This window comes from Cupressus sempervirens, chromosome 11 (genome assembly GCF_028749045.1).
Source record: "Cupressus sempervirens isolate cs-2001-9-10 chromosome 11, ASM2874904v1, whole genome shotgun sequence".
Lineage (NCBI taxonomy): Eukaryota > Viridiplantae > Streptophyta > Pinopsida > Cupressales > Cupressaceae > Cupressus > Cupressus sempervirens.
The window spans coordinates 847,873,297-848,017,475 of NC_143128.1; the positions used below are offsets into that span (position 1 = coordinate 847,873,297).

Genomic DNA, 144,179 nt, shown 5'->3' on the forward strand with positions numbered 1-144,179 from the left:
AAAAAGTTGCTTTTCAATACTACAAATTGATGTAGAGGATCTTACTTTAGGAGCTATCTAAAGTAACCAAAGAGTTGAAACTTCAAAGTCAGTCACACGTAAGGTGACTGAGGGAGAAACTGGAGAAATTGAAGAACCTCATGTCTGCATATTAAGATGATCAATCTTTGGCATTGTTATCAAAGAGGGAGATAATTGATGATCAAGCCATTATGGAGATAATCGAGCCAATATAATTACTAAGGGAGACAGTTGTTAATATTGTTGATCAAGGATAATACAAGCAAGATGAGGGAGATAGTAAAATGTAAGAAAAAGTGAGATAGTTATAGATTAGAAGAACAAAGAAAGATAAATTCTAACATCTACCCAGTTAGAAAGAGATATAAGAAGAAACTTAGAGGGAGTTATAAGAAACAGTTTTGTAACCTATTCAGAAGATGAAAGTTTCTGATAGAGGGAGAGATTTCAATATAAGGAATTATTTTTTTTTTGGTATTGTCTTGCTACTTGAACCTAGTCAATTTGGTTGAACAAGGTATTTGTCATTTGGTTGATCAGTTTGGTTTGCCATTAATGCAAAAGAATGAGATTGTTGAAAATAGATTGAAGAAGACTACCAAAGAGGGAGATTGTTGAAAACAGATTGATATAAGTATGATCAATATGTTTTAATCATTGTTTTGTCACTAATGTCAAACCTGATGTTTGCTAGTAAGACAACTGCTTATATGATTCAAGTACTATCACTTATTTGATTGATGAAGAGGATTTGATCAAAAGATGTAACAATAGCACCTAGAGGAAAGGTTGAGTTATGCTTATGTAAAGAAGTACAAGAATCAGCTAAGATAGTGGTAACATGATGTATTCATAATCTAGTTAAAGTTACAAAGGTTGGTTACACTAAAAAAGTTTAGAAGAACAAGTTACACAAAGTTTGTCTTCCAAGCTTGACCGCATGGATAGCAGGTGTTGGAATATTCAAATATGGAAAGAGTACTTATGAGAGGGGGGGGTGAATCATAAGTATCAAACTTTAGCCAATAAAATTTTAACTGAAAGTAGATTGCATGCATATCAAATAAACATGTAACAAAACACATGCATCAATGATGCAGGAGCATCCAGAGGTATAAGGGCAATCCTGTGTCACTCAAAAAAATGTACTTAGACTTAGTTTCTGTTTCATGTCTTTACATTTTTGGATACCCATTTGGCTCAAATAAAGGTTCCAACTCTCATAGTTCAACTATCAGTGCATTTGAAAATCTCAAAAAAATAGGAGCATGTATTTGGGCCATCATTTCACTAAACTAGAAGGTTTGAATTGGCCAGATGAATGTAATCATGACTTAGAGCATTCCAGAAAAAGAATCAGGTCAATAGGCCCCACAGTTTGAAAGTGATTGTAGTTTTTCGGGTTTTGGAGACCTCCTAAGAATGCTTCAAAGTCAGGTTTGGAGCATTAAATGACCCCAAAAAGGGTCAAAAAATGGGGGACAAGCTAGGCTTGTCCATAAAGCTATAGAGCGCTTCAAGAGCTTTCTAAAAATGTAAACGGTTCGTCAATCGGAGCTACGGTTCAAAAGTTATGCCTCCCGAAAGTTCGGTTACCATTTCTAGATTTGCACCGACTTCTAACACAGCTTTCGGAACCTTCTATTTCATTGGTGGATGCCTACTAGCACTTTCTAGAATGTACTCCTAGTCCTTAACCCTTCGGGGTCTATTTAAGGAGATTTCTGGCATTGTAAAAGGCAGTTCGGAGTGGAGTTTGAGAAGAGGTCCTAAAAGGAGAAATTATCTCCAGATTTATGCTATTGCAAGCCCTTAGGGCATGTTTTGAAGTTTATTTTCCTGTACTAGTTGTACTAGCTTATTTTCTTAGTTAATATAATTTCCCTTTTCTGTTGTTTCCATTCTATTCTTGGGTTGTGTCCCCATCAAGTGGTATCAGAGCGAGTTTTCCTAAGTGTGTAGACAGAGCGCCGACTGTGAGGCAGTTTGCACCAGGACTGTGTGGTTGTGGGTTCGAGTTAGAAGATGCCTCCACGAAAAGAGCGTGGCGGAAGGGCCAGAGCTATTGATCCTAAGGAGGTTAGAGCCCTCCAGAGGCAAGTACAAGCATTGCAAGAGGAGCTTCGTAGAGGAGCAAATGTTGCCGCAGGTGACAATAGTGAGAATGACAATGAAGAGGAAGTAATGGGACCAGAAGAGGAAGTTGACGGGGAAGTTTTGAATCCTATAGAGGAAAGGATTTTTAGGGCCATTACTAAGTTTGGGAAAAGACCTACAATTGAAGTGGGTATATTTTTTGGAAATCTGAAACCAGATGAGTTGATCGATTGGATCAATGAACTGGAAGAATACTTTGAGTATGAGGATATAAGGGACCCAGATAGGGTTAAGTTTGGAAAGGCCAAATTGAAAGGCCATGCCAAAATCTGGTGGCAAGAGGTTCAACTAGAAAGACTTAGAAGAGGAAAGGAGAAGATCACAAGATGGGATCGTATGGTGGACAAATTGAAGAAGCAGTTCATTCCTGTAGACTACGAGCTTGATCTGTTTAAGAAGATGCATGGGTTAAAGCAAGCAGGAAGATCAGTCCAAGAATATACAGAGGAGTTTTACCGACTCTTGATTAGAGCGGGGCATGCAGAAGCAAATAAGGAGAAGGTTGCTCATTATATCAGTGGGTTGCGACCTAGCATCCAGGAGGAATTAAGTCTGGTAAGAATGACCAGCGTTGAAGAGGCATACCAGTTTGCCCTACGAGTTGAAGAGAAGCTGAATAAAAGGTTTGAAGGAATAGAAAGAGGGTGCGGTCAAGGAGGAAGGGGAAGTGGTAGATCATCTGGAGGCTGCAATGAAACCCAAAAGAAAAATGAAGATGTGGGTACTAGTAGAAACCAGAGGAATGAGGGTTTCAACCGCTCCCATGATCAAGACTTTGGAAATCAAAGAGGAAGAGGTAGAGGACATGGACAAGGAAGAGGAGGCTTCCGTGGTACCTGTTTCCATTGCAATGAAGAAGGTCATTGTTCCTTTGAATGCCCTCAACGACAAGGAAGGACAGATAGGAGAGCTGAGGACCAAGCTAGGGTTGCTCATGTGGATGAGGATGCACAATCATCACATTCAGAGGATGCAGAAAGAGGAGAGACCTTGGTAAATGAAAGAGTCCTACCAAGTGGTGAAAATGAACCAGGACAATGAAGGAGTTCATTTCGTACCAGATGCAAGTGTGAGGATAAATGTTGTGACGTGATCATTGATGGTGGTAGCACTGATAACCTGGTATCAGAAGAGATGGTCTCTAAGCTAAAGCTCAAGAGGGAGAAACATCCCCAACCCTATCAGATTTCTTGGGTAAAAGATGATCATAAGGTCCTGGTAAGTGAACAATGTTTAGTAAAATTCAAAATTGGGAGTTACCATAATGAAGTTCTCTGTTATGTTATTTCGATGGATGTTTGCCATCTATTGTTGGGTAGACCATGGCAGTTTGATAGACATGCAATACATGATGGACATGCAAACACATACTCTCTGACAAAGGATGGAGTTCGCCACAAATTGAAGCCCATGAAAAAGGAAGGTGAAAAGGTATGTAGCAGTGCTAGGATTTGTCTTGTTGATGGAAGGAAGTTTTTAGATGGCATGAAACATCAGCATATGTGCTATGCTTTGATTCCTAGGAAAGATAAAGAAGGTAGTAGTGAAATACCATTTGAAGTTTCAGATTTACTAGGGGAATTTGGAGATATTATCTCTGATAATGTTCCAGATGGATTGCCACCAGTAAGGCAAATCAGTCATCAGATAGATCTAATTCCAGGAGCTAGTTTGCCTAACAAGGCTGCTCACAGGATGACTCCTACTGAAACAGAGGAGCTAAATAGACAGGTTTAGGAGTTGTTGAGGAAGGGCTTGATTTGAGAGAGCCTGAGTCCATGTGCAGTACCTGCAGTACTTGCACCAAAGAAGGATGGAGAGTGGATGATGTGTACAGATTCTTGAGCTATAAATAGGATAACCATCAAGTACCGATTTCCTTTACCAAGGATGGATGATCTTATGGACTGCTTGAGTGGAGCTCAGTACTTCACAAAGATAGATCTGAAGAGTGGCTATCATCAAATATGGATTCGAGAAGGAGATGAGTGGAAAATAGCCTTCAAGACCAAGGAGGGTCTTTATGAGTGGTTAGTCATGCCCTTTGGATTGACGAATGCCCCAAGCACCTTCATGCGGCTCATGAATGAGGTACTTAAGAAGTTCTTAGGAAAATTTGTTATTGTTTATTTGGATGATATTTTAATTTTCAGCAAGACTTTGGAAGAACATTTACTACATATTCATACTGCCCTTGAAAGGCTAAGGGAAGAGAAACTGTTAATTAATCTAAAGAAGTGTGTCTTTGCAAAAAGGGAGTTAGTCTATTTGGGATTTTTTATATCACCTGAAGGTCTCAAAATGGATCCAAAGAAGGTAAAAGCCATCTTGGAATGGCCTACTCCAAGGTTTGCTACTGAGGTAAGATTATTTCATGGTCTGGTTAGTTTTACAGGAAGTTTATTAAGAATTTTAGTGGCATATGTGCACCCCTAACTGATACAATAAGAGAGGATAGAAAAGAGTTCAAATGGACTGCAGCAGCTACAAGAAGTTTTGAATTGCTAAAGAAGAAGGTGACAGAACAGCCTCTGTTGGCACTTCCAGATTTTAGAAAAGTGTTCTAGGTGGATTGTGATGCTAGTGGTAGTACTATTGGGGCTATATTAAGCCAAGAAGGTAAGCCTATTGCATATTTTAGTAAAAAATTGAATGATGCAAAGAAGAAGTATTATGTTTATGATCAAGAGTTCTATGCAATAGTTCAGGCCTTAAAGAAATGGAGGCATTATTTATTGCCAAAGGAATTTGTTTTGTATACTGATCATTAGGCATTACAGTACCTAAATAGCCAAGGTAAATTGAATCAGAGGCATATGAAGTGGGTAGAATTCTTGCAGAGTTATACATTTGTGTTGAAGCATAGAAGTGGAAAATCTAACAGGGTTGCAGATGCACTAAGTAGGAGACAGTTGTTGCTTACAACAATGCAGGTTGAAGTAGTTGGGTTTGATGAACTCAAGAATTTGTACCCTGAGGATCCTGATTTTGTTGAAGCATGGAAAGTTTGTAAAGAACCTGTTGTTGTAGATAGAACCAAGTGGTTGGACTATCTGATTCAGGATGGCATGTTGTTCAAAGGTAGTCAATTGTGCATTCCAAGGAGTTCCATGAGGGAAAATCTGATTAAGGAGAAACACAGTGGAGGGATGGCAGGACATTTTGGTCGGGATAAGACCATTGCCATTCTTAGATAACATTATTTTTGGCCTCAAATTACACAGGATGTGAAGAAGTTTGTACAGAGTTGCCAGGTTTGTCAAGTTGCCAAGGGGTTTAGTCAAAATACTGGCCTATATCAGCCATTGCCTGTTCCATCAAGGCCATGGGAGGACATAAGTATGGATTTTGTTCTTGGATTGCCAAGGACACAAAGGGGTAATGACTCAGTATTCGTGGTGGTTGATAGGTTCTCCAAAATGGCACATTTCATTCCATGCCACAAAACTCATGATGTTGTCCATATTGCAGACTTGTTTTTCAAAGAGGTGGTAAGACTACATGGTCTTCGAAGGAGTACAGTTTCTGACAGAGATACTAAATTTGTGGGTTATTTCTGGAGGACATTGTGGAAGAAGTTGAGAATAGACTTGAAATTCAGTTCCACGCATCACCCACAGACTAATGGCCAAACAGAAGTGGTAAATAGAAGTTTGGGCAATTTGCTGAGATGTTTAGTTGGAGATAAGCCCAAGGGATGGGATTTGATTCTACCACAAGCAGAGTTTGCTTATAATAACTCTGTAAATAGGAGTACTGAAAAATCACCATTTCAAATTGTATATGGGAATAGCCCAAGGACTGCACTAGAATTGAGGAAGATAGAACAAGGGGAGAAGACAAGTGCTGAAGCTGAGGAATTTGTTGAACACATCAAGCATCTACATGAGGAGGTTCAAGCACACATTATCAAGATGAATCAAGAGTATAAAGCTAGGGCTGATCAAAGGAGAAGACATAAGGAATTCCAAGTAGGGGATCTAGTCATGGTGCACTTACGAAAAGAAAGATTTCCAGTTGGTACTTACAACAAGCTGAAAATGAAGAAATTTGGCCCCTGCAAAGTTTTGAAGAAACATAACTCAAGAAATGCATATGAGGTGGAGCTGCCAGATGGTATTCACATTTCTCCCATTTTCAACGTTGCAGATTTAACAGAGTATCATGATGATGGTGCAGATGAGGATCTGGTTTTAGAGCCATGTCCAATTCCTACTTCTAAGAAGGAGGAGATAGAAGACATTCTAGATCATCGTGTGGGTAGGAGTACCAGAAACAGGCAGTATGAAGAGTATTTGGTCAAATGGAAAGGACGGCCGATCAAGGACTCAACTTGGATTTCAGCAGCTGAGGTTTTCCATTTGGGATTTCCTCTACCATCCATAAAGTGACAGGGTCACTTTTCAATCTACCCTAGGTGTCTGATGCAGGAGCATCCAGAGGTATAAGGGCAATCCTGTGTCACCCAAAAAAATGTACTTAGACTTAGTTTCTATTTCATGTCTTTACATTTTTGGATACCCATTTGGCTCAAATAAAGGTTCCAACTCTCATAGTTCAACTATCAGTGTGTTTGAAAATCCCGAAAAAATAGGAGCATGTATTTGGGCCATCATTTCGGTAAACTAGAAGGTGTGAATTGGCCAGATGAATGTAATCATGATTTAGAGCATTCCAGAAAAAGAATCAGGTCAATAGGCCCCACGATTTGAAAGTTATTGCAATTTTTTGGGTTTTGGAGACCTCCTAAGAATGCTTCAAAGTCAGGTTTGGAGCATTAAATGACCTCGAAAAGGGTCAAAAAATGGGGGATGAGAAAAGCTGGTCCATAGGGCTATAGAGCACTTTGAGAGCTTTTCAAAAATGTAAACGGTTCGTCAATCGAAGCTACGGTTCAAAAGTTATGCCTCCCGAAAGTTCGGTTACCGTTTCTGGATTCTTCTAGATTTGCACCGACTTCTAACGCAGCTTTCGGAACCTTCTATTTTGTCGGTGGATACCTACTAGCACTTTCTAGAATGTACTCCTAGTCCTTAACCCTCTGGGGTCTATTTAAGGAGATTTCTGGCATTGTAAAAGGTAGTTTGGAGTGGAGTTTGAGAAGAGGTCCTAAAAGGAGAAATTATCTCCAAATTTATGCTATTGTAAGCCCTTAGGGCATGTTTTGAAGTTTATTTTCCTATACTTGTTGTACTAGCTTATTTTCTCAGTTAATATAATTTCCCTTTTCTGTTGTTTTCATTCTGTTCTTGGGTTGTGTCCCCATCAATCAATAACTCACAACACAGGAATTTTGGTAACCCAGAAACCTTCTAGGAATAAGAAGGTAAAACTAGGGTGGGAATGATACCCACAAAAATTACTGCAGCAATATTGTTCAACCACTTCTGATGGTTTTCCCTGTTAAAGGCTTTACACTGTGTTAATAGTGACCTGGTTAGAGGATTTGCAAACACTTAACATGAAGTGTCACCTAGTTAAAGGATTTTAATCACCTAATCAAAAGGTTCTTACAAAATAGCTATAAAGCTAACCTATTACCATAGGATTTTTATTCTAATACAATTGCTAGAGAGTATTAGATGCAATAAACCTAATAGATTACAATCCTTGATTGCTGAATGCAAGCTCCTTTTCTGCCTTCTCCTGATCTTGATCCTTTGTGATCTGATAACTCTTGCTTCTGAAAATAGATTTGTGCCCTTGTATGTCCTTCAATATGTCTCATCTCTCACTATTACTGTGAAATTTTGTCTTCCTTATAAAGACTCCAAAGACTTAGGGTTTGTTTTGGATCTACGATTCATATTGAATCTCAATTTCTCACTCAATACTTATCTTTTACTGATTGGTTGCATGCCTTTTGCATTTTTCTTATTGGCCGCATGCAAATTGCATAGAAAAATTAAAAGATTCGATCTTATCATTCAATCCTTCGAGATTTACCTTCTGTCGGATGCAAAAACCGTTTGTATCATAATTTGTGCAATTGCAAACTTTTATGCTATTCTACTGAGTTACTCGGCTCCTGAAGTATTTTTGACACTCGGCACATACTGTTTTCTGGATAGCTTGACACTTGAACAAAAATTGTATCACTCGGCACATGTTGCGCTCGGCACTTATTATCACTCGGCACCTATTGTCACTCGGCACTTTTTATATCACTCGGCACATGTTGCGCTCGGCACTTATTATCACTCGACACCTGTTGTCACTCGGCACTTGTTCTTGATCTTGGTTAAGTGTATTGACACTTAGTTGTCAAATTTATTCTTTAAGCTAACAGAAGGTGCCAAAAAAATTCAATGCAAGCTAAGAAAAAAATTAGTTGTAGCCAAGTAAAAGTTTATTCTAGTGTATGCCGAGAAAAACAGTGGATGTCGAGTAAAGTTTAGTTGATGTCAAGCACCAGTAAAATTTAGTTCATGCTGAATAATTTTATAGAGGATGAAATGTCCCTTTTTTCTAATTTTATATGATATTTCAAGCCTCTAATAATATTTTCAAAATGAAACAACCAATATTACAAAATCCACCAATTTCTCAATAAACCCCAAATCGGGTATGTCTGAAATAGTGCCAAAAACTTCACAACTTCACAAATTATTAATAAATTTGAAAATGGATATTTTTATAGAAATTTCAGCAGCATAACAGCCTAAAAAATGACATTTCCATATCTGTATAGCATTTACACAACAGCTCACAAACGTAGGACAAAAACTATGCTCATCGAGCTCTCGAAATTAACACAAAAATGCTCGAAAACACCACAAAAATACTAATAATCTATCTCAGAAGTTTAACCACATCCAAATACATATATTCAACTCTATTTTAACATCTTAAAGTCTAAAATACAGCAGCAACCCAAACTGATATGAAATACTCAACCGAAAACACCAAACTCTTACAAAAAACACACCCGAAAACTCACAAATTTGCACTGTTCAGCACATGGGAAAACTCTGCATGAGCTTGTACATGGAATGGCTTCAAAATCCTGTCCTTAGCCTTCCTAAAAACCTACAAAATCTCATCCTTGGGTCTCCTTCTCCACAAGTTTGGCAGCCTCTGAAGTACAACAAAGCAATAAGCAAAAATCAAGTTCTGGCCTGAGCCCAAAATGCCTCCAAATCCCTTAAAAGAGGGCATAACCCTAACTCACATCCAAGAGGGGTTAATAAAACATATTTTAGTAATAATTTGTATTTATTAGTCCATTGGTTTCCAAAGATTAGCCCCTTTTGCCGAAACTTCACCTTTTTTGGGCCTACCTGTGTTAGCAAAGATTATTATTTTTAAATATTTGAAAAGGGGACATATGACAAGTCCTCCCCTCCCAAATATTTCTTGTCCTCAAGCAATGAAGATTGGAATGTTCAAGAATATGTGCTCCTTCCCAAGTTGCATCCTCCAGTGGTAATCCTTTCCATTTGACCAAATGCTCTATGATGCTCCTGTTTTTCAATCTTTTCTCTCTTGTATCCAAAATCTCTTCTGATATCAAAACTAATTTCCCTCCATCATCAAGAGGTTGTAATTTTGTAGATACTATGGTCTGCTAGCCTAGAACCTTCTTCAGGCAAGATACATGGAAAATATTATGTATTTTGTTGTTTGGTGGGAGCTCCAATTCATAAGCTACCTCTCCTACCTTCTTGGTGATCTTATAAGGCCCATATAACCTTGGCTTGAGTTTCTCTACCCCACTCCTCTTCAAGGTGATTTTCTTATATGGCTGCAACCTGACAAATACCAAATCCCCCACCTCAAAAGATCTTTCAGTCCTTTTCCTATCAGCATACAACTTTTGTTGGTTCTGTGCATGTTGTAGATTATCCTTGAGGGACCTTATTATGTCTTGGCTTTGCTTGATGAAATCACTTGTTGCAGGTACTATGCTATCTGAAAGTACTAAATCAACAAAGGAAATGGCATCATAACCATAAAGAGCACAAAAAGGAGGCATACCAATAGACATGTGATGAGATGTATTGTAACAATACTCCCCTATGTGCAACCATTTCACCCAAGCATGTTGTTGATTTGAAACATAGTTCCTGAAATATCCCTCTATCCATTTATTAACTATCTCTATTTGTCCATCTGTTTGAGGGTGATAGCTAGTGCTGGGAGTGAGTTCAGTTCCTACCAAATGAAAGAGCTCCTTCAAAAAGAGCTAAGGAATCTACTATCCCGGTCACTGACAATGTTTCTAGGCAAGCCATGTAATCTAAAAATCTCCTTGAAGAACAATTTGGCCACTTGCGATGCCTTGAAATCAAATGTGATAGGAAAGAAATGTGCATACTTAGTTAGTCTATCTACCACCACATATATGCAATCCTTACCTTGAACCTTGGGCAACCTGGTGATGAAGTCCATAGAAATACTTTCCCATTTTTGTTCAGAAATAGGAAGTGGCTGCAACAACCCTGTAGAAAAATTTTGCTCACTCTTGCTTTGTTGGCATACCATACATTCCTTAATGTGTTTAAGGACATCCTCCTTCATACCCTTCCATGAAAATCACTCTCGAATTTTCCTATATGTCTTGAAGTATCCCTGGTGACTAGCCAAAGGTGTGTCATGAAAGGCCCTCAATATCCTCTCCTTAGTTTTTGATCCTGGCACTAAGAAGATCCTGTTCTTCTAATAAATCAATTCATCAAGAACCTTGTACCTGTTATCATCCACTAACTTATCCAAAATCTTAGTGGCAAAGGAATCTTTAGCATACTCTAAAATTATGGAGACTTTCCAATCAGCAGAGATAGATGTTAAGGAACACAGAGTGGGCTTTCTTGAGAGAGCATCAGCAACTACATTATTCTTTCCTTTCATGTATTCAATATCAAAATCATATGCTTGCAATTTTCTCACCCATTTTTGTTGATGATTATTCAAATCCCTTTGGTTCAAGAAGAACCTGAGGCTATTATGGTTTGTCTTTACAATGAATATCCCACATACCAAATATTGTCTAAACTTATGAAGTGCATGCATGATTGCCAACATTTCCTTATCATAGATGGAGTAACCTTTCTCTGATTGATTTAGTTTTCTACTCTCAAATGCTATTGGATGTCCCCTTTGAGTTAGGACAGCCCCTATACCTTCTTCAGAAGCATCACATTCAATAACAAAAGGTAAAGAGAAATCTGGAATTGCAAGCACAGGGCATGAACTCATTAGCTTCTTAAGCTTATCAAATATTTTTTGTGCCTCTTATGTCCAAACAAAAGCTCCTTTCTTTGTCAAATCAGTCAAGGGGGCAGCAAGTTGAGAAAATCCCTTGGTGAATCTCCTATAGTAGCTACACAACCCAAAGAAACCTCTCAAGTGTGTAAGATTAGTGGGTGGAGGCCAATCCAAAATTGCCTGAATTTTTTGTTGATCAACCTGTACTCCTTTAGAACTTATAATATGTCCCAAATATAGGATCTCTGTCAAACCAAACTCACATTTAGATAGCTTAGCATAGAAAGATTTCTGCTCCAAGATTCCCAAAACAGTGTCTATGTGCTTCAGATGCTCTTCCCATGTTTTATTGTAAATCAAGATATCATCAAAAAAATACCAAAACAAATTTTTGAAGATGTTGGCTGAATACCTTATTCATACAAGATTGGAATGTTACAGGTGCATTAGTGAGGCCAAATGGCATAACATGAAATTCAAAGTGCCCATAATGACATCTGAACGCAGTCTTTTCCACATCTTCACCCCTCATTCAGATTTGATGGTACCCTAATCTTAAGTCAATTTTTGAGAAGTATACAACACCATGTAACTCATCAATGAGTTCATCTATGCGTGGTATGGGATACCTATTTTTTATGGTCTTCTTGTTTAGAGCCCTGTAGTCTATACACATTCTCAGTGTACCATCTTTTTTCTTGACAAGTACCATAGATGATGCAAATGGACTAGAGCTAGGCCTTATGAATCCCATGTCTAGGAGTTCCTTAATAGTTTTTTCAATTTCTTCCTTATAACCTCTTGGATGGCGGTATGGGGTTGTTATAACTGGTTTGGCACCCTGTTCTAACTCTATAACATGTTCAAAACCTCTATCTGGTGGTAATCTTGGAGGCAAGTCATTGAAAACTATACTATGCTTATCAGGAATATTTTGAATTTCAAAATGGAAATTACCTTGATTCTTTGGAGAGCTTGTTGGATGGATTATGACTCTTGTTGCCCATGCTACTTGTCCTCTTCGAAAAGTCCTCTCCATCCTCTTTGCAAAGACCGCCTTAGGTGCTCCATTTGATAAGCCTCTCAATAAGACTTCTTTCCAATTGGAATGAAATTTAAACTCCATAGTTTGATGGTTCGTGTAATAGCCTCCAATAGAGTGCAACCATTGAACACCCAATACAAAATCAGTCTCCCCAATGCCAACAACATAGAAATCATCACATAACTCATAATCTCCTAAGGTCATCTTGAGTTGTTCCACCACCCGTGTGCAAGGCATAGTGAATCCATCAGCTACAGTAACATTGAATCCTTCAAAATCTTCTGCTTTAAGCCCTCTTTTCATGACAAATCCCTCATCAATAAAATTGTGAGTTGCCCCACTATCAAGAAGAATTGTCAACCTTTGCCCTGCTAGTACCCCTTGAGTTCGAAAGGGATGGTATCTTGGGACTCCTAATAATGCTGCTAAAGTGCCATCCTTGCTGATTTCTTTTTCTTTCTCTTCTTCTACCTCCTCCTCAATGTCATGAAATTCCTCATGCTCATCTGAATCAGATTCTGAAGCAACTTCAATATAGTGCACTTGACCTTTCCCCAAACATCTGTGTCCTAGAACCCATGGTTCTCTACAAGTAAAACAAAGCTTTTTCTTTTGTAATTCACTCCTAGTCTCTTCATCTACCTTCTTTTTTGCCACATTTATCACATCTTTTGGTGGTAGTGTTGGGAAAGTCTTTTTCTGAAAATTTTCCTTATGTTGCCAAAGATTTGGGAGTTTTTGATTAGTGACTGGTTTCATAGGCACGCAAGTTTCAAGTTGCAAGCTTCTTTTGATAGCTTCTTGTAAGGTTGAGGGTGAGAAAGCCTTAACCAAACCCTTAACAAAATCTTCTAAACCATCAAGAAAAAGATAAACAATCCTCTTTTCACTCATATCAGGTACCATAATAGCCACTTTTTGAAACTCTTCTATATACTCATTAACTGATTTGGTTTGCTTCAACTTTGACAATTCTTTAAAGTACTCTTCATCATCCTTGAGGTCAAATCTATCTATCACTCTTTGACTGAAATCATCAAATGTAGTTACCTAATCATGACCTTGAGTAGTCATTCCATGATACCACCAATCATAGGCTGCATCTTCCAAGTGTAGACTTGCAAATTGAACAGCATCACTCTCCTTCATGGGGTTAAGTGTGAAGAAAGTCTGTAATTTTTGTAGCCATGCTTTAGCTAAAATTTTATTTGTTCCATCAAAAGTAGGTGCTATAAACTTGCTTATTTTATTTTTGAGCTCTCTTCCACTTATGTCATGCTCCCTCCTGTTCTCTTTCTTGGGCATCAAAGTGTTCATCATATCCACATATTCTCTAAAAGGAACCGAACTGCGAAAGTCATCATCTAAGCCATTGTTAGTAGCTCTTAATGCAATCAAGTTACTTGTAACCTCTTCCACAGGATTAAGGGCTAGATTTGGTACTGGTGGCTCATCTACAGGCAGGAAAATAGTTTTTGTTGATTTAGAGGGTGTGGGTTTCAGATTTCTTGGCTCCTCTGAAGTGCTTCCTTTCTCATTAATAGATGCAACTCCTTGCAATTTTTCTATCAATATCCGCAAAGCCTCACTAGTTTTTGCCAAACTATCCACTGTTTGCTTCTAAGTATTTTGGATGTCTTGAAAAAATTTCTTTGCCATCTCATCTTGATCAGCCATTTTTTTTCCTTCCTTGGATTTTGTACTTTTACTTTTAACTGGAGGTTTGATCAAAAAAAAATTATTCTTTTCTCGCTGCAAATATCTCTTTTCTCTTTCACTTGGTTGCATGCAAACTTCTACAAACCCTCAGGCTGGCAAGATCATAGCTCTAATACCACTGAAATGTCCCTTTTTCTGATTTTATATGATATTTCAAGCCTCTAATCAAATTTTCAAAATCAAACAACCAATATTACAAAGATCCACCAATTTCTCAATAAACCCCAAATCGGGTATGTCCGAAAGAGTGCCAAAAACTTCACAACTTCACAAATTATTAATAAATCTAAAAATGGACATTTTTACAAAAATTTCAGTAGCATAACAGCCTACAAAATGAAATTTCTATATCTGTATAGCATTTACACAACATCTCACAAATGTAGGACAAAAACTATGCTCATCGAGCTCTCGAAATTAACACAAAAATGCTTAGAAACACCACAAAAACACTAATAATCTATCTCAGAAGTTTAACCATGTCCCAATATATATATTCAGCTCTATTTTAGCATCTTTAAGTTTGAAATACAGCACCAACCCAAACTGATATGAAATACTCAACCGAAAACACCAAACTCTTAAAAAAAACACACCCGAAAACTCACAAATTTGTACTGTTCAGCACAAGGGAAAACTCTGCATGAGCTTGCACATGGAATGGCTTCAAACTCCCATCCTTAGCCTTCCTGAAAACCTACAAACTCCTGTCCTTGGGTCTCCTTCTCCACAGGTTTGGCAGCCTCTAAAGAACAACAAAGCAATAAGCGAAAATCAAGTTCTGGCCTGAGCCCAAAATGCCTCCAAATCCCTTAAAAGAGGGCATAACCCTAACTCACGTCCAAGAGGGGTTAATAAAACATATTTTAATAATAATTTTTATTTATTAGTCCATTGGTTTCCAAAGATTAGCCCCTTTTGCCGAAACTTCACCTTTTTTGGGCCTGCCTGCGTTAGCAAAGATTATTATTTTTAAATATTTGAAAAGGGGACATGACAGAGGATGTTGAGCAATGCAGTATGTGTTGAGCATCAAAAGCCAGATAATGTTGAGTGGTTGCATTGTTCAAAAGATCATGAATTCGATGAATCTGAGCCAACACGTTTGTTTTCTTGGAATATGTGAACCAAATGGAAGATAAGGTTGATGAGCTAGTGGCACAAAATTCAAGGTAAATTATTTTTAGGTGAATTCAAGGAGGAGTCTCTAGAAGATATATGGAATGTGGGATAGATTTATTGTATCCTATCTAATTCATCCTAACCCTAAATTGGACGATGGAAAATGAGTGGGAAAAGATCTTAATTTTCTATTTATAGGAATGACTGGTCAGAAGTAAAGTGAGTCATGTGTGAGAACCTAAATAAGATAGGGAGTCAAGGGTTTTGCTTCATCAAGTGACCTAAGAGAAGAGACTGCATCGGTAAGTTAAGCAAGAAGGCTTAAGGACATGAATGCTTGAAGAGCAAACAAGATATCAGAGCTGAAAAGTATGAAGGCCAAGAAGAATGGAGGACTGAAACAATGATCTGTAATATGCAAATGAAGTTGTAAATTCTTATCAGATCAAAGCCTTATTGTTACTCTCTAACAATTTTATCAGTCTAGAGTAAATCCTTTGGATTAAGGTTGACCTAACAGTCAACTGTAAATCCTTTAACCAGGTGACATTCCAAGTCAATGGCCTAAAGCCCTCTAACAAGGCTCACTCCTAATAGGGTGATTGAAATGCTTTAATAGGGTCACATTTAACAATGTGTATTGTAACCTTTAACAGGTTTGGCCTCTCACACGGCATCACTTCAGAAGAGTGAAAAAGAGTAGCATGTTACTGGTGGCTTTTACCAAATTGGGTTTCCACATAAATCATTGTGTCAAGTGTGTTGATGAATCTGTTATGTTTCACGTTTACATTTCTACAAGTTGATTTGACAGTAACCTACAAATTTTAGTGATTGCATAATCTTATGGATGCATGCATGAAGAATGTTTTATGGGTTCACTAAGCTGTGAAAAAAATTATTTATACATCTGGACTTTGAATAACTGATTTGATGGTATTTTCCAAAAGGAGGAAACATCATCTGAGAGATCTCGAGGCAGTGTTAGGTCGATGCAAACAACATAGCATGTCTCTCAATCCTAAAAAGTTTGTATTCTTTGTGGAAGAAGGTAAATTGCTCGAACATATTATTTTGAAAAGAGGTATAAGAATTGACCCCAGACAGGATGAAGGTGATACAATAGCTATCTTCACCCACCAATAGAAGTGATTTAAAGTCCTTCTTTGATCAGATAAACTTCTTAAGAATTTTTGTTCTTGAGTTTTTTGAAAAAGTAAGACATGTTGAACATGATGAGTGAGAAACATCATTTTAGATGGCAAGAAGATGGTAAAAAGGCTTTTGAAAATATTAAAATAGCCATTTCAAATGCTCCCATGTTGGTAAGCACAAATTTCAAAAAAGACTTTATCATTTACTGCTATGCTTCGAAACACGTTCTATCCAGTATCTTAACCCAAAAGGATGATCAGGATAATGAGGCACCAATTTCTTTTATGAGTGTCCCTCTAAAGAAATATGAATTAAACTATACTGAAATGGAGAAGCATGCATTTGCAGTAGTGACGGCAGTGAAACAATTTAGGTACTATATCTTGCGCTCCCATTCTATTGTCTATGTACCTAAAACGATGGTAAAGAGCATACTAACTCAGCAAAAGATCAGGATAAACAAGAGAGTGGTGTGGGTAGCCAAGATTCAATAATACGACCTAACTACTAAACTTACTACTTTGGTAAAGGGTCGGGATTTGTGTAAGTTGATAACTGAAAATAAATGATCATCATCAAAAAACACTAAAGTTACACCGTCTGTTTTGTTGGTAAGTTCAACTGATCCCTAGTTTTCTCATGTTGTATATTTCTTGACATATGGTGAATGTTCTGCAAACTTGAGTTATAGGGAAAAACGTAACCTCAGGTTGAAAGTGGCAAAATATGTAATCTCTCAAGGCGTGTTGTATAAAAGAGGTATAGATGGCACCTTTTTGAGATGTGTAGATAGTGAACAGCAAAAAAAATTGTTGAAGTTGTATCATTCAGATGTTTGTGGTGGACACTTTTCCTCTACAATGACTACTTTGAGAATCCTCAGAAATTGCTTCTACTAGTCTAGTATGTTTAAAGATGCTTATGCTTTTGTAAAAGATTGTGAGAAATGCAAACTTTTCACGAGTCATCCTCAACTAGTAGCTTTGCCCCTAAGACCTGTAGTAATAGAAGAACCTTTCCATCAGTGGGGTTTGGATTTCATAGGTCCTTAGAATCCTTCATCCAGTGCTAGCCATATGTATATATTGACAAACACATATTACTTCACTAAGTGGGCGGAAGCCACACCGACTAAGAAAGCTAATTCACAAGTGGTATGTGAGTTCCTGATGGAATACATATTTGTCAATTTTAGGGTTCCTCAAAAGATAGTGGCTAATAATGCAACCTAATTTTCATATGAAAAAATTTCTATGTTTTGTTATGATCATGGCATATCCTTAGCTCATTCCTCAGATTATTTCCCACAGGGAAATGGGCAGGCAAAATCTAGTAACAAAAATTTCGTTGCCATAATGAAAAAGTTGGTTAATGATAATGCCTGGAATCAGTATAAAAAATTGTATGAAGCATTATGAGCTTCCGAATTACTCCTAAAAGAGCTATTGGCATGGGCCCCTTTGAATTGGTGTATGGAGTAGATGCCCAAGTACCCCTGTCTCTGAAATTATCCATCGCAAAGTTACAATCTGTAATTGAAGATTCTTTCTTTCGAGACTCTTTAGAGAAAAGAGTGATGTATTTGAATAAACTGGAAGAAGAAAGAGACAAACTTGTGGACCACATTATCGAGCATCAAATGAGGGTTAAGCCAATTTTTGATATGAGGGCCAGGCCTCTCAACTTTTTGAAATGAGATGAAGTTCTCTTATGGGATTAAAGGAGAGAGCCCAAAAGAATGCACGGCAAGTTCGATTCTCTATGGAAGGGATCATTCATTATCACAAAATTTGTTGGTCTGAATGATTTATGCCTGGGTTATCTAGATGACACTAGTCTCCCTTCACTTACAACAGGCAAGACCTGAAATTATTAAGAATGTAACACCTCAAAGAGATCCTAATCATGTGTATACCCCCTTCTTGTCTTTCTGTTTGTTTTTGTTTGTCTTTTCGTTGTTTCCTATTTTTGGTGTCCTTAGTTCTATTCTAGCATTCTAAGTTCTTTGTATACTTCACATACATAGTCCCTAGTCAAAGCCCCTGTAGCCTTAATTTGAGTCACTATATTTTAAACTTTCTTCAGTTTCTTTGAAGCCCAAAGTCATACATTGAACAAACCATTCTCAATCTCATATCTTACGAATATCATTGCTCCTTGCATATGGAGATTGATCCTGTGATGTCCATTGCAATTTTCATGTCTTGAACCTCTTTGAACTTCGGTTTGAAGTAGTTCAACCAAAGGTTTTGATATTAACTATTTTTTGCAAGTGGGACTCACTAAGCATAATGAAGATGTTTGTTTGAACCCCTTTGAACCTCTTTGAACCTAGGTTCGGAGCACTTCAAAGTAGTTCAATTGCTAAAGATTTTTTGAGCAAGCGTTAATGATTCTCCAAGGACAATCGGTTCCAAAGAAACTAATTGAGATGTCAGGAGTAATGATTGGGGATTGTGTTAGATTTAATTTTTGTTTGAGACATGAGATCAGTTGTCATCATGATTCAAAAAGGCATATCTTTCGTCTGAGGGTTGGATTTTTTGTCAAGAACTTGTAATTATTGCAAGGACGCCCGCAAAGGATGATCATTTAATGAAGGTGTCTTATCACACTTACGAGCATGCAAATCAAACCGCAACAAAATTGCCATGAATGCCTCATAATGGGGGTAGTACTTTTTCTAGTATGTCTCCTTTCCTTTTAAAGTATGAATTTCTCGTTTCATTGCTTTATCATGCAAAAGCGTGAATTGGAGTAGCCATAAGCGAAGGAAAAAGGTTTGATTTTCTCTCAACAAATCACAAGTGAGAACACAAGAAACCCCTTGTTCTTTCCTTTGTGTGGGTGTGTTTCGAAGAACAAGGCAATGTTGGGTTTTTTATTTCCTTTGCTTAAAATGAAGTTTGTTCTACATTTCTTCGAGAACATTTCCAGTTTGGAGTGTAGGAGACCTGTCATTTCTGATACTAATTTGGAGGGTGTCAAGATTGAGAAATTGCAAGGAAATTTTCTTGAACAAGGCGACGAAGTTAATGATTGTCTAGAGATTTTAAGAAGTGGTTTGATTGAGGCTACGGCCTTTCCCCCTACCCTTTTGAGTCCTGTGTTACTCCAGTTATGTATTGACCACTATGATGTGAGGACTAGGAGCATTTTGAACAAAGATGGAAAACCAGTGTTATCCATCTCTAGGGAGACTATTTCATCAGTCTTGCGTTTGTCTGAGTGTACTTTTGTTGCTTTTAGCCCTACCCAGTCTTGAGTTGAGTATCAGGAAAGCCCAGACAAATACCATAACATGTTGGCTAGGAAGTGGATAGAAACAAATTATAAAGGCAGTTCAAGACTCCCCAAAATAATCACCAAAGATCATATGAAACCTCATATTCACAACCTCATGTTCTTATTGCACCGGGTTTCTTCAGATGTTTTTCTCTTTGAAGAGTGGATGTACCATTATGTAGAAATCATTCTAAAGGGAGAACAGTTGTTGGATTGGGCAAAATTGATAGCCAACTCAATGAGAAATCAGCTAAAACATGCTAAGGTGTCTAGAGAAGATTTCTACATGCCTTCCTATCTGACCTATTGCATTGCTTATGTCAGCAATATTACTTCCCTCCCTTATGAAACTTGGAGGGAAGACGTAACTGTCTACAGTATTATCCTTTGATCCAAAGGGATAGTGTTGGAGGATTTTAGGAAAACACAGGATGTGTTGATAGAAAGTGTGCACTTGAACCTCAAAAAAGCACCCATGCCCAAATTATCCCTAGAGGCCCAAAAGCTAGTTCAAATTTATGGGAGTTATTTTATCCAATTTCCTAAATTCACATACTTAAGAATAGGAGGATTTGAAGAACCAATAAAATTGCCTCATTATGCTCTAAATTGTTTCGTCATAGCTGAAATTTGTAGACAGATACTTCTTGTAATAAAAGATAATTTACCTCAGGAAAACTGGGAGTTTGTTTTCCCTGTTACGCTTGGTCACTTAACTTGCAGCAACATAATTAATGCCTCAATCATTGGAAGCAACTTGCTCAGTTTTAATCTTGGATCTTACCTAGGAAGGAAAAATTTCGATAGCAAAGGTTTCACGACTAAAGTACTTGGTCTGAAAGGTCAATCACCCATGGTTCCGTATTTAGAAGATTTATGGCAAGATTGTAATGATGAAGAAGTGATAAAGAAAGACCATTCAAGACTAACACTCCCTCAAATAAATTCTCTCAAATTGAAGTTTCAGATGGAAGGAGTAGTTGAGGATAGTTTGGATATTGTTGAACCGGGATGGGAAGAAGCAAGCGAGCTAAAACAATTGGAGGTAGACTGGAACCAAGGGGAAGAAGATGATATAAATTTGAGAACCAGATCTATCCTCACTCACACAGATAATTGGTTGAGAAGGAGAAACATGAAGGCTGTGAATGAAAAACAAACTAGAAAATGCCCAAAGAAAGTTTATTTATCAAAAACATTGACCTTTGACATATCAATTTTGTCTCATATTACAGGTAGTACTTTGGCTCCCACTAAGCAGAAAAGAACATCATCCCCTAAACAAAGCACGACCCCTAGAACCAAATCAAAGGCCAAGTCTGAGACACTCATGCAACAAGAGATTCAAAAAGAGAAAATGATGTCTCAAGGACGAGGCCTAAGAGAAGAACTCAACTTCTCAATTACCCAGGATGGTGATGTGCAGTTACTAGAAGCTCTGAGGTTGGATCAGCCTAAGTTCATGACTCCTTCCAGGGGAAGTCAGGGGATGATCGCCACTCCTACTATTCCATCATGGCTATCTAATTTTGTCAGCAAGAAGCGAACCCTGCAGCTCGTGTCTACACCTGTTAAAGACATTGTCACCAAGTATGCAGCTCATGGTTCTAAGAGTAAAAAGATGATGAGTGACGCACAGCTGATCAAAGATCCAGTGATTGGAAGGGTAACAGTAGAAGTGGCCACATACAAATAGAAAGAAGAATCCGAAGAAATTGATGGAGAAGGCTTTAAGGTCACCACTGTAGAATTGGGGGCTATTACCAAAGACATTGGTAATCATTTCTTCAAAGTCTCTGCAGACCATATGCTAACTCAATCAGAAAGGGACAACAAGGAGAAGAAAGAGTTAAAGGCATTAGTAATCACCATGGTGGCTCATATAGATTTGCTGATGAATTTAGGCACCCTTCCATTGGTCTAGACCCCATAGTTTTTTTATCCTAATTCCTCAAACAACCAACAGCTGGTTAAACAGATGTAAAGGGGTAAACTGCTCTCAGACGCAATACATGAATGGGTGGTATCCATTGTAAAGGAAAGCAATAAATTCATTTTAAATTTTACCACCACATCGCTAAAGGAATGTTGTTGGGCAAAAATCAAACCCTTGTGCCAGTATGGGAAGCCAACCTAAATTGTTGGCAAGCCATTGTGTTCCGAGTTCATGAAGTTGAGAAGTACGAGGTATTGGAGTTCCTAAATGAAAATCCCATGAAAACTGTGGATTCATCCATGCTTTTCATTCTTAAGAGCAATATGGGATGGAAGGAGTCAATTTACAAGGGATCCATTGAAGAAATGCAATCAGTGGAAGCTAAAATCGCGGGAATGCACAAAGAACTCCTAAAGGACATGCAGATTGTCAATACCCTACAATTCGAAGATGGTAACATGGACTTCGAGGTCTTGATCAAAAACTTCAATGATGTTGTGACAGAAACCAAAGAAAACGACATGCCTACCCCAGAGACTTCACTACCCTGGCAAACATCAAATCAATATTATATCTAAACAAGAATCTCATGTCGAGGCAAAGCCGAAGAATTAAAGCGCTAAAATGGCAAAAGGATGCTTGTAGATCATAGTTACTTAGTCTGAAGAATCCTCACTCCCATGCAATGCAAGGGTTCACAAACGCCTTCAAGAGTTAGAAACTTGTAAAGCAGACTATGGCAGATGGAGGGAATATTGGCGATGGTGTTTAGTTAGGAGCAATTATTTTTTGTTTTATTTTCCAAGCTATTTTCAAAACTGTTTCTTGTTCTCACAACTATTTCTAACCGAAAGGTTGGGTTTTAATCAAGGCCTTTTCAAGTTTGTAATGAACTATAAATGCCAAAATATTTAGCTAGTTAGGGGTTAGATTTTTTGCAATCAAAATATACTCTGATAAAGCTAGTACTATTTTGAGTTAATTATCTAAAGTAGCAATAGATAGTCATATTTTTAAAAATGCTTTCTTAAATGACTTGGTGCTGAAAAAAGTTTTTTTGAATATATATCTATCACATTTTGTCGTGCTATAAAACTTGGCGTTTAAAGCAATTCAATCATGGTTACTTTATGAGCTATGATGATTAGTTTTGTGTCACATCTACTGCTATTTCTTTGTTGTTCATTTTCATTTATCTTTTTCCAAAATTAGTCTGAATTATTGTAAAGTTCAATTCCTTAGTTAAATCTTGCTTATTTGTGGAAAGACCATGAACTTTCTATTCATTGAATCTTTGAATATGTAAATTCTTACCTCAATATCTCAGAGTACATGAGCGTTCCTCATGCACTTTCTGGCACAAGTGTGCATTTAGTTAATTTTGATCTTTAGAGTTTATTGATAAATCTTTTGTAAAAGGGAGCTGTACCTGTAAAATTCAGAGAGGAAACGAATAACACAATGTTTACCCAACTGTTATGAACCTCATTGGATTTTCCGAGCCTTGGGCATAGATTGAATTGTTGTTTTAGTAGGAAAAGACAATCTATTCACTAACACATGTTTCAAATCATATTCCATGATCCATTGTCGGGATGAGAGAGCTCTCATGTTCTATACATTTTTCCAACTCCCTCTTATGAATTGGTATAAATTAAAGATAGCGGGTTTTCACAATCAATCATAGAATATATCTGAAGCATTAATGTTGAAAAAAATGATATACAATAAACCCACAGGCTTGCTTACTTGCACAACTTCACATTGTGTTATGGTGGTTGTACAAGATCATTATGCATATCTGAAACATTTGTCATCAAGCAAGTCATCTAGACCAATAATAAATAAATTAGCGTTTTCTAAACCAGTTATAATTGAAATATTGATACAGTGATTTGATTAAAACTGATTAATAACAATTATTAATCACTGACAGCAACGATTCTCAGGTTACATATGCGTCGATGACTAACTCGATAGAAAAGCTCGAGTCCGAGTTACTTAAAATAAAATAATAATGCCATTTCCAAAATACAACTTTACCTCATTGCCAATAACAGACGTTAATTTTTTTAAGCGGAGCTTATTAATTTAGAAAACCTCCTCAGCAAGCCACTGAAAAAATACATGAATTTAACTAGTCAAAAACTACCGTTCTGAATATTTGCATGTACTCACAGCATCTCAATCATAAATACCATCTATTCATTCAGTTTCTCTATGTGAAACCCCATGTAGTCAAGAAGATAAACATAGCCAATTAAATGCATTAGACTTTCTGCAAAATGGCGTCAATTTCATTGGGCTGAAAAGGTGGGATTATTTATACAAAGCCATTTTTGACATAGAAATTGGTTTCTAGCCCAACTGTATACCTGGCAAAAGAGAATCGCAGCTTTTATATAACAAATAAAGTCCAGGGAAAAAATGATTAAAATACAATTTGTAGATCGATTACATAGGCTTTTACAGTAGATTTTAACAGGGAAAAATACCGACAATCGAACTCCTGTTGCTCACATGTGTAACAATAAATCGTACTCTTAAGGCAATCCAAAAAGAGCTATTTCTGAAAGAAAAACCATATATCTTGACTGCACGCTGCCATTGTACAGAAACTATCCCTTCATATTGGCTCTCAAATACAAGCATCACAAAAGAAGTCAGAATCACAATACAATGATGACAAAATGTCCAACTCAAAAAACCAATGCCCTCTTACTTAATCCAGTCACAGCCAAAAAAGCATCATATGCGTACAGGCCGACCAATAAGCTTGCACTGGTCAGGAAGCAAAGAAGTCAAAATAGGCCCATTCAGCGGACGAAGCTCACCATCTATTCCACACCCCTGATGGACATTCTTACCTGGTCTAAGCTTCACAGACTTCACCTGCAGAAAAAAAGACTGGACATCAGAAAAATCTGTGTATGCAACTCTTGCTATATTTTTTTACAAACTGCACTCAAGACATTAACTCTTACATAAACACAGTCCAGGAAGTGGAACACTAATCACAAGACAGTTCAGAACATGATAGCATAAGTTAGAAGAAATGGTTAGATTATTTACTTACAAAACCCTACAAGATCCACAAACTCACATACAGGAGACTGATCAGTGATACATAGGTTCCAAAATTTATGGAAGCTAACTGTGAAAAAGTAGCTATTACCTGCTTCTACTATAAACTGTAATTTGTGTCCATAACAGCAGTGATTGCACAAACAGATACTCATCCTAACATTATCACAACAAGGACCAAGTGTTGCATGCTTTAAGAGGCTGATACATGGAATTCGAATGTTATGTCAGCTGGTTACACAGCGCCTGCACCAAACACTATTAGTCTATTACCCTTTTCTACCATCATTTGTATTCATAACAGCTGTGATTTGCACAAACAGATGCTGGTTCTTAGCAAAAGAACGATTAAGCAAGTTGTGAATTATAAGAAGTTGGAACCACCACTTCTGATTCATCTCAAAAAGAATAATCCTTGCATATATAACTGTCATGCTTCCAAATTTAGTTGTCAACCAACATAACCTGAAACAGCTAAACTAGCCTCAAATGACAATACATTTGACATGAATGACATGGAGAGCCTCCAACTTACAAGCAATCCAGGTCCTAAAACCCAACTCGCCTCTCTGAATAGATCATAGTATTTATAAACATAATGTATAGTGAAAAAGGATAGTAAGAAATGAAGATTTGATAGGACATCTGATGCAGGAGCATCCGGGAAAACTAGCTAAGTCATCAACCAAAAATATTCCCAGTTTTGTTTTCAGGGTCGTGTTTGGGTCCTCTCAACAGCAGAACGTTAATTTGATCAATATATGCAATTTTCAAGTTTTTGCCGTATTGCAATTTCCAAGAAAAGTCGTAAGGACTGAGTAAAATCTTTCTACAGGAGAATTCTTTAGGGTATTGAGTTGAATGTGCAAATGGAATTGGGGTCATGACTCATAACTTATCCTGTTTAAGAGATTTTAATGCCCAAAGTTTTGCTGTCTAGTGTGGAGCCTGACCAATCCCCAAGTGGGAGATTATTAGTTTGTGGTGACTGATCAGGGAAGCACTGTACACTCTCCATAAAAAAAATTGGATCTATTTAATAGGCTATTTTCCGCAGGCCGACATGTAATTATTCTAACCCTAATTATGTAAGCGGCAAAAGCCTTGTATAAATCGGCTTAGGGTTAGAAATTTCATAATGTGTGATGAGATATTAGCTTCTTGCGGCAGTATTGCGCTGTCAAGGATTACAGATTGTAATCAGGTTGTAATCACTGGATAATAAAATATTGGACTCGCTGTTTGGTGGACATAGCCCAGGGATTGGGTGAACCACGTTAAATCTTATGTCTTGTGTTCTCTGCTGTGTGCATTATTATTTTCTGATATTGGATATATTTGCATGTAATTGTTCTTTCTATCTCATTAATCCTAACAGGTTTGTGTTGACAGTTTTATGGATAATATTACTTTAGAAGATTTATAAAAGATGATTTGAAATGGTGGTCATTTTATGCATCTTGACCAATTTTCGAGTGATTTTGACCTTCCAGTAAAAAGAAATACATAAATCCATTAATTCTAAACTATCAGCATAATTCAAAGCTCTTCAAATAGCAATTTTCTTTTCACAAAAAGAAGACTACAAAAAATAAATCATAGAGTTGCTATTTCAAGGTAATTAAATACATTATCAATTGAAGCAAAATAATTATAAAGATATTGGCAGTTTAAAAATATGTTGACATTCAAGTTTCCTCTTTTTAGTGGATACATTCATTCATCGTGGCAAGTCCAAGAAAATTTAAATATTGACTTTAATGACAATAAAAGATAGTGCAAAATCATTATATTTGTGCAGTATAAAAGAGAAGTGGGCAGGACATTTTGAAAGGGTAAACTCTGCCAGTAGGCTATTTTGGAAAATAAATATTTTGCAAAAAATTGAAAACGAGGCATTAAATTGAAGAAGAATGGGCAAAACAAAGGTCAGGAAGGGGAAGAATAGACAGTCAATTCTTGGGGCTGTTTTAATACTGCAATAAGAGAGCTATTCAAGGCATAGCAAAAAGATTGAAAAAAAAAAATGAATAAAAATAAAATGGAGATAGAAGAGGACAGTGCAGCGAATTACTATTTGGAAGAGAGAACAGAGTGCCAAGAAGGTGAAAGAACACCAGCAATGAGACCAAGTTGCAGATTTTGTTTGTTGACAGTTTCTGATTCTATTTGTGAATATATCAAATAGATATATAGATTATAATTGTGATTTATGCAAGTGGATTTGAATTAACAAAGAGATAATTCTATTTGCATCAACATCATACGGAAGCTTAATAGGGGAGCCAGGAGAGGACCCATTGGCTGAGCACCCTCGGTGTGCTTCTCAAAATCTTATGTGGAATTTTCAAACACTCCCATTTTTTACAACTACTTACTTGGAAAGTCCCCTACTCGTAACTAAGGTTTTAGAGTCATATCATCAAATATGATGCAACATCAGCATGTTTTTTACCAAGGTATCCAAAACGGCCCCAAAAAAGTGAGACCAGTCGTCATGCAAAAGGCAGCTCCATATGTGGCATCTCATGATAGGTTGCTTTTTAGAACTAAGAGATACATTTTGTTCAATTATGGATAGTAACCATCTGCAATAACAACTTTGAAGTCACAACTACTGGTACAATGTTGTTAAGAATATTGGACATTATATCAGCTAAGGTGGGTATCAAATCAATAGCTATTATCACAGCCATTGGAACACACTTAGGTATTGGGTCCTTTCCCCTAAGACATCTAAAAATTTCATGGATTTTATCCAAATAATGGCAACTGCAGGCAAATCATTTATATTGATATTTTAAAAGCGAATTGTAGTAGACATGATGATAAACCTGAAAAAAAAAATGGAAACATTTCCCAACCTGTGTTAGTTACAACTTACAGAAGACTGTTTGAAGGGAAAAGCCAGAAAATAAATGACAGCATTGCATATGACCCAATGAACATAAAAAAATGATTGATTTGTTTCTCAAGCAACTCTTGTCATTATAGTAAGAACAAAGATGTCACAAGATAAGCAGCACTTAGCTCTTAATCATAAATTACTTCAATTCTACCCAAGATATCATAGTTAGGCCAGACATTTACCTTGGCATACTCAACATATGGAAGCGAGAGATGACGTCCAAACTGCATTAGTATAAAAAATCGTAGAAGTTTCAATCTACCCACACCACGAACCAACAATAAATCTAAAGTATTATCATCATGTTCTGCCCTAGGTGCAAGCACCTGTGATCTCAAGTTTTGCACTGTCTTGCACTGATGGTTACATATCAAGACACCAAGAAAAGGACCTTGTCTAACAACCCACTTCTCTTCCTCTATCTTTGGCACCTCATGATTTGACCCTGTCAGCATCTCATCTATAGACCCTTTCACATCAAAATTATTCTCAATGTCCCATTTTGGCTCTGCATCCCACTTCGGACCTGTATCCCATCGAGCTTCCGCATCCCATATTGGTCCAGGGTCAGACATTGTAGAAGAGATGTCTTCCCGATCAAGAGTTACTGGATTTCCCCATGAACATCTCGAAGAATCATTTGTTGTGCTTAGTCCTGTCCATCCTTTGTCTGTTCGGGACTTCAGTCTTCGGGGTCTAGTAGGAGTTGCAGATCCTTGCACTGAAGGGTGAACTACTTCTTCAGGCTCAGGTGGCAAGTAATTCCTACCAGAGGATAAGCGCTTTGTTTTTGCATCTAAAGCCCTAACATATTCAGATGGTTCACTACTTGCATAGGTACTACCTGTTATTACATCAAGATCTGCTGACATTTGGCTTGGTGTCATCAGAATTGAATCTATACTTGATAAACTTGAGGCTCTTGGCAATCCTTCAATATTTGATTTTCTTCCAAACATATCAGATTGATTCTCTGATGCATCAATTGCAAACCCATGATTTCCACCAGTAGTACCATTGCTTGTCGTTGGTTCTGGTACAGGGAGATATTCAACTTCATAGTTGTACTTTGGCAAGCAAAAGAATTTAAGAGCACCAGCCACAAAGTACCGAAATGGACCAAAACGCTTTTGGTACTTTTCTGAAAGCTCTAGAACTGCATAAACATATATCATATCACAACATATACCAAATATAATGCTATAATCAACAAGGTAATACAAAAATTGAAAGAAATGCTAAGATTGTTCGACAATATTCACTGCATATTGCAAATATATTTATTGGAATGTTAAAAAAATGATAACTGGAAAACTAGTTCTAGTGCAATATTCATGAAGACTAAAGTTAATATGGTTTTAATTTATAGAAGTATGTCAATATTTACTCACTTTAAAAGGAATATCTAGTATTTCAATCAGGTCTGTACAAGATATAATCAACATTAATCTTGGATCTACATCCAACAAATAAAAACTTCAAAACTAGTTCTAGTGCAATATTCATGAAGACTAAAGTTATAATAATAGTTTTAATTTATAGGAGTGTGTCAATATTTACTTTCACTTTAATAAGAATATCTAAGTATTTCAATCAGCTCTGTACAAGATATAATCAGTATTAATCTTGGATCTGCATCCAACAAATAAGAAATACAATAGCACATCATATTATCACTTATCACCCTTATTGATATTCCATAGTCTTAAAAGATATCATGGTTTTTTAAAAAGAGTTTTAATGCAATCCCACTATCATTTCCAATCCCGTCATAATTCATGAGAATCCCTAACAAATATACTGGCACAATTCAAAACAACAATATCACTGAAGAATCACCAAGCCATCAAACATCGATTTCTAGAGATAACTGAATTCTTTCATTAAATTAATAAATAGTAGTTCTCCCTACCTATATTGCATATGCTTTTGACATAACAACATTAAGTTTTATATCATCTTTATCATCTTGAAAGGAAGCACTGTTTTTTATTAAGAATCTCCAGCGTGATCTAATTCTCATCTCCAATCTCATCATGTTTCTTCATTCTTGTGAATTCCCATAAAAAAATATGAGACATTTTGAATGACAACATTGCTAATGAATTACCAATTCCTCACCTTCACCAATTTCTAGTGATAACTGAATTGCAGTTTCTTATTTATTTCTTGAAGTTTGTTTTCCATTATGGGATTCAGAGATATTCACTTGCTAGTTTCTGTCAACAAGCAAACAAAAGTCTAATAGGAAACAATGCCAAACATAATATGCGTAGACTACTCTTCAGTACATAACAAAATCGGCTTTGGAATGTCAACCAAATATTGAAGACAAAACAAGAGTCTGTAGGCAATGCCAAATATAGAACGCATAAAATAGTTTTCAATACACAATAAAATCAACTTTAAAATGTCAAGAATTACCATAAGTCTGGCAATAACATCACTTAGAATCAAAAAAACAGAAATAAAATTAAGAGAGAATAAGTTGAGAACCATCCAAAAGGAGCAAAATGCATCTAGAGAATTATGAAGTTATTTACTTTTAGTGCATTGATTTTAACAAATAAATATTAAAGATATATTTGATGACTTTTTTGTTGGGCCTATTTATGTTATCTCAATAAACAAATAAATAAATCTCAAACATTAAGTGTAGCTCAGAAAGCCAATATTTCTTGATGTTTCTCTTTTTACAGGAGAGAGCATGCATTTGAAATCTCCCAATACTTGAGGAGCAGTGTCTACAAATTATTGGTGCCACCATAGGCATTCCACAAACAACTAAGCTATTTAAACTATATGCCATATAAACTTTGACACAATCAGTTTGGATAATTTTTTTTGCATAGCCTCTAACTCAAACACCTGAATTTTACCACAATTAGTTTTTGAAGAAATGATGGTTGCCCCCATTTCTCTCATGAAATCAAACACACATTATTCAAGCCACCGTAGGCATTCCACAAACAAATAAGATATTTATAATTTTATACTATATGTATTTAAACTTTGACAAACTCTGTTCCACAAACAACTAAGCTATTTATAATTTTATACTATATGTATTTAAACTTTGACAAACAACAGAGTAAATCTTTTTGGATAACCTCTAACTAAACACCTGCACTTTAGCACAATTAGGTTTTGAAGAAATGATGGTTGCCATATGACACCACCCATTCCAAAGAAGTGTTTCCAAACTAACCAGATTTGTGCAAACCTCATCTAGTTGGACCCCTTTCTGACACCATTAAGCTCAAATCATTTTATTTATACATTGAAGCAGAAAGTGAACTTCAAAATACTTCTTTAAATGTAAACCTTGTTTAAGCTAAAAACTTACAAGTTACAACCATCTTGGCAGATATTTCAGCAAGAAAAAGAACAGAAACAGAAAATCTGTCAGAAAAAACTATTAGCCAGGTAGTGCAACAATACAAGAAGGGAGAAGCAAAATCAATGCCCTGATGATGGTGAGTCCCTTGAAACAGAACAAATCTATGATCAAATTAATTAAAGAGATAAATCCCAACCCTCAAGTTGCATTAACTAATATTGAGCTAGTCATGTAGATTTCAATAGAATAATATCTAGAAAGAGTAATTCAAGATTATGAAGCCCTGCCTCAAGTTGCATTAACTAATATCCAGCTAGTCATGTAGATTTCAATAGAATGATATATAGAAGAATAAGATTATGATGCCCTGCCTTTATCAATCTGAAATGTTTAAAAGGTTTTAATCCAATAACAAGATAACAAAATTAAAAATTAAGCAAGCAGAGAAAATCATCTGGTCCTTTATAAAAAGTATGATAAGAGCCCAAATATACCTCAGGTTAATTGCTTTGAGCAATTGGTGGTAAAATATTCTAGGCAGAGCATCAAACGTCCCAATCTCTTGATACAGAAGCATAAAGAGATCAGGTTTGTGTGAAGTGCGACTCCTTTCCAATGACTGTGGGAGCTAAATAATATGTTTCAAGGGTTGAGAAGATCCAGAGAAGATGAACAGGACTGGTGCAATCACCAATTCACTATCCTACTTCCACTAATATATGGATGAAATTTAAGACGAACAATTTTTTGCTTGAGGACAAACATCAAAAAAATTATCACACAAGAAATCACAGAACATGAGGCATGTCAGTCACAATGATTTTTAGATATCTTCAAAGGTGTGCCCTTTATTATTTTCTAATGTGAAGAATATATACTCTATTTTCCATAGGTAAGGTGCAAACCGTGTATTGCATTACAAGTAACTTTTACTTGCATTGATTACTCTCAGTTTCCTAAAATAATGATTTTCAACTGTTTCTGAGAGCCTCTTAATCCTTTCCTACCTAAAAATTAATAATTAAACCTCTCATACTATGATTTCCCAATGTTTGTTGAGAAATCTTGCAGCCTATCTAGCAGCAAAATGTCCATTTGAAATATTTTGTTTCATTCCCTAGTCACCACAGAACCAGCTTAGCTCCTCCCCATTTTCCACTAAAACAAAACCTGTACAGAAGTCTTATGCAGTCATACTTACATTTCTTGAAAACAATAGATAGGGCTATATTTATAGTTTAATCTTTAGTTAATATGGTTGACTTGCGTGCATCTCCCATGATCAGAACTGCAAATGATAATTTATACCACGATACTGCAATAAAAAATAAAAATATACTACACAAGTTTATTCATCTTCAGCAGGTTACAGACTGCATGCTATGTAATATTTGCACAAATCAAAGGACTACAAACTCTCCGAAGTTGCAAAATCACAGATTCGCCCTAATACAACCTGCAGCAAATAAAACTGGCCAGCTTCCTAGTATTGTCTGGACATTGTGCATTTCAGAAGTAAAGGGAAAACAAAAATTGACAAACAAAATAATCACTAATGAGTAGGAGACATTTTCCACAGTAAGTCAAATTATGCTATTGCTATCAGCATTCAACTGTTTAGTTTTCAATTCAAACTCATTGTCCCATGTTTCATGAGCAGTGGATTCGCAGGAACCCATCTCTCATGAAAATGATGGGCAACCTCACAGGAATGCCCAATGCTTCACCTTTGTGTGCACCACCTAGATGCAAATGCAGTGAGTGCTAAGTGTACCATTCATTTTCATGACACATGGGTTCTTGTAGCCACTACTCATGAAAGAAAGGTCCATGACTTTGACTTAAAAACTATGCAGTTGAATACTGCCAGAAATATTATAAAATAGTCAAATCTGAGTTGTGTCTTAAGCATCGTTTTGATAGCAGCATGCTCTACAGTTGAAGCATAGAACTACTTGACCAAATCAAAATAAATAACATTACTCAATCTTAAACAAAAGACTATTGAGATTGAGTAGGTTCAATGAACAAAAAATTGAACTGATATGATCAACTCTGTACCTTACAGAAATTGTTATCTTAAAGAAAGAAAGAAAAATGACCATTTAGAATTAAAATTACAATTGTTATTTAATACCTCACGTACATCACAACTATTTATTAAAAAAGAAGACACTAAAATATATTTGAATGATATAAAGTTACCATCACTCACGAAACCATAATATGCAACTGTAAGACCTGCATGGATGTCACCAGTTTGGACCCACTCAACTGCAAAAACATCTGTTGCTGTTAGACCGCCCTGTTTTCAGAAAAAAAAAGAGATACTTGTTAGCAAAATACACATCTTTGGAAAATAACCTTGTTAGTATATCACATACCCTTTGTCAAATAACTAGTAGCTATACCCAATTGAGAACAAAATGCCAATGTTCGAACATTTGGAAAAATACAAGAATGCACTGACTAGCATTATATTATATTTCTACGATGCTTATAAAAAGTAATCATTACTGGACCAAAATCGTCTGTGTGGCCAATATGGAACTCATATAAATAAGCTCCAATAAAAGGAAAAAGACACAAATGTCCATGTTGAAAGATAACTAACTGGTACAAATATCAGAATGCACAGATGAAAAGTTTATTGGATTCACTGTCTTTTAAGTAGCTTGTTAACACTCACGTTGTCTTACTTTCAACTCAAATTTCACTTCCTCATCCATAGAAATATCCAAAGCCTTGTAATTATTGCCAATATCTTGCTACCGTATCCTCTAAGTTCATCCTGAATTACCCTTTCTAATGTCACCATCCTATTTCATCTTCAAAACTTCACTTCTCAAGCTCTACTCTATTTATGGATATGTTAAACAACAACAACCAATTGCAATCATTAAATTGAGAAGCACAATCTTGTATATGTATCTTCCGAATATGTCTGCCAACAAAATTCTTCATAAATATTTCCTATTTGAAAAGTTAGGGAGAACCATATAGCTTCTACAGAACAACATTGGAATATGGTACTAATATAAAGAAATCACCTAGTGAAACTTGGCTGCGACACTAGAAGATTCCATATAGGCTTCTCAGAAGAACCCACAATTTCCTGGTGTTTCTACAGCCCCTAAAAGTAGAGCTTTAGTTGATAACAGTAACCAGTGTTATCCATATATTTCAACGTAGGAAAACTCCATGTAAAAATCTTGATCGGACTAACATGTGAATTTGATGAATCAATAACTTTTTTGATGTATTAGTAGACACGTATTTCAACAATCCATGAATATTGATTGAGACAGCTTGTGGGTTCAACTGTGTATGTTCTTTGCATAAACATTTTTTATCACACTCCTACCAATTATCAGGAGAAATATACATTATGGATTCAACAGGGCATTTGTTTTCACTCAAGGTTTCAGATCACACTCCATGATCCATCATTACAATGTCAATGCAAAAAACATACACAGTTAAATCCAAGGACACTAAATCAGTTTATGATATTACTTTAAGTATATTGGTTCACTCAAATGACTAATTTAATATGAGCAGTATACAAATAATACCGTTTTTAGTTTTATATTAGAACAAAAAAGTTATGTTAAGAGTCAAGACACATACACAGATTTGAATAATCTAAACTTCTTACAGTCATAAAATGTGAGTGAACTTGTATTCTGGCTTGCACAAAGATCCTTCAAAACCCCTATTTAAGTTATGGTGTGTGTGTGTGCACTCGCGCATGCGAGCAAGCATGCATGCATGTGCGTGTGTGTGCATGTGTGTGCGCATGTGCATGTCAAAGGAAACACCCATATGCTTAGCCCAAATATTATTGTGCAAGACTGATATAGACTCACCTCCCTCCCACTCTCCCGAAAAAAAGCTTCAGGAACAATAAGATCAGAACAATATTTTTACATCTCATTTAAGTTAAGTTTTCAAACAGAAAGGATACAACTTCTAGATATTCAATCATATGCTCAATCCTATAAATCTTAATTTGACATTGTAATTACTATTGGCTACAGTAAAAAGTTGAACCCACAAGAATGCAAATAACAGCTTGTGCATCTAGCAAGTAATTACAACTCCGTCACAACTTGAACAAAGCCTGGTAGGGTGGTCGGGATGTATCTTATTACTTCTATATATACAAAGGATATATAATCAACATAGCCATCACTGACACTAGAGATTCAATAAATTGAGCCAAAGTCCTTTTGCCATCATTATATTAATTTCATGGCAAAAAGAATATGAAGTGAATGTCTGTACCCACACCAACTATAACCCTTCAATTTTGGTAAAACCACACTTAATTTGAACAAAATTTATCTCACCTTTACAATAGCTAATGCAGCAGAGATGGGATCCCTAACCCCCAACACTGTCCAAACAAGGGAGTTATCGGAGCCTGCAGGAATAATTCCAATTGGGACAGTCATTGCTTCTTTCGGATCATCTCTGTTAATCAAACCATTGAGAACCTGCAAAATGTTCACAAGTCAGATCGACTATCAAAAGTATAACATTCATATCACCCACAGGCCCAAAAAAATATCAATCACAATATAAGCAAGATTAATTATGTTTTTACAATAAATTTTACATTAGACTAGTGTGTTGAAAGCGTGTTAGTTCCATTTATTAACAACACGCATGATTATACAATAATGGAAACCTGACCCCGTGATGGTCAGATACTAAAAACCTTTTGGGATGTCTTAGAGACAGAAACCAAGGATGTCGAAAGCATATATCATAGCATCATTCTAAAATATGAAATCTAAGGAATTTCACAAACTATCTGAAATCCCCCAGATTTTTAATTTGTCAGTGCCATTTTGGCTGAGATTCTGATACTCTGGCAGTTCCCAGAAAACCTTGATTTGACTCTATCAATTATTCTAGTCTCTAGAGGATTTGATGCTAAGGGAAATCTTGGTTAAAAGACTGAAAGCACATTAAAAGAGATAGCTTAATGCTACATCACATGGAGTATAGAGAAAAGGAGCAATGGAGATGAGCAAATCAAGTTTCCAGTACAGGAAAATTATCTCACTGTTCGAGACATATACATGTGTGTGTTACTGGATCTGCCTGTGGACCAGCCAGATCTGGGTCCAGTTCCCACCGGATCCACAATTTGGCTCTATCCACCTACATATACGAGCAAGATACAAGGAGTGGGGTTGGGCGAACCCGAGAAGGATATGGAAGAGCCCATGCAAGGCCAAGATGAAACAATCAACCCTCCAAATTACTTCAAAAACATTTCAAATACCAAAGCTAGTTCATTCCAGCTTGCTTCTAATGCAAAAAACAAATATCATCCTACATGGCTGAACTTCCGTTTTTGCTAGTTGAATTGACAAGAATATCAAAATTGATCTCTGAAGGTTCAACAATAATTGCTGTCATTCATACATATTTTTTTACAAAGTGTTTAGCAGCTGCCAAGACGATTGTAAAAAATATTAAAGAGTTACATTTTTTTTCCTCCATTTTGTTTTACAAACATGAATCAAACCCTTTGCTTTATTTTACTTTCATTCTTTTACAAATGTATTTATAGAGCTAGGTATATCTGCTTGTTACTTCTATAGTTATATTTGTTGTGATTTTATTGATCAGAAAATTTCTTATGTATGTCATATATACAACTGATTCTCAATAGTGAAGATTCTATTCTGATTTGACAAAGGTTGTTCATATGATCCGGTGAAAGCACATCTGTGTAGGATAATTGAAAAGGGCATCAAAGCCTAAGACAATAAGAATGGTGTAATTGTGCCAAAAAAGCTAACTTTTCATATTTATTACGAAGCAAGAGGAAGCAGATGAGCTAGCACTTCATAGAATAAGTCATAATTTAGCAAAAAGATTATTAGAAGGAATGAAGCCCATAGAGTGAACAACCCACCACAACTAAATGACCAAAAAATCCTTCAAAAAGTTTATTTCAAAGTAAGAACTGAGACATTGTCAATCAACACATAGCAAGATGTATTTATGCAAACATGTTAGGTTTTGATGTTGTTTGCCGACATTATTTGCAAGAAATAGTGAGACAAATTAATGAGGCTATCATAGGGTGCAATGATGAGATAAATTAATGAGGCTTTTGAAGTATGTAAGGGCCCTAGTTATGAAAGGTTGTGGGGCACATTATTGAAAACAAAGGTCAAGCTCGTAGAAGATTCACTTAAGCCCATGAGGAATCCATATTTAGAGACAAGGGCGTCCAAGTTTGTAATGGGTGTAAGATGTTAAAAAACAGCCTTTGGTCAATGTCATAATAATGCCCCCTTGAGAGACAATGTTTTGAAAGCCAAGGATTTGGGGGAGAAAGGGAAGGATGGTAAATTTACTAATATTCTAATTGCAACCATTAAGGAACATTATTCAAGTCATAAAGGGCAACATTAAGAATTCTAAAGATGTTGGATAGTTGGTTGAGGAACACTATTGAGTGTTCACACATCTTTTGTAAACATTGAGTAGTTTAAACTATCAACTGGCGTTAAATTAAGCTGCCACTTTGGGTACAAGTACATAGGCACAACAATTTTTTTCTACTTGACTAGGGGTTTGAGTTCAATCCTACATGCATGCACATCGACACATGCACCACACATGCACACACAACCACACACACCAATGCACATGTAAATATCGGAGGTATAAATATAAAAAGAAAAAGTGAGTCATAAATCTATAATGCTAATGAAAATATAAATAAAAACCTCAAATATCGTATTCATAACTTATAAGAATGAATACACTCAAGCATCAGTGTCATTACACGGTGAAAATCCATATTACAATTGAACTTATTAGTCATATTTTCTTCACCAAAAGCATCATACACGTTCTTGGGTTATTCATATTTTGTTTCTAGATATTTAAAGGCTTAGTTAACAAGAATTGCTTGGTATATTGATATAGAGATTTGATGAGACTTTAAAAGTGAAGTATATTTTGTTTCATATGCATGCACATAATTTGGTATATTTTCTTGGTACTACCCTCAAGTATTGATTGGGTGCTTGTGTTCTCTATGGGTCCTTTCATGAAGAACCCAAAAAGAACTCAAGCACCTAGAAAGAACCAATGCTAGGACATATGCCTAAATAGCAAACTCGAAAATCGAGGAATTAAAGAATTGTTTGCAAAGATTGAAAGGATCCAAATGTTCAGTTAAGAAGTCAAGTCCACACACAACTAGGGGGCTGAATCATTTGTCTCCAATTAAACTTAAAACCAAACTTATCAATTTGAACTCCGACAATCAAAACAATGTTGCACAACAATAAGAAACCATACACCATAACACAATGATTTTGTTGACTAATGAAACCCTTGATCAGAGGGAAAACCTCTGCGGGTGGCACCCACAAGATAGTGTACTAATATATAAGTTCCTTGTTAGAGGATGTGGAACTATTATGAGTCGAATACAATGCATTTAGTACAACAATCCCTGTTAAAGAACAAATCACTATTAGGAGACCTTGAAACCTTGTTAGAAGGTTCCAACTATGTTAAAGGCTAATGGGAAACAAAGACCCACTGCCTAAATGCTCTAGCAAGTATGAAGAATAAGCATTCAAGATAACGTATCCAAAGCAATTAACTAACTGATATGCAACTTACTTGCCAAAATAGTTGCTTTGAAGCTCGCCACAATTAACCAACTCAATCACTGCTACACTCTGATCATCTAGCATGAAATTTTGCATCCACAATATCCACAATGATCAGCATACCTCACTCAACCAAGGAAAACATCTTTCCTTTATACACTTACAAATGTATAATTAGGTCAGCTTGTTAAGGCTTCCATAATATACAATTAGTTGCATAGGTCCATGCTGAGGCATACACCCCTTCATAAGCATCATTACAAATATTACAATATAGTTCCCACATGTCACAATACAAATATTACATTTTACTATGATAAACAATACATTTCCTCAACACTGAATATTGCACATTACACAACAATGACCTTTCCAAAATAATCCATAAGCTTCGCTATCTTGAACATAGATGCACGAACAACTCTTCTACCATAATTTAAGCTTGCTGACATTATTTCCACCTCACCAATATGATACTGTCATCTCTATCAATAATTTGTGCACACTAGTATGCTACCAATCTTCAACAAACAGACTGTAACTCATCCAAAACTGAGCATAAGATCCAACGGACATAGACATGATGTCTATACTCATTCATTTCCACAAATCTAAACTCGCATGGCTATCATATGCCACCTTTGATGTGCCAACAATCATCCTGCGATATACATAATTTGTCTGTCGTGATCACATAAACATATGTTGTCATCAATGACAAAACTAATCATCAATACAAGACATAAGCAATGCATCCAAGTGCCAACAAAACTCTATTCCTAACAATCTTCCCCTTTGGCATTAATGGCAACATATGATGGAAAAAAAACAATCAAAAAGTATCCTTGTAACCTATTGATAACTTAATAAGATTTTGTGAATATCCTCAACATATATAGCCTTTACAACTCTGATACAATCCTACAACAACCTTCTTTGATCAACTACTCTTCCTTTTACTTAGGTTTTTCATTGTGTGTGTTTCTCCCTCTTTGACATCAATGGTAAAGGTGCCAATATGCCAAATGTCAATTGATCTTCTGAAATACTCCCACTTTAATGATGATCTTCATCGAAGTACTTGCATTGGATCAAGCCAATTTGCAACCAAAAATATTTTAAGTGCCAACAAACTCTATTATGCCAAAAACATTACATAAGAACTCTCCAAATAGCTCTGCTCACTACGACCACTCCCCCTAAGGAGCACTACCAAGCATCACACTCTAGATGAATGAATTATGCTCTAAATATATTAGATTGATGCAAATATGCAACAATTACTCTACACTAGGTGGGGCCATTGCCTTGAGCATACCAAATACTCAACAGTGTCTTTAGCCAGTGATTTAGTGAATATATTTGTTTTTTGTTTTTTTCTACTCACACATTCTGATCTTATTTCCTCCTCAGTGTCCTCTTTCAGAAAATGATACTTAATTGCTATATGCGTAGTCTTAGGATGTAAAATTAGATTCTTAGACATATTAATTGTACTTGTATTGTCACAATGCATAATAGTAGGTTTAGAAAATGTAATACCAATATCCTTAAGCATATATTTCATCCACATTCTCTGATTACAGTTATTTGTTGCTACTACATATTTTGCTTCTATTGTAGACTAAGAAATACAATCTTGCTTCTTGCTCAACCAAGATACTAACCTTCCTCCAAGGAAATATGCTCCTCCACATGTGCTTTTTTTTTCATCTACATTTAAAATCATTCTTTTTGTCATAACACAAGCCAAATTCCAATGTCCCCTTCAAATATCTGAAAATCCTTTTTACTGCAGCAAGGTGTATTTCCTTAGGATTTGTTGATACCTTGCTCCAATTCCAACTGCATTAGCAATATTTGGTCTTGTATGAGTCAAATATTGTAAGCCACCAATCATTGATCTATATCCAGTTTGCATACTTCTAGGTGAATCATCATTGTTAGTCAATTGTATTCTGTAATCACAGGTATTTCAGCTGGTTTGCAATTTTCCATGCCAAATCTTACCAACAAATCCTTAAGATACTTAGTCTGAGATATGAAGATACCATCTTTAGTTTGTGTTATTTGCAATCCTAAAAAGTATTTCATCTCACCAATCATAGACATTTCAAATTCATCTTTCATCTCATTGGAAAACTTATTGCTTGCCTCATCATTACCATCAAAATTAGGGATGCTGCTATCCTCCCTACAAATTGCACCATTGACTAAATTTCAAAAAAACAAAAACACAATGAATTTTTTTGAAATTTTCAGCATTTGATCTTCATGATTTGTATATTGTGATCGAAAACAACAAAAATTTTGAGAAAATTTAACTGTGTTTTCATGAATCTGAAAAAGAATCATGTTTGACTATTTTTTGTCTTTGGTGCATTTTGTCTGGAGATTAGTCAACGCACAAAATTAGTTCTCAAATACAAATTACTGTTTGCATTACCCTTTCTTAAATCCCAAACTCAACAAGGTTTATCCAATCTCGTATACCGGACTCTAGGTGCTTGCTTTATTTATCTTGCATACCATGTCTTTCTCTTCTGACAATGGAAATCCATCAAGTTGTTCAATGTAGACTTCTTCCTCGTTCAACATTCATATTAAATATACTTTAAAAAAATTGTTAGATACATAAGCCAAAAACATTCTTACAAACTCTAATCTTGCCACAAGGGCAAAGGTTTCTTCAAAATTTAAACCTTCCTGTTGTGAATAGCCTTCACATACCAATCTTGCTTTGTTCCTCACAACTTCTCCTTGCTCATTCATTTTGTTCCTGAAAACCCATTTGCTGCCTATAACATTTTTTATCTTTAGGTGTAGGGCCTAATTCCCATATATTCTTCTTTTCAATCTGCTCAAGCTCTTCTTTCATAGCATTTATCTTCATCGTTACATGCTTCATCAATACTCTTAGGTTCAACCTGAGAAATCAAACAAATTTCATTTTTTACCTTTCTTCTTGTCAATACTCCTCTGCTTGCATTACCGGATCTAATCATCAAGATGGTTTCTTGCAACATACTAAGGTGTTCTTTGTTCTTCTCTAGGTTCTTCAATATGTCCTTGAATTCCATCATAAATCTCAAAGTATAACTCTTTTCTTGCATTCTGATTTTGTACTAGTCTCTAACTTGTACTAGCCCCATCATCAAAATCATACTCAAATGCACTTTTTTGTACCTGAAATCACTCATCAATTTTGACATTTGCACTCTCAACAACTTTATTTAGTCTTAAATTATAACATCGATAATACATTACCTGTTGTTCTCGTCCCTCTGTCAATCTCATTCATAGGTTTATCCTTGATTGAACATTTCTTATCAAAAAATTGTAATTGATAACCCTTATCAACAAGTTATCCAACACCCAACAAGTTATGTTTCAATCCATCAACAAAATTTACATCTTCAATGTTATTCTTATCATCAAGAGTAATAGAACCTTTTCCCTTTATAGGACAAAGTGCATTGTTACCAATTCTAACAACACCTCCATCATAGCTCTTAAAATCAACAAACTTATCTTTATCACCTGTCATGTAATGTAAACATCCACTATCTATAATTCAGTCTGATTTATTTTTCTCAACATGTGAAATAAGTGTGTTTCCTCTTTAACAGGACTCTCTTCCTTGATAGCAACAAATTCAATTTCATCTTCATCGTCACTATCTAGAAAATTTATCTCTTTAACTTCAATCCCTTTATTGCCAACATATAGATGTTCCTTAGGAATCTTTGATTTGTAAGGCCTAGGTTTTACCTTAGATTCTCTTGTAGGAAATCTAGCAAAAAAATAACCAATCTTCTTACAATGCCAACAAACAAAAAGAGCTTTGTTTTTTAAAATACCCCTACCTTTAGGTTCTCTTCTTGTGATCAATGATACTAGTCCATCTATCTTTCTTTGTTCTTCATGAACATCTGCCCAATCACTTGCATAATCTCCAACGCTTCCACTAGTACTTGCACTTTTTCTCAACACTTTCTTGTCTTTATGTGCACTGCCTCTAAAAGCAATCTAAATTCTAGGCCAAACATCTTTTAATCTACCAGTCTCAAAAGCTTATACTTTTCCAATTAACTTTTCTATGTTAGAGCCTTTTAATAACTTCTTCAATACCAATTACCTTGTTCTCATAAGCTAGTGTCAAAAATCTAAGAACCTTGTCACATACTTCACCTTATGCTATTGTTCCTCCTAAACTTTTTATCCCTATAGTAATCTCAGTAGTCCTTTGCACATATGCAATAACAATTTCATCTTCTTACATTCTAACATTCTCTAACTTAGCTTTCTAATTCTATGGCTTTGCTTTCTTTGTATACACGTCACCTTCAAATAACTTTTCTAATTTAACCCAAATATCATGTACTACGTCAAGTTCTTTTACCTCAATAAATTCTACATTAGATAGGGCATTGACCAGTGTCTTCCTTACAATCATGTTACACAAGAATATCTTCTTCTCGTCATTTGTGCTTGAAGATAGCTCATTCTATGTTTGACCCTGTACTCCAAGCTTTGAAATCAACCAGAAATCAATTCCCATGCAGATCAAGTGTGTTCACATCTTATTCTTCCAACCACCATAGTGATTGCCATTGAACTTAGGACTTCCCTGCATGTAAGCCATAGATCTTCTCAAGCTACTAAGCTTCCTTCTCAAAGAGGACCAATCGTTAAGAAGTAAACTCCACACACAATTGGGGGATGGGAGTGAATCAATTGTCTCCAATTAAACTTAAAACCAAACATATAAAAATGAACCCCAACGATTAAAACAATGATGCACAACAATAAGATACCATACACCATAACACAATAATTTTGTTGACTAGTGAAACCCTTGATCAGAGAGAAAACCCTAGGGAGGGTGGCACCCACAAGATAGTGTACTAATATATAAGTTCCTTGTCAGAGGATGTGACCCTATTAGGACTCAAATACAATGCATTTAGTACAACAATCTTTGTTAGGGGACAAATTCCTGTTAGAGACCTTGAACCCTTTTTAGAAAGTTTCAACCCTATCGAAGGCTAATAGGAAACAAATAGACACACTGCCTAAATGCTCCAACAAGTGTGAAGAATAAACCTTCAGGATAACATATCCAAAACAATGAACTGATCAATCTACAACTTACTTACCAAAACAGTTCCTTTGAAGGTCACCACAATCAACCAACTCAACCATTGCTTTTCTCTGATCATTAAGCATGAAAGTTCACATCCACAATATCCACAATGATCATCATACCTCACGCAACCAAGAAGACAGTTTTCCTTTATACCCTTACAAATAATTAACTAGATTGGCTTGTTAAGGCTTCGCCAAAATACAATTAATTACATAGGTCCATGCTAAGGCATACAATCCTTACAATGATAAACACTACATTTCCTCAACATTGTCGGTTGTTAGTAAAATATACTACATGTTACACAACAATGACCTTTCCAAAATAATCCAAAAGCTTCACTATCACAAACATAGGTGTACAAACAAGTCTTCTTCCATAATCCAAGCTCGTTGACATTATTTTCACCTCACCAATAAGATACAACAAATATGCTACCCAATGTCTTTGTCAATAATTCATGTACATTGGTTGCTACTAGTCTTCACCAAATGCATTGTAACTCATTTAGAACTCAACATAACATCCAACGAACATAGACATGATGTCTATACTCATTCTTGTGCACAAATCTAAGCCCGCATAGCTTAATCTAACATATGCCATCTTCATTGTGCCAACAATCATCCTGCGATATACAAAATCTTTGTTTGTCATGATCACATAAACGTATGTTGTCATCAATGACAAAACTAGTCATCAATACAACACATAAGCAATACATCCAAGTGCTAACAAGACCTTTATTCCTAACATGTTCATCACCAACAACCACATGTAGCAAGACATATCTAGATCATTTTCAAAACTAAAGCTATTGAAAATAAACTTACATATAATTTTATATTTCAGTTTTGCTTTAGAAACTCGAGATTTTTGAAAAATTGATGTCGTTATTTGATTGTTGTTGGTTGACAATTTAACCTCCTCTCTTCTCGAATTGAAAAGACTCTTTCTCATGCACAACAGATGAGAGAACAAAGAGTCATCAATAGATTGGGAAGTGTTTTTTTTTGTTTTGCTTCTCCCTTAGCTTCCCTTTGAATGTAGAGGTACAACTCCCTCCTCGTAGATGTGCAATGAATTTTGTTTAAATCTCATTCCTAATAGCAGGGTATGCTCTTAACCAAAGAGCAAGAGAGGCTATTTCTAGACTTTCGAACAACTACCGAAAACCCAGGCAAGATTAAGGATTTACAGTTCTATCGTTCCCACAACCGTAAAAATAACAGAACCACTTTTCAGCACGTCAACGACTTATACTTCTACTCCTATATGTATTTGCCAGCTATTGAGTGATGTGCAACCTTACTCCTAAATGCAAACACAAAGGAAACAGAGATATAATTAGGCCAAAGTGGCTCTTAGACCAACAGAAACCATTGACCCAATGATCGTTAAACTCAATGATCTCCCACCTCTTTCACATCCCAATTTCCAAACACAAAATGCACATGCCACACCAAACGGGGGAAAAGAAAATGCAAGAAACCACAGCAATACACAAATTGCCAAAGTTATTAACCCTAACTGCCATTGAAAATCAACTACCCCCAATTTCAACCAAAAATCAAATTCTACATGAACGACGATCTTAATGCAATTTCTTGATTCTCACTCGATAGTCCCAAGTACTAGTGGAAAATTGACACCAACATTTGTTGATTCTCTATTGATTATCGAAAAGTTACATTTGGAGTCCCTTAGTCTTTGGTTGTTACAAAAGATTACATTCCGGCAAGCTAGAAGAGAAAGCTAAAAACAAAAAGGAATGACATGTCATTCGATACAGAGCAACAATTATTTAGGGGGAGTTGGAAGCGTTTTGGCCTTCACCGTCGAGCGGCTTGGCAACTTCTTGGTTTATCTTGTGACGCTTCATTGCTCCTATTATTTCTGCTAGATCCCCTAGATTTGGAATTGACACGTAGTCTCACCTAACCAACTAGTAATCATGGTGTACATTGAAAATCAACAATGCCCAGTTTCAAGCAGAAATCAAATTCTACATGAACAACAATCTTAATGGAAATTCTTGATTCTCGCTCGGTAGTCCCAAGCACCAAGGGTAAATTGACACCAAAATTTGTCAATCCTCTATTGATTATCGAAAAGTTACATTTGTAGGCCATTAGTCTTTGGTCGTTACAAAAGATTACATTCCGAGAAGATAGAAGAGAAAGCTGAAAATAGAAAGGAATGACATGTCATTTGATACAGAGCAACGATTAGTTAGGGCGAGCTGGAACATTTTGGCCTTCACCATCGAGCGGCTTGGCAACTTCTTGGTTTATCTTATGATGCTTCATTGCCCCTATGATTTTTGCCAAATCCCCTGGATTTGGAATTGACACATTGTCTCACCTAACCAACCAATAATCATGGTATGCGGCTACTACTTCCAAAGGTGTCTACCCTCTTTTATAACTTTTATGACACCTTCATCAATGTTCCATCCATGACAATTAGCGTGTGAAGATCAGAGGAGTGGAACTTACTTGGATGAACCAGCTCGTCAATGAAGTCCTAGTAGGTTGTTTCATGTGATCTACATCAACGACTTCACCACACTTGCTAACATAGGACTCTATATGTAGTTCTCAGAGGTAGACATAGACTATGCCTTCTACCTTCTTAACTTACTCACAAATTTTCTTTTGTTGCTTCTCGATTTTCACCATGCTTTCCCTTTCGAACTCAAGGGACATCATCCAATGGGAAAGTGGTTCATTCCCGTCTTTCAAAATACCCACACTAAGAACATTCTCCTTCTTCATGCTCATGATTTCATACAGCAAGGAGGCAGAATCCTCATATTTTTCAATGTCCTTCAAGGAATCCAAGTTATTGTACATAGTCTCCTTCAATTTATCAATTCTAATACACAGGACACCCAATTTATCAATCAAGGAGAGGCCCCTTACTTTCATGTCTTCTAGCCACTCCTTGCTAATCTGCCCAAAATGTCTCTCATCCTGGAGTTTGGCTAGCAGAGCTTTATTTTTTGCAGTTGACAGATCAAATGCCTTGCTATCTGATGATTCTCCCACTTTACTGACCGGTGGGGCAAATAATTGTCGAATACACTTCGACAGTTCCCTATTCATGGTCAAGCCCACCTCCATAGGTAGGGGTAATTGGGACATTTTTCTTCGGAGGTTGGTCTCCTCCACTTCCTTCGACTATTTGTGATGGTCCCACCGAAGAGATGGTAGTAGTTGCTAGTATGGTTGAGGAAGTAGCAGCAGAGGACTACACCAGCTGCAATCCTGACGAAGAGCTACCAATTCGCTTTCTTCGTGCCTTGGTCCATTTGACCCACTTATCCTTTCTTTTGATAACTCCAGCAATCAACTCTTATAAATTATCAACTGAGGGGCCAAGAGGAGCCTAGTCTATAGGCGTGTTCTTGATCTGGTTCAAATACGTAGAAGATTGAATATTTTGCCCATCATCTTCAACTCCTACATCAATATTCACACCACATAACTTGATCAACAATCATCGTTGAGAAGTACCTATTGCGGTTCTCGATCTCATCCGCACAATTAGCCGAGTAATCCTCTAGGGCGGGAATGTGCTTGAAGGTTGACCCCAATTGTAGATTGTCTTTGATGAAATACAAAGGGTTGAATTTCGCCCTAATTACTTCATAGAACTCAAACATATAGTTTTCCTCAAAAATCTTCAACATATTCTTGGTGTTCGAGTGGCAACCACATAAGTAGACTCTTGCTGCAATTGGAAAAGAGATACCCAACTTCTTCACTTTTGAGCATAGCTCGTTCACTTCTAGACTCTGGTGGCACATTTCTACAAGCACTATATGGTCATCCAGATATCTGGGGAGCTTCCAAGGGAAGCTATCAAATCATGTGACCCTTACATAAGATAAGGCCATGAACTAAATAAAGAAGCTTCCAAACTGAATCATCGTGGCCATTGCCTCTGGAGAAAAATGTCGCTCAAGGCACCCTTGTAACAATCTACAAATCAGCATCATAAATGTATTATTAATCTTCATAAAATCAGCATAACTCCAATGCAGTTGCAGGCACATGTAGAAGTCATAGACCTCTATCTTCGTCATATTCCTCAGCATGTGCCAACCCCAGCAACAACTGAATGATTGTCGGAGAATGGACCAAATAGGACATGTAAAATTGCTTTCAAACCTTTGTACTTTGGAGCCAACTGGAGAGGTTGTCCCAAATAATTTGTACCCAATCTACATATTCACCCTGGGCGCACATTGTTTGCACAAGATAGAAATAGTGCTCTACGAAGTTGAGAAAATCTTCATTGCCCTTCAATCTATGCAAGAGGACCATGATATCTATAATCTCCCTCTTCGAATTAGTACCATACAAGGTCTTTGGCACTTTGCTCTTCTTGGCCCGAGGGGTCTAGAACCAAGTCACCATCATGTCTCCTCAACACGTATTCTTCTCATTATACATTGAGGCAAAGTTCTAGAAATTCATTTCATTATACATCACCCTCTCTGGCAGTCAAGAACTGTTCCGTAAGCTATTTCGGTCCACAGACAACAACGCTTCATCTCCAGGCATTTTGATTTGTTGAGTGTCAGGATCGTAGTGTGAGATACACTCTAAGATCAGCTATGGCACCTACATCCACCAAGAATCCTATAGCCTTAATTAGGTTGCTTCCTTTCATCCTCTGGGTAACTGGGTGTATTGGGTCTGCTCACAATCTTTGATATGAGTCACCGAGATCGCAAAACTTCAACTGGGTATGATCATACTCTTCAAGGTGCAGTCGCTAGCATTCACACTCGTATCCAATGAATCTAGCAACCATGGCGATTTTATAGCATTTGAGCAATTAAACTGACTGTGAAATTTGAAAACAATCGTTGAGAAAAGGGATGATGAATTATGCGAACGATCTTTCTTTATAAATCTTTCAATTCGATCATTGGTTGGAGATCTTTAAGATTTGATTTTCATTAAATTCAGGCACGCTTTTGGGTTTAACAATCAGATTTCACTTTTCTCAAAAACATTCGTAGAGAAAAGGGATGATGAATTATGCAAATGACCTTTCTATACAAATCTTTCAGTTCGATCATTGATTGGAGATCTTTAAGATTTGATTTACATTAAATTCAAGCACACTTTAGGGTTTAATGATCTGATTTCACATTGATGTAGGGTTTAACAGGCAAAAGATGATGTCACACGCGCCTTTTTTGTACAGCTTTTTCCTCAACAGATCCGATCTTTTGAAAGTCTGCCACCTTTGAATGGGAGAATCAAGAATTATCATTTTTCGACATAAAATTCGGCTACAGCAGATTTTTTGTCAAGGTCCAAACTTTTGGCTTCTGAGGGTAAACAATTCACTTCTAGCGCTAGAGAAGTGCTTTTACTTCTTTCCCGAACACATTGATTGTACTTATTTTCTTTTCTTTCGGGAATCTTTGGAATTGGGTTCTCCTCGAACAATGCTTTCTTTAAGATCCCTGCTTAAGTAGTCTTCGAACTTCGAGAGCGAAATATTCCTTTAGTCATGTGGAATCTCCTTGGGAACACTTCGCCTCCGGGCGAGAGTAGTGGAGTACGGGAAACTCCGAACTTTGTTGCTTTTAGTAACATTGTGGACTTAAATGAACTCCTCCTCATCAAGAGGGAAGCCCAAGACACTTATAAGGGGGGAAACACAATTAAAACAACGCAACCTACAAGCGAACTCGACTTAGGGATTTTCTGCATGAAGCAAGCGGATGGGGCACAAGTGCACTGAAATTTCCAAAAACCCAACCAAAGGAAAGGAGGGGCTCCCGATGAGAAGCCACTCTTACCAAATCTCGACTATCGACTTAGTCAATTTTGGAGCATGGGTCTGGTAAAACAACTTGCTTAGGGTGACTACGAGGAAAGCTTGTAAAGTATGGTGACCAAAAATCGAGCAACAATTGTGTATTCTAATTCCTCTATAAGGTTTATATTTATTTTATTTTTTTACTTTTTAAAATAGGTTGCTAAGAAGCATTTTGACTCTAATACAATCATATTGAGGCAATTTGTGAAAGTTCAAGAGGCACTTTCTAGGGTGGTCAAATAATCAAATTTGGTCCATACAAAGGCAAAGCAACACTAAGACTGCAAAAAATATAAAGCTGATAATCCCAAATGACTCTTGGTGTGATCATATAGAATATTTTATTAGTTTCACTAAGCTCATTTTGAGAATGATTCATTATACTAGCATAAAAAAACCTTATATGGGATATAGATAATGATGGCATCGACTCAATTATTGAGAAGATGAAGACCATCATATGTGCAACAAAAAGGACCCTAAAGAAATGTTCTTCAAACAAGCACAAAATGAAAACAATTTGGAGCAAGTTAACACTACTTGTGGTTTGTCAAATCTTCCTACATCACCAAAAGTTAATAATGATAATATTAATTCATTTAACAATGAAAACAATCAACAATAAGGCTTTCTAGATTCACTTGTGTTAACGAAAAAATTGCATCAACATTTTGAATCGCACTCTGTGATCCATAACCACAATGAGCAAAAGAGAGCAATAAGAAACTAAAAGATGTTGCAGAACTAAGGAGGTTAAAAAGAGTGGGAGAAGTGGAAGAAGCATGTGACAATTAATGTGAAGGAAAAATTAAAAAAATAAAAGAAACAAACAAGGAGCAAAGACCAAGGTCAGAGGTCAAAGTCAAGAGGAACCCCAAGAAACAAGAAAAGAGAAGAAGAAAAACAAACACTAAAATATAAACGCAAATAAACAAGTATAAAAGAGCAAATATGTAAGAAATAAAAGAATATAAAAACAAAGAGTATATAATATATATAAATAACGAGTATAAATATTGAAATATAAATTTATATGCATACTAACACCAAAGAGAAAAATTATTAATATTAGCAAATGAGAGAAAATATGTATTTGAATATATATATATATATAGGAGAAAAAATATGCACATAAACACCAAAGTAAATATCAATTAGTAAATAAGCGTATAAATAAATGGTTAATCAAGTGTTAAAATATAAACATTGAATAAATACTTAGATATAGTATATATATGCTTATCTATATAAGAGTATACATATACTTAATTATAATTAAGTGTGTGTGCGTGTGTGTATAGATATATATACACTTATATATGGATAAGTATATATCAAAATAAAAAGAAAAGCACAAAAATAAATGATCGGAAATAAAAACTAAAGATTAAAAAAATGGCGAAGCTAACCGTTCAGATTGGAAGATTCTTTAAGGTTAAGAAATTCCACTTGGAAGTCAACTCTCTAATCATTGTTCAGGCAACAACAAAAGACACTTCAGAAGTATGGCATCTTCAGAATTTTATTTTGACAATTAGGAAGGAAATGAACCAGTTTGAAGACTTTAAGGTAAGTCATGTGCATAGGTCTAGGAATAAGGAGGTCGATTGCTTATCGAAATGGCTTTTATCTTTTAATGAGCTAAATGAACTCAAGATGGAAGATTTATGTGCTCTTTCTATCAAAGGTAATAAACCCAATAATAGAGGAGATGGGAGTTGATATGCTTGGTAGAAGTTGTATTCCTCGCTTGGCAGATTTCCTTTTGTTCAAAAGAGGTTGAACTTTTAACCATGTGTGGTTATGCTTTATGAGTGATACCATCCACTTTCAATGAGTGTGGTTTAATAAGCACATTATGTTAAAGGCTTGTATAATGATGTGGTGCCCAAGTATAATGCTGATGTATCCAGGGTGTGAAGTACCAGTAACTAGATATTCTAAATCTTTCGAGTTTGTAGAGTGTACTTTCACATAAGATTTCGGCTGATGTTTATTTAGTGGCCTAAAAAATTGTTGGGAATGTAAATTTGGATCATTCCCCTTGCACAAGCTGACAAATTCATGCAGGAGCATCCTGAGGTATAAGGGCAATCCTGTGTCACCCAAAAAATATACTTAGACTTAGTTTGTGTTTCATGTGTTTTCATTTTTGGATACCCATTTGGGTCAAATAAAGGTTCCAACTCTCACAGTTCCACTATCAGTGTTCGTGCAAATCCCGAAAAAATAGGAGTATGTAATTGAGCCATCATTTTGGTGAACTAGGAGATGTAAATTGGCCTGATGAATGTAACTGTGATTTAGAGCATTCCAGAAAAAGAATCAGGTCAAAAGGCCCCACGGTTTGAAAGTTATTGCAGTTTTTCGGGTTTTGGAGACCTAAGAATGCTTCAAAATCAGGTTAGGGGCATTAAATGACCTCGAAAAGAGCCGAAAACTGGGGGACGAGCGAAGCTTGACCATAAGGCTATAGAGCACTTCGAGAGCTTTTCGAAAATGTAAATGGTTCGTCAATCAGCGCTACGGTTCAAAAGTTATGCCTCCCGAAAGTTCGGTTACCGTTTCTGGATTCTTCTAGATTTGCACCGACTTCTAACGCAACTTCTGGAACCTTCTATTTGGTCGGTGGATGCCTACTAGCACTTTCTAGAATGTACTCCTAGTCCTTAACCCTCCGGAGTCTATTTAAGGAGATTTCTAGCATTGTAAAAGGCAGTTCGGAGTGGAGTTTGAGAGGAGGTACTGAAAGGAGAAATTATCTCCACATTTATGCTATTGTAAGCCCTTAGGGCATGTTTTGAAGTTTATTTTCTCTGTACTGAATGTACTAGCTTATTTTTCAGTTAATACAATTTCCCTTTTCTGTTGTGTCCATTCTGTTCTTGGGTTGTGTCCCCATCAAGTGGTATCAGAGCTGGTTTTCCTGAGCGTGTAGACAGAGCGCCAACTGTGAGGCACCAACTGTGAGGCAGTTTGCACCAGGACCGTGTGCTTGTGGGTTTGAGTTAAGAAGATGCCTCCACGAAAAGAGCGTGGCGGAAGGGCCAGAGCTATTAATCCTGAGGAGGTTAGAGCCCTCCAAAGGCAGGTACAAGCATTGCAGCAGGAGCTCCGTAGAGGAGCAACTGTGGCCGTAGGTGATGAAAGTGAAGATGACAACGAAGAAGATGAAATTGGACCAGAAGGGGAATTTGACGGGGAAGTTCTGAATCATGCAAAAGAAAGGCTTTTTAGGGCCATTACTAAGTTTGGGAAAAGACCTACAATTGAAGTGGGTGTATTTTCAAGAAATCTCAAACCAGATGAGTTGATCGATTGGATCAATGAACTGGAAGAATACTTTGAGTATGAGGATATCAGGGACCCAGATAGGGTTAAGTTTGCAAAGGCCAAAATTAAAGGCCATGCCAAAATCTGGTGGCAAGAGGTCCAATTGGAAAGAAACAGAAGAGGAAAGGAGAAGATCACAAGGTGGGATCGCATGGTGGACAAATTGAAGAAGGAGTTCATTCTTGTGGACTACGAGCTTGATTTGTTTAAAAAGATGCATGTGTTAAACCAAGCAGGAAGATCAGTCCAAGAATATACAGAGGAATTTTACCGACTCTTGATTAGAGCGGGCCATGCAGAAGCAAATAAGGAGAAGGTTGCTCGTTATATCAGTGGGTTGCGACCTAGCATCCAGGAGGAATTAAGTCTGGTAAGAATGACCAGCATTGAAAAGGCATACCAGTTTGCCCTACGAGTTGAAGAGAAGCTGAATAAAAGGTTTGAAGGAAGACAAAGAGGGCGCGGTCAAGGAGGAAGGGGAAGCGGTAGATCATCTGGAGGCCGTAATGAAACCCAAAAGAAAAATGAAGATGTGGGTACTAGCAGGAACCAGAGGAATGAGGGTTTCAACCGCTCCCATGATCAAGACTTTGGAAATCAGAGAGGAAGAGGTAGAGGACGTGGACAAGGAAGAGGAGGCTTCCGTGGTACCTGTTTCCATTGCAATGAAGAAGGTCATCGTGCCTTTGAATGCCCTCAACGACAAGGAAGGACAGATAGGAGAGCTGAGGGCCAAGCTATGGTTGCTCATGTGGATGAGGATGCACAATCATCACATTCAGAGGATGCAGAAAGAGGAGAAACCTTGGTGAATGAAAGAGTCCTACTAAGTGGTGAGATTCAACAAAGACAACGGAGGAGTTTGTTCTATACCAGATGCAAGTGTGAGGATAAATGTTGTGACGCGATCATTGATGGTGGTAGCACTGATAACTTGGTATCAGAAGAGATGGTCTCTAAGCTGAAGCTCAAGAGGGAGAACCATCCCAGCCCTATCGAATTGCTTGGGTTAAAGATGATCATAAGGTCCTGGTAAGTGAACAATGTTTAGTGAAATTGAAAATTGGGAGTTACCATGATGAAGTTCTCTGTGATGTTATTTCAATGGATGTTTGCCATCTATTGCTGGGTAGACCATGGCAGTTTGATAGACATGCAGTACATGATGGTCATGCAAACACATACTCTTTGACAAAGGATGGAGTTCACCACAAATCGAAGCCCATGAAAAAGGAAGGTGAAAAGGTATGTAGCAGTGCTAGGATTTGTCTTGTTGATGAAAGGAAGTTTTTAGATGGCATGAAACACCAACATATGTGCTATGCTTTGATTCCTAGGAAAGATAAAGAAGGTAGTAGTGAAATACCACTTGCAGTTTCAAATTTACTAGGGGAGTTTGGAGATATTATCTCTGATAATGTTCCAGATGGATTGCCACCAGTAAGGCAAATCAGTCATCAGATAGATCTGATTCCAGGAGCTAGTCTGCCTAACAAGGTTGCTCATAGGATGACTCCTACTGAAACAGAGGAGCTAAATAGACAGGTTCAGGAGTTTTTGAGGAAGGGCTTGATTCGAGAGAGCCTAAGTCCATGTGTAGTACCTGCAGTACTTGCCCCAAAGAAGGATGGAGAGTGGAGGATGTGTACAGATTCTCGAGCTATAAATAGGATAACCATCAAGTACCGGTCTCCTTTGCCAAGGATGGATGATCTTATGGACTGCTTGAGTGGAGCTCAGTACTTCACAAAGATAGATCTGAAGAGTGGTTATCACCAGATAGGGATTCGCGAAGGAGACGAGTGGAAAACAGCCTTGAAGACCAAGGAGGGTCTTTATGAGTGGTTGGTCATGCCCTTTGGATTGACGAACGCCCCAAGCACCTTCATGCGGCTCATGAATGAGGTACTTAAGAAGTTCTTGGGAAAATTTGTTATTGTCTATTTGGATGATATTTTAATTTTCAGCAAGACTTTGGAAGAACATTTATTGCATATTCGTAGTGTCCTTGAAAGGCTAAGGGAAGAGAAACTGTTAATTAATCTGAAGAAGTGTATCTTTGCAAAAAGGGAGTTAGTCTATTTGGGGTTTGTTATATCACCTGAAGGTCTCAAAATGGATACAGAGAAGTTAAAAGCCATCTTGGAATGGCCTACTCCAAGGTCTGCTACTGAGGTAAGATCATTTCATGGTCTGGTTAGTTTCTACAGGAAGTTTTTTAAGAATTTTAGTGGCATATGTGCACCCCTAACTGATACAATAAGAGGGGATAGAGAAGAGTTCAAATGGACTGCAGTAATTGCAAGAATTTTTGAATTGCTGAAGAAGAAGGTGACAAAACAGCCTGTGTTGGCACTCCCAGATTTTAAAAAGGTTTTCCAGGTGGATTGTGATGCCAGTGGCAGCGCTATTGGGGCTGTATTAAGCCAAGAAGGTAAGCCTATTGCATATTTTAGTGAAAAATTGAATGATGCAAAGAAGAAGTATTATGTTTATGATCAAGAGTTCTATGCAATAGTTCAAGCCTTAAAGAAATGGAGGCATTATTTATTGCCAAAGGAATTTGTTTTGTATGCTGATCATCAGGCATTACAATACCTAAATAGGCAAGGTAAATTAAATCAGAGGCATATGAAGTGGGTAGAGTTCTTGCAGAGTTATACATTTGTGTTGAAGCATAGAAGTGGAAAATATAACAGGGTTGCAGATGCACTAAGTAGGAGACAGTTGTTGCTTACAGTAATGCAGGTTGAAGTAGTTGGGTTTGATGAACTCAAAAATCTGTACCCCGAGGATCCTGATTTTGCTGAAGCATGATAAGCTTGTAAAGAACCTGTTGCTGTGGATAGAACCAAGTGGTTAGACTATTTGATTCCGAATGGCATGTTGTTCAAGGGTAGTCAGTTGTGCATTTCAAGGAGTTCCATGAGGGAAAATTTGATTAAGGAGAAACACAGTGGAGGGATGGCAGGACATTTTGGTCGAGATAAGACCATTGCCATTCTTAGAGAACATTATTTTTGGCCTCAAATTTCACAAGATCTGAAGAAGTTTGTACAGAGTTGCCAGGTTTGTCAAGTTGCCAAGGGGTTTAGTCACAAAACTAACCTATATCAGCCATTGCCTGTTCCATCAAGGCCATGGGAGGACATAAGTATGGATTTTGTTCTTGGATTGCCAAGGACACAAAGGGGTAATGACTCAGTATTCGTGGTGGTTGATAGGTTCTCCAAAATGGCACATTTCATTCCATGCCACAAAACTCATGACGCTGTCCATATTGCAGACTTGTTTTTCAAAGAGGTGGTAAGATTACATGGTCTTCCAAGGAGCATAGTTTCTGACAGAGATACTAAATTTGTGGGGTATTTCTGGAGGACATTGTGGAAGAAGTTGAGAATAGACTTGAAATTCAGTTCCACGCATCACCCACAAACTGACGGCCAAACAGAAGTGGTAAACAGAAGTCTGGGCAATTTGCTGAGATGTTTAGTTGGGGATAAGCCCAAGGGATGGGATTTGATTCTACCACAAGCAGAGTTTTCTTACAATAACTCTATAAATAGGAGTACTGGAAAATCACCATTTCAAATTGTATATGGGAATAGCCCAAGGACTGCACCAGAATTGAGGAAGATAGAACAAGGGGAGAGGACAAGTGCTGAAGCTGAAGAATTTGCTAAACATATCAAGCGTCTACATGAGGAGGTTCAAGCACACATTACCAAGATGAATCAAGAGTATAAAGCTAGAGCTGATCAAAGGAGAAGACATAAGGAATTCCAAGTAGGAGATCTAGTCATGGTGCAGTTACGAAAAGAAAGATTTCCAGCCGGTACTTACAACAAGCTGAAAATGAAGAAATTTGGTCCCTGCAAAATTTTGAAGAAGCATGACTCAGGAAATGCATATGAAGTGGAGCTGCCAGATGGTGTTCACATTTCTCCCATTTTCAACATTGCAAATTTAACAGAGTATCATGATGATGGTGCAGATGAGGAGCTAGTGTTAGAGCCATGTTCGATTCCTACTTCCTAGGAGGGGATAGAAGACATTCTAAATCATCGTGTGGGTAGGAGTACCAGAAACTGGCAATATGAAGAGTATTTGGTCAAATGGAAAGGACGACCGATCGAGGACTCAACTTGGATTTCAGCAGCTAAGGTTTCCCATTTGGGATTTCCTCTACCATTCATAAAGTGACAGGGTCACTTTTCAATCTACCCTGGGTGTCTGATGCAGGAGCATCCAGAGGTATAAGGACAATTCTGTGTCACCCAAAAAAATATACTTAGACTTAGTTTCTGTTTCATGTGTTTTCATTTTTGGATACCCATTTGGGTCAAATAAAGGTTCCAACTCTCACAGTTTCACTATCAGTGTTCGTGTAAATCCCGAAAAAATAGGAGTATGTAATTGAGCCATCATTTTGGTGAACTAGGAGGTGTAAATTGGCCAGATGAATGTAATTGTGATTTAGAGCATTCCAGAAAAAGAATCAGGTCAAAAGGCCCCACGGTTTGAAAGTTATTGCAGTTTTTCGAATTTTGGAGACCTCCTAAGAATGCTTCAAAGTCAGGTTAGGGGCATTAAATGACCTCGAAAAGAGCCGAAAAATGGGGGACGAGCGAAGCTGGTCCATAGGGCTATAGAGCGCTTCGAGAGCTTTCCAAAAATGTAAACGGTTCGTCAATCGGAGCTACGGTTCAAAAGTTATGCCTCCCGGAAGTTCGATTACCGTTTTTCGATTCTTCTAGATTTGCACCGACTTCTAACGCAGCTTCTGGAACCTTCTATTTGGTCGGTGGATGCCTACTAGTACTTTCTAGAATGTACTCCTAGTCTTTAACCCTCCGGGGTCTATTTTAGGAGATTTCTAGCATTGTAAAAGGCAGTTCGGAGTGGAGTTTGAGAGGAGGTACTGAAAGAAGAAATTATCTCCACATTTATGCTATTGTAAGCCCTTAGGGCATGTTTTGAAGTTTATTTTCTCTGTACTAAATGTACTAGCTTATTTTTCAGTTAATACAATTTCCCTTTTCTGTTGTGTCCATTCTATTCTTGGGTTGTGTCCCCATCACAAATTATTAATTGAAAGGAGTAATGAAGCTCGTGCAAAGAGTTTAAAAGCTTCACAGTGGCTTTAAAATGACAGAGATATGTTGGCTTTGATGTGCTCTGAAAAAGTTTGCAGACAATTTGATAGAAATGGAAGCAACCTTCACCCTGTTTACTCACTACCAACAACAAAAACTTTTCAGCCCTGTGAAAATGCAGTGGTTAAAAAGAACGTTAGAATGTGAGTGTGAGAATGTGGTCATGGCAGTTTTAGATTTAATGGGTTAACATTTCATGGAATCCAAACACCGCTTCCAATTGAATATACATAGTTTCATTGGTGCTAGCATGGGGCTTGGAGCTTACTTAGAATGTGGATATGATTAAAAGGGTGATGAGGTCCTTGGTTGAAGAAAACATACTAGTTAGGCTTAATTCAGCCTTTGAATGGGCAATACTAGGTGTTGGATTTGATGGGTATTGCAGATTCGCAGGAAGTGAAGGAAGAAATTGTTCCCTTAGAGCATTGTCCTGGATGAGTGGACGAAGATAAATACAAGATGAAAATCTTTGGAGTGTGGGAGAAAATTAAATTGGCCCTACAACGAGCAGAATTATAGGAAAATCAAGATGAGATGGAGGTGCAATTTCCACCAAAGGTGCCAAGAAGGCATCAAACGAAACAAGCAACTCTAATAAAGAAGGTTACTACAGTCAGGGCGGATGGATAAAGGATGTTTGTGTTTTGCTTTTGTTAGCACTGTTAACCTTTTCGAATTCACAGGGCAATGTAATGAATTCAATAGCAATGTAAAATAGTTTCTTAGTAATGATGTGTAATCTCCATCTTAACTGTCTCTACAAATTAAATCTCATATGGAAGTCAGCCAAAACGATTTACATAGTTGTTTGCGCAATTATAAACTGATATGTCAAAACTGAACTGCTCGACATCTAAATGTGTTGACACTCGGTCATCGTAAACATTCATATTGGCACTTGGCTTCTATATGTATAATCTTCTCTGTCTACTCGGCAAAAACTGTCTTTCTAGTTTACTCAATCTCTACTAAAATAACTCAGCTTATATATACGCTCGGTTTGAACTGGGGTGCTTGGTAATTACTAACTTGTTCAGCATGTAATGCAAAATAAACAAGTCCTTTGTTATGCTCGACCTTTACTAGATGAATCGGTTGCAGTGATGACCATTCATCCTTGCCTAGTAAATGACTAAATGTTTAGACACTAATAGACAACATAGGCTTAGAGATCAACAAACTCCCCCTTTGACATTAGTGGCAAAACGACTTTGTCATGCATAGCCATTGCATTGAAAAATACTCCCCCTGAGATAATAATCGGAATCTGTAAAATCCAGAGGTCGTAACATCGAATGCGATATCTTTGATTGCTACTTTTATTCCTCTGTTATTCTTCTCATTTCCCCCTTTATTCTTCATTTTACCCTTGTTTTTGTCATTGATGGCTTGGGGTTGTTGGGGTTAGTTGGTGCTAATCCAAAAATTGTTTATGGCTTGCCAAAATGTCTACATAGCTTTTATTCCATTGTTCACTTATGTTCTCCAAAACTTGAAACTGAATTTCTAGCTCGACAATGAGATCAATGAGTCCTTCAATGTGTGCAAAATGTGTCCTTATTCAAAATATTATGTGTAATAGACACTTCTTTCTGAATAATTTTCAAATGGGGTAGTAACTGAAATTGAATTAAGATCAACTTATTCCCGATCTCACTGTCCCTAGCCATGAGCTCAACTAACCTTTGTTAACCAATTGTCAAATTATAATATGAGAGTGAGCTTGAATTGGTGTCCTTGTCCAATGAAATAGCACTTGCCCTCATATCCGAATGTAATGAATCAATGGAACGTTGGTTTTCTAGTGTAAAAATATCAACCTCATGTACAATGAATGAATGGTCTTCAAAACTGTTTCTAACTCCGTGACTAATTTAGAAAGCTCTACCTATCTATTTACAAGTTCATGAGAGACTTTCGCCAAAACTTTGTGTTCAAATCTTATTTTAGACCACTACATTAGCTTATCATTGGTCTCAATATCCTCTGCCTGTACTTTATCAACTATATATACTTGCTGATCCAAAATCGAATACTGACCATCTAAGTCAGTTATGCCAAATGCATCCACAAAATATCTCTAACAGTGTGTAGTACCTATTTTTTCTTATGCTCTCTTCTCAGTTGTTCTTGCTTTTCCTTGCGACAACAAGGTTTGCAATTCCTGCATCTACTCAAGTGTCAAGTTATTCAAGTCATACATGGGTAGAGTAATTACCTCATCTAGACTAACTGTCTCATCATCCAATTCCTCTGATTGAGTCAAAATTTGAAATCTGGGTGTTGTATCATTGGGTAGTGATAGTTGCAATTGTTTCCCCTTCTCACTTGATTTCATTGCCTATTGATGCATCCCTTGAGTAGGTGTCACTACTGTTCAAGTGTACTAGTCATTGTTTCTGCAAGCTTTGCACTCGGCAACTGTACAAGAGCTAGTGAAGCCTCTTACACCTTTGGTATTACTTGTTCTATTGCCATCTCTGTGCTTTTGACCTTTTCTTTCTTTTCTTGCATCTGAGGAATAGCCATACAAGTTAACTGTGTAAATACAATTACCCTATTGCTCGGCTCTTGTAACCTCTGCTACTGATGTGACCTCTACTTTATCAGTCTTTGCAGTCTCAATCTTTGGATAATCTACAACTTGAAACAAAACTAGATTTGTACAAAGGTAGAGTTGTGTTTGACATGAGATTCTACATATATTCCTCAGTTAGCACATTTAGGTTTTGTGGAGGTGTGTCAAATATTTCTTTGATAGTAACAACCTCTTGTTGTTCATATTGATGCACTAGTTGCTTGATCTCTTCAGCTAATTTAGCAACCTCTTCTTTGTATGCATCCTCAAATTCAATTGCATCTCTACCTTCTTTGACTTCTACTATTGGAGTAATCACTCCAAATACCTCTTTCCACTCCTTGATGTTATCTTGCTCAATTCATGAGCTTTATTCTTCAAAATTTTATATGCCCTATCCCTTGGCATAAATTTCTTCACATAATCTTGAAGAGCTATAAACATATGTGTCTTCCTCAAATCTGGCATAACGTGTGCCACTGTAGTCTCTCTTATTTGTTTTTCATTGGATAGTGCCCACTTCCATTTGGCATCTATTTGTTTGTACAAACCCGCTAGGAATCCATCTCCCAATTCCAAGGGTGTACGTCTAAATTTAATCATCATATCTATCATAGCTTCTTGGAGTTTGACTTGATCATCATTATTCAAAGAAACATAATTAATATCTTTGAATCCTACAAAATTGCCTAATTCTCTAACTTTTTTAGATACCTGATCCACAGTCATTGGAGGGAGTCTCTTTAAAATTTACAATTTGCTTGGTTCGTCAGACTTGGTCTCTTCATCATCTTCCTCCTCCTCTGCAATGATCAATTTTCTCCTCGATCTCTCTTGTATATTATTTTGTGGTGAGCTGGCCAGTCTCTTCTTTGATGGACTTCCTTTGGTTTCACAGCTGGGGGCTGAGTTGTCTTAGATCTTTTATGATTTTTACTTTTGGCTTATGAGGTGTGACAACCTTTTTCACATCTTTACTGAGATCATCTTTAAACTTAGGATGATAAATTATTATTACCTTTCTCTGCTTTGTTGCCTTGGGCTCAGCAATAGCCAATTCTTTTCCTTTTCCTTCTTCGGCCTCAGCATGTTGTCCTATTCCTTCCCCTCCTTCATTCTTCTTGTCCTCAAGACTCTTTCTCTTTCTTTTCTTCTCAATCTTAGGCACACTAGATTCTGCATTTAATTCTGCCATTAATGTTTCATATGTGTTGAAAATCTCGACATTAGCATCAACATCCTCAATCAAAAGTGCAATCACTGGTGCTGAAACCTCATCAACATTAACTTCATAAGGCATAGGCCTTAATCATGTGATTCTTGGTATTATTGCCTAAGCATGTACAAAATTTGTGTCCACTACAAAACATACCTCATCATAATACTTATCAACGACCGACTTAGGGATTCTCATTCTATTTCTCATCTTAATTTTGAACTCCTCAAAATAGTTAGCCATTATGGCTTCAGAATTTTTTCCCAAGCTATTGATTAGATCATTTAATTGCTCTATAGCAGGTCGATTTCTATCCCATCCTACTGTTCCAATCGTAGGAAATAAATTACGTACATAGAAAAATACACATACTAGCAAAGATCCAAACTTACATAATGTATTCTTTGCTTTTCTAATTGCCTCCAGGTTCTCTGATAGTTGTTGCAGTTGCAGCTCGGCAAGGTCAAACATATGATCCTTCTTGAAAATTTTATATCCCAAATCCACTACAATGCATGGCACGTTGTTCAGTCGACTAGATTGGTAAAACTTGGGTGCAATCACACGAACTGCAAATTCAACTACAAGATCTTATATCCCATCAACTGGCATTCCTCTACCATTCCACTTCACTTTGGTTAGTTTTTCAATTTCATTCTTTGTTGCACTCCTCATGCTTTTGGGTTGATCCAAGGTAGGGTAGCCAGTTACTCAACATATTATGGCCTTGTTGATCTTGATTGGTCCTCCTTCTAACTATACCTTCATGTCATGAATACGACTAAGCACAACCTTTATCCATTCTACCTTGAAAACCTTAGGGAACCCTAGGACACAGGTAAGCCCTTTCTCAGCAACTATTTTGTTCTCATCTTTCAAGACTCCATTTTCGCATAGCTTCTCGTAAGTTGCCCTTATTTCAAAATCTCCAATCTCTCCTACTTTGCATAGGTAGCAGGGTATTACATCCCAAATAGTTAAAACTCTAGGTGGAATTGACGACAGGGCGCCAATATCATCTTCAATCTTCTCAACAATTATACTGCCCCTAAAATTTGGTGGACATTGGTCATTCCTCACAATTTGAGTGTTGTTATCCCTCAACATTTTGCTTGATGATGCCATCTGAACTAGAACTTTGAGAAATAAAATTTTCTACGATATCTTTTGAAAACAATTTACTCGGCACCAAAAAGTATCACTTACTGATATTAACAAATTTGTCAATGCTCCACTGTGAATTTCTTGCTTCGTCACTAAAATCGCCTTAATTGCCTTTAAATCATTAAGAGCTCTGAAATCGCTTGGTGAATAAAAATGTATGCTCAAATTCGATAAATACCTTCAAATTTTCATTCTAGCTCTGCAATAAATGCTCTTCTACTTAGTTGGCGTATGACTGCTAGTTTGATCTCCATACTTGCTCGGTCAAGGTTACCTTACTCAGCCAACACTAATTCATTTGGTCAATACATCAACTCCCTTGATCACTCGGTCTATACTGCAAAGCTAAGTCAATATAGACTGTACCATTGATGCTCAATACTTTATGCAGCAAAAGATTCTCTTTTACGTTTCCTTTTTATGAATCTATTCTTTAATGCATCTTAACTTATGCAGATATGAACTTTTAGCACATCTATGTTAGGAACTAATGTAAAATATATCATTGAATATACAGTTCCTACATACCTTCTTCATTTAGTAAGTTGTGGTGTGATCACTCGATCCATTGGATGGGGTGATCTTTGCTCTATTTGTTCCACTTCTTCCAACTGTCACTATCTCTATCCATGTTTTCTTTCCCTCAACCTTGTCATTTCCATTCCTTGGTGTTGGTGCTCTAGTTCTACAATTTTTAATAATATATCCAACTTTAAGACAACTAAAACATACTATCTCTCCATTCAGCCACTTCTTGTAGTTTCCTCTGAAATGTGTCTTGATGCAGTTCTTTGGGATGTGACCATACTCTCCACAATTCTGATAACTATACCATGTATTATAATCCCAATTATAGATATTGTCTTTTCTTGGTGCATGTGTTTGCTTTTTCGATGTCCAGTTGAACTTTTTCTTGAATTTGCACTCATGAGCTCTATGTCCATATTTCTGACAGCTATATCAATGCCCTTTAAATGCAGTGAATGAATCATTTTTCTTTGCTCTGCATTCATGTGCTTGATGTCCTACCTTCTTGCATTTAGAACAATTACTAATAGACTTAGGTTTAGAAGTTTACATACCATTCTTGCTTCTGCAAATGTTTGTTGTGTGTCCAAAGGTTACCACAATGATAACAGGTAGGTTTGTCTTTAGCATTTCTTTGTTCTCCACTCTTTCATGATTCTCCTTCAGTGGATAAAGAGTTCTTGTTGTATCCCAGTCTAGAGGTGTCTTTTGTTCTAGGTGATCTCATCAATTCTTCAAAGTGTTTGACAACTTCACTTGGTTTATTCAATCTTTCCATAATTTCCTTTTCATGCCTTAACTCACTTCTCAGTTGCTTATTTTGTGACCTTAGGTTTGTGATCTTCTAAGTTCTTTCTGTTTGCTTCCTGAGTAGCAACTATCAATTGAATTATCATGTCCAAATGACAAATGATCTCTCTTCAAGTCTGATTACCATTTGTCTTTTGTCTTCTTCAGCCATGACTTTGTCTTCTTCAACTTTCTTCTTTTGTTCTATTAATTCACATAGTAATACTGATTGAGTTTCTTGTTCTATCTTGAGTTATTTTGCATCTTTGCTTAGAGTGTTGTTCTTCTCTAGTAGTTTTGTTATTGCTTTTCTGTTATGACCAATCTTTCCGCTGTCAAGTAGTCCCTTCTATGTCTACTTCCTTGTATTGAATGTCATAAAGCTATATTGCTCTCTTTCCTTTTTGTCAATGATTTCCTTAACTCTTCTCTTGCTCCTTCAGGTTGTTACAATATGATCTAGATTTCAATCATCTGGTTCTCAATGATTTTTCCCAACATGTATTCCTCCATCTCCATGATCCGATCCTCTTAAGTTGTTAGGCTTCTTACAAGAGCACTGAGCTCTGATACCAATTGTTGGAAAGATTATTAGAAAACAAGATACTAAGAGGGGAGGGGTGAATTAGGATCTTAAACTTTAACTTCAAAAATCAAATTATTGAATTCACACCTAGTTCACCTCATATCTTAGATCTAACATTAAAATTGTAATACTGAAATGTAAATGCATATATCACATCCATGAAAGATTCAACACATAATACAAATGATTTGGTAACCCACAAACACTTCAAGCTGAAGGTAAAAGTAGGATGGGAATAAAACCCACAAATCTTCATTGTTGCAACAATAAAGTTAACTTGTTGGGGTTACAATGTTTGATCATAATATATGATCTACCCTGTGAGGGGTCTGCCTAGTTAAAAGCTTCAAAACTGTTAAGTCCTACCCTGTTAAAGGATTTCACACTTACAATTAAGTAAGGACTCTGTTAGGAGATTTACATAGACCTGTTAGAATCGCCCAGTTAAGGGATTTGACCTAATTCAAAATTGATTCAATACCTGGCCCTCAGTTTGCACTACAAGCTGATTTTGGATCTCCTCTATACAATGTCTAATCTAATCTCTCTATCTAATATCTCCTTTCAGTCCTTCACTGCTTCTATTGCCCTTGTCTGAACTAATTCCAGACTTGGCCTTTCTTGCTCTATTTTATCCTCGTTCGCTCCTTCACTTGCGCATTCATTCACACATACATATTCTCCTCTATCACTCATTCATACTAGTTCTAGGGTTAGAATCCTCCTTAAATAGGTGTTCATCGAAAGTTCTAGATCTCAATTGACGGTTTGCAATTCATCTTTTCCCTTTTGTTTCTGATTTCTGATTGGTTGATCTGCATTTCTCGGGATCATTACCTTCTAAAATGACGCATAATCTACATCTTAACTGCCTCTACAAATATTAGATCTCATATGGAAGTCGGCCAAAACGATTTACATAGTTGTTTGTGCAATTACAAACTCATATGTCAAAACTAAACTACTCGGCATCTGAATGTGCTAACACTCTGTCATCGTTAACATTCATACTAGCACTCGGCTTCTATATGCATAAGCTTCTCTGTTTACTCAGCAAAAACTGTCTTTTCAATTTACTTGGTCTCTGCTTAAATAACTTAGCTTAAATATACACTCGGTCTCAACTAGGGTGCTTGACAATCACTAACTTGTTCGGCATGTAATAAAAAATAAACAAGTCCTTTGTTATGCTCGGCCTTTACTAGATGACTCGGTAGCAATGATGATTGTTCATCCTTGCCTAGTAAATGACTAAGTGTTTGGACACTAATAGGCAACATAGGCTTAGAGATCAACATGTATTAGCAACGCAAGGTCAAAGGCTAAGGGTTTTTGTATGAATAGTGAAGCATTGCAGCTGTATAGCTACTATGGATCTGATAGTTCTACATACAAGGGGTGTGAATCGTGACTACCAATGCAGGGGGGGTATTTGATAATGCTTGTTTAATTCTAATGAAGGTAGCAAAGGTAGTATGGAATTTTCCTTTATATCGATATAATACATCAATATTACCTACAAAAAACACAATAAATTAATTAAGTAAAAATTATTAAATTAATTAATCAAAAGAAACTTTTAACAGCTCCAAATGTCATTCATGTCCTTTGTAAGCACAATCGAGATAGAGATGAAAACATTGAAACAACAATGCAATCTACTAAAACAAACATTAGCGAGCATAGCAAAAGCAAACATTGATTGAACTTGAGTAGATTTGATGAGCCACAAAAGAATACCATGGTGCATTTGTAGCCCATTATCAATTTGGGGCAAACCTCAATTGATTTTATCAAATTTGAGGAGGTTTTCTAAATTTGGCATGTCTTCTACACTAGTTAAAATTTTCCATTTTCAATTTGTAGGGCAAGAAACATAAGAGAAAATATCTTCATTTTTTTACACTATTTATCTGCATACCTAAAATACTAATTAATCCTACATTTGTGTTTATACTTTATAACCTACTCACAATTTACATATTGTTATAATGCCAACTCCAATTGGAAATGGCATGACTTAAAACATGTCTTGATAGAGGCTAAAAAAGAGAAGTTGTTTTGCAATTATTTCAAAATTAAGTTTGACTAGGAATCTCTTAATCACTTCAAACTTCACCTCACACACGTGTAGCGAAATTGTACCTCTTAATTTTTTGAACTAGGTAAAAACTGATGTCCTTGTAGTAAAGCGGAAAAAAAAAAGCGACAAAGGAAGAAATGATAGCCACGAGCCAAGTTTTGGCTTCAACTTTTTTTATCCAATGCATTCTATTGTGCATAACTGTCTCCAAATGTTTCACACTAGATAAAATACCATATAGAATACTTTACGAGCCTATAGAGAGAGAGAGAGAGAGAGAGAGAGAGACACTACGAAAGTGCCTACTAATGCTTTGCACTAGGTAAAAACCCATATAGAATCCCTTGAAGATGACCTGAAAATAAAGAAAAGGAATAAATGAAAGTTAATGGCTAAGTCTAACGCGACTCTTCTACTTTTGTGATTTGTCCATTCCCTTCACATTTGAACACAAATGATAGTATCAGTCCTAGAGTTTGCAAAGTTAAATTGGATTTGTATATTGTACCATACTCTACTCTAGATTATCAACTATGAAGTATTATTTACCATTCTAATCATTCTCCAAAGGATGCTTTGGAAATTTCCAATTTCACACTTTGAAGGTAAGGTATTTTTTCTCTAGCTTGAGTGTGTTAGATGGGAAAAACTATTTCATAGCAGAAACTCAAACTCACACGTCGTCAAATTGTTAGTTAGCTCCTCAACCATCAATTCTTCTCATAAACTATGTTCTTAGAACCTTGTAATCTATCAAATGAGCATTCTTTGTGCTCCCACAGGGATGATGAAAAAGATGGGCGTCTTCTCAAAAAAATCATGTGGAACAAAGGAAAGCAAGAAAACAAGACCATTTAGTCAAATGAGATTGCATTATAAAATATAAGAGCGAAGGTCATTGTCAAAGGTGTATATACTAAATAAACAAAATGCCCTTCTAGCTAACCTAGTGAGGTGTATGATCTCTCCAAAATGAGATTGCATTATAAAATGTAAGAGCGAAGGTCATTGTCAAAGGTGTATATACTAAATAAACAAAATGCCCTTCTAGCTAACCTAGTGAGGTGTATGATCTCTCCAAAACAAAAATAATGAGCTCTATTCTCAATCAACAAATACAAATGTCAAATAGAAAATGGAAAAATTAGGGAAGAAGACTTCACTTTGACGAAGTATTGTAAAAGCTTTGGAAATAATCTCCAAACATGTCTTCATTTAGTAGAAATGCATAGTGGATAAATTGTGGGTGATTTCAAACCATCTATCTTTACTAAAGTTGTGGAATGGTCATGCTCTATAGACTATTCTTTCTCTCGAGGTTGGTCATTTTTATTATACCTTTGAGGATCAAAATAAATTGGTTGGTCATTTTTGCTATACCATTGAAGATCAAGACAAATCAAGAAATACCCATACACTGACTTTTCTATTTTTTATGGAAAAAGTATTCAAATTTTTTAAATAAGTTGGTGATGTCCCTTAGATAATTAAGACTGAGTTATCATACAAAGAAGGGTTACTGAACCATTCACAAGGATTTTACTAGTTGTGCTTCCATATCCAAATGGTGTGTATTTCTTTCCAAAATTGCACTTTTACTAAATGATTATTTTACTTACACATCAACTTAGAGTTGATATGATATCATATGGAAAACAATCATTGATTGCGCAATCATGATATGAAGTCTAGCTAAACCTCTCAATTGACAATGTATGGCAATGTTTCACAATCATCACTTTGTCAATATGATTAACAACCAAAGAGGCAATTGCAAACATTGGTTGTTAACTGCATGATTGAAAGTCACCAAAAAATATAAAAATGATGGAATCGCAATCATGACATTGGGAGTGCATTTCACGATCATGATTTGAATTTTGCGTGAATCACTCAATTGATAGCTTACTGCAATGTTCATAGATTTGTCACCAATATTAGGGACCATATATGGTAAGCGATAACATCAAAGAGACTACATAATGACTTTTTATAAAGAACTTAAGTCCATACCAGAATGGCTATGTTCAAAATACAACTCAAGGAATATAGCATTGCAACTTGAGGGACAAATCAAAGTGACCATGAGAACAAATTCAAAACACATGTGAACTACTGTACCAAGGAGAGAATTTTATGAGTTTTCAGTTTTTGGATTTTTCCATCATAAACCTGATTAGGTTTTTAGATATTAAAAAAATAGTTTTCCCTTGACTTCTTTTATAGGTTCATCAAGTTTACTTCTTTTCCAACATGTTTTAACTATGTTGATTTATGAGTCTTCACTAGGTTGACCAGCAGCCTCAGTTTCAATGGTGGTCTCTTTGACCAAAATCATGTTGGAAGGGAATCAATGATTCAATGGCCACATTTAGAACACTTGGAGGCAGAGCATAATGACGATATTTGAATATCATTGTCTTGAGAAGACTGCTTTGGGTATGGAGGCATGTCTTATTCAAGCTTGGATAAATCAACATAAATAGGATGAACGAAATAAGGAAGTTGTCATGCTACTAAAACTTTCCATTCCAGAGGATTTGCTACCTCAGATTCCTTTTGGCAAAACAGCTAAAGAACTCTAGGACATCTTTAAGGATCTTTATGAGATGTCCAACAAGAGTCGCACTTTCTTTTCGAAGCAATTGTTATTTTTAATCATGATTAATGAGAAGACAACTCTCCAAGCACATCTATTGGTAATCCTACGAGCACTTCATAGAGACACTCAATATCACTTCTACTAGTGTTGCCTTGACATTATCTTATCTCTGGAACAAGCTTCTGCAACTGAATAAATGGAAGCAAGAGTCTAAAAGTAGTGACATTTCTCCCCTTTAAAATAGATGGTCTTTACAGTGGAAGCCTCAGACAAAAACACAGGTACCTCTCAATTCTCTCAGCACAAAAGATCAAGTGAACTTACCTCCGACATCTTCAAAGAAGAAGAGTGTTCAAAACATTTTTTGTCAAAAGCTTTGCCACATTAAGAAAGACTGCAAGAAATGCTTGGCAATTGCATAGTCACAATCTTTACAATGGTGGTCTTAGCAAAAGGGCCCATCTACTCCACATTCAGATGACAAGGAGGTTGTCTCTTATGTGTTCTAATCACCTCATATTTTGAGAGGGTTTCAATATTTTTTCCTCAAAAATTATCTATTGGGCTTTTAGAATTTTTTCCCTTAAATAATTCAATTGGGTTTCACCATTTTTTCCTTAGAAATTGGAGTTGTCTTGTCAGATTCATATTTTTTGATCTATCTCTATGCTCCTGTTTGGTTTTAGTTGATTTTTTTTACCCAAAAAATCATGCCTAGTTTTCATCAATTTTTCTCCTCAAAAAAAGTTTATGATTTTTGTAATATGTGAAGTACGCTTGGGATGTTATTTCAGGGTTTTTATCATTTTTCTTCGAAAAAAATGATGTTTTGTACTCTTCAAATTGTAGCATTTTGCAATCCCTTTTGGGGCATTCAGCTTAGTGGTTATAGTTTAAAGGGTTCTTCAAATGTTCTCAATATATCTTTGTTTCCAAGGAAGGCCAATTTCATCATTCAATATCAAGTTTGATGTTTTTGTGATTGTTTCTAGTGATTGATTTTGTCAATTTTGGGAGGGTAAGTGGAAGAGTTTGTGGCAAGCTCTACTCTCACACCAGCAAACCATTTTGATGAAGGGGACCACCTTCTCTGTTTATTTTTTCTAGCTACACTTGGTTATTGACATTTTGTAAGATCCAAGGAGGGTCTCAACAACAACAAAATGTTCTGAAGTATTTGTGAGTAAACGATATGTACAGTCTTCTACAAGGTAGTTGATAGAATGACCATTAACGGAGGGTATTAGAATATTTTTAGTATCTTGCTATATGTAGCTAGTTCTAGTTAATGATCATTTAGTCTTTCTTTTTTAGTTTTTCCCAGTTTAGTCGATTTTTAGAATAGGTTATAATTAGTGTCTATAAACTCTATTTAAGAGTTCATTGTTAATGCAAGAATCACTCTGTTTATTTCATTCAATTCCGATTTTAACAATTTCAGTTTGAACATGAAATCATAAATTCAACTAACTACTAATGTGATAACCAATTTAAAAATGTGTTTGATTGTTAGGCTGCATGAGGATAAAGTAAGTTGAGAACGATTACATAATGTACAGTGTGACTTTTAGAGCATCGTGCAGCAAGTGAAATGTTTAAAACTAGCATATTATTTCAATATTTGCCTCAAGAGAATGGACAAAGGATGTATGGAAACTTGTGATTGGGAGCATCATTTCAAGAAAAATATTTATTTTTTTAAATCACTTTTAAAAAAGAACAATGCATAAAGAACCTCAAACATTAAACAAACATTAAACTAACATTAAAAATTAAGGATTTTTGGCCTAGGCTTATCCCTATTAAATTTGATAAAATCCAACCATGAAAGAAGAGTAATGGCATCATATTTCCACATTCCATAAGATATTGCACAATGAGATTTTCAAGGTAGATTGTGCGAGAATTTTTCTCATCAACATTTCGAATCACACTGTATGATCCACCATCAAGATGATATGAGAGCAAGAGGAAAAAAATAAAAAGATCTCGCATCTAAGAGTTGAGTGACACTAGTCGTCTGCAAGAGGGAAGATGTATGAAGTTTTGTGTAACTTAAAAAACAGTAAATTCCTAGCCATAATTGTATATTCATTTCTTCAACGCCATATTTTTTAGAATGGACATGAATTTTGATTTGTGCAGCTAGATTTATCTACCAATGCACCAAGGAAAAAGACAAATCCATTTCTGAAATGAAGAAGTAATTTAAAGATTCCTCCTCTGTTTTTTCCAGCTATGAGAGGATCTACCTGTTGGTCCTAACTGATTAGATTACTAAGTGAGAGGAAGTGAATCAGTAATCAACAAATCAAACAACTATTTCGTCTTTTACACCGCTAACCGGTAATTAAACTTAACACACCAAATGAAACATCCAACACATCAAATCATTCACACATTTGACACAGATAATTTGGTTATGCAACTTGGATCAAAACCACAATGGGGATTAGTACCCACAAATAACTTGCATTCTTCTGAAGTACGCCCTATTAGGAGTTTACAAAGACACAGTTAAGTGCCACACTGTTAGTAGGATTTACAATGAGGACATGTTAGAATCCACCAAGTTAAAGGATTTCACCTGTCGTAACTATTAGGGAACACCATAATGATTAATCTGTGAAGTAGCACTACACCTGCCTGTTTGAATCTGCTTAAGCTCTCTTACTCTTCTCAACTCACTCTTCTCTTTGGTTGGACCACACTTTCCACTTCTTCACACACCAAATTGACCGCGATCAAAACATCAAACCTATCCTTCTTTCACCTATTATATTGGTTTTTGTTGCTTCCACCAACTTAACAAAACCCTAAATGTATTACAATTGGGATATTTAGATATCTCACTCATATCCAACCGCCCTAAGATGTTATCTTATGTTACAAGTCACTTTACATGATTGCACCACTAACTCATACTATTTTGTGGCTGAGTTTAAACACGTTTTGACTTGTCATGAGCTTCCTCTAGAATCTTTCTCACAAACTCGATCTCGGTCACTCTAATGTCTGGCATCACCTCCACATGTATATCCATGTCACATGATTACAGCTGACTCATCCCAAGTCCTTACAACCTTAACACCTTTCATTGATTCTAGTTGACCAATCGTTACTCAAGAACTCGTTCTTTGTTAACATGTTTGTCTCTTCTTTAACTTGTTTGTCACAACATCACCAGTCACCTAACTTGAAATTGTCTCACCTGTCATATTTCATTCCTAGAAATGCTTTACCTATCTTGTGTGATAAACTTTACTAATTCTCATCAATGAGTTCTGGTCTGTAACTGGGGTATTTCATCGAACAGTTATCAAACAATCTATGTTCCTTCAATAGATATACATTCAAAACAATCTATAACACTATATATTGATTCAAATACTAGAAGTTGATAAGATTAACCAATAAAATTTCAAAAATCCACCAAGAAGGATCAGACTAAACTTAGCATTTAATATTCATAACACATTGATAACAGTAAGGCAAAAATCCTCCACTATATTCAGCAATACAATTTAACAGTATTATAGCCTAGACAGTTTCAATAATGTGCAGAAAGGCAAAGGAAATGACAGACCCGACTATTCGTGACGTTGGGGAGGTGTTTGACTGCAGTAAACTACAACCTATCACCAATGTCGGAGCTTCCACTAGCTACCATCTGCTATGCTCTTGACTGCCACTTGACTGATGGAGGGAGTCAGCTAACCCGTGAAGGAGGGAAATGGTCAATACCGTGACCAATCTGCCTATGCCATGAGACCCTGTGCAGAACCTTCTGCGTGTAACTTCAAATGCAACCCTTATTATTCCGCCCAATTATGAAGGCCTTGCCCAACAAAACATCCAAGTCGTGGTTCCCTGTTAGTTGTCACTTGCATTCATTCTGGCCCCAAGCTCTAACTTGATAAACAATACTTAACACGACAGGGAGTAAAACTTAGTACCTCTCCTTCCTTTGTCCCAACTGTTAACAGCCACTATTAACCATACACTCTTGCATGAGTTCATCCACCATGATTTCTGTGACAAGAAATTCTTCTCAACTAGATGCGAAGTTACTGCTCAAGAACCAATAATCCAGCCCAACTGTACGGCAGTACAATATGAGGGGTTGGGGTGACGTCCAACTTCCTCGGAAAGCTAAACTCGATGGATTCCGTCCTCAGAGTTTCTGAACAGTCACATTAAAGCAACCAGAACATGTCAATGTATTGATTTCATAAATTCTTGTGTTCAAATCCCAAGGTTGAGTCTCTTATTTATAACCTCAAAGTGAGGGAAAAGCGTTCGAATAAGAGATGTGGGATAAAACAACAATTTCATCCCGACATCACTTAAGTCACTTTATAAAGTAAATGACTTTAGAAACATAAAGTAACTTTATCAAAAAACTTTTAATTTAATAAATGATGCACTTAAGATAAATCTCCTGTGTGACTGGTAAGCATCTTGACTGTTAACATCAATCTATTCGGATGTGAAGGTTAACCCGGCACCATAACACTAGTGCGGAGAAGGGGACATGACATCTTGATAATGAGTTATTATCGTAACTAAATCAGCTTCCCTGTCTGGTGGACATCCTCTTGTGATCATTCCACTCCATTCATTTTGGGTTTGATAAACCAACTAAATCACCTATTAATTGTCACTAACTGCTCATAGTAGTTGCAATGTTACTTCACTGATCATCTCATTCTTCTCTACACCAGCTGCATCCACTCAATTATACCTGGCAACATACTAAGAACACTAGATCAATAGTTGACATCAATGCCAACACAATAATTGATCATCATGCAATCAAATCATCACTTCTTCTTTGCATCATCACTAATTCTATCGACCGTATCAGTTATGCCAACACTACCCTCTTTAAGCCAATGCAGATAAAGACATGAACAAGGATCGTGAGCATTGGGGAGTAACTTATAGTTGATATGAAGAAATTGAAGCCGACAACAGTGCATTTGTGGCATTGATCCAATTAAATGTAGGGACTACAATATTGCCAGTGGTCAATTGTTGGCAATACCATGGACACCACCCAAATTACTATGCATCATTCAATCTAAAAGCAACATTCATCATGCAGCATTTGCCAAGGACCATGTGCCCAACAGTAGGCCAAAACACTAGACTATGGGCATCAATTAGCACATAACTCAGTTATCTCTAATTACTCTCCAGAAGATTATGCATTCTTAGATCTTTGGAACAGGCACTACTGGCTGTTGAAACATTTAACAACCTTTTGTGCATGGGAATATATTCATAGAAAGAGGGAATGTTGGCATTAACATACAGGGGCAAAGATAATGCCTAAGGAGGTATGATAGACTTGTTATAGCATATGTAATTTTCAAAACATATCATATAAACAGAAAATTGGTATTTTGCTTATTCGGGTCAAATAAGCACTGTTATGGGACCCCCAAGATACCATGAAAAAATCAAGCCCTATCCTCGTGTTTTTCATGACAACATCCATATAGAAAAGGCATGAAAAGCATTCAGAGCAATTTCATCAAGGAAACCAAGTGGATGAACATATCTGGTATAGATATCATACCTGATGATCACGTGATCTCAGTTAGCACATTATGAAACTCAAATTTTGTATAAAATACTCAGTCATTCCCACTGCTTTTCTGCCCTGATGTATTACGGTCTGCTACTCTAAATGATATAACTTTAGAAGAACAAAGATGTAGTTTTGAAGTTCCAACTGTGATTTTTTATACTGTTACTCCACATTTCTATGAGCATGATGGCAATCAAAATTAGAACCTCAATACTCTCTATTTTCATAGTTTAAAATCTTAATTTCATATGAATAAGATCTTTCTATATTTATGGGAAAAAAAACTAGAGTGGAGCCTCCCCAACAAAAAGCTGGTACCAATCGAATGGAGCCCTATTACACAATACGTGGACTCTCACCTGACGCTAAGTGCAAAATAATAAACTGGAATTATGAATATACATAACTTCATCCATGATATATGCACTAGTTTTTAGAAAATAAATTTGAAGCACTATTCAACAGAGCAAAATAAATGGAAACAAACATACTAAAATAGAGGAATAGAATCAATCAACCTCATTTATAATTCCATCTCCACCAACACATATGATACCTGTAAAAGCATTATTGAAGTACAATAAGTTATTAAGAACAGTATAATTATTGCTTTGAATGTCAGTGACAACACATTTCCCTGCCATTCAAAGAGTGAACGTACAGGGACAACAATTATTATTTTCCAAAGACTATAAATGGTTCAATAGAAAGTAGAAAGTAGAAAGCAAAACCGAAAAGTCGTACCATCAGGGAATTTGCTCAGATCAACCTTGGAGGCCAAATTATGTGCATGACCAGCAGATTCTGTTTCAACCACCTCAAGCTTGAAACCTGCAAGCTGTGAACAATTATAAAGAACTAAGAAAGAATAAAATTTATTAGCACACAGAGAATTAAATATAAAAATCTCCAAGTACTTTGAAACTAAAAAGATCGTCATGATTCCACACAATGACTGGTTTAATAATCTTTACTCCAAATTTTTTGGAACAACACACAAAACATAAGTCAGGAAATAGTGAACCTTAAGCAAATTTTACTACAAATATTAGGATGGTGTTTGCTAATTTAAGAGATAAACTTTAAGTTTCATTATTTAACAAGAAGCTTGACAATACAGTTCATGATAATTATTATCAATTGTCATTCAAAATTGCTGCCGGTATATTCTACATTATGTGCTTCAGATGCTAATGGAACTGTTTAAAGAGCAGAATAGCTGCCAATATTGTAACATAGACACAATGCATCCACATAATTTTCAGTCTTAGAAGCATAGCCATCTTTAAGAACCAAAAATGATTAACTGGCACCTGCACAATTTAGAAGTGCTGTTCATGGCCAAAACAGCCAAGTTGTGGGTAGGCTACCTTTTTTATAAAGTTGTTAACAAAACAGAAATCCTTGATTCCGATCTTCCAATTTTTACATTTTGATTTTCTCTACTTTCAATCAGAGTACTAAGTTTAGTTTATGGTAAAAACCATAAGACTTCTGTTTCAAAGTTGAGCATTGGACATTGTTAGTCAAAATCCTAGTTATAACAAGTGCAACGCAAAATATTAATAGAATATTAAGTTTCCATACATTTTCTTTAAGGATAATCTAACATTAAACTAATGTTCTTGTTTTTGGATTCAATTATGTGAGATTTTTTAACATCAACGTTTCTGATCACACTCCAATCCATCATCAGGATGCAAGAGAGTAGCACGAAAAGAAAGATGATGGATAATGAAGTATGATTCATGTTATGGTAAATTGATGTTGTTGTAGTTGTACTAAACAAAGTGAATGAAAGCTCCTCATATAGATTTACAAAAACGATGTTTCTAAAGGAAACAATTGTGAACTAAAGACGGAAATAGAAACTATGTAATAAACTAATGGCTAATTGAGATGACCACTAAACAAACATTATAATATTCTAATACCCTCCCTTAATGGTCATTGACTAGCTCATGTCTTTTGGTCACAAATTCTTCAATACATTTTGTTGCTGCTGAGACCCTCCTTGGATCTGCAAAAAATGTAAATGACCAAAAAGCCAAAATCTGCCCAAAAACAAACAGACAAGCATGTCTCCTCCTTCATAATACTTTGCAATAAAAAACAAGAGCCTACCATAGGCTCTGCCACTGAGATGAGTCTGTTACTAACCCTCCCAAAATCAGCAAAACATCTGACCAGAAATCATCAAAAAAACATCCAACCTGATATTAGATAATGAAGCTGCTCTTCACAGGAGACAAAGACAAACACTGAGAACAACTAGAATGATTTTGAGGAAAAAACCCTCCACACTTTGCAAGTGAGCATAATGCTCCAAAACAGACTACAAAAAGCAATGATTTTTTAGGAGAAAAATCGATAAAAACCCAACACAATTTTTGAGGTGAAAATTTTATCAAAACCCAACATGATTTTTGGTGCAAAAAATCAATCAAAACCAAATAGAGTCTGAGACATGAATAATAGAATACAAAATTTTGTTTATAAGGAAAAACAGTAAAACCCAACAAATAATTTTTGAGGAAAAATTATAAACCCACCAAATAATTTTTAAAGAAATAATTATAAACCCACAAAAGGAATCCCATGCAACTTTGCGAATTATTGAATCATAAGTTTTTTGAGGGAAAAAATTATGAAAACCCAATAGATAATTTTAAGGATAAAACTATGAAAACCCACCAAAAAAAATCTTCATGAGGCTTTGCATGGTAAAACAACACATGCAAGTAACATGCAAATACATGCAACCTTTGAAAATCAGAAACTTATGGGAAAACCCTCAACTAGGCTTGCGATTTTGGCAAAAAACTTGGAAGACAAATCACAATTTTCATAAAATACCTCCACCGATTTTTTTCCAAAAAATTGAAAAAACAAATTTCTGACTCCAATTTTTCTTACAAAATTCATCATATTTTATGAAATCCCATCGACTTGCTCTGATACCATGTTATGGTAAATCGATGTTGTCATAGTTGTATAAAACAAAGGAGATAAAAGCTCCTTATATAGATTTACAAATACAATGTTTCTAAAAGAAACAATCATGCACTAAAGCTGAAAAATAGAAACTACCTAATATACTGAAGACTAACTAAGATGACTATTAAAGAAACATTATAATATTCTAATAATTCAAATTGTTGATGTTAAAAATTCTCACACAATCAAATCCCAAAGCAAGAACATTATTCTTATGGATTGTGGAAATCTGACAGCTTTAACATCAAACTTCCATTGCCTTCCAGAACTTATATTTTCAAGGGATATTTTGCATTTTATTTTTTTTAGTTAATGAATTACTGCATGTTTTTATAATTATATTTCCTTCAAAGAATATATTAGCATAATAATATTTTATTTTCTTCTCCATCTAATTTCAAGGAGTTTTTTGCTTGGTTTTCTATTTGTTCCAGTTAATGAATTGTATATAAAAATAAAACTTTAAAGAAAGCAGATATTGCAGAAAATGAAAGAAAACAAATATAAGTCAAACATTTATGAAAGTAATTTACCCAGGGTATTATTTATAATTACTAGAGCATTTTTAGTTTTATAGTCTCACAATCAATTATTTAGTGTTGTGACAAAAGAAATTGACATGATGATAACCTGAAGTCAAACCCCAATGGAATTTGAACATGCACTGAATATACATTTGGAGGATCGCATCAATTATTTAATGTTGTGACAAAAGAAATTGACATGATGATGGCCTGAAGTCAAACCCCAATGGAATTTGAAATGTGCTGAATATACATTTGGAGGATTACTCCCGAGCCCTAACATCTTGTATGCTCATTGGAAAACATTATTGCTACTAATGTCATGTTATTAAGTGGTAATTTGAAGTGACAAAGATGTTAATATTTTGCCCAGGAAATAAAAACGAACAGCAATAGAAGGGAGAATAAAATAGGTACAAATGAGACGAAATTATCCTGGGAAAACCCTTCCACTTGAAGGAAAAAACCCAAGCACGCCATGAAAATATCACTTTTAGTTTTACTGATAAACAATTGTTCAAGTACAATGCCTCCCACTGAATACAATATATATAAAGAGACTCTTCATCTCACAACTGAAGATCTCTTCAATTTCTAAAAACAAGTCATTTCATATTTCCATATGCATGCCTCTTTGCATGACACATGACACATGTCTCTTCATGTAATATTATCTCAAATAAATATCTTGAATATCTTCTCCATCTGTAAACACAATATAGCAAAATCAGAGATTAAAGATCTTTATCGCAGCTACAATCTTCAACAAAAGAAACGAACTTTAAAATGCTTAACTTCCTTAAGTCAACAAATCACATAGCTCTTCGATTGCTCCACAAAATTTACCAAGACAAAGGTAAATCATTATTTGGCTGGAATGCTGAAACTTCCATTACATCATTTGGAAGACTTTGGTAACAGCAAATACTCAAGAGTTTTGTATATGAAAAACAATAGGAGCACTTCATCCATTAAGTTTCAACTTTATGGCATTTAATGTCTTTCACTCAAGTTGTCAATCCCAGTGTGGGCATAAGTATATTAACCAGGTACAATGGTATATGAGGCTTTGATACATATACACGTGTGTGAGCACTTCATACATTAAATTTCACCTTTAATGGCATTTAATGTTTTTCACTCAAGTTGTCAATCCTAGAGTGGGCATAAGTACGTTTACCAAGGATAATGATATGCGAGGCATAAATATATATACACGTGTGTGTGTGTGTGTGTGATAATAGCTCATAAACAAAATATTTATATGCCTCATAATCTGCTAAAATGAAAATGCTCAAGAATTCCTTCAATGATTTGTTAAAAGTCAATAGCTATTGAAAATTGCAATCAATATTTAATGGCAATCAATATTTAATGGTCTTTGTATTGGTCTTAATCAAAAGTATCAAATTCAACCAAGTGTACACAGGGAAATTGCAATCAATATTTATTGGTCTTTGTATTGCTCTTCATCAAAAGCATCAAATTCAACCAAGTGTACATAGGGAATGCATGCCCGAGGGTTTTAGCCCTTGTCCCTGCCTTGGGTACATCTCAAGGGCAAATGCCTTAGGGACATTTCCAAGTTGTTCCCAAAAACATATAGAGGAAAAGTCTCAATGAGCACAAATGCTTCGAAAATGGCAATCGGGTTGTCCCGTTCTTCCCTAAGATGCATTGGTGACATCTGAGACATCCCATGTGTCGCTAGTCACACCCTTTTTCCCAATGCTCAAAAGTAATAAAAACCCCCATCTTTGAAAAAACAGTTTTTTAATCATGCTTATCGCCCCCACAACCTCTAAAGCCCCTCTTACCTAACATGACTAAAGATAACTCTCCATGAGCAGCATTAAACTCCATTATTACATTAACAAAATAGACAAGATAGAAAGACAAAGCAACAAGGTTTTAAGGCGTCGTTGGAAAAACCACATCGATTGGGGGCAACCATCACACTTTCCATCAGTTTGTTCTACACTTTTTTACTTTTGAGACTTTGTCACCTTCACATTTGCAATGCAATATTGAAGCCATTAGGCATTCTTGTGTATGGGGCATTACTGTAATGTCCCTTTCTACCATGCCCTAGAATTTTGCCCCAAAATCAGGGTTAGGGTTGAAGAGCACACAATTATACTAAGAGGGGGGGTGAATTAGTATAATAACAACTTTGCCAATTTAGAACTTTTATCCAAACTATAACTTCAAATGCTGAAATAAACAATTGCACACATAAACACAATAACATAATGCTTTTATATGAACTTTGTTCTTTTACAATGATTTTGTAGGCTTCAACCTACTAGAGGCTCCAACCCCTACGTTTACGATCAAAGACTCGCTTGAAGCTCCAACTCCCACACTTTGCAAACTCCGATCTACTAGAAGCTCCAACTCCCTTTGCTTGTCTTCATGAGCACCAACCCACTGTATAACTTCTTTTTCACCTTTGCGATGTTGCTGACCCAACAAATGATGGACAATTAAATCATCCCTTTATTCTCCCCTTTCTATAATCTATATCTGCATATATTTCTCTACTTACACAAAAGTCTTTCATTTAATATCCCTTTTTAATCTCTTTTTGATCTGCAATAAGCTCATCATTTTCTACTCAATAATCTTTTATATTTTCTTCATATTTTTCTTGTATACTTAACCACTTTTCTTTTTACTCTCTTCACATATATTCTATTCTACCTTTTTTTACTTCTCAACTGCTTTTTCAAAATTGATTTCTTATTAATATTACACTTATTAGTGGGTATGACTTTTCAGGGAAAAGTCTCATCTCCTTTCTAATTAAATTAAACCGAAATCTTTAATTGTAGTGAAACCTTTTTGTATATATCATTTTGTTTTTATTATACCTGCAGCTTTCTAAAGAAACATCTAATGACCATAATCCATGGTATGAAGAACTTAATTATTTTTACCGATATCATTTTGGTTGCCGCTTTGTAGATTTGTCATCTTCCTACACGGGCTCCAAAGGATTGATTCATTTATTGTTTATCATTTCCATCGCTCCATTTGTGATGTGGAATGATACATAAGTTAATGTCTTACCTTTAGAATTTGCGATATATTTCATCGCTGCTGCCTGGAACATTCCTCATTCGTGAATAATACATGGTTTATCAGATTCATTTCAAACTTCCAACATCATCACTGTCTATTCCTATTATTGTTCAATACTCTTATCGGGCCTCCACAATTTAATCACACCCATTCCTTTTAATTTATTTTGTGTATTAAATCACCGTCTTTGTCTTGGTCTGAAGTCTAATTAATATTTTTGTCTACACTTCAGCATAATCATCAACACATACTCGTTGGATCTGTGTTCATCAGCCTTTTACCAATCACGAATCGCTTGTGTGTTTACAGCAATGTATTGGCTCTTTATACTGGACAATTTGTGCCGCATGAGACAACAACCGTCTTCCTGTGAATTATATTCACTGCATCTCTTAAACTTTATCACCCATACTTTTTCCATTATTGATTTGCATATATTTCTGCATTTGCAAACTCCATTGTTATCGCTGCCAGGTCTGTAATGCTGCATATTATTTTGGATGACATGGCAAGCAATTAATTTATTCATTCATTATCGGCATCCTTTAATCAGCTAATCATTTAGTTACCATCCTCTCCAATTTCCACTAATTTGTTAATGGTCTTTGCTCTAACATATCTCCTGCAAGCTTTGACTTCTTGTTCTTATCCTGTGGCTCTGTATTCGTCTTCATATGCATAAGGAATGTATGCGTTCAAAATATATATGTCTGATAGCTTGTCATCTTCCCATTCATTGACTTCAATCGATACTCTAAGTATTGTTTGAATGTAGTGTAATACTTGGCATCACTTCTTCCCATTTACACGTAGCAGATTGAAACTCACGATAGATTTTTCTCTGCCTGTCTTCATCGGGCCTTCCACCAACACTTGACATCGCTCTTAAGAGCAGTTGTCTTTCAAACTTGATGGCACTAAGTAGGAAGGTTGCTGTTGCCATTGTGCCTTTCGAAACTAGTGTTGAATATAGCTTGTAATATTTTCTTCCTTCTACTGACCCAAAGCCATTCTCTGTGTTTATCATGTTGTCCGTGCTTGTCTTCCTATGTATAATTACATGTTGCAAGTCCATACAAGTCTTCAATATTTGCTATTTCCAAATCTGTTCGTTACTTCAAATTGTTTGACATCAATTTCTTTATATTTCTGTCAATGTGAATGATATCATTGCAGCTATGGTTTATATGTTCATCCTTCGATGTTCTTTATAATCATTTCATCATATATTTTTATTTCTCTTTAGATGACATTATTATATTCTGTTTTCAATTGAACACCATTGACTTACATATGATATTTCCTAATTATCTCACTGAGTCACTTTTATCATCCGGTTTTTTAATTCTCTTTGTATTGTATCTTCATTTACCATTGTGGGTGTTCCACCACTTTCAGTTGATACTGTAATCTTTATTATTCAGTATATAATATTGGCTCCTGAAACTCGCCATGCATCGTAGCTTAGGTTTCTTGTAATCTCATATTTGTTCATTTGACATTGATGGTGTTTACACTTACATCCTGTCCATCTTTGACATCAATGAGAATATTTCCATCAAGGGTATACCACATGTAGGGTTTCTTTGGATATGTAATAGCACATACCACAATTAAGGTCCATTTAATGTCATAATGAGATTTAATTATATATGTAAATTAATTCAATAGAAGTTGGAATTAGATTGGAATGACCCAACCATAGAGTTCATAAGATAGGGTGACTTGATGAGGTGCTCTAAGAACCTCCTACCCTAGGCCCTAGAGTGGATACATTGTTTCCCCTTGGCCTCATGTGGCCCTACATATTAGGTGGGCTACCTAGTGCAAGGTCCTATCACCGTTCTCCTTCATCTAGCCATTCCTAACTCACTTCTAATGATTGAACACCCATTCACCATCGTGGGGAATATGAGTATTCACGATAAGATTCCCTGAAAGCCTATCCTTCCTAAGCCCAAAGGCTGTCCACTTTGTCCCCCTTTGGCCCCATGGGGATCGCCCAGATCACAACCATATATATAGATGAGATGGTGTGCTTAGAAGGTGGCCTCATCGTCATTCTCCCAATCATGACTACCACAATTTCCATACCATGATTAATTACAACAATTAGTAAATTGTAAATAACATTTTATGGATACTTTTTATATTACATCTTACACCAGTAATATACTCAGCATTATTAAATATAATAAATATGAAATTTACAATTAAGTTATGTGTGTGTGTGTGTGTTTGTTTGTTTATTTATATTACATATAGAAATGTCTCTATTTGTTTGTTTGTTTGTTTGTTTTCAGTCCCTTAGGCCCTTGTGGTCTCTTGTTGGACATTAATAAATTTATCTTATCTTATTAATACACAAATCCCAAACAATAATGAATGAATAAAGGAATTTCAATGACGTGCGCAACACCTGCGGTCGAAGGGATCAAGAGAAATTGGTTGTGGCAGTTGAACCCACAACATCCCCATACATGAGATTATACTAACCAATTTGCCATATGTTTATAATAATCATTAAACACTTGTCTAATATTTGTATCCAAATGATATTTGTACCAGAGATAATAGTATAAGACTATTTCCTTACTTTCTTTGTGTATTTTCCTCTTTTTCCCCATGATTGCCTTGTTCTCATGCTAATTCATCCTCTTTAATATCTTATATTTGAAGTGAAGAGTCACGTAGTATTTGGAATAATAAGTCACCACTGCTCTAATTACATCATTCCATAACAACCTTCAACATAATCGCAGCACATGCGTCTATGACTTAATCTTTATTAAATAATCATTGATAAATACCCATTAGGGATCCATAATAATTGTTGTTTAATTAATGTACAGTTTCAATTTTCATTAGCTTAATTTACTATCGATAATTAGATCTTATATAATGTTTGACTAAAGACCCTTGTCCTTTTATATTCTCTAAATATTATCATTAACTAATCTCCACCATTAGTCAACAAACTTACATGTTGTCATGAGCCAAACTGATAAAAATATTTCATTAATCATGTATCAAGTATATCAAATAATATGATTATTAATTGCATATAATAATGATCAAAATTTATAAATGTACAAATAAGAATACACTTGTGGTTATTGAGTATTTAAATGATATTCATTTAATTGAATAATGATCACATATGTTTACAAATGAATAATAAAAATACTTTAAATAAAAAATACTATACATGAATAATAATGAATACTCTAAATATATTACTTAATTGAATGGCTAAATCATATTAAACATTCAAAGTAACAAAATTAGAATATTAAACCTAGGGTCGTGACCCGTAGCATTATCACATATAAAAATGAGATAGCATGACAAAAGGAAAGGCATTGATTATCACGGATGCAAAAGTCCACGTACTTCGGGAAGCCTACATAAACCACCCACGATATCAAGAAGGATAGTCAGATGACGAAGGAGAGTGGCACAGTGTTTTAAGAGGGCGAAAATACAAAATACACATATACCAAGGGCAGCAAAGAGGACGTACACGTCCCTATCTCCGTCCACCTCCAAGCGCAGCGTAACTAGCAAATCCAATCAAGGGAAAGGTACACAATTCGAAGGATCTCAAAAATCGAGCAATAAGGATACCCCAATAACAAGGAGAACACCCCCTAGTTGCATGAATGGCACGTGGATAAAGACAATAAGACTCGAGCGGCTCCCAATCAAGTACATGGAGAGGAAATAAAGAGACGTTGGCCATACAGTACATCACCTTTGGCTAGGTAAGTATGTACCGGGGCTAGTGTAAGAATATTTAGTGATAATAATTAATGTCATACGTAGAAATATGTGAATATAATATTGTATTTAGCTATTTTGGTAATAATATTATTACTAATACATAGTAATAGTATTATTATCAATTTAGATTATAACGGAAGAACTCTTAGGAGTATGATTAGAATTTGTAATTGCTATAGTAAGAAATTAGATCATATAAATATAATTATAAGATATAATGGTAGGTTACAATAAGATCAAATGTAGAAGATTGGATAGACAAATCTCGTAGACCTTAAAGGTAACCTTTAAGAAGATGGCTAACTAATCGAGGGTCGTCCTACGGAGCACAGAGGGTCCTCACAGAGGATTATGAAGCTTGACTTGAAAGGTAGTTTCAAGGTGGAAGGCCGACTAATCGAAGATCGTTCTTTGGGACACAGAGGATCCTCCCAGAGGGTTAAGAAGCTTGATTAAAGGGATCTTGAAGAGTGTGTAGAAATAATAGAATTTCTTGATTGTCAATCATTAGAATTCAATTTAATAGACAATGTTGCTAATAAATTCTATAGGTAAAGTTGTCCCAAAAAGTGGGGACATTACAATGGTATCAGAGCATAATCCTGTCATCCTGTGCAACTGGTTAGTCCACGCATCATCACCCCTTAAAGAACGATGGCAAGGGAACTAGCCCAAGAAGTAAGGAACTTTATAGAACAAACTAATGAGAGATTTGAAAGGACTGAAAACTCCAATAAGGTACTACTAGAAGCTATACAAAAATTAAGCCGTAATAATAATGATAATGAGAGACTTAACTCACAGAGGGAACATCATTCCACTCATGAGGAAAAGGAACCCTCGTCACAAAGTTCAGTCCCACGAGAAATATTACCCTCATTCATTCCGAGAGAAGAACCTGTTGCAAATTAAGGAACAACCTCCAATAGTGTGGAAGAAATTGCACAAATGTATGCCAGCTTGGATCCTAATCTTCGACAACTTATTCCCTTTAAAGAATATTATGAATCTAAACTCATAGAAAATAGAAAGAAACATCACAGGGATGAAGACCTTCAAAAGAAGGTAAAATTACCGTGTTTTAATGGGTCAAGAGAAGAAACTGCTCAATCATGGGTCCAAAAGTTACATAAATATCTATCCTATAGCCCTATGACAAAAAAAGGTGCTATCAAGTTTGCCATACTTCATTTAAGAGGATCCGCCCACAAATTGTGGCACCATGGCCAAATTTCCCTTAGGCTCAAAAAGATTACCTCCTATAGTGAATTCACTCAAAGATTGATGAGTAGGTTTGATCTAAGGGATCCTGAATGGTACTTCCAACAGCTAACTCGCCTAAAACAATCAAGGTTAGTAGAAGATTATGCAAATCAATTTCAAGAGCTTTCTGTAATGGTTCCAAATCTATCTCCAAGTCAACTCACTCATTTATTCATAGAAGGACTTAAAGAATCCATTAAGGCACAAGTGAAACCCTTTGAGCCCCAAAATCTAGAAGAAGCCATTAGGAAAGAAAAAAAGGTCTAGACTAATGTGATAAAGGAGAAACCCAAGAGCTTCCTAAATGAAATTTCCCAAGAAAGTGAAAAATCTAAGAAAAAAAATCAAGGAAGGCCATGTTATATATGTCAAGGTCCGTGGAACCAGGGACATAAGTGTCAAGAAAGGGAAGAACTATTAAAGAAGAATTTATGTTTCAAATGCAAAGGGCCTTGGAGTTATGACCATCAATGTAAGAGAAGGAAAATGAACCAAACTGAAGAAAGATGTTGTGATAAAAGTCCAAAGAAAAGAACAAAGATTGATGAACAAGAACATAATGTGTGATCAACTTATGGAAACATTGTGAGATAATAGATATAGGGTTATAGGAGGAAGCTATTCTAAGGCACTAAACTCACAATATTTACATGAGGACAAGCAAATTTGGGAAGGGCGGATTGTCATGAGCCAAATTGATAAAAATATTTCGTTAATCATGTATCAAGTATATCAAATAATATGATTATTAATCAAATATAATAATGTTCAAAATTTAAAAATGTACAAATAGGAATAAACTTGTGGTTATTGAGTATTTAAATGATATTCATTCAATTGAATAATGATCACATATGTTTACAAATGAATAATAATAAATACTCTAAATATATTACTTAATTGAATGGCTAAATCATATTAAACATTCGAAGTAACAAAGTAAGAATATTAAACCTAGGGTCGTGACCCAGAGCATTATCACATATAAAAATGAGATAGCATGACAAAAGGAAAGGCATTGATTATCACCAATGCGAAAGTCCACATACTCCGAGATGCCTACATGAACCACCCACGATATCAGGAAGGACAGTCGGACGACAAAGGAGAGTGGCACAATGTTTTAAGAGGGCAGAAATACAAAATACACATATACCAAGGGCAGCAAAGAGGACGTACACGTCCCTATCTCCGTCCACCTCCAAGCACAGCATAACTAGTGGATCCAATCAAGGGAAAGGTACACAATTCGAAGGGTCTCAAAAATCGGGCAAGAAGGATACCTCGATAACAAGAACACGCCCTAGTTGTATTAATGGCACGTAAATAAAGACAATAAGACTTGAGTGGCTCCCAATCAAGTACGTGGAGAGGAAATAAAGAGATGTTGACCATATAGTACATCACCCTTGGCTAGGTAAGTATGTACAAGGGGTAGTATAGGAATATTTAGTGATAATAATTAATGTCATACGTAGAAATATGTGGATATAATATTGTATTTAGCTATTTTGGTAATAGTATTATTACTAATACATAGCAATAGTATTATTATCAATTTAGATTATAATGGAAGAACTCTTAGGAGTATGATTAGAATTTGTAATTGCTATATATTAGTAAGAAATTAGATCATATAAATATAATTATAAGAAATAATGGTAGGTTACAATAAGATCAAATGTAGAAGATTGGATAGACAAATCTCATAGACCCTAAAGCTAACCTTTAAGAAGATGGGTAACTAATCGAGGGTCGTCCTACGAAACACAGAGGGTCCTCACAGAGGATTATGAAGCTTGACTTGAAAGGTAGTTTCAAGGAGGAAGGCCGACTAATCGAGGATCGTTCCTTGGGACACAAGGATCCTCCCAGAGGATTAGGAAGCTTGATTAGAGGGATCTTTAAGGGTGTGTAGAAATAATAGAATTTCTTGATTGTCAATCATTAGAATTCAATTTAATAGACAATGTTGCTAATAAATTCTATAGGTAAAGTTGTCCCAAGGAGTGGGGACATTACACATGTTTATGATTTTTTTAATTTTAGACAATGTTATATATCCCTAGTAGTGTTCTCCATACTATAAGACATATGATGACAATAGCCTATGGGCACAATAGGCAATTGTCACTTAAGGAACTTTCTAGCACATATACGCAATTGACAGAGGAAACTAGGTGTTGTCTTCTTTGCAATCAAGATCATTGATTTGGAGACCTGAAAGGTATTGTGATACAAGTGAAAGCCAATAGCTACTCATATCATCCTCCTCTTCTATATCCACAAGGAGTATTAAAGAGTTTAACTTTAGTGATCTACTCTATTCATTTAGTTGTATATAACTTATTGATGCATTTTTAACAAATTTGTCTCCTCCAAAAACTTTACAAATTTGTTATGATAAATAGGGGTATCTTGGTTAGAGTTCCTAAAAATCAAGGACGTGACAATTCGTCAATTAGTAATCTACCTCATATTATTTTACTCATATACGTTCTCCCCTTCCTAATCACTTGAATGACTTATCAAGGCTTGACAATTTTCCTATATAATGGTACCAATAATTCAAAATAAATTTATATCCTTTGGGTTCACTCTAGTTACCTTTTAGTTCAACCAATATGAGGCTCAGATCAATGAGATTTCCACAATCCATGCATAAGAGTTCTGGTTTCTGGGTTAGATTGTGTGCAGTTTTTTAATCATCAACGTTTCGGATCATACTACATGATCCATCATCAGGATGCCAGAGAACAAGAAGAACAATATGAGGCTATTATAGAACTTGCACAATGAAAACATAAAGTTTATGAATACACAAAACATATCTTAATATTACAATTTGACTTTGGGAATCCTTTATGTTGTCCTTGCTTAGAGTTGAACCTCTTTAAACCTCCATTGGTTTTCCATCCCTTTGTTCTCTGATTGGATGGATGCTTTTAGGTTCTCCTTCATAGTTTGCTTTTTGTTTGAGGTTTCTTCTGTTGAAGTTTGTAGTTGTGATATAGATCTTTATCTCTGCTATTATAAAATGGAAATATGTTTGTTATGACCATTATGGTCACCTTCAACTAAAAGAGATATTTGGGAGAATTTTTAAGTCAATATCTTATAAAAAGACATGTGTCATACGTCATGTGAAGAGGCATGGGTATGAAAATATTTAGTGTTGTATATTTGGAAATTTGAATGGTCTTACATTTGGGATTTAAAAAGACCTTCGTGTGTAAGATGAAGAGTCTTACAGTTTATATTTATATGATTGTTTGATATATTGTAAATCAATCAAGTGAAAAGCCTTGTACTCAAAAAAAAATTCATCATCAATAAAAGAGATATTTTCCTAGTCTGGTTGGGTTTTTCCCTTCAAGTGGAAGGGTTTTCCCAGGGTATCTCTTTTGTGTCTTCTATACATTTTACTTTCTTTTCTTATGTTGTTTATCTAATTTTTGGGCAGAAAACTTAATATGGTATCAAAGCCAGGTTAGATAACAGTATATAAGAATTTCTATCATTATTGAATCCTCTTATAGCTGAGTCGCCTCCACTTGTATATGAGCACTTTTATGTGTGCAATTGTAGCTGAAGGGCCAAAGATTATTGGTTGCACCATTCAGTCTGGCCTAAAACCTTCATGTGGATATTCAATGACTGTTGTTTTGAGATGCCAAGATTTCACAGTGGACCAAATGTGGCAAAGGCTCCTGCTTGTTAGATTTTTTATTAGAAGAGTTTGTAATGATTTAGAGTAGTTTGGACAATTCCTAAGGTTGTCTATATATATATTGGAGTATTTGAATATTTCAATCGGTTTGTGTTTCTCTATTTTCATTCTATTTCTAACAATGGCAAAGGCTCTGTACTGTGTGCTATAGGCTATGTTTGTGCATTAGATACTTGATGAGGTGTAATCTTTCTCTATGTCGTATGAAGAAAGTGATTGGCAACCTATCGTTTTTCTTTCTTTCGTTGGGTTTTCTTAATCTAAGTGTTGCAAGTATTGGTAATGCTTTATTTTCATCGCATCTTGAATTAGTTTGAACTATGCCAACAAATCGTGCATGTTATTGGGCATGAGCTCTTCCTCAGCTTGGTTTCACTACAAATTGAGCACAAGTTAAATTCTTGTGAACGCACTCAAAGATGGTGGAATGAATCCAATGATTTTGGGCCTAAATTTGGCCTCTTTCATGTTTCGTGTATTAGTCCTTGGTAGTCAATGTGATTAGATGTCTTTAAATGGCTGACAGCATAGATTTTATGTGTTGCGCAAGCAGTGTCTTGTAACAATGGATGTCACTACTGTTTCCTAGGGGTTGATTCCGTAATATGTGATTGTAACGTCAATTTCTTGGGGGTCTGTGTTCAAGGATAGGGCATATCTTCTATTGTTTGATGCTTGTAATCTGTTATTGGACACCCAAGATACATTTCAATATCTTTTAGAGTGATTTGCAGCTACAAAAGATCATGATGACTTAATGATTGTAGAAATCTTCAACAATGAATCCAATGATTTGTGCCTAAATTTTACCTCTATCATGTGTCGTGTATTGGTCCTTGGTAGTCAATGCAATTGGATGTCTTCAAATGGCTGACAGCATAGATTTTTTGTGTTGCGCAAGCAGCGTCTTGCAACAATGGATGTCGCTACTGCTTCCTAGGGGTCGATTTCGTAATATGCGATTGTAACATCAATTTCTTTGGGGTCTGTGTTCAAGGATAGGGCATATCTTCTATTGTTTGATGCTCGTAATCCATTATTAGACACCCAAGATACATTTCAAAATCTTTTATAGAGTGATTTGCAGCTACATGAGATCTTGATAACTTAATGATTGTAGAAATCTTCAATGATGGGTGTTTTTGTTACATTTGGTTATGGCAATGAAACTATTCAATCTAATAGATATGAATTGTCTCCCTTTTAGAAACCATAATTCAATCTTGCGACACAAGTTTGCAAAGATGGTTTGGCTCCCTTGTTAACCATTGTAAGGTAATGTCATGCCATTTTTTATGGAGCAACATGATTATTATTACCGAGTGCTCATACATTTATGGAACTGTCGTCAGTTTATGTGGGTGGTTATCTCTCAAATGATACTCTTTATTTATATCGTAAGCGGTTTTTTTAAGAATGACTTTTCTATGCTAGTTATTGGAATTCCAAGTGTCTTCACATACATAATTGTCATAATCTTTATGGTTGATGGTTTGTGTTTGATTGTGTGGAAAAGGAATGTAACGTCACTGCTTGGTAAGAAGAACAGACAAAGCATTTGAATGCCTCTTCCTACCATGTCACTATCTTCCTTTAATGACACAATGAATAGGGAAGTTTTCAAGAATTGCATATGGCCTACAAAAATCCTCCTGTAGAGGAATCCTCAAAGCGTTAATCTATGAAGTGTGATCGAGTGGTGATGGTGTCAACAAGAGAAATGAGGAGTGGGAATCCACAACAAGCCGCAAGCGATTCGGGTCCTCAAAAAGTTACATACCAGCACCTCACAAAATTGTTGAGACGTTGAGTCTGGAGGGTTTAGGTCTATTTTTGTCGTGTATTTTTTTTGAGACAAATTATTAACACAAGAGTATTATAAGGCAAGAATGTGGTAGAGTGTTTGCAACTGTGGCCACCTGCCTTGAGGAACTTTTCTTGCCCAAAATGGTCAGAAATTTTATCTGGCACCTCAAGAATCCAGACTCATGTTTGAAATGCATGCATGAATATGATGGGGTATTGATATCGAAAAATCTTGTAGTCCTTTTCTGTGTTGATGAAGCCCCTGTGTGTAAGTGTTGGCTAATCAATGAATATGATGGGGTACTGACATCGAAAAATCTTGTAGTCCTTTTCTGTGTTGATGAAGCCCCTGTGTGAAGTGTTGGCTGATCAAATCTGATTTTCTGTGTTGATGAAGCCCCTGTGTGTAAGTGTTGGCTAATCAATGAATAGGATGGGGTACTGACATCGAAAAATCTTGTAGTCCTTTTCTGTGTTGATGAAGCCCCTGTGTGAAGTGTTGGCTGATCAAATCTGCTAATTGTAGCTTGGCTTTGCTATGTGACTCACCATTGCTATTTACGATGCAAACGAGCCCTCACTTCCCACTTTGTAGAAAATTTTGCCTCGAATTAGCAATTTGCTCTAATCTCATGTAGGAATCAATGGTGATTGGTGTCATCATATTGTGACGTGATTATTTGTAAGGGTTCATGAGATTTCTGCTATATGTGTGATCTATGTATGATCAACATCCTCTTTCTGTAAAGTCTTGGTTGATTATTTCAGCGACACACATCCTTCTTTGTGTAATCATTGAGTGAGCAAATTATTATGATTTCAATTGTTTGCATTCAACTCAAAAGAGATAAGTATTCTATATCTATCTTTGAGTGTAGAACTCGAATTTCTTTCTAGTATAGTGTATAGCATTGATCTCTCTTTGTTGCAGGATGCACCAATGAAATAACGAGAGATTTATGAATATGAGGATGGTACATATAGTCAAGGGACTGAATTGATGATACAGAGGAGTTTTTTCATCTTCAAAGGGAGGCATGATCAACTATCTCCTTTTGATAGTTAAGGGGGAGTATTTATGGAATCCCTGCCAATGTTACATATATTGCTAATATTTTGGTATAGTAGGAGTAATTAGTTGTTTTCACTTATTAATTAAATCACTTTGATTTATTTAATTAAGTTGCCTATTACTCTAGTTTTCTTAAGCTATCTCGTAGGTGCATATAATTAATATTTTATTAATTATAATGTGCAATCCTAGCTATTTTAGGCTTTAGGTTACCCTTTTCAGGTTTCGATCTCCTTTATAAGGATTGCTCTCTTTGTAAATTCTAGAATCCGTTGAATAATATTTTTCTTCTTCATTTGATTTTTTCAAATCAAACCCTTGCCTCTTCTTGTCTTTTTCTTCTCCGTGACAGGTTTTCTACATGCAGGTTTTCTTGGGCTTCGTGGATTTGTTATGCGCTTTTGCTCAAATCCTACATGGTATCAGAGCCAAATCTGTTGTAGCTTGTTCGGTGTTTCAAGAAAAAGGGAGAACAAGGGTTTGGCGAATCAGATCTGGCGTTTTTTCGAGTTTTTTTGAGAAAACAGGGGGGTCACTGATTTTCAGAGCAGTTTGAAGCCAAACAGACCTCATGGATGGATTCAGAAGGCGTCAAAACCCCCGTTTTGATATAAAATTTGTCCAATTTGGACAACGTTGCTCTGTGAGGCAAAAAAAAATTTGCCATACAAGGCCGTACGGCCTCTGCACGCATTATGAGGTGATATTTTTTTTAAAAATCAAAAATCCTCGAAAAAAAACTTTTCTCTGACACCGTCTCGGCCCGGCTTCGGCATCGTCTTTTTTGACATCCGGCGTCACTTTCACCGGCCGCCACGCCGCCCAATCTCCACTCCTCTGGTTGCGCCCCGCTCCGCCGGCGGTGCAGGGGTGGTGCACCATTTTTATTTTATTTGTTTTTTTTATTATTTTTTTATTAAAAAATAATAATTTTTTCATGCATTTCAGAGGCCCTGTCGGTTTTTTCTCCGAAACTTGAGCATACGGACGTATTTTTTCGATCCGAAAAATGCGCCAGAAAGCTGATTCCGAGACGGAGATAATGGTACAGGTGTTTTTCAGTTTTGATGCAGTTTGCTTGCCTATTTCGGCAGTCAAAGCCAGATGTTCTATTTTGCACTCTGGGAGGCGTATCTTGAACATCCAATCTCCGATTTTGGACTTTTTTATATCGTTGGAAAGTTGTTTCCGTGCTCTTTCCAATGATGCTAGTTGTTGTTCCAAATTCTGCTCCAAGAACTTTTTATTCAGTCTTATGTGTTTTTGCATTCTAGTGGATACCCTGGTTGTTTCAGGTCCGAGGATCGATTTTGTTGCTTTAGATGCTTCGTTTTGGGCTTTACCTTCTATTGTATCAGTCTTATGCTTTTTTTGATCATTGTTGATATTCATTGTAAGCATCTTTATGCAAAAACACTAAGATAAACAGCCACTCTTGTGTTTCGGGATCCTTTTCATCATTGTGATTTGTTGTACTCGCACTATTTTATAAAGTGCCATGGGGGGGGATAGTTGATTGCCATTTAGGCCCTCTTCATTTGTCAAGTGAGTGTCCCTTCCACGACATTAGCCCCATGATGTGTCGATGACACATGCCTTTATAGGTGTTTGTACCTCACTCTCAATGTGTCTAGTTCCTGTGTTGTAGGAGATTTTTGGCCCACCTTTTCAGTTGCCTGTCATCTCACCCCATCTGCTTTAAGAGGGGGGTCATATTGTTAGTTCTAATGCTTCCTTGGTTCGATGGTTCATTAGTGTGAGCTATGTATTTAGTACCTGATCCTACATACTAGCCGATTTTTGGCCCACCTTTTCAGTTGCCTGTCATCTCACCCCGTCTGCTTTAAGGGGGGGTTATATTGTTAGTTCTATTCGTTAGGGTGAGCTATGTATTTAGTACCTGATCCTACATACTAGGCGATTGCAGTGGCTGACTACCTATGCATTTCGATCAGATGGATCATCTACCATATAGACACGCTTGGTTCGTGCCTTCTATTTCCATGGAAGTTCTACAGATCAGCTTTTTCAACAAAGTTTTGCAGCTTTTCATGCTTCAGCGGTTCTCTTCATGATCTCTCTTTGTTCCTTTCTTCTAGAACATTCTTTGCTATCTCTTTTTGGAGTAGGGTTTTTCCCATATGGTTTTCTCCATTTCTCTAGTTTACAAAGATTTCCTTGTTTTGGGTACTTGATCAGGCCTTGTTGTCGGGACCCACTTTTCTGCTTTCATAGCTGTGCTAGGTTAGCTTACCTCCTGAGCTTCACTTAAGGGGGGGGAGGGGGGGGTTTGAGTAATTAGTTGTTTTCACTTATTAATTAAATCACTTTGATTTAATTAATTAAGTTGCCTATTACTCTAGTTTGCTTAAGCTATCTCATAGGTGCATATAATTAATATTTTATTAATTATAATTTGTAACCCTAGCTTTTTTAGGCTTTAGGTTACCCTTTTAAGGTTTCGATCTCCTTTATAAGGATTGATCTCTTTGTAAATTCTAGAATCCGTTGAATGATATTTTTCTTCTTCGTCTAAGTTTTTCAAATCAAACCCTTGCCCTTCTTCTCTTTTTCTTCTCCATGATAGGTTTTCTGCATGCAAGTTTTCTTGGGCTTCATGGATTTGTTATGCACTTTTGCTCAAATCCTACAACTAGTTCTTTTTGAGACTCTTAATGCGAACAAGTCTTCGTTGTGATTGCATTTCTCGCAAGTTATGAGTTATTAATATCTCTCATGGTTGCAGGGTGCAACAAAAAAGCAATGAGATGAATATTGTTGTGGTGATACATATTCAGAGGGAGATTATTCAGCTTCAGAGGTAGATTATGTGACAGAGGGAGATGTCCAACCCTTTGCAAGTCTATACGATAGTTAACCATCTTATTATGGTGATTAAAGACAGATGTCCCTGCTAAGAGGGAGTCTCTATTAAGAGAAAATATTGGTTATTGATGCATTCTTCTTTGGGAGAAGTTTGAGGTCAAAACCATTGTTCCACCCTCTGCGAGTAGGTACGATGGACCACACTCTGCAAGTAGGCATGGTGGAAATGTATTCTTCTTTGGAAGAAGTTTGAGGTGAAATCCCTTGTTCCACCCTCTACGAGTAGGTACGGTGGACCACCCTTTGCAAGTAGGCATGGTGGAAATTATCCTTCTCTAGAAGAAGTTTTGAGATAAAAAAATCTTCATTCTAGCCTCTACAAGTAGGCATGGCGAAAGTCATGTGTTACTCCATGACTATAATTTTATGTGCTCATGAAGTAACTATGGTGAATATGTTATGATGAGCTAACATATGTGGCGAGAATATATCATTGAAATCTTTGGTTGTAGCTATGTCTGCATGCCTCATTAAAGATATCTCTCTTGCTAAGAGAGAGTGTTGAAGTTTGCAGCTGCAATAGAGATCTTTATCTCTACTATTACAAAATGGTAATATGTTTGTTATGACCCTTATGGTCACTTTCAGCTAAAAGAGATATTTGTGAGAATATTTAAGTCAATGTCTTATAAAAAGACATGTGTCATACGTCATGCGAAGAGGCATGTGTATGAAAATATTAAGTCTTGTATATTTGGAAATTTGAATGGTCTTACATTTGGGATCTGAAGAGACCTTCGTGTGTAAGATGAAGAATCTTATGCAATCTATTTATATGATTGCTTGATGTATTGTAAATCAATCAAGTGAAAAGCCTTGTACTCAAAGATATTTTTCATCATCAATAAAAGAGATTTTCTTTGGGTGTCGTTGGGTTTTCCCCTTCAAGTGGAAAGGTTTTCCCAAGATAAATCTTTTGTGTCTTCTATGCATTTTACGTTCTTTTCTTATGTTTTTTATCTAATCTATGAGCATAAAACTTAACATCTTCTACTTCTATGTCAAGTATTGCTTCTAATTTGTGGGTCTGACTCCTCTTTCCACACATATGCCCTGACTCCCATTTTCCTCCACAATTGAAGCACATCTTTATGTCCTTTTGATTACGTAAGTGTCTTGGCTTCCATATATCTCTTTACACCTAACACCTATTTTATTCCTCTCGAACGCACTTATGTCTAATTTCCCATTTCATTTTGCAACCCATAGTTCTTCTAGGTCATTTTTAGGTGGGAAAGAACATTTGTGCTCAACATATGTGATTGAGGCTGAGTACTGGGGATCATCATCTTCCTAGCAATCGGGAATATTGATTTGGAGTCCTCAATGGTATTTTGATACAAATGCAAGCCAGTAGTTAGTCATATCATCTTCCTCTTGTATATCCATGGAGAGTATTAATGAGTCTAAGTACAATGAGCTACTCTATTTATTGAGTTGTATATGACCTTTTGACACGTTTTTAACAAATTTGTCTATTCCAAAGACTTTACAAATTTGTGAAGACAAATAGGGGTATCCTGGTTAGGGTTCCTAACAAGGACATGCCAATTACTACCTTTCAATTTTATATCATATGTCATATGCACATTGACATGAATTGTGTAAAGCAATTAAATGTTAATTTGTTTGACTCTCATGTAAGCTCCATTGTTGACCTTAGGATTCTATAATGTAAATGTTAATATGGTGAGTGCTTTATCAATGTCATCACATGAATATTTGAAAATACCTATCTGTGTGTGTAAAGTAATTGCTTTGGTAGTCACTCTATTGTCCCCAAATATGACCTCAAAAGTCTCATCCTGAAACATGTCCCCACATCGTTGCATCTGAGATATTTGGTGGAATACTTTATCTCATCTGAACCAAGACTAGCTACAATACCACTCCCAGTAGGTGTATCATGTGTAGAGGTTGTTTCATCTCTAGAGACTTTAACAAGTTGTGCAACTATAGCATCAAAGTCCTCATACTAGAGTATGATCCCAATTTTTCTTGTCATCCTATCACCACATTCAAGTGCCTTATGCAGCAAAAGATGAAGGTGCAAGTGCACAAAGACCAAATCTTCAAACATTTTTGCACTCATAGTGTGACGTTGTCGTTAGCCTATTTCCCCATGGTCCCATAGGCTAACCAAGACATTAAAGGAACTTTGGGATCCGAGATATTTGGTGGAAGACATTATCTCATTTAAACCAAGACTAGCTACAATGCCACTCCTAGTAGGTGTATCGTGTGTAGAGGTTGTTTCATCTCTAGAGACTTTAACAAGTTGTGTAACTATAGCATCAAAGTCCTCATACTAGAGTATGATCCCAATTTTTCTTGTCACCCTATCACCACATTCAAGTTCCTTATGCAGCAAAAGATGAAGGTGCAAGTGCACAAAGACCAAATCCTCAAACATTTTTGCACTCACAGCATGACGTTGTCATTAGCCTATTTCCCCATGGTCCCATAGGCTAACCAAGACACTAAAGGAACTTAGAGGTCATTCCACCTAGGAAATTTCAACCACAAGTCCTTTTGATGTGTTTTGAGGCAATCTTGGGTATGCTTACTATTTATAATAAGTCGTTCTGGCATGATTGAACCTCCAATAGCAACTTGACATGTCAATAGTAATTTTTCATTACTCTCTTTTTTGGTTCCTTTCTCAGCATTCAATTCTTTCATCATATCTCGCCATATGGTCTAGACAGTTGTTTCATCATCACTACTACCCTCAGTGTTATCATCATCATACATCTTCCTCTTCCCTTGAAAGGATATCTTGTTTTCACTCTCAATGTCTATCGCCCCACTGCAGGTAGAAGTGTACGAGGGTGGAGGCACCGCATTCATCTACTCATATGAGGAGATAATCAACCACTCAACAAACCACCTCTTCAATTCGTAGACTAGTTGATTCTACAACTTGCCCAACAATTCTTTGAGCCTACAATTGTAAAACTGTAAACTCATTCTTCCCTTGTTTGGTATTATATATTTTGATGAGAATCTCATTGCCACCTCATAGCAATTTAAACTCGGCCTCAAAAGCTCTCTTTGATGCATCCCAAGAGGATTTTGATAAAGCATCTAATTTTGTAAACCAATCGATAGTTGCACCCCAAGGCATTGTTGGAAATGCTCTCAACCAATAGTCATTGTGAAGCTAATTGGTTGCTACCCAAATAATCTTGCACGTGTTCCAATGCCTTGTAGGGTCTTCTGACTCATTCCCTGTGAACTTCGACAATTTCTACTTAACTGCATTTGGACTTGGAGGAGTTACCATCGTTCTCACCTATTTGCTCCCTTGTGCATCAAACAAGGGTTTTGGCTACTGTGTTTCAGTGGTTCCCCTATGCTCTCGACCATGCACGCATCCTCTACACGTCCAACATCCCTCATCAAGGTATTTTCAAGCTTTAGCTCGTACTTGCAATCCCTCCATCTTAGGTCTACGGTTCAAATTCTCTAATAATGCGTTCTTTGGAGATAGGTTCTCAATGCCACACAATATGCTTTGTCTATTCAAGATTTCCTTCTTCATACTCTTCATCTAATGGTGTTTTCTACAAACGATTGTCTTATTTGGTTGGCAAGGAATGTTTAGGGGTGGTAAGTTTCTAGCAATTTCTTGTAATCTCCTTTATTATTGTTTTGCAATTCTTAAAGATCGTCTGATCACTTAGTCTTGACCACCTTGTGGCCTCTTCTCACCTTTATTGGGATCACAGTATTTGTGTGTTTCGATACCAATACAAGGAAGATGTTTATAGTGGTAATACCTCCATAGGCAAGACTAATTGCTCCTACAACCTCTTGGAATCAAAAGCAAGAAAAAAATTGTAATATCTATTAAGTTAAGAGTTTACCATTCTTTTGCATTTTTACTTTTAAGTTAGGTTGGCACTCTCCAATTTCAACAACTGTGAGTTTTTCTTTGATTGAGCAGAATTGAAATACATACTCCTTTCTCTACTCAGTGAAGCATAATTGGTTATTTGCTGAAATAGCAAAAGATTTGGTCTATTTCCATTCTAACTTGCATCTCCTATCATGAAAGGAAGATGACCACAAGGATGGGGCAATAAAGAATTGGGATATAGACCATGGGTGTACCAACTTGGTTGTGTATACCATACACTTGCTAGAGTTAATGTAGATGAATGAGGCTCTTCTATATGATGTACCTAAAGATAGTGGCACTACATTTTCTTCTAGGTCAAATGATTTATAAGCAAGTGATGACCTCAATCTACATGTATTTAATGAAGAATCAAGATTGAAGACTAAGATACAAATAAATTATTGTAAGATTTTTAATTTTGTTATTGCAACTACTTTCAGTTGAATCTTCTTAATTGTATGCCATATATGACATAATATTGAAACTTTGACCTATCAATTAGCAATCATCTTTATTACCATCATTGAATAAAATAAGTATCATACCATCAAATATTCCAGTCAGAATTGACCATACCCAAATATACCATACCTAAGCTACAAAAATGTCACACCACTGAAATGGAACCCTGTATCCATATTCGCCCTTGTACTAGAACAAACAACTTAGTAGTTCAAAATAATCGTGTCGTAATTACTACCTTTTAAGTATTTATTCCATGCTCAAAAATATCACTTAAGCATCGTTCTTATTCCATGCTCAAAAATATCTCTTAAGCATTGTGTAATTGGCTAGGGATATGCTCATAGTTTAGGTGTTTAAATCCCATTACTACACTAAAGCATGAGGTCAACATTAATTTGAGCAACAAAGTTGTGGAAGGATTGCCTTATATTGTGTGGAAAGCTACATCTATACATTTACCAAAAAAAAGATGTCTATTGTACCTCTAATATCTAATATCTTATGTTTGAAATGGAAATAAGTACATGGATAAGAATGGGTGTAAAGGGGCAAAGAGTGAAAGCTACCCATGATCCCCGAGAATGGAGCAAATAGTCACAACTCTACAAAAAATAAAGCAACTTTTACTTTTACCTCACCAAATCCTACCTAAACTTCCTTAGTAATAATCTAAAAGAGAATAATTAGGAAAGAATGTCTATAGTTTTCCTTCTAGTTGGATTGCTTAGCCTCTACACAAATAATTTGAACAAGAAATTATAACAATGAAAGCGTGTTTATTATCATAAGAGTTTCTATATTGTTCTCTTCTACCTACATCACAATATCTAGAGTTGTATGTTTCTCAAAAAATAGGTATTGTGGTTTTCTAGCTAGACATGATTGTAGTAATCTGTTGAATAGAGTTTCCACAAAGGAAACACAGAGTTTTCTTGAATCTCTCAAACATGTGAATTATGAAGATTATATGGGTCAATCTCTAGGGAGATTTTTACACAGAGTTTTCTTGAATATCTCAACCACGTGAATTATGAAGATTATATGTATCAATCTTCGAAGAGATTTTTAAATAAGTATGAGTTGTTTTGAAGAGCCTCATCTAACTTTTGTCCAAGTTGATTAAAAAAACATTGTCTTATACCTTTAAAAAAAATTATATCTTTTATTCTACGATCAACATGTCTCTAAATGCTTTTAACCTACTCTGCTGACCCATTCCAACAAATTATGAAACAAATTGATTCAGCACATTCCTTCATTCATTACTCAAATACCCTCTTGACTAGATATGTTACAGCAAGAAATAGATGGCGTAACAGCAAACATATGAACAAAAGATTTTTTAATATAATTTTCAATAATAACAGTTTATTTATTTGTTGCGGGACTGTAAAGATAAATTTCCTGCATGTCATACTTCAATTTCTTCCATAAAATATACACAACTCTAAATCTGGGAACCATTTATAATATAGGTGTCACATGATCACACTCGCAGCATCTAGACTTCATTTTTATACACAACCTTCACAAGTGCAGATTGGGGCATTATATTCCAACAATCTTAACAAGAAAGCAATAATAATATATATTTTTTAAGAAAGTTTTCCAAAGAGACTCGTGAACACACTATCTATCTAAACATCTATATCTGTCTATCTTTATTGTGTGTGTGTGTGTGTACGCACAAACATATAAGACTAAAAACATATGGGAAAAGAACAATCCTATCATTGAGAGAAGAATTAGCATAAATTTTAGCCTCAATCTGCATGAAAATCATTCGTAAAGATTGACAGTACTTTATAGTCTTTATATAGGGTGGTAAAATGACTATCATTTGTTTCCCAAACCTTAAAAGGAAGTTTGTTTCTATGCATTAGAAACCCTTTGAAAATACTATGGTGCCAGACTTACATAATATTATAATCACACCAATAAAAAGAGCGGCATTGAGCATTTCCAGGCATCTAAGCATCTTCAGTACTGGAACATAATCCAGTCACAGGAATTAAATAAATTGCATAATTTGAACCTAAATTTATCTGCAGTCCTCTATATCTCTTATCCAGGTTCTCGCATCTTACAGCCCAATTTTCTCAAAATACCATAATATGGTGCTAAGTTCTAACACTTGAAAGAAGTGAAAAGTTTCAGACCAAATCACATTTAGAGCCAACGAGACATTTCTTCTTTGCAATGACCTGTTCCATTATCAAGTCCATGTGATTTGTACCTTGTATATATATGTATCATATATATTGTAAAAGCAGTCCAGCCCTCATCTTCCATTGGCTTTAAACCAAATGCAAGCTCTTGCTAGTAACCATGTAAAGGAAGCTAGCTTAATCTAATTCCTGCTACTATGGATTAAGATACTGCTAGTGATTTGTTATTTTTAATTGCTCAATCCAATCACAATGAATCTTCACCACAACCAAAAAGTTATATGTGATTACTCAAATGGGTGCCTTAAAAGGACTTCAATTTAACAATAAGTTTAAAGTTCCACTTGAATTTTCTTGTTGTTTCTGGTCACCGTTTGCAAATTTATTTATTAAATTTGTTCAATACAATCACAATGAATCTTCATTACAACCAAAAAGTTATATGTGATTACTCAAATGGGTGTCTTACAAGGACTTCATTTTACTAATAAGTTTAAAGTCCCACTTGGATTTTCTTGTTGTTTCTGGTCACCGTTTGGGGTCTCCTGCTGTTGGGTTTCTCTCTTGTAGTCTCCTCAGTCCCTTTGACCCGTTTTGTGGTCATTTGTTGGACATTAATAAGTTTATCGTATCTTTTATCTTTATCTTAAATGCAAGAACCATTAAATGGTAGTGCACAATCTAAAATAGGCTCGTTTGCTCAACTGCATAGCAAGTAGCAACATCAACATGATAGGAAAGCACTCATTGATTAAAAGTTATAAAACGTAATAGCAATAAATTTACAAAACAGGAAAACATATATTTTTCATGTTTTCCTGAAATACACACTGCATAAATGTATTTGCAAGTGATAAAGAAGATTTTCAAAGCTTCTAACAGAAAACCCCAATATGCAACACTAAGAAAACAATCCCAATAATATCATTTTCTTTAGGTACTGACCTGAAATATTGGTTGCACTTTGTTGTAAAACACCTTACTTGACCTACCCCGTCCTGAACGAGGATTAAGTATCACAAGCATTGAAGGGGCAGTTTTGCATCTAACTGCCTGTCTAGGAGCAAAATCTCTTGTATCCATAAATGATCCCTGTTGCTTAGATGATAATAGAGGATGTGGTAAGCAATTGACAAATAATTGCAGCTCGGCAAAGGCATTGACCCACCGTAGTGCATCCTCAGGATTTGAAGCCAAAAAATGAAGATCTTTCAGTTTTCTCTGAGATTTTCCAAATGCACCTGGCAACCATGTTGTCTTCACCAATGGACATGAATGCACTGTAAAACGCCTAACCCCCTCATTGTACGAAACCTGTTTATACAAAGGTTTAAATTTTAACATCAGAAAAAGAGTAGCATTCATTAAAACAAAATATTCTATTGATAAATGAAAATTTATATAGATTGAAAGAAAAATATTATTGCACGTGAAAGGAATACTATGCCACAGAAAACAACATTAATATGCTAAATGAATTGACATGGTTATGGGTGCCAACATTTTTACAGAAAAGAAACTTACAGCAATGATGTCAGTAAGATCAAGGCAGTGTGAACCCCAAACAAATGCCTTGACTGTGAGCTTTGCATCAACCTCAGCCTTAACTGTCTTTGAATTTGACAATTGATTGTCGAGAGTTGGGCCTGAATTTTTCTTATCAGGGACCAGCTTTCCAGAAATGAACAACTGTCCCAATAAATCAGAATTTTCATCTCCAATATCAATTCTGTGTTCATGAACTTTTGAATGTGCTGAATTCTCACTGGATACATTCAGTTCTTTTTTCTTGTTGGATTTCACTCTGCCATGCCTATCAGAAGTGATAGCTGGAGAAACGTTTTGCCCAGAAGTCACTTGAGAAGAAGGAATATTTCTTGGAGGTTCTGATATTGCATGGCGATGATTTTGAGACAATGCTCCCAAGGGGTTAATTTTTTGGGAAAGGGCCCCAATCTTTCCCAATGGACTCCGCATTTCTTTTGTGCCAAAATTATAGAACAGAAATCACTCCTTCCTGGAATGATAGAGGCGCCTTGTTGGAGTCTCTTAATCTTCCCACATGTTATGAACTCCCCTTGCAGCAATAACAACTTTTGATTGATTTTTTGCACTGCAATTGTAAAATTCACAACATATCTCAAAAAGCAATGTTGATTTTAGAGGTACATTGGCACATGAAAATATATGGAAATAAACAACTCATGATAGTAAGGCGTAAACAAATTGGAATGTCAAATAGAAATAAATAGCAAATATAGAAACAGCAGAACAGCATAAGATCTTCATCTTACCATAGCCATCTGAAAAGTGGGATAGGCTTAGAGGTCCTCAGTTTAAAATGGGTAATGGGGATATAGGAGGTATGCTTCTAGAATACAGGTAAATGTAGATCATAACAATAGGCCTTTATTTCAATCTTAATCAAAAGCTGCATTGCACTATAGCATCCACTAAGGAATTATTCATCCCAGTTCCTAAAATAACACAGGCATTCAGCTTTCCATTTCCAGTACAAGGTGAGTATAGTGATTGAGGGAGATACAGTACTATATGCTGCAGCAAGTGCAATCTCCAAACTCCACTCCGCACAATTCTGATTTTTGGTTCACTCTTCCAGCTTTAACACAAACACCTATCAATAATTAATAAAAACTTAAAAAGTCATAAGAACTGACAAAATCTTTTCCTGCCTTAAACCTCGACTAGCCATTATCCGAATACACAGTTTCTAAAATTAAAACAAGCATTCAGCTTTCCAATTCCAGTAGAAGGTGAGTATAGCGATTGAGGGAGATTGACAGTACTATATGCAGCAGCCAGTACAATGTCCAAACTCCATACCGTAGAATTCTGATTTTTGGTTTACTCCTCCAGCTTTACCACAACCACCTATCAATCATTAATAAAAACCATATAAAAACTGGCAAAATATTTTTCTACCTTAAACCTCGACTAGCCATTATCCAAATACGTAAAAAGTAAAGTAATGTAAAGTCTTGCAAAGGAAAACTGCGTATCATTTTGGATTTCACAGTTCACACAACTCAATGCCTATGCCTACATGTGTCTGGTTTCAATTTCAGCAGATGCTAGATTTTGACTTTCAAATCGGTAGCTTGAACGAACCATTGGCAAAATATTAAATAAAAAATTGCATGGTTTGTTTCTATGGTAGACCAAGCATCTTGGATATACAAATCTAACAAATCATTATTCGTTTCTTGAGAAGAAAAAGGAATACATGGAGTTTTCCAAAGATAGACAATAGTGTAAGACAACAACAGTGCCTATGCAATGCCAGGATCTCCGCCATTTCTTATAAACCACCTCAATTATTCAAGATACACTTACAAGAATCATAACCTCAAAACAAACACAAACAACAGCCTTGACTTTAATGCAGGTATAATACACATGTTCTTATCAGTTTGCCATTGATTCAGCATTGGAAATAAAATGCATATTCCCCTGGCGAACTAGAGTCTTTACCATGCAATTCATTGTCATTTTATTGGAATACTCCGGGCCTTTCAAAACTAATTGAGACAAGCAGCAGGAAGAACGCAAGGATCTCTAAAATTACATTAAATTAACTCTAATTTTCAAATTAGTCTTTGTAAAAATACAACCATTTGATAGCCTTACCTTAGTCCAGACTGATGTACAATGATCCCAAAAGCGTTGAAAGGCAGCATACCGACAATCCTTCTGCACAAAAAGACGAAAAAACACACCAAACGTATTCAAATTACAGAACAGCATATTCAATTACTTAGCAATAAAATTATTGACTCCAACCCTACCAAAATTCCAGCTCGTTAACCGCGAAAACAGAAAAATTCAGGAACAGTTTGCCCCATTCGACACCACAACAATAAATAAAAAATGCCCCATAAAAAGGGTTTCCAACAATATATCTGACAGGCAACGATAGCTATCAGGTAGCAGTGAATTTTCCCAATGTTTCGCTCTCGAATAAATAAAACAAGCTATTCGTACGCAATTACCTCAAATTCAGCTGACAGGCAAATTTAAGTTGTGTGGCGGAGATCGAGAACGTGCAGGGGGCTTTAAATCCTTCTTTAACCTGCAGAAGACTAATCAAAATAAATGCACAGTGGATCAAACCAAATCAAACGAACAAGTAAAATGAATTGAACCTGCAGAATGTCTAATCCGATGAGACGTATGCTGTGATGTGATCCTCCGTACTCAATAATGAAGTAGCTCACGAAGAAAACAGATTCGAAACAGGGGGAAAAGAAATCGATGAGTTGTCATTATTATTACTGTGCATCCAACACAAACGTTTAATTCTGATTAAATTTCTCCTGCTTTGCGATAAGCATTGCATTTGTTTTTGCAGGGAATTATATAAAATCGAACCCAGGGTTTGGATTCCGAATTTATATATTAAATAGCAGGCTCAGTTTTCCTGCTTAATTAAGTGTGACCGTCCACCAATTGAGACCGGCTCGTCCGGTGGCCGCGCCTGCTCATTTGTGCTGCTTACCGCCTGGTACGGTCACTTCCTTTTACGCTACTAGACTACCCGCGATTGACGGGAAATTTTCATCCTGGTAAGTATTTACTTTTTCGTTTGGCAGTTTGCGTTGACGTTGTTCTATGTTGCTGTTTATCGTGCATTTGCTTTATGTTGTGCGACTTCCGTCAATTGACTGGAATTTGATTAGAGCGTTTGTGTGTTATCGCCGATTGTTTTTTTGTTTTTTTTTTTCCGTTGGAAATTGTTTAGACGAGCCTATTTTCATCTGAATAGAGTTTATTATTATTATAAGATTCTCGTGACTTGAATGTTTTGGAAGGATTCATAATATTTCAACGAGCTTATCGAAGCTTGTTTTCGCGTAACGCTAAATAAGTCTTATTTTGCACGTTATTGTGACCTAACGAATATATTCTAGCTAGCCCGAATAATTCAATTTAAAAAAAACTGGAAAGACTCGTGAAGCTTGAAAGAGATTTTATATAAAGAGTTGGGGTGGAAAGAGATAGTAGAGTGAGAAGATGGAACTCATTTGATATTTAGTTATAAGTTAGACTAATTTAATCTAGGCATTAATAATATTTTTTTAGTTTTTAGTTTTAATTAAGTCAAGAGGTTCTACATGGCAGCAATCTTCAATGTAAACATTATTCATTTTGAAAAAAAATTGATGTTCATTTTCAAGTCAGAAAAACAAAATAGAAATAGACTAAATATAATTATAATTAAAATCATTAAAATTATAAAGAGGAAATGAAAGTAAAAATGAGGTAGATCAAGAGTCTCCAATCATTTTCTCACGCGATGATGAAAATTATAAGATTATGAAAATAGGTGCCTCGATAAAGATGTCTCTCGACTTATTTTATATATATATAAGCTAGTATGTTAGTATATGTAGATGTCAATTTTTTTAATACATTTATTTTTATATAGCAATGTGTAGGGGGTTTTATTTGAATTTCATTTAGTGGATAGCTTTATATGCTTTATTTGTATTAGAAAGAGATTAGATGCGAAGATGGTGTAAAGAAGGTTCGTGTGTCAATGTGATTTTTGGTAAATTTTGGGTGATACTATTTGGTCTTAGTGAATGATATTCTATATTTCAGAAAATGGAACAAATAAGGATCATGAGTCATGATTTTTATAAAATTATGGTGATATTATTGGAATTTGGGCCTTTGATTTTCAATCTAACATGTATATCATTATATCTAGTAGCAAACTAATTTTATGAGTGATGGAAAAAAAATCTAGTTTTACATAGAATTATAGTTAAGGGCCAGTTAAATTATCACAAGTTTAAAATAAAATTTAATAAATTATTTTTCATATAAAAATTTAAGAGTTGTGTTTAGTTCGTGTATGTCCTTTTATACATATAATTTAGTTGATTCAAAAATTTGAATAAAATTTTGAAATGAGAACAAGAATATATAATATTTTGATATATACAAAAGAAGTTTTAGGATTTAATTAAATGTGTGAGGAGATGATTGTTCATTACAGGATGTATTTAGTAATTGTTGATCCCTAAAAGGCTCACACCTAAATAAAGACAATCAAAAAGCTCTACACATGGGAAACCTAACGTACTATGTAGAGAGACTTCCAAGATTTTAGAAGTTAGCTCTTTATTCATTAGACTAAGAAAAGGGTAAACAAACAAAGCAAGAAGGAATTTACACTACAAGGCAAAACCCCAAGGTTTTCTCAATATTTTGCAAGTTCATAGTAAAGTCTCAACAAAACTTTAGATCTTTCAACTCTAGAAAGTCTACCCTTAAAGGTAGACACAGTGCAAAGGTACAAATGAAGGGAAGGGGATATTTGCAGGCATGTAACTCACACAAGTGAAAGACATGGTGTGGGCAATGGATCTATTTAGAATAGAACCACCCCTGCCAAATGTCTATTACGAGTACTCATTCTTTATTAGCTAACTATCTAGGGACATGTTGCCCCATTTTTGGTCCCCCTTTTTTTTCAGCTTTCCCCTTAATTGCCACAACCATGCTCAAGAATTGACTAAGTCCATAGTTAGGCTTGGTTATGAGTTGCTTCTCATCGGAAGTCCATTCTCCCTTTAGTCAAGTTTTTGGGATTGCAATGCGCGTGTGCTTCGTCTGCTTACTTTGTGCGAAAAATCATTAAGTTAGGTGCACTTGCAGGTTGTTTGGTTATAATAATATTTTCCCCCTTAAAGTGTCTAGGCTTCCCCCTGATGAGAAGAAGTTGCTTAAGTCCACAATGTTTACTAAAGGAAATTGGAGTTTAAAGTTTCCTCTACTCCCTACCTGGAGGCAAAGCATCCTCAAGGATTTCCTGAATGAAGGAAGAATTGCTCTTGTGACTAAGTAAAAGTACAAAACTTGAAGGAATATCAAGTGAAGGCTTTGTTAAGAGCACAGTGTTCGAGGAGAAGGCAATCCCAAGGACTCTTGCATAAAGAAGAATTTCATGGCTTCGTCTCCCTAGTTTTTTTAAGTGCAAAAATTTCTAAGTACCCAAAGGAAGGCTTGCTCATGGAGTACCTCTTTCAAAATTTCTGAAAAGTAAAGAAGACAAAAGCAAAGTACTTAAAGAAAGAAGAGCTTGGGGAGAATTTATTTCTAAGGATTCTCGAAAAGAAGAAAAGGATAAGTTTACTAAGCGTTCGGGAAAGAAGTGAAAGAACCTTCTCCAACACCAAAAGAAAAGTGTTCTTGATCAGAAGCTAAAAGTCCAAGGCCTAACAAAGGTTTTCATGTTGTAGACGCTTAAAATCGTCCGTAAAGACTATATTAATTTATTTAATATTTAATGTAGGTACGCTCTGATACCACTTGATGAAGAGCCACACCACCCTTACCAACTCACAACCAAGAATGCAACAATATGAAGACAAAGAAAATAAAATGCTTCCCAAAGAACTCTTTTATTATACTTGAAAATCTAATTACAACAACATTTTTGCAAGATCTCGCAAGATCCGATCCAAACCCAAGCTAGTCCAGATCCACACTCTGGTAGAAACCTCTGAGATCTCAACTTGTGCTCGCAAGCCACCAAGCAACCTCCTTGTTTCTAAACCGCAGTCACTAGCTCTTCTCACAAACCTAATCCAAGATCCAAGTGTAAATTGCCTCACATTCGGCGCTCTGTTTACACACTCACAATTCCACCACAATCCTGTTGTAAACTGCCTCACATTCGGCGCTCTGTTCACAAACTCAAGAAAACTCACTCTTCACTTTCTCCTTCTCTTTCACACTTTGAAGCCTTCACCTTCCCAAGCTTCCACTTCTCGAGCTTCTCCTTCTCAAGCTACTCCTTGAGCTTCCACTCCTCAAGCTTCTCCTTGAGCTTTCACCTTCTTCTCGAGCTTCTACTCCTCAAGCTTCCCCTTGAGCTTTATTAGAAATGCTCATATGCCTTTCTTAAATAGGCACTTACCACCCCATGCATGACTTATCCACAACCTTCTAGAATTCCTCTACAACCTTCTACAACTTCCATAACCTTCTACAATATCCACAACCTTCTACAACTTCCAAAACTTTCTACAATATTCATAACTTTCTAGAACTCTTCCCACACACCTCGATAAATGGAATGACAACCATTTATTTTTATTTTTTTTCTATTATGCCACCTATGCACCTTGAAAATAGAAATCCCCTTTTCCTTTATTTTCTCCTTTTTCCCCTTTTTAAATTTTATTATTATTTCTCCTCTAATTTTCGTCACTTTCTCTCTCCAAAAAAATTAAAAAATATTTCAATTTTTTTTTTTTTTCCCAATAATTTTTTTATGCAAGATGCTCCTGCATCAATATTGCCCGTGACATTGTAATTAATTATTAATTAATTAATTATATTGCTCACATTCTTCTACTTATTTGATTAATTTATTTTTAATTAAATGAGTTCATTCTCTTAAGTATTTAAATTTAATTTAAATACTTCCATCCCTAATGTGTTAAATTTGTTCAATACATGATCCTTCATAAAATCCCCTCGTTAAATAAATCTTATTTATTTAATTCCTCCATCTCCATTAATTTCTCTAAACCTATGATTAAATTGAATCCTATTTAATTTAATCTTAATCCTATCCTAAAACCTAGTCTACAACCATCACTCTCATCCTTCTAAGCCTACCCACTACTTAATCCCACTTTATTATCCTAAATCCCTTTCTAAACACCTTTTAGCCCATAAGTGTTTTTTCACACATGTGTGAGAAGCTCTTGATCCAATAAACCTTCCACTTCATTTATGACTCTTACATATCTTATACATTTGTCCCCCACTCCTTCCCCTAAGGTTGCTCACACATGTGTGAGCACACCTTGAGCCTCTCAATCATTAAAGACTCTTTTTGACTTTTGCATGGCTTGTCCTATAACCCATGTGTATCCCTTGTGGCACCTATGTGGATGCCACATGGATGCCACCTCACCAAGCCTTCTCTCAAGCCTATAAATAGAGGCCATGTCTCAAGCATTTCCATCTCCCATTATTGTATTGTTATCATGTCATTTTGAGTTTTGAGTTTTCATGCTAGAGCTTTCATTGTAGTTTGAGTTTTCATAGAGATTTATAGGTGCATACTAACTATTTGGTAGCTGGTTTAGCTTTCATTTTTGCATTGTTAGTCTAGCTATTCATACATTTGCATCTCCATTCATTTATCATTTCTAGTGTAGCTTGCATATCTAGTTAGTTTCTTTGTTGCATTTCATATTTTCACCATTGAATGCTTTCAAGTATGGCTTTATCCATAGCCATTCCTTGAAGTGTTCTTCATCTCATGTAGCTTAGGATCATATTGCATCATCACTCACATTTGCACATTCACTCAAGAGATTCATCACTTTGTTGTATTTGGAAGAACACACCAAACATACCCCACATCTTAACACACCAACAAGGCCTCTCATGGGTGCCCTTATTGAGCTGTAGAGGTGGCTTGAGGGCTTGATTTGTTGGCTACTTTGAGTTGCAAAACTCAAGCAAGCATTATTTTAGTTTTCATTCATTTTGATGAGTTATTGTTACATATATTTGAACTAATGTTTGTTTGTTTGTCCATGCTCCCAACAGGTCATCTCTTCTAACATACATTTTGACACGCCCGATGGGACCCACGTCCCTGATTTCATTCTAAAAATCTGCAAACAAACCTTGTTTAGTCGTAAAACATTGCATTGTTGTCTCTGTTGGCCGTAGCATCGTTTGAGATTATCGTCTGCGCAGACCAACGTCTTCCAAGACCAGCGTCTTCACCGCAATTCAAAAACCCACTATAACACTTGCTCTCCCATTTTAGCGTCTACGTAAGAAAGCATTATGTCGTTAAGGTTTATAACTTATCGTCTGCAAAGTTTATATTATCGTCTACAAAGTTCAATCTGTCATCTTCAACGTATAGTTTGTCGTCTTCGAGTACCTTTCTGTCGTTTGCATTGTGTGCGGGTCTTTTTTGTCGTCTCTAACTTTCAGCGTCTCTGCATTTGACATTGTCATATGTATCTACCAAGCCAATTAATCTGCTTAAAATCGTGCAAATCATCTTCTGTCGTCTTCAATATTTAGTGTCTGTGAATTTTGGCGTCTTGGTTGTTTGTCATTTGCGCAGATCAGCATCTGCGCCTGCATTTTGGCATCTCGACTTTTTAACAGAATTGTGCAATTTTAAACAAATAATGTTTGCTAACATATTGACTTGTAAGTTTTTATTGACGATTTTGATGCAGAGAATTAACCTTAAAAACCTAAAAAAGCAAAACCAATAGTGATTTTTATCACTAAAGGAGATTTGTAGTGATTTTGATCACTTAACCTTTAAGTGCTAATGAACTTGTATGGATTAAACACTTTCATTTGGATGCATGAATGTTTAAGTTAGCCCACATTTGGACTTGGTGCTTAAAATTGACATGAATGTTTAGGATAGAAAAAACATTTGGTTTTGGTGCTTAAAAAGAATTCACACCATCTTGAATGCATTAAGGGACAATGGACATGTATGCCTAGGCTAGATCACATTTGGAATTGGTGCTTAAAATAAACATATATGCCTAGGCTAGATCACATTTGGATTCAGTGCTTAAAATGAAGTCATACACTCTTGAATGCCCTAAGGTAAATTGACTTTATTTTTCGCACTTTTATTTTCAGCATTTTATTTTCACGCACTCACTTTACTTTCTTGTTGACGGATTTGCGTTTTTATTTATGTTGGCACTATTTCCAGTTAGAAAGAACCTTGAATGTTTTAATCACGAGTGTCTTCAAGTAGATAGAAAACTTAAAGCTTCATTGGGAAAGAACACGTGTCTTTTAAACCCCAAGACCACTTACGTATTATCTCCCCTTGCGCCTTCGGGTGATCTTGGGTGCATAAGAAAGAAGTGGTTTTGCTTTTCTTTTTTTAGGAGGCCTGCTTGGAGATTTCATCACCCCTTGGGATGACCTCAACTCTAGTGTTCTGGCGGAGTATAAAAATTGGGAGGTGAATCAAAAGACACCTCTCTTGGAAGTGGAATATTGTCACTCTTGGCTAAGCCCCAAAGAACTTTATACCTTTGGAAAGTGAAGGAGGAGATTTGGGTTACCATCTCCCCCTGATTGTGTGGCAGTATTTTCTTTCATCTACAGATTTGGGCCTCGCATACCTTGTGTATATCGAGGACGCCTTTTAGATAAGCCTTGTTCATCCTAGTGATAGCCTTATTAGGGTTGTTGGCGTGCTCAGCGTGCTTGTTCAAACATTCAAAACCAAAGCCAAAACATCAAATAAGTTTTAAAATGAGTGAAATTGTGAGGTAATCTTTCATTGAGTGAGATAGGTTAAGTGAGGTCTTCTTGACTCGCGGTTACTTTTAGCAGTTGCATTGAGTCTACATTTGAAATTGGTTGAGTCTAGTTACAAAGTTGAAATTTGGGTCTTGTTTTATTCCTGCCATGACCGATAAAGTCAACCAAGTCAAGCATAAGAAAGTGAAATTGTCTAAACGACCCATCTACAAGGAAAGGAAGAACCTAGCACACGGTGACAAACAATTCTGATACACTATCAAAGACATCCAAAAGGAAGAAGCTAGACAAGACTGCTATGATAGAATTGAATACAATGGAAAACTTCGAAACTGATCTGCTTTCCCAGGAATATACCCAAGGTTTTTGTTTCTAGTGAATGAGGATTGAGTTAACCGCATAAGTGACCACAACACTTTCATCTTTCCATATCCAGCTCCATTCTCCAAATTCCTAGTTTTCCATTTTCAAATTTTCTTCTAGAGAGCCTAAACCTTAAAACATCTTTTGACATTGCAACATTAGACCTTTCATCCATAAGCAAACATTTATCATAATCACACTTACTTATTTGGGATCACAAGTCCACTCCAAATAGTGAGCAATCAACTTGGTGTCCTATCTTGCCTAAAGATCACTTGACTATCTTTGGTAGGAGAAAGATACTATTATCCTCTAATCAAACCATAATCTTGGTTTAGCAAACAAAGTACACACACTAGGGTGATAGCTCTCATCCTCGTTTTCTTCTTCTTCCATAATCTTCCACCCATTGGCTTGATCACTCTTGTATGGTACACACACGATCAGGAAGGTTCACGTTTAATCCCATGTCACCTTTGTGGGAATCATTGAGGCAATCAGAGATGGAGAATCCATTTCCTCCACTCACAACTTCATTAAGGAGCACAATTCCCTCTAGTTCAAACCTTGGTATGCCTAATTCAACATCCGCGCAAGAACCAAAAGATCCCTTCTATAACACAATTTTGGGGGGTAATGACAAAGAAGTATACCAAGATGAAGATCCTATTGACCCCAACGATGTACCTAGTGATGTTAGAACATTCCTTGCAGATCCCTACAATGTGGAAATGATGGAAAAATCCATCAGGGCAAACAAAACTGAGATATTCCTAAATTTGGTTAAGGATGGTGTTAATGTTCCCCCAAGCTTTGATGAGAACACTTTGTTTAGACAAATTACAAAAGGTGGTGCTCCCGTATTGCCCACTTCAAATGCTGCTCCGACTTCTAGCAAAGGGAAAGAAACCATGGTAATAATTAGTGCTATGCCTACATCTAGCACTTCAACACAACCCACACTTCAATTGAGTGCAGAACATATTCAACAAATCATTAGTGTCATGCCCAATGTCACCACACATGCTAGTATTCCACAATCTAACTTGACAACCTCAACTATGGGATGCTTGGGCATTAGACAAGTGCCTACTCAACCAATGGAAATTCTGACACAACCTATGCACTCCTCTTATTTACAAGTGCCAACCACTATGGTAAAGACATCTGTGCCAATTCCCACAAGTGCATATCAATACATTGGCCAAAGTGGAGTACTTCCACCACCTCACTCTACATTTGGAACTCCCTACAATTTAGGAGGTAGACTTATTAACCCCCAACAATCACAAGTGCAACCTAATCAAGATTTGGCTCAACAACTCCAAGAATTACAAAATTTGGTCCTTAACATGAACAATAAAGGGGTGAAGGATGTCTCTTTTGAGGAAATTTTTCCTTTTTCATTTGATAAATCCATCAATATGGTACCATTCCCACCCGATTTCAAAATTCTTAAATTTGACAAGTATACGGGAGAGACATGCCCCATCACCCATCTCAAGGAATTTTCCATTTTGTGCCAAGAAGTAGCCTACAATGATTACTATCTTAAGAGGCTCTTTGCACGAAGTCTTGGAGGCCCCGCACTTGAGTGGTTAATGAATTTACCTAAGGGCTCCTTTACTTCTTTCAATGATTTAACAAGCAAGTTTATAGCACAATACTCTTACAACATTGAACATCATGCCTCATTGAGTGACTTGTGCAACACAAAACAACGAAATGGAGAAACTTTTGCCAACTTCCTACAAAGGTGGAGACATCTTGCTAATCGTATGCCATATAAAATTGAAGATTCCCACCTTGTGGATATATGCATTAAGAACTTGATACTCGAAATGTCTTTCCACATGAAAATGGCTAGCCCTGAAGACTTTGCCACTTTAGTCAAGAAGGGCAAGAATATTGAAAATGGACTTTTGGAAAAAGGTACCATTAAACATTATAGTTCATCATCCTCGCACAACGAGTCAAAAAACAATAGCAAACCCAAATTTTGGTCCAAGAATAAGGGTGTTACACATGATGGTGTTACTGATGTCAAAAATCTTCAAGGAGGGAACAACAACAACTACCACAATCGAAACAACAACCATTCAAATCATGACAATCAAGGCAATCAACAATCCCATAACCAAACACAAATTTTTCCACGCAACAATTACAACCATGACTATGATCGCAATAGAAAGTTCACTAACTTTCATGAACCTTTGGAGGCCATCTTTCAAAAATTAGTGGATCACAACTTGATGGTATTTCCTAACACACATCCTTTTGATGGAAATCAACCAAAGTCAAAGTGGTGTAAGGAAAATGAATATTGTAAATACCACCGTATCAAAGGACATGGCACCAACAACTGTATCAAGCTCAAAGTTTTTATCCAAAATCTTGTTGATGATGGGGAAATCGAAGTAGAAGGAGGTCCAACCTCTAAAAATGCTAAGTTGAAGATATTCCAAAAACCATTTCCCGATCACAACAATACCAACAATGTGAATCAAGCTTCCACATCAAATGCATTACCTTATGATTATTCTACTAACCACATATTAGGATTTGACTCCTTATGTGGTAAGATAGAAACCAACGATATATGTGGATTTGACTCCTTGTGTGGTCACATTGAAGAAGTAGATGCTCATGTGAATACCCTAGTCTTACAAGCAGCTGATTGTGATGCCACCACTCGACAAGAAAGACTCACTTTGCAAGTTGCCACTCCCAATAATACTAATCCATCAATGCCACATGCACCTGTTGCGCCATCTACCTCACAAAGGCCCACTTCTCGCTACAATGTGTTGTCCCAGCTAGGTAAGACTCCTACACAAATATCCATTCTTGAGCTTCTTACCACATCACCCATCCATAAAGAGATCTTGGAAAAGGCTCTCCTAGAGTCTCGTATTCCTGAAAATATTAATGCATTCCAATTCATCGCTATGATTGGAAACCTTGCCGCCCAACAACACCTCATCTTCACAAACAAATATTTCCAAGGTCCTAATCCACACCATAATATGTCGCTCCACATTGAAGTCCTCATACACCGACATAAAATAAAAAGAGTCCTTATAGACAATGGATCCAGTTTGAACCTTTGTACATTAAAAATGATCTGTTTCTTAAGACTTCCAGAAGACCTCCTAGATGTTAATAAAAGGATCACAATAAAAGCATATGATGAAAGGGAAAGAGAATCAAAAGGAGTCATCATGCTACCTCTCAAGGTTGGACCAGCTGTCATAAATACCAAATGTCATGTCCTAGATTTGGATTTTCCATATAACATCTTGCTTGGTAGACCATGGATACACACACTCAAAGCGGTACCATCCACATATCATCAATGCTTAAAATATCCTCAGCAAGGAAGAGAGTTCACAATCGCAGGGGACCCCACTTCTTTTGCATTTTGTAAAAGATTGGAAGGTGCACCAGTAAATTTTTGTCCAATCAGTGAGTTGGCCAAAGTTATACCTAAGTCTCTCACCATAACAGAATCACCTTCCACAATAGTGTCAAAATTAGCTAATGCTAATTCCAATTCCCGTAAAGGAAAAGAGAAGGTGGGAGATACTAAGGTCAAGAAGGTTACTTTTATTGATCTAGGAATGAGAGAATATAAGTTTGAAAATGCCTTGTGTGTTGGACAACTACCACTCTCCCCTCGTTCCTTTGGAAAACCTTCACAATTGCCACCTCCTGCCAACAAAGAGATTGTGCATATTAACAAGACAACATTTGAGCATTGGGGTTCACTTAGTGATGAGCACATGGAAGATAATATTCTAGATTGGCTATATTATGATGGAAAAGATGAACCTGTGGAGTTCCTCAAAGATAAGTATGTTAAGGCTCCTCCTATCATGAAAAACATGGGATATCATGGTACCGGCCTTGGACCTAAAGAAGATGGAATGAGACAACCCTTAGAAGCTAATAGCTATCCTAAAGGACGTGGATTGGGCTCCATTAAACCTAAGCTATCCTTTGCTGACAATTATTGTACGGTTGAACCTGATTTTGAGACTGAAGAGGAGGAATTCTTCGAAGTACCTTTCCAATACATTGAAGATGACCTAGATAACTATGTCCACGCCATTACCATAGATGACCTTTCATCTATTGACCTACCTCTCACCAATCCCAACATGATACCAGCTCTTGACATTTGTAAGACTGATAAAGTAGTAATGGCACTTTTTGGCCTTAAGAATCTTTGAGATTACGAACATGAGATCCAGTACAATAAGGAAGCCTACTTTGGTAGCCAAGTCAACTCTCTTAGTCGCAAAAGTGAAAAAGAAAGTAAAAATAGAAAACTAAAAGAAACATTCTCTAGTGAAAACTCTTCTAGGGCACTTTTGGATGAAGGAAAAGATAAAATAAAGGACGCATCTTCTGGTGAAAACCTCTTAGAGGCGCTAGAAGAGGGAGAGCTTGACTTGCCATTTAGATCCTTGCCACCAGAAAAGTCACCTATTTTGAATGAGGACACAATTCCAGTCAATTTGGGAATAGAGGATAATCCACAAATTACCTACATTGATGCTACCTTAAGTCTTGAGGAACAAAAAGCCATGATTAAATTCTTGAAAAAGGGAAAAATCAATTTTGCATGGACATACAAAGACATGCCTAGCTTAGACATAGATTTGGTTGTGCATCATTTGAAAGTTGATCCCAAGATTAAACCAGTGAAGCAAAAGTTGTGTAAAATGCACCCTAAGGTAGCACTCCTAGTCAAAGTAGAGTTGCAGAAAATGTTAGAGGCAAAGTTCATCCATCCTATTAACTATCCTGAGTGGGTCTCCAACATTGTTCCTATAGGGAAAGCATCTGGGGGCATCCGTGTTTGTTCAAATTTTTGAGATTTAAATCTTGCATGTCCTAAGGATGATTTTCCACTTCCTAACATAGACATCATAGTGGATTTGACTGCTAGACATGAGATGTTATCTTTGATGGATAGATTTTTCAGTTATAACCAAATCAAAATTGCAGAAGAAGATCAACATAAGACGACATTTACCACCCCATGGGGAACCTTTTGTTATCAAGTCATGCCTTTTGGCTTGAAAAATGTCAGCGCCACTTATCAACGCGTAATGACTACCATATTCTATGATCTTCTACATGTCATAATGGAGGACTATGTTGATGATATCCTAGGAAAATCCAAGACAAGAGAATCCCACATTGATGTCCTTACCAGTATTTTTGATAGGTTGGAGAAATACAAAGTGTGCCTTAAACCTAAGAAGTGTGTATTTGGAGTCAAATCAGGCAATTTGTTAGGCTACATTGTGTCAAGAAGAGGTATTGAAGTAGATCCAGCAAAAGTGAAAGCCATCATGGATATGCCTCCACCTACCACATTGAAACAACTCTGCAGTTTTCAAGGAAAGTTACAATCTATTAGGAGATTTATGTCACAACTAGCAGATAAAATCCATCCACTTCAGCATTTGCTTTGCAAGGGAAACAAGTTTCAATGGGATTGTCTATGCCAAAAAGCATTTGAACAAATTAAGAGATATTTGGCTAATCCTCCAGTTTTAGTAACTCCAGTTGCAAGACGACCATTGATTCTATACATTTTAGCTACTTCAGTTGCCCTAGGAGCACTTTTGGCACAATTAGATGACAATGGGAATGAGCAAGCCATATATTACCTTAGTTGAACAATAGTTGGCTATGAGTTAAACTACACTACTATTGAGAGAGCATGTTTGGTTGTAGTCTTTTGTATGCAGAAGTTACATCATTATATGCTTAATCATACTACATACCTCATTGCCAAGATAGATCCACTCAAATATTTGTTATCAAAAGCTGCCCTCACTGGTCGAGTAGCAAAATGGGTCTTAATTTTAAGTGAATTCGACATTGTTTATAAGGATTATAAGGCCATTAAAGAACAAGTAATTGCAGATCAGCTTGTTGAAGCTCCTCTTCAAGGTAACCATCCCATTGTAGCCAATTTTCCAGATGACACAATTATGACCCTAGCCCCTACTACACCATGGAAATTATTTTTTGATGGATCCTTTACACAAAAAGGATCAAGGGCAGCAATTTTGTTTGTGACACCACAAGGGGATCTCATTCCTAAGTCTTATCAAATCTCATTCCCTTGCACAAACAATATAGCTAAGTATGAAGGTTTAGTCATAGGACTACATCAAGCTATCAGATGGAATATCAAAAACCTTCTTGTCTTTGGAGACTCACAATTGATCATTAAACAAGTCACAAATGAATACCACACCAAGGATGAGAAATTGTTGCCCTACCGTAGAATAGTTGAGGATCTTAAGCAGCATTTTACAGAGATTATTTTTTAGTAGATTCCAAGGGCTAGTAATAAAATAGCAGATGCCATGGCTACTATTGCCTCTATCATTGCCATGTCGAAATATAGTCCTAAATGTGAGTTTCTTGTTGAGAATATTTTTACTCCTACTTATGAGCAAACTAATTCAGAGTTGGTGTGTGAGATTTTTGGTCCTGAGTCTCCATGGTATGCTGACATCTTTTCTTATTTATGTCACAAAACCATTCCCATAACCCTCACCCCAAACCAAAGCAAAACCTTCGTCCGCCAAACTACTCAATATACCATCATAGGTGACACACTTTTCCAAAAACACTTTGATGGAACCCTCCTCCAATGTCTCAATTTAGATGAAGCCAGAACGACATTAGAAGAGGTTCACCAAGGGATTTGTGGTGCCCACTCTAGTGGCCTTACATTAGCGAAAAAGCTTCTTAGGACAAGTTACTATTGGTCCACTATGGAAGCAGATGCATATCATTTTGTGAAGAGATGTGTTCCTTGTCAGTAGCATGGTGATTTGATACACGCTCCCGCCCAAGACTTTCAGCCCACCATCACCCCATGACCCTTTTCCCACTGGGGATTTGTTCTTGTTGGTCAAGTATACCCAAATTCTTCAAATGGCCACAAGTACATTATTGCCGCTACTGAGTATTTCACAAAGTGGGTCGAAGCCATCCCCTTAACCTACATAACTGGCAAACAGATTTCCAAGTTCATCTTGAACTACATTATTTGTCATTTCAGTATACCTCAAGATATCATGATTGATAATGGAACCCCCTTCAAAAATCAAGAGGTTGCCACATTATGTAGGAAATTCAGAATTACCTAGCATTTTTCTACCAGATACTACCCCCAAGGTAATGGCCAAGTTGAAGCTACCAATAAAACCATTTTGAAAATCCTAAAGAAAATCGTTGATGTAGCTGGCTGTGATTGGCACATCCAAATTGCTCCCTCCCTTTGGGCCTACTGCACCTCCATCCGTACCCCCATAGGAGCCACTCCATTTTCCCTTGTTTGTGGTTCTGAAGCTGTCTTACCCATTAGAATTGAGCTCCCTTCCCTTAGAGTCTCTCTCAAGAATTTGATATCCGAAGAAGAATACCGCGTTGCTCACTTGCAAGAGCTGGCACTCCTCGATGAGAGACGACTCAATGCCCTAAACCACCTCCGCGTGTATCAAAATCGCCTTCAGCTTCAGTATCACAAGAAAGTCAAGCCATGAGAGTTTGAAGTGGGTGATTTAGTTTTACAACATAATATGAGGAACCTCCAAAACTGTGAAAAGAAACAAAAATTTGAGGCAAATTGGCTAAGTCCATTTATTATTATAGCCAAGTATGGTTTTGGGGCATATCAGATTGCCACTCCAGAGGGAGATCCACTCCCTGAGCTTGTAAATATTCAGCATCTCAAGTGGTTCTATGCTTGAGCCTTTGCAGAGTCTTGTACAGTGTTTATAGTTCCATAAAAATCCAAAAATCCAAAAAATTCATAAAATGTTCCTGAAAAAAGTCCTAAAAAGAAGAAAATGTTCCTGCAAAAAGTATGGTTTGATCCATTGTCTATAAGGCTCGTTTCGCTTCACTACATTCCACCATCCCATTTCCCTTGTGCAAAGTCTTATCTGGCTTTTTGCATTTCATGCATCCAATAAAAGACCTCTTGTCTGCAAGGCTTCGCTTCACTTCCATCTTTTGAAAGACCTCTAGTCTGCGAGGCATTTTTTCGTCGAGTGATTGTCAATCCCATTATGCTGAGCTTTTTCACAACAATGATCACACTTGGACTTACACAAAATCACCATTTGAGACTTAATGATTCAAGAAACTTGTTCGCTTCATAGCCCTTGCCGAAACACACAATTTTATGATCATTGACATTTCGATTTGACACACTTTTATAGGATGAATCCTTCCTATAGGCAACATGGGGACATTCACTTATAGACCTAAGGTTCTTGGCAGGAACTGTAGACTGAATGACTACTTGGTCATGAGGTCTCTTTTTTGGTTGATTTTATTTTTGTGTGTTAGTGAAAACCTTTTATGGTGCACCTTGATCTTCCATATTTTGGTCGTACCTGAATGGCTCTCATTGACTACATGTGTTTTTGTGGTATGATCTATTTTTGAGGCTTTATTTCATATGTGTTAGTTTCAGGTTATGTTAATGCATTGTGTAATGGGGGCAATGGGTTAGCACACGTACCACCAAAGATCCCTAAAGGACTTTGGGTGTGCCCAGACCTCTCCATGGCATATATGACATTTGATCCATCATGACTATGCAAACTACACCTATCGTCCTAAAGTCTCTTTGGTTTTGTGTGTCTAGTCCACGCAAAAGAGTCATGTCATTTATGCTTCTATAGCATATAATGCATAAACTCATTTGCAAAATCAACTTAAGGTGTGCTCTCCATATGAACACAATGGAATCTCTTGATATCATATAGTTAGGATGCATGTAGTATAGGGTTTTATTCGAGTCATGGTTGAGACAAAGTTTTATTTATTTCCCCCCTCTTATGCTATGCTACTAAGTTTCTATGAGTGACAGTTGTGACAGATATTCATTCATTAGTTCATTTCTATTAAGTTGCATTAGCTTCCCATTATTGCATTCATTCATTTTCCATTGCATTAGTGTTCATTTGAGTCATCTCATGTAGTGTTCATTAGGAATTTTTAGTTCATTTTATTAGATTGCATTAGCTCATTCCATTAGTTGCATACATTCATTTTAGTCATCACATCTAGGGGCATATACATCATAATCACATCTCACATATATAAAGTGCATCCATGTAAAATAAAATAATGCATACATCTCATAATCGCCCACTAATCTGCATCACACACATATTAGGCATCATGTACATATGCATACATCATAGGACACATCACATAGCATTACAAGCATTAGTATCCACATCATAAACATCATAGGCATCACATAAATCCATACATATGCATCACATACATCCATGTCATGTATATATCTTAAAAAATAGTGTCTATACAGTCCATATACAAATCATATAGAATCACGTAGTACAAATGCATCAAAAACTCACTGCATCTACACATATCTATCAAAATATGATCACTACTAAAAAATCTGGAAGCCATGCTATGAGGGCCCTGCCCCCCCTGTGTCACCTCCTCGAGGTGGTCGGCCCTATCCAATTGACTACTTTGATTTGACTCTACCCCCAATGGTCCATGAGCTAGCCCCCCTCTCAAAATCAGGCTGTCGCTGGTCAACAGGTATGACATCATGATATAACAACCTATAGTAGGCTGCCTCTTGTATTACTTGTGCCTCAGATTACCTGGCTGAGATGGCCTCCTGCATCACTGTGACACTGGCCCCCGGCTGTACCATCTACCGGGCAATATCTCGCTGCCGACAATACTCATCAATTTGTGCCTGGTGTGTCCCTCACTCGACATGTAATGCGGCTACCTCCCCTCGAAGTCTCTCTAGCTCTACTCGCTCCTCCGCCCCTATATGGATGCCCATCTCTGCAAACTCCCCGCTATCCACCCGTGCCTATAGGGCCGCTAAGGCCTCCTGTGCACTGTCTCCCCTGGTCCTCTACACCTACAACTTTGCCTGTATAACCCCCATGGCTTGCTCTAAGTTGTCTGCTCGTGCCTGCTGCACCTGTGCTATCCCCTGTAGCTAGGCTACCTATGCATGGAGGCTATCCCGCTCTGCCCTCACCATATCTGGGTCCTCTACTGACCCCTGTCTCTGTCCCCTTGCTGGCACCTGTGGCTACGGTGGTGCTTGCGATGGTGCCTGTACCTCTGCCTGGGGCCCTATCTACAATGGTCCTTGTATTAGTGCTGGCCCTGAATCCCTCCTCGCACTAGCTCTGCGCCTACTAGGTCCCTGTTGTGCACCCTATGCTGGAGGAGGCATCATGGCTCCCTGTCCCCCATCCCCTGCATTATCTTTGTTACCCCGTGTCTGCTCTGCCAGTGGAGGTGCCCTGGCACTATAAGCCTGACTCGCTAGTGGGTTGCCCACCACTGTGCATATGTCGATGTGACACCTAAATCTCCCCTGTCCTATCCATGCACCCATGGTACTGCTGGTATGGATACCCATGATATGCGGGCCAACCGAAGGTTGGTCCCGTGCCCCCATAGCTAACCATACTCCCGAGAGACAACAGGGTATAGGAATCTGTCTGATACTACATCCTATGTCCTCCTAAACTATCGTCGCACCTGAGAAGGCATGTAGCGCATGATCACATACATAGACCGACCAATGATCCAACAATCAGTCTGTGTGTATGGGAGGTACATCTGATCCTCCATATCGTCCTCACCCCCTACTACTAGTGTCTGCCCCCATCGCTCTACCTCATCATATGGAGTCTACTCGAACATGATAATCTCATCGACATAGCGATGCCAGAACCCCACCGACTTTGTCGATGTATACTGGATGGGAGGCCGGTATCTGCAAGTGAATGGCTCCCTAAGCTGCTTGGTCTCCCGTCGAGTGATAGGCCGCATGACCCCAATGTGCTCCCATGACTAGACCATTAGTAGCGTCAGTCTTGGTCCTACAGTGTGCTGGGTCTGATATGCACATATGTGCAAATCATGATATAATTTGGCCAAGATTGTCTATCCCCAACAATAGACCTCTCCCTCCTCCTATAGCAAGTTGCTTAGTACTTACGCCCAACCGATCGGCCACGCGTCTCCTGCATGATCTGGCAGCATCTGCCATATTAGTAAGGATAGGTATACTGCCAACCTCGATAGCCTCTGCTCTAGAACTTCTCTCCACGACAAACACGATCGCTAGATGGGTAACCGTTGTCGCCGTCTATCAAACCACTCCCTCAGGAATGGATCAGAACCCTCTAGTACATACTCTGGGTATGTACCTTTGATCAGCACTCGCAAGATCCACCATACATCCAGAAGTGTGACTATAGCCTCCCCCGTCGAGAGATGGAAGCTCCTTGTCAATGTGTGCCATCGCTCTACGAGTACTGATAGCTACGCTGAGTAGGCCCTCAGGTTTGGCCACTCGTGGATGTGTTCTAAGCTATACAGTCACACATGTCCCCACTCCGTGTCTGTAAGTCTCTCCTGGATCCCCATGATCGGAGGATAGTGTTCCCTCGACCTAAACACCACCGTGTCCTCCTGCAGCATAAACATGCAGAGAGTCAATCTTTCTAGCCTATGATGTCCCTAGCATGGGGCATCTTCCTTGGCCTCCTATGATCCGCTTCTATGCGCAGATGATAATTAGCGTAGATGATACATTTTTGTCGTTTACGGAGACGACGACACGTTCTTCGTCATCTTTGCTGGCCCAAACCCCTTTTGTCGTTCGTGAAGATGACAAGATGCAACTTGTCATCTTTGCGTCAGTCTTCCCCCTTTTGGCATCTTTGAAGACGACAGGATGGATCCAGTCATCTCCGAGGACGCTGGGTTCACAGCTTTTTCGTCTTTGTAGATGATAGGGCAGAGACTTTCGTCTCCGCCCAGACTCATTTTCAATGCATTTATTTCATATTAAAAGCACCTAGCCTAACCTAGCCTACCAAAACACAAAAAGGATCAGATGACTTACCGATGGGCCCGTCTCGGCTGCTCACTGGTACTCTCAAACATGCTCACCAAGCTGCAATCGATCAATTAGATCCATGTTTGCTCTGGATGGTCTACTCGTGGTGCGACAATGACCACCTTTAGGCCCCTCGACGGCTTATATAGGCCCCCCGCAGACTCAGTTTGAGCCCGTGTCTTTCTTGAGCCATGTTTGTTCCCTATTTACCCGCAAGTCATGCAAATGTTGTCATTTATTCCCCTTTTTTCTCCTTTTTTCTTCTTTCTTAAGACCTTTTTGCAAAAATTGCCCAAATTTTATTTTTTGCACAATTTTTGCGAGGGGGCACCCTCCTCCTCTATCATCGCCATAGGACTCCCACCTTCTCTGGGGCAACCTATATTTTCTTTTCTTTGATATGATACCGTTTCGACATCACATCAAAGAGGGACAAAATGTAGATGCTTAAAATCATTCCTAACGACTATATTAATTTATTTAATATTATCCGTGACATTGTAATTAATTAATTATATTGCTCACATTCTTCTACTTATTTGATTAAATTATTTTTAATTAAATGAGTTCATTCTCCTAAGTATTTAAATTTAATTTAAATACTTCTATCCCTAATGTGTTAAATTTATTTAATACATGATCCTTCATAAATCCCCTTGTTAAATAAATCCTATTTATTTAATTCCTCAATCTCCATAAATTTCTCTGAACCTATGGTTAAATTGAATCCTAATCCTATCCTAAAACCTAGTCTACAACCATCAATCTCATCCTTCTAAGCCTACCCACTACTTAATCTCATTTTATTATCCTAAATCCCTTTCTAAACACCTTTTAGCTCATAAGTGTTTTCTCACACGTGTGAGAAGCTCTTGATCCAATAAACCTTCCACTTCATTTATGACTCTTACATCTCTTACACATTTGTCCCCCACTGCTTCCCCCAAGGTTGCTCACACATGTGTGAGCACACCTTGAGCCTGTCAACCATTAAAGACTCTTTTTGAACTTTTCATGGCTTGTCCTATAACCCATGTGTCTCCCTTGTGGCACCTATGTGGATGCCACATGGATGCCACCTCACCAAGCCTTCTCTCAAGCCTATAAATAGAGGCCTTGTCTCAAGCATTTCCATCTCCCATTATTGTATTGTTATCATGCTATTTTGAGTTTTGAGTTTTCATGCTAGAGCTTTCATTGTAGTTTGAGTTTTCATAGAGATTTCTAGGTGCATACTAACTATTTGGTAGCTGGTTTAGCTTTCATTTTTGCATTTTTAGTCTAGTTATTCATGCATTTGCATCTCCATTCATTTATCATTTCTAGTGTAGCTTGCACATCTAGTTAGTTTCTTTGTTGCATTTCATATTTTCACCATTAAATGCTTTCATGTATGGCTTTCTCCATAGCCATTCCTTAAAGTGTTCTTCATCTCATGTAGCTTAGGATCATATTGCATCCTCACTCACATTTGCACATTCACTCAAGAGATTCATCACTTTTTTGTGTTTGGGAGAGCACACCAAACATACCCCACATCTTAACACACCAACAAGGCCTCTCATGGGTGCCCTTGTTGAGTTGTAGAGGTGGCTTGAGGGCTTGATTTGTTGGCTTCTTTGAGTTGCAAAACTCAAGCAAGCATTAGTTTAGTTTTCCTTCATTTCGATGAGTTCTTGTTACATGTATTTGATCTAATGCTTGCTTGTTTGTTCATGCTCCCAAGAGGTCATTTCTTCTAGCACACACATGCCTTAGCCAAATTTTATGTGGGAAAAGTATATTTTTGCTTCCCTACTCGAAAGCGGTGCATTTTTATAAGATCAAATTTAATGAAAAGAAAAGGGTTGTAAAGAAGGCATGTATGATGTCATTATTTGCCTATTAATTTTTACATTAATGCAAAATCTGATCATTGAGTCCTTAAACATGCCAAAACTTAATGAAAATCATATTGCAAGGATTTCTAGCCAATGATCAAAAAGAAAGTATCTATAAAGAAATATTATTCCTGACATAATTCGTTATTTAATGCTAATGACCATTTTTTAAATCTGTATTCAATTAATTATTCTCTAGTATAAAACTGACATGGCTATGAGGTTTATTGGTCACAATAGCTTAAATGGCATCAACTATACTCTGAAAAACTTGAGCGATAACTCATTAAAATTTTATGATCTAGGTGATCTATATCAAAGACTACAAGCAAACTCAATTCATTTGATTACCCAAAGGTTGAAGGAAAGAAATCTAGTTGAAGCAATGAGATTTCCTATATTAGTGCAAGCACCAAAACTTATCTTGGAATTCATATCGTACTACAATCCTAACACAAAGTAGATAAAGATGCCTAGAGATGAGGTGTTTCTCATAGTTGACTGAAACAAGTTACAAACTAGTTTCTGATTGTTAGAGAGGGAGGTATACAGTGAAATGGACTTCTGGAACTCTGCCTACATGTTCAATAAGAAGAAGACTCTGCGAAGAGGAGATATGATGGTAACTTGGTTCTAGATCCCTTGGAGCAAGAAGATAAAAGTATCAAATGACGAGACTCAAAATTGCCTTCTCGATTTGAGTACCATTCCAAGGTTTTGAGCCCTTAAAGTGTATTTAATGCATGTGTACCCGACTATGCTTTTGAGGCCTAAGAGGTGTTTAATGTTTCTAACACCTTGCATTCAACATGTGCATGTGCCTTATATTGCTAAATTTTCATTCTAAGTCAATCTGCGAAGTTTCATTTTGAGCAATGTTCAGATCTACATTTTGCCCAACTGTCAAATAGTAATAGGAAGCCTGGTTTGTATGTGAATATCTTGCTCCCAGTAATGTTTATGACTTGCCACTTTGGGAATGTTTAGTATCCATGTTAGAGAACCTATGTTTCAGATTTCAAGTCGTTTCAACATGTTTTGACTAGGTTTTGAATCTCTCAAAGTAGGTTGTTTATTGTTGTCATGTTGATGCTAATTGTTCATAATTCTATGAAGCCTTGTTTGACTGGTTATAGGTTATAACTTTGACCTAGTTGAATGAAATGAGAAAATTCCTTTTGCATTACATTCTAGAGGTCAAAGATTTGTTATGTTTCAAATTTGAGCTTATGACAAATCTGTTTGATGTCATTATCTTTCTGAGATATTTTCAAGGCATTCTTCAAGCAACAATGAAAAGATTTGATGTGCAACTACAGAGAGAGAGTAGAGAGATGTTTTGCATCTGTAGATGGAGGTTTTCCAAGTGGAAAAATGACAGCATCTGATCTCTTCTTTTCTCTTTCTCAGGAGTTGGTGGGTTGGTTCTAGTTTGTCTGTAAGACCACATTGTTGGATCCAGAGTTGTGATTCCACCACATTCTTCAGCATTTCTTTTGTAATGAACAACAAGTAATAAGAATACATATAGTTATGATCTATTAGGCATTTTCTATGTTTCAGTTTCATGCGTCTTATTGTATTTGTTTCAAGGAAATAAATAAAAGTGCAACACCAAGTTAATCTTCTATCTGAATTTTGTCTCTTATTCATGCTATTTGTGATCATCTGTGATATATGTACAAGGCACATATTGTCTAGTTGCAATCTGTTTTGAGTTGTATGTGTTGATATTGTTTACTTGTGATTCAAGGAGTTATGTAAATGCTTAGTTTATCATCATAGGGTTGTAAATCTCATGAAGGGATAGGTTGAGTATGAGATTCAAAAAGATGCAGATGTTTGATTCACAAGGTGAATGGATAGATCAAGAAGTCCTAATGTATGGGATATGTCAATGACTTTCAGGGATGTGTGTTAGGGGTTTGTGGGATTGCCCAATAGATAAGGCACTGATCAACTACATGATCAAAGTGTTATGTTGTTCATGTATTGGTTTTGTTGAAATCAACATCATTAATCAATTATCTTTTCCCTTTAATGTTGAAGGAGCTGAAAAGTGGTGCTCTTGCTTAGCTTATCAGGTTCTTAGGTCATGTTATTAGTTATTTCATGTCTAGGATCTCTACTTAAGTGTTAGAAGATTAAGGGTTTTATCTACTTTGTTAGATTCAAGTGTATACTTTGAACATTGGTACCATTTAAATGAATATGAGGTAAACCTGCCTACATTTTACAGAGCTTGAAGTAGAAGAAGGGTCTAGCCTTATAATTGGCTCGGTCTCTGAAAGGGTATGTTGTAGATGGGAAGTAGTTACCCCTAGATTTATCTTTTTCCCATTTGGATAATTTGAAACCATGACATTTCAAAACACCAACACCAAAGACCTTGTATGACACAAATTTGAAAAGGGAAATCATTGACATTGTGGTTCTCCTACACTGACTAAAAGGTAATGAAGACTCACTCAATTTTGTAGAGCATTACTTTTATCTAGTGTAGGAGGTATGTGTAGAGAGTGGGCATGTGGATTGGACCTAGATCATGAGTGATAACTCTTGTTGGCTCCAAAGTGCTAAGGCCCGAAAGGAGTTTTACATGTCCTCCTACTTGATCTATGCTCTGGAAATCATCCAGTTGCGGTTAGGTTGTCGCATGCGGAGGACTTTGACAAAGATATACACATTTATGATTTTTATTTGCCCCTACAATTGCACATAAGTTATGTAGATTTTGTGAGGGTTAATGATGCATTTACCATGAGGATTGAAGAATGCTACAAGGGTGCTTAGAGCGCCAATTTTCTCTAGAGGCAATGGCGGCGATGTTTCAATTTGGAAGCTTTTTCATCCACTTATTGACCTTCTCTTACATTATAATTGTAGTATTAAACGACTTCCCTTGGAGGTTGCTCATATATTTAGATGACTGAATTATGCTCATGGAGATGTGTAGGAAAATTTTGGAGGTGAATGAGCTATGTTTGAGCATGAAGAAGGCAAGAATTCCTTTCCCAATTGTAGTAGGGGCTTACTCATGTGCCTCCAAGTCAAATGCAAAGAACACAGTAAATAAATTTGAGGAGAGATACACACCTACATCATATGAAGTCATCAAACTCAAGTTCAACCTGGTGGACAATATGAAAGACAACTTGTAGTTGGGTTCGTCATTCAAGCATGTCCTTGCCTTAGAAGATTGTTGGGCTAACTATGCAGACGAGCTGGAGATCCAAGAAAGATTTTTCTCGAGGATGACCATTGAGCAAGTAAAGTTGTATGGCATAAATGTTAATGTAGAAGGGATTGAAGGTGATGGATAAAATATGTGGTCTTCTACATATTTGAACCAGGTCCAAGACGCACCTACCAACTCAGCTCCTCCCACGGGCCCCACAATTGACAATTTGGAGAAGTTGACTAAAGGAGTCTTCAAAAGAACATATAGGTGGGTCAAGTGGACCCAAGCTCAAACAAGAGGACAGGTAGTTCACCATTAGGTTCTTAGCTAGCGCAGTCTACCCTTGCCACTTCCTCAAGCATTATTGTTGTAACTACCACTACTTTAGCAGGCCCTTCATAGTTGGTTCGAGGAGATGGTGGTGATGGAGGAGATCAACCCCCAAAGAAGAATGTTATAATTACACTGACTTGTGGAGGCAGGCCAAACCCAATGAAAGGCTCCACCAGAGAATTGCAAAAGGAGGGAGACAATGGCGCCAAGGAGGCAGAGAAGGAAAAATCCAAAAATCTAAAGGACCATGATTCCTCTCTCCTAGTGATCAATTTGGATGGGTCTGATGGAGCAGATCAAGGGTATGGTGGTTACAATCAAGATCAAGGAGCTTCACCTTAGCAAACCCCTCGGGCACCAGCTACACAATGTACTATTGTGGCTATGGTTTCTTATAATAAGACTATTATTTTTTCCATTTTTGGTCAGGAAGACAAGTACCCCTCTAGTAGCAAGGAATCTATTTGATGGCATAGCTTTCCAATCTTTATTGAACATACTTCAATCTGAGTCCTAGTTGGAGAATACATTAGAGCATAAAAGAAAAAGAATAGAGGACAATGCACCCCCTAAGGACTTGATTGCACAAACAATTAAGTAGGCTCTGACTCTGAAGAAGATCATGATGTTGGCAGCCATGGGCAAGGATGAAAACATTGGAAATGATGTAATGGAAATTTCTCGAGCCTAGAAAGAGAGAAATCTAGCAAAGCTCAACTCCTTGGATTCCACTGTCAAGTAGTGCAACATGGGCCTACCATAGCATGATACAATGCGCCTAATGTGGGGTTCTTGAATGATGAGATTGATGATGAGTTGGATGAGTTAAATATTTCTAAATCCCAACTCAAGGCGATGAATAAGGAGTTGTCAAATTATCTCAGATAGATGTTCATACCTCTAGTAAATGAAGTGGGAGAGTCATTGGACTGAGGGATTTTTTATCCATTTGCAAAGGATAGCAAGGCTCTGTTGGCCAAGCTACAAGAAGAAAGACATTTCAAGAAGATTGATAGAGAGTGGATTGAGGACATGAAGACAAGAGGATCACCCTTAATAAATGAGTTGATTTCTCTATTTATCAGAATTGATGAACTAAAGAGCACCATGAACCGTAATATGGTATCGATGAAAATTGATATTAGTAAGTACAAGGACTTTTTTGCCTTAGTATATGAAATCATCACTATGAAGAAGGAAAGTACCATCAGTGTAAGCATTCTAAAATATGGGAATTAGACACTTTCCCACTGGATGATGACTCGAATTCAAGAGAGAAAGCATGGTTAAGGCCAAGAAACAACAAAAGAAGGTATTTGAATTAGTAAAGAAGGTAGAGGATGTGGTCTATGTCTATCTTCGAGAGTTGCATACATAGTCTCATGTCAACAGGTGTGGTGAAGTCATGGACATTAATCACATGAGAAAGGCTTACTAGGGTTTCATTGATGAGCTAGTATATCCAAACAAGTTCCAACCTTTGGATTTGCACACACTAATTACCTTGGATGGAGCATTATCAAAGGTGTTAGAAAAAAACTACAAAAGATGGTAGACATTATGGAAACATTAGATGTAGATCACGATTATTGGCTAGTCAGGTCTGATAACGTGTCCATCCCAAATCCAATTGATTTGGCAGACATCGTTGGGGTAATAAAGAATCACAATTTAAATCTAGAAGCTACTAAGCCAAAATATGGTAGAATTTCAAATACTCCACCTCCTCCAAATTAATGATCACTCTTTAACGAATGACATGTTCCATTCCTTTTCTATTCTTATCTCTCTCTCTCTTCTACCTTTTCAAATGTAATATTTTGTAACGGTCAAAGGCAAAGGGCCTATATGTAAAATTTTGATAATCAATAAAGGTTCAACAAATTTCAGTGTAAGTTTTCCCCTTGTATCTGTGATTATTGTGTGAGAATCAAGAATATGTATTGAATGGAGAATTTGATTTTTTCTTGAAATTGGGAATTTATAATCTTAATGGTCATTGGGGTTAATGGTTCTTGTAATCTGTGTGCTACTTTGGTTTCCTGCATTTTCTTCTCCCCTATTGAACTACATTGCATTTGTGTTTGGGAATTTGGATGCGAACAAGTTGGGGAATCCTTAGTTTAATAATGGTTGGGGTAATGGTTTCAACTGGTCGGAGAGCCACTTGGGTTCAATTTCATCTTTTTTTCATTTGTATTTGCATTTAGGAGTAAATCTAATTACATCCACTAGTTGTAGATGCATTTAGGAGTAGGAAGTAAATTAGTTGAAGTGTTGAAAGCCAGTTTGGTTAATTTCATGATTATGGGATTAATTGGGCTGAAAATCTCTAAGTTTTGCCTTGGTTTTTTGTGGTTGCAAGAAATCTGGATAAATCCTCTCCTGCTCTTTGGTTAAGAGTATACAGTCCCCGATTAGAAGTAGCAACCCAAAATTTTGTTTATTGCACATCCATTAGGAGGGAGTTGTACCCCTAAAATTTAGAGGGAAACTAAAAGAGGGGTAAAAGCAAAAACACTTCCCAATCTGTTGGTGACTCTTTACTTTCCCACCCCTTGGGCGAGAGAGAGTCAATTTCTGTTGAGAAAGAAAGGAAGACAAATTGTCAACTAACAGGACACAAACCTTAAATGTTATAGTCCATACTTTAAACAAAGGTGGAATGGAAGAGTGGAAACCTGCATAATCTATTACATTCCCACATATACAGAGGATGTAAATGTCAGTGTGTGAAAATTGGGTTGTATGTAAGGAGGATCAAGAAGAGAAATGCAACAAGTACACAATCTTGAAACTTTATTCAAAGTAAATACAAAAAGGTAAGGAACTGAGTTAAAGATTACAAATACCACAATGTGCATACATGAACAATAAGCAATGAAAGAAGTTTCCTCTACAGTGCAAGAAATTTCCAATTGGTGAACTAGCTCAATGCTCATAGATACAAACATGTATATGTACATCTCCCTTATTTTTACAAACATTGAGGTTTAAATAATCCCTCTACCCCTGGGTTTAGAAGGGACGCATCTTTCAATATTCAACACAATTCGATAAAGGTGTTATGGGAAATCCTTTACAATTTGATCGATGATAGGGGAAATAGGTTGGCCACACTATTTTTTCATTTGTTCACTAATATGGGAATGATAATGGTCCTTTTTTTCCCTTCATATCTAATGTCTTTTGATTCTCGTGGTGTAGCCACATGAATAATGTGCATCAAAAAATGGCCCCATGCTTGTATTTGAAATAAGTGCAACCTTGTAAGACATGTGTCATCTTGGTGGACATTATCGACAGTTACTTATTTAAGCTTCTTCAGAGATGTGTGGCGATGCTATGTGTTTGGGAAGGTAGTAGTGAGTAGGGTTCACAAGCCTTGGTCATGATCATTATAAACTAAGCTCGTGCATGTAAGTGAACCATCATGAAAATGATCTACAGTGACTTGATTTGGTTTTTGTTATTATGTATTGCATTATAATTTTGTAGAAAATAGTTATATGATTTGTTAAATGATCTAGTTCATTTTTTCAATATAAAATTGGTCATCACATTGTACCATGTTAAATTGAAAGAACTTGTGTGCTTTGTAAGTTAATGGTTTTTTACCACCCTCTTTAGTGCATTTGCATTTTAACACTTAGTTCAATTTCAATCAATTTCCCCTTTCACTTCAATGAATTTGAGGTAGGATCTAATACATCCTCCTTTATTTTTATCTCCAACTTGCACAAAAAATTGAGGTAGGATCTAATCTCTATGCTTCCTCCTCTATTTTTCCTCCAATTACAAAATTAATCTTTCTTTGACCCTATTTCACTTTCAATTTGTACTTTCTCACTTATCTTTTTGTTTCTTTCCAAACTGATTGTACATCTGAGATCCCTAATGCTTTCTTAATAAGTGGGTCATCTCAGGTATGGGTTCCACAAGTTGACCTATACTTGTATAGGTCAAGGTTGAACTATACTGGTATAGTTCAAGGTCAACCTATATTTGATATTTTGACTTTACATAATTTTAGGGCACATTTTGGATCAATTGGTTTTCCCATCTAGTGTAGTAAAATTTTGTGGATTTTAACCCAAAAATCTCTATAAAACCAACCTCATTTGCTTCATTTGGAAATAAGGACAAGAGAACAAAATTTGGTGGGCATCCCAATTTCAGAAAAAGTATTTGCAAGGTGGAAGACATATTTTGGAATTATCCATTGAAGTAAAGGAGTTGATCATTGAGGATTTATCTCCAACATTTCAATCAAGCATCTATAGTTACAGTCAAGCATTCAAGAAAACATCATGGAGTTACAAACAGATTGTGAAGATGGCTAGGAGTACTTTAGCTTTTAGGGTCTTGGTATGATTTCCATGTTGTTTTCAAATCCATGCTTTATTATTTCATAAATTTACACATTTACATGCATTTAATTACATATTGATTTCATTTAAATGCTAGTGTTTCACTCTCTTGGATTATATTTGTTGGAAACAATTCTTCAATTGTATGTTGTCATTGATGTTACAAATGTCAGTATTAACCGAGTAATGAAGGAATGTCAGTATTGACCGAGCAGTGAAGGATTGGTAGTATTAACCAAGCATATTCAGTATTCATCGAGTAATCGATTAACGAAGAACTCTCAGTGTTAACTAAGCAACTAGTTAATGAAGGATTTCCTACTAGCAATGTTAATTGAGTGGTCGAACATCAAAGGACTTCCAATGTTAACTGAGCATTCAATCCTAGTATTGACCAAGTGACAACAGAATACAATTGTTTAATAATTAATTGTTTGAGGTCAACTATTTGGATGTTTAATGATTATCTGAAAGGTTATTCAATACAACCTATTAAATTTTATGATATATGAAAGGTCAAATAGTGAGGATGGAATTTACAAGTGGAATATGGAAAAAGATGGATATGTGAGTGAAGGCAAAGCAAGAAAGTGTGGAAGATAAGCTGCAAAGAATATTATGATCAGTAAGGATCTAGAGGTCAAGCCAGAACAAAGATCTAAATCTGCAAAGTTAGTTGCTTCATAAATCAAGTCAAATTGTTGTTACCTTTTAACAATTACAGTAGTAAAGAAATCTCTTAACCGAGTTGACTTAACAGTCATATTGTAAATCTTCTAACAAGGTGACATTTCAAGATTGAAATGTTTGAAGACCTCTAACCAAGCTACTCCTAATAGGGTGGTCTAAATCCTCTAATAGGGTCATACCTAATAGTATATTTTGTAACCTTTAACAATGTTGTCTCTTAACAGGGCTCACTTCAAAAAAGTGAAAATATTGTAACTAGTTGCATGGTGGTTTTTTGAAATTGGGTTTCCACGTTAAATCTTGGTGTCATATGTGTTCATGTTATTTACTTTATGCTTTATATTTCTGTAGAAGTTACTAAAGGTTAGAACAAATTAATATTCAGAAAATTGCTTTGTTAACTAAGTGATAGTAAGATCGTAGTTATAACCAAGTTGAATAGTATTGCATTATCAATGAAATGTTTGATTTGACATCTGTGGACAAGGGATTGTTTTTATGGTAACTGTTTCACCCTCCCCTCTCAATTACTATCTTCATTTCCAACAATTGGTATCAAAGAATTTGGTGCTTGCAGGAAAGGTTTCAAGAACCTAAGCTAAAGATCAAGATGTCATACAAAAGGGGAATTCCCAAGCTTAATAGAGACAACTTTTTAGCATGGGAGGAATTGATGAAGCTACACCTATTAAGCATTGAAGATGTTGATATGTTCTACTTTGAGAACATATATGTGACACCACCTAAAACTATGACTATGGAACATATGAAAGAAGCAAAGGATCACAATATAATGATGATTGATATAGCTTCCTCTCTAAACTATTTTGAATTTGATGAGGTTAAATATTGTCGTATTGCATTTGAAATGCGAGAAAAGTTGTAGAAAGTCTATGGAGGTGATAAAATTTTGCAAAGAGCCAAGGAAGAAAGTTTAAGAGGCAATTTTGATCGAATGAAAATGAAAGAAGGTGAGAACATAGTCCAATATAGTTAAAGAACCAAAGAAAGTGTGAGTGCGATTAGAGTTACAGGAGGAACAATAACTGATGAGACAATGGTCAACAAGGTACTAAGAACTCTTCTTCCTATTTATGTAATTAGAGTTTCAAAAATTTAAGAGATGAGATGCAATCCTAAAAATGATATAACCTTGGATGCACTTGTGGGAAGATTGACTTCTTTTGAACTGCATAACTTTGTTAACTATGCTTCTATTTCTAGCAACTTTGAATGTAGATTCAAAGCCAAACTAACTCTTGGTAGAAAAGGAGGAAACTCAAAAGGCAAACAGCTTGATAGTGAAAAAGATGAATCAGATGAAGACTTTGAAGTCATTGAAGCCCTACTAGCATAAAGAGTAGCAAAAGGGAAAGGAAAATTCAAAGAAAAAAAATCCATTGATTTGTTTCTCATGTGAAGAAGTTGGTCATATTGTTGCCAGATGTCCAAATAAAGAAGATAAAGATAAGAAAATAAATAACAAGATTCAAATACAAGAAAGATTTCAAGAAATACAAGGACTAAAAAGACAAAGGTAAGAAATATTGTTACATTGCTAGTGATTTTGATAGTGATGATAATGAAGAAGAAGTAGTTTACATTACTATTAAGAATGAATCTAATAACATGAGGAAAATGAAAATATGGCACTTACTTCTCATGTTAGCAAAAATGATACATGGATCATAGATAGTGGTTGTTCTCATCACATCACTGGTGACAAAACTAAGTTTGAACATTTAGAACACTCTAATGGTGGAAGTGCTAGATTTGGAAAAAATGAACCATGTTATATAAAAGGAAAATGAATCATAGCATTAATTGAAGGAATCAAATATGAAAATGCCTACTGGGTTGAAGGATTGAGGCATAATCTACTCAGTGTAGCACAATTGAACAATATAGGATATAAGGTAGAATTTATAAATGGAAAATCTAAACTATTGGATGGTAAAGGAAACATGGTTGGGACTGGAAATTAGACAAAAGGTAACTTGTTTTACCTAGATCTCATTGAAAGTACATGTTTATTAGCTCAAATAGAAGAAAGTTGGCTATGTCATAAAAGAATGTGTCATGTTAACTTAGATAACCTAGTTACCATAAGCAAGAACAAAAGAGTAAGAGGCATACCATATTTGAAGAAACCTAAGATGGGGATGTGTAAACAATATCAAATTGGAAAGATGAGTAAAAGAAGTTTTAGAAGTAAGTCTTGCAATTCTAAAGAAGTTTTGGAACTAGTTCATACTGAGCTTTATGGACCAATAGGTACATAGAAAGCTACCATGGAGACATATATTTCATTCTATTTGTTAATGATTGTTCTAGGGTGATGACCATAATATTCTTAAAAGATAAATCTGATGTTTTTCAAAAGTTCAAATGGTATTTGGATAGAATTGAAAAGGAAATAGGGAAGAATTGGAAATGTTTGAGATCATATAGGGGAGGAGAATTCATCTCTAATGAATTCAATGAATTCTGCAATTAAAGTGGAATCAAAAGATAGGTATCAACACCTAGAACACTAGAGAAAAATTGTATAGAAAAAAGAAGGAACATATCCATCATGGAATATGCAAGAACACTAATGACTAAGAAGAATTTTTTACCAAAATACTGGAGAGAAGCAATCATCACAGTAGTTCATACACTCAACCGAGTTCAACCAAAGAAAGGTACAAACAAAACACCTTATGAATTATGGTATGGATACAAGCCTAATGTTTGTTATCTCATAGTATTTGTAAGCAAATGCCATATCTTGAAAGACATAAGGAAAGGAAAGCTTGATTCCAAAAGTGATGAAGGTATATTCCTAGGTTACTCCAATAAGAGTAAGGCATACAAGTGTTTAAATCTTGCTACTCAAAAAGTCATAGAAAGTGCACATGTAAAGATTGATGAGTTTGTAAAAAGAAGTGAAGAACAGAGAAGCAAGGAGCCTGAAGACTACAAAAAATTTATTTACTATGAAGAGGAACCTAAGACTTTACCTCAATCAACTAAAGCTAACTAAAAGAAAAGTGAACCTATAAAATCATTGGAAATACAACCTAAGTCATATAGAAAGGTACGTGAGTCAAAGACAGAGGAACCCAAGTCACAGACAGAGGCACCTGAGTTATAGCTAGATCAACTAAAGGAACCCGAGCAAAAGACAAAAGATCATGGGGAACCAAGTGAACCTAGCTCAGAATCAAGAAAGATAGATCCAAGACTTGTAAAATATCTCTGAAGACATCATGCTCCTAAACACATAATTGGAGGAGAGACATGTGGCATACTAACAAGGAACAAATTAAAAGGTACATGTTTGCTTAGTGAATTTGAAACTAGATCTGTAAAAGATGCTTTAAAAAATGAGGGTTGGATAGAGGCAATGCATGAAGAAATTGAGAAAATAGAAAAGAATAAAACTTGGTCTCTTGTACCTAGACCTAAGGATAAGAATGTAATTGACACAAAATGGATATTTAGAAAAATGTTGAATGAGAAAGGAGAAGTAACAAGGAATAAGGCAAGGCTAGTATGCAAAGGTTATGCTCAAGAAGAAGGTATTGACTATATTTACCATTGTTGCAAGACTTGAAGGAGTTAGAATGCTTCTAGCATATGTTGTACAAAAGGGATTCAAAGTATATCAAATGGATGTAAAATCAACTTTCTTGAATGGAACCCTAGAAGAAGAAGTCTACATTGAACAGACTAAAGGTTTCATTGATCCAAGTAGAAGAGACATGGTATGTACACTTCACAAAGCTCTATATAGATTGAAGCAAGCTCCTAGAGCATGGTATGAAAGGCTACATGGATATCTGGTAAGAATTGGTTTTGAAAAGACAAACGATAATAGTAACTTGTATATAAAGGAAGGACTACAGGACAAGATATTGCTTGCAAAAATATTTGTGGATGATGTCATATTTGGAGGACATGAGATGTTATGCAAATCATTTGCTAAAAAAATGAGGAAAGAATTTGAAATGTCTATGTTTGGAGAGATAAAATTCTTTTTTGGCCTACAAGTTCATCAAATGAAGGATGGAATATTCATCACCTAGGAAAAATACATCAAGGAAACATTAAAAACATTTGGAATGGAAGATTCGAAACTAGTTGGAACACCTATTTCTACTGGACATAAATTTTTAAAGTGTGATGACTCAAAAGAAGTAAATCAGACTACCTATAGATCAATGATTGGGAGAATTTAGTATGTGGTACACACCAGACCTATTATTACATTGGTAGTTAAAACAGTTGCAAGGTTCACTACAAATCCTAAAGAAAATCACATGATGGTTGTAAAAAAAAATTTGAGGTACCTAAAAGGAATTGAAGAATATGGATTATGGTATAAGAAAGGAGGAAATATTGAGTTAAGAACCTTTACTGATGCAGATTGGGAAGGAAGAATTGATGACAGAAAGAGCACCAATGAAGGAGCATTCTTTTTTGGAAAGAGATTAGTATGTTGGACAAACAAGAAGCATAATTGTATCTAAAAGGATATTCAAGACCTATCAAAGTTTATGATATATATGAAAGGTCAAATAGTGAGGATGAAAAGTACAAGTGGAATGTGGAATAAGATGGATATGTGAGTGAAGGTAGAACAAGAAAGTGTGGAAGATAAGCTGCAAAGAATATTCCAATCAGTAAGGATCCAGAGGTCAAGCTAGAATAGAGATCTAAATCTGCAAAGTTAGTTGCTTCATAAATCAAGTCAAATTATTGTTACCTTCTAACCATTGTGGCAGTAAAGAAATCTCTTAACAGAGTTGACTTAGAAATCATATTGTAAATCCTCTAACAATGTGACATTTCAAGATTGAAGTGTTTGAAGACTTCTAACCAGGCCACTCCTAATAGGTTGATCTAAATCCTCCAACAGGGTCATACCTAACAATATATTTTGTAACTTTAAATAGGGTTGACTCTTAACACGGTTCACTTCAAAAGAGTGAAAAATATTGTAACTAGTTGCATGGTAGTTTTCCTAAATTGGGTTTATATGTTAAATCTTGTTGCCATCTATTTTCATGTTATTTTCTTTATGCTTTATGTTTTTGCAACTAAGTTACTAAAGGTTAGAACATATTAATATTCAAAAGACTACTTTGTTAATCAAGTGATAGTAAGATCTTAGTTATAACCGACTTGGACAGTATTGCATTATCAATGAAAAGTTTGATTTGACATCCAGGGAAAGGGAATTGTTTTTGTGGTAACTAATTCACCCCTCCCCTCTCAATTACCATCTTCATTTCCAACAATATCTTGATATTCACATTACATATCTCCTTGCATTCTAGATACACATTCTAGATTCATAAGCATTACACATGTTACAATTCCTAATGGCTATCCTTGAAGGTGTAAATCACCAAAACAATGGATTGATTAAGGAAAACCTCTATATAACTACCCACACACACACACACATTTTTCAAACTTGTAGGATTAGAAAATGCAAGTTAAATTGCAAATCTAAGGATTCATTTAGAAGAAATTCTCATGTACAATTTTCATTTTGAACTTTGATACTCTTAGGTATAGGTTAAGTTTGACCTATACCCCAACTTTCAATAATGCAGGTCTCAAAGACAGATTTGGGAAGTCTCACAATAAATACACATAACCCAAATCTGGTTTATGTGTTTAGAACTAACAGGTACAGGTACAAGTTGACCCACACCTAATAGGTTGACTAGTACCTAACCCATAATAGAGAGCTTTGCATATCACATTTGTAGGTTTTAGGTTCCCCAATTTAGAAACCAACTTTTTCTAAGACTCCAACAAATAGAAAATCAATCGTTTAGTACTTATCTTCCTCTTGTTTTCATGGGTACACAATTCCTATTGTTATTATTTGTACTTTCTTCTCTATAATACATTTATACATATCTCTTGCTTACATTTCATCCTCTTCATACATTAAGAATCAATATAAAGGGTCCATCCCTTTGAGGTTGAGATCGTGTGCTTATACCCTATCTCCCTTGGTGGTACTTATTAGATATACTTTATAGGAAATGATCCCTCTTGATTATCCTTTATATCATTGTGGTGCAACCCCACACATCTAAGATCTTGGTGAGTGATTTATTATTAGGATTAAGGAGACAAAAATAACAATTGCATGCAAATATAACCAATATATAATAATAAAAAATCACACAGAAGAGAACACAAGACATAAAGATTTTGTAGACACCAAAAATCGTCCCAAATGACTATATTAATCTAATTAATACTAGTCACATTCCTCTACTTATTTAATTAAATTATTTTAATAGGTTCATTTTTGCCTAAGTATTTAAATTTAATTTAAATACTCCTAGCTCTAATGTGTTAATTTAAATTAACACATGATTCTCCACATATTCCTTTTTTAAATAAATTTTATTTATTTAAAATTCTCCATATTCCCATTAATTCTTCTAGACCTTGATTAAATTAAATTTCATTTAATTTAATCTTTATCCAAACTGCCTAGAAGTATGTGCATTCATATGAGTTGTCATCACATGGGTCTATATATCTTTTAAGCACATGTTGTCTACACCATAGGAACCTTCTACACACACATGCCACCTCATCAGGCTTATCCATCTATCTAGAATTTGAGATAAGGTGCTTAGTTGTCAATCCTTATCCTTATCTCCTAGTGGTTTCAAAGCACATTCTAGATGCTTCCTCCATCTACTTTAAAGAGACGTCTTCTCTCAAGCTTTCCCCAGGTGGGTTAGGAGTCATTAGAAGTCATTATCATCCATTAGGTACCATTAGAATCTTTTATCATTGCATCATCATTCTATCATTTTTGATTTCTCATATCATCTAGTCTAGGTACATATTTCATCACTCACACTTGCATTCACACATCCAAGAGATTCATCCATTGTTGTGTTTCTAAGAGCATACCAAACATACTCTTCATCTAAGATACACCAACAAGGCTTCTTATGGACACCTTTGTTGAGTTATAGAGGTGGAATGGTCTTTGTTTGTCATTTGTTTATTCATTTGTTCATAGTTTGAGGTTTGCATAATCTTGGTTACAATTTTATGCAATACATTTTTGGCACGCCCGGTGGGACTCACGTCCCTG

General features: G+C 36.3%; 1 protein-coding gene across 8 annotated transcripts; it reads right to left on the minus strand.

Moving 5' to 3' along the window:
• Positions 1-23,922: 23,922 nt before the first annotated feature.
• LCBK1 (long-chain base (LCB) kinase 1) lies at positions 23,923-107,459 on the minus strand. Of its 8 annotated transcripts, none has more exons than XM_089810749.1 (13): positions 107,113-107,366; positions 106,960-107,039; positions 106,598-106,660; positions 105,794-105,841; positions 105,244-105,569; positions 104,474-105,062; positions 103,895-104,263; positions 76,012-76,105; positions 75,786-75,823; positions 35,332-35,478; positions 33,185-33,284; positions 27,822-28,795; positions 23,923-24,539 (listed from the first exon to the last, which is right to left on the minus strand). In XM_089810749.1, exons 6-13 carry the CDS (start codon positions 104,924-104,926, stop codon positions 24,396-24,398), a joined length of 2,319 nt encoding a protein of 772 aa, XP_089666875.1. In that variant the 5' UTR covers positions 104,927-105,062; positions 105,244-105,569; positions 105,794-105,841; positions 106,598-106,660; positions 106,960-107,039; positions 107,113-107,366; the 3' UTR covers positions 23,923-24,395. The 8 variants fall into 8 exon arrangements, with proteins under 8 accessions (XP_089666875.1, XP_089666874.1, XP_089666876.1 ...); XM_089810748.1 differs by having other exon boundaries at positions 105,244-105,584; XM_089810750.1 differs by having other exon boundaries at positions 105,757-105,841.
• Between the last annotated feature and the right edge of the window lie 36,720 nt (positions 107,460-144,179).

Bases quoted from the DNA above. Each gene is read 5' to 3' on its own strand.
- LCBK1 (XM_089810751.1), bottom strand. From the start codon at position 104,926: ATGCGGAGTCCATTGGGAAAGATTGGGGCCCTTTCCCAAAAAATTAAC. The intron at 75,824-76,011 runs GTACGACTTTTC...ATGCTTTTACAG, and splicing joins TCTGAGCAAATTCCCTGATG to GTATCATATGTGTTGGTGGA. The intron at 33,285-35,331 runs GTGAGATAAATT...TTCTGAAAACAG, and splicing joins CTGCATTAGCTATTGTAAAG to GGCGGTCTAACAGCAACAGA.